Source organism: Heteronotia binoei, chromosome 12 (assembly GCF_032191835.1).
Source record: "Heteronotia binoei isolate CCM8104 ecotype False Entrance Well chromosome 12, APGP_CSIRO_Hbin_v1, whole genome shotgun sequence".
Taxonomy (NCBI): Eukaryota; Metazoa; Chordata; class Lepidosauria; order Squamata; family Gekkonidae; genus Heteronotia; species Heteronotia binoei.
The window spans coordinates 54,096,748-54,203,390 of record NC_083234.1 but is presented as its reverse complement, the minus strand read 5'-3'; the positions used below and the strand labels follow the sequence as shown (position 1 = coordinate 54,203,390).

At 46.4% G+C, this 106,643-nt stretch overlaps 4 protein-coding genes across 5 annotated transcripts; 3 read left to right on the top strand and 1 right to left on the bottom strand.

Annotated features, from left to right (window-relative positions):
• The first annotated feature begins 785 nt into the window (after nt 1-785).
• Nucleotides 786-26,792, top strand: MAN1B1 (mannosidase alpha class 1B member 1). Of its 2 annotated transcripts, XM_060250417.1 has the most exons (13): nt 786-1,101; nt 3,140-3,248; nt 4,620-4,756; nt 6,582-6,742; nt 7,354-7,463; nt 7,874-8,059; nt 9,095-9,243; nt 16,308-16,496; nt 17,225-17,415; nt 18,256-18,376; nt 19,382-19,579; nt 20,506-20,637; nt 22,692-26,792. In XM_060250417.1, exons 1-13 carry the CDS (start codon nt 955-957, stop codon nt 22,896-22,898), a joined length of 2,037 nt encoding a protein of 678 aa, XP_060106400.1. In that variant the 5' UTR covers nt 786-954; the 3' UTR covers nt 22,899-26,792. The 2 variants fall into 2 exon arrangements, with proteins under 2 accessions (XP_060106400.1, XP_060106401.1); XM_060250418.1 differs by lacking the exon at nt 20,506-20,637 and having other exon boundaries at nt 868-1,101.
• A 522-nt stretch (nt 26,793-27,314) lies between these two features.
• Nucleotides 27,315-48,107, bottom strand: DPP7 (dipeptidyl peptidase 7). The gene is made up of 13 exons (XM_060250785.1): nt 47,954-48,107; nt 46,889-47,002; nt 46,020-46,159; nt 45,555-45,718; nt 45,083-45,218; nt 44,078-44,159; nt 42,942-43,108; nt 37,811-37,871; nt 29,791-29,909; nt 29,222-29,378; nt 28,304-28,368; nt 28,112-28,182; nt 27,315-27,593 (listed from the first exon to the last, which is right to left on the bottom strand). Exons 1-13 carry the CDS (start codon nt 48,021-48,023, stop codon nt 27,488-27,490), a joined length of 1,452 nt encoding a protein of 483 aa, XP_060106768.1. The 5' UTR covers nt 48,024-48,107; the 3' UTR covers nt 27,315-27,487.
• Nucleotides 30,793-37,720, top strand: LOC132580129 (kelch-like protein 13). Its single transcript, XM_060250783.1, has 4 exons — nt 30,793-32,396; nt 35,575-35,827; nt 36,148-36,308; nt 37,278-37,720. Exons 1-4 carry the CDS (start codon nt 31,326-31,328, stop codon nt 37,650-37,652), a joined length of 1,860 nt encoding a protein of 619 aa, XP_060106766.1. The 5' UTR covers nt 30,793-31,325; the 3' UTR covers nt 37,653-37,720.
• Nucleotides 48,108-54,696: 6,589 nt separating the features above from the next.
• LOC132579892 (dual specificity testis-specific protein kinase 2-like) lies at nt 54,697-80,856 on the top strand. The gene is made up of 9 exons (XM_060250416.1): nt 54,697-54,841; nt 60,861-61,060; nt 71,596-71,717; nt 73,082-73,130; nt 73,883-74,032; nt 75,137-75,310; nt 76,764-76,847; nt 77,092-77,178; nt 78,945-80,856. Exons 2-9 carry the CDS (start codon nt 60,875-60,877, stop codon nt 79,044-79,046), a joined length of 954 nt encoding a protein of 317 aa, XP_060106399.1. The 5' UTR covers nt 54,697-54,841; nt 60,861-60,874; the 3' UTR covers nt 79,047-80,856.
• Nucleotides 80,857-106,643: the final 25,787 nt, after the last annotated feature.

Here is a 106,643-nt window from a genome sequence, read left to right as displayed (position 1 = left end):
ACTGTTCTTCAGCACATATAAGTATTAAAAAGTCAGAGAAGTCTCAACATAAAACTGACTGGCTAAGCTTAACCATATTGAAAATACAGACTAACTTGTTAGTTAAACAATATCGTCATTAAAATGAGCATAAGAAACAGATATCTTTATCCTTCTAACTTAATTCAAACAAAAAGAAAAAAAAAGATTTAAAATATAAAACATAAAGAGAAAAAAGTAATAAGCAGAAAAAAAACCCTAGTAATTTATCTGTCTCAGTATAAACAATTTATCCAAACAAACATATTAAGAGCGGATCTACCAGATTACAAAATAATTGTGTTGTCTGCCTTCTTAAAAATTGATCCAAGTTAACTATATAAAATTATTTTCAAAACTTTTCAATCCTTTAACTCATATATCCATATTGCTCTAGAAGAAACAACTTAATATGACCGAAAAATCTCACTTGGCCTTTTAAAATAGCATATCAGTTCTTGTTAAGAATTCCATATCCGATTACCCACAGAGACAGTTCAAAGACCCTTCTGGAAGGAAGGCATTTAAAAGGTGTGTGGTCCCTTTAACTGTGATGGCCAAAACTCCCTTTGGAGTTCAATTTTGCTTATCACACCCTTGCTCCTAGCTCCACCCCCAAAGTCCTCAGATATTTCTTGAATTGGATTTAGCAACCCCAACTGGAGATCAATTCCAGATTTCCAGACATCACGTGGAGGTTGGCAACTATTTTGCACGGAAGCTGTTTCGTGCTTTCTGAAGGCTGGACATTGCCAAGCGAAACCTACGGGGGAGTGTTGCTAGGAGCTGCATCATAGAGCTTCGGTCTTTGTGAGAAGAGGGACGCACGGAAGGAGGCGCTCTCTCCATCCATCTCACTAGCCTGGGTAGCACCCGGAGGTGTCATGGCGGCCGTCGAAGGAACGGTCAGCGGCTGAGGGGCCGTCGCTGGCCACTATGTACTCGGCTTCATTGCCGCCGCCGCCGCCTAGGCGGGATTTCATCTCGGTAACGCTCAGCCCCGGCAGTGGAGGGATTGAGGCTGCGGCAGGAGGAGGAGGTTACAACAACAGCAAGGCCTGGCGGAGACGCTCTTGTTTACGGGTGAGGAAGAGAGCCATAGAGTCGCGGGGAGGGGGGGAGAGCGGCTTACGAGCGCCCCCTGTGGAAGGGGCAAGGCGGCGGGTGGACAGAGCCCTCACTACGCCTTTCGGAGGCACGGGAGGGAATTGCAGCTCTGTCTTTTCGAGACCAGCCCGGGCAGGAAAGTGTTGGGGAAATGGTTTTGCTGTGGCCGTTCTACTGCCTCTTATAGCAGGAGAGGCTGGGGTTTTAACAGCTGCAGGGCAGAAATCCGCCAGGTGTAGCTGCTTCGCTCCCGTTGCGGGAAAATCTGCATCAGTTGGATTAAGTTCTTGGTATGGCTCTGTTATTCTGGAGCCCTGCCTAGATCTGTAAATTAATAGCTGCAGATGTGGCAAGAATCCCACGTGCAGCTACTTCTTTCCTCCTGCCCCCCATGGTTGTACAAAACGCTGCACCTGTGAGCCTTGCCAGGATGTTTTATTTTATGATGTTGGATGGTGGGCTGGTAGTTGTACTTTGGAATTATGGATACAGAAAACAGGAGAACCAGCAAAACATACTTGTGACCCTATTTGGTAGCTCTGGACTCCGCAGACCTCCTCCTGTGCTATACTGCTGGTGTTGCTAGGTTAAAAAAAATGCTGGCAAGACTTCCTACATCTCTAAAAGCTGCAGGGCAAGATAGGGAGCTCAGAGATTCCCTCTTGTTGGATTTTAACCATGCCACACTACTGTTAAATGCATGCATTGCTTCCAGGCTAGTGTTTAAAAATTACAGCTTCACAAGTGCCCTGGGTAGAGGAAAAGGGAGAACCAATAAAACCTGCTGGCAGCCCTATGTGAGAGCCCTAGTCTCTCCAGTTTTTTTCCTATATGATAGTAACAGGGTTGGCAGCTGAAAACTGATTCTAGCAGAACCTCTGAAGCCCTGCTGGATCAGACAGAAGGCCCATTTAGTACAATGTTCTGTTTCCATAGTGACCAATGGGTACAAGGACAACAGCCTTCTCTCGCTGCTATCCCCCCAGTTGCCCACTCCCAGCAATGTGGTGTTTCTGGTCATGGAGGAACATGGCAACAAAAACAAAGGGGCCATGGCTTGGTGCTAGAGTGACTGCTTGGCATGCAGAAGGTTCCAGGTTGGGTCTCCAGTTTAAAGGGATCAAGTAGGGGTTGGTGTGAAAGACCTCAGCCTGAGACTCTGGAGACCTGTTGCCAGTTTGAGCAGACAATGCTGATCTTGATGGATTGAGGGTCTGGTTCAGTATAAGGGTGAAATGCCTGTGGCTCGAGAATTGGCAGTGTTCTTTTGACAGCTGCCGCCAAGCCCCAGTCAAACAGGAAAGTGAAATGTAGCTGCGTTGCTGTTGATCCAGTGCACCAGAAGAGAGATGTGATGTTTTCATATTGAAACTGAGCTGCTTGAGGCAGAGGCAAGAATGGAAGTGCGATAAAATCAAGAGTGGGTTCGAAGGCTTTTGGAGTGGGAGTAGAGGGAGTAGATTACTCTCCTCAATCCCCAGCCATTGTTCCCTAATTGCAGTTGCTTGTGTGTTTTTCGCTCCATAACTGTGCCACCCATTTCTCCACTGCTGTCAGGCTTCCAGCTGTAAACTGTTTGGGGCAGGGATTATTCATTCATGTATTTATTTGCTTATGGGGTGTTGTGGGGAACTTTTTGCCATCCACCCAGTCCATGTTGAGCCACAGATCTTTGTCTGAGGAAGAAGATCTTTATCTTAGGAAAGGGATGGAAGAATATCCTTGATAAAGAGGCATGGGTCAATTAAAATCCCTTTTCTGTGGCTCTTTTCAATGTTTTCCTGTTTTGGATTGTACTGTAAAGTGCCAGGTTCATTAATGGCACTGCATGAATAATAAGGAGGTGTTTTCTCTCCACTGCCTCTCGAATGCGAGGAAACGAGGGAGTTGAAACCAAGCCACATTGAGTGCTGTTTGTATAGGTTTGCAGGGAGCGCTGGAGGGCTGCTGATTCTGCCCTGTGTCATGGGCTGCAAACCAGATCTGATTTCCTGTAACATTGTTTCACTCTCAGAAATGGAAGCAGCTGTCCCGTCTCCAGCGGAGCGTGATCCTCTTTGTGTTTGCCTTCTTGGCCGTCTGTGGAGTCATCACTTATGCAAACATGACCGAGCCCTGGAAAAGTGAGTCTCCTGCCTTGGATGTGCCAACATTGTCCAGTGTTAAATAGGGCTGAGAGTTTAAGCAACTAAATCCAGGGAGGAGGAGGGGCCATGACTTAGGCGGCAAGCATATGCTTTACCTGTGGTCCCCAGCGTCTCAGGCAGCAGCTACCAGGAAAGATGGTCACAGTCAACATTACTGAGTTATATGGCTTGATGCTCTGATGTGGCCTAAGTTTAGTGTTTGGATGGAGGTTGTAGGTTAGTGGGAGAGTACTAGCTTTGCATGCAGGAGGCCTGTTACATTGTAATCTTGAGGGCACTTCTCTGGAATGGTGCCATGTCAAACAATTGAAAACAACTTAGATTCTAAACAAGGTTTATAGTAACCCTTAAACAGGCACAACAATTGCTGTATTATTCATTAAGGCAGAATAGACCCAGGCTCCACCCTTCTAGTTAATGTTTCCTATCCTACAAAACAATTCCTAGCTGGCTCTGTTTTATAGCCACAGCTATATCTAAGAACACACAAATAGATCCCTGAAGTGTCTGTTGTGACTGTGGAAGGATGTATGCCTCTGACACAAGTGACAGGGCAGACAGCTGAAGGGGCTTTTCTGTGGTTGCACCGTCTTCAAGGGACTGGGAGCTGGCCTCTCAACTCTGGGATTGGGTGTGTGTGTGGCAAGCTAGCAGAGCCCTTTCCTTCCTCCTGCCAACATGTCCATGGCTGCCAGCTGTGCAGCAGGGACAGGGGAAGCTGGGAGGTGGCTCACTGTGTATGTGCTGCCCGTCCACTCCTGGGTGTTGAGGGATGGGACTGACTGGCACACAAACTGCATGCCAGCTTCTTGGCTGCTCCTGGTCAGAGGCTCTCCAGCCAGCGCAAAGCCTACTGGGGTTTCTGCAGGAGCTTGTCTTGAAATTATTTTGGTACTGATGACTTAATGTAACAAGGAGCTTCAAAACAGTATTAAACTTGGTTCCAGCTTTTCAGTCTTCATTGTACAGAAGCTCCTTGGGAAACATGGATGTCAACTGTCTATATGTATGAACTGTTAACTTCCATTACAATGCATCTGAGGAAGTGTGCATGGACACAAAAGCTCATATCTTGAATAAAACTTCATTGGTCTTAAAGGCGCCACTGAACTCCAACTTTGTTCTACTGCTGCAGACAAATACAGTTACCCACCTGGACTTTTCTTGCTTTGCACTGTTTGTTGTGAGAGTGATGCATGTGTTCAACTTGGCAGCATGCACTAGCTTGTTTTTCTATAGGGTTTTTACATTTGTTTTTCTGTAAGCCTTTGGGAGGTCTGGAGTCTCAACTTCTGGTTTTATTATGTTGCATTAGTGGCATTCACAGAAGTTAATTCCTCCACACAGGCCTGACCAACAGATCCGCAGAGGAGCAGAAGACGGATTTGGAGATCCCGGGTTTGAACCCAGCAAATCAGGCAGTTCTGCCAATACCCAAGAAAGCTGATCCTAATCTGGGGGATTACTCAGATTTTTCACTTCAAGTAATTTTAAAAAATGTTTTCCTTATGTGTCAAGGATTGGTGATAGCAGTCTTATACACTGGGTACTTTATTACTGGAGCCTTATTAGAGCTACCTGTGCTTTAAAAAACCCTTTTCATTTTCATGGAACTTTTCCCAAATAGGCTTTTCTGCCTAGGAATTTCTGCATATTGCAGAAGATTTGGGGGCATTTTGAGGGTGCATACTGGACAGGCCTGGAGGCTTCACTGTCATCCCATATGAATTAAGAGTGTAACTTGACCCTACAGTTTTATCCTGCAGCTGCATGTACCTCTGAATACTAGTAACTAGGAGGCAGCAGCAAGAGGACATGGCAAAGCTGTTGCATTCTTTTGCTTGTAGCCATCCAAGAAGCATCTGATTGACACTGTTGAATGAGATGGACCCTAGACCTGAATAAGCAGGGTCTTATTTCTTAAGAAACCCATTATAAGCTTCAGGTGGGCTATCTGGAAACATCTTGTTCACTTGTTAAGATGAAGTAATAGCAGACCTGCACTGTACTGAAAGAGAACTTGTTTCTTGAGAAAGATGCTGGGATCTGCTGCAGATATTTTATCTTCTGTTTTTATATTTGAACTTTGGAGAGTAGCTTCCAACTCCATACTTTGTGACATGTATAGGTTTCAGAAAAATATCTTGACCCCATTTTCATGTCCATCTGGATGTTGTGTACTGCAAGTATTTTGGATGGGGAGCCCTGCCCTTCACGTGCCCTGCCCTTAGTGCATTGCTCAGTGTAAGTGGAGTCTGCTGCTGTAAAGTGGGCTTGAAGTCCTGAGTCTTCCATCACTCCTGAGGTCAAACTGAACTGTATGTTCCTTGGAGTGGGGCTCTTAAACTTCCATTTAAAGAGCTATGTTTATTTATTACTATGTGACATACACAGTTGCTATGGGAACTACCAAAGCTAACTCATAAGTTCTGTGTGCCTGATTAAGATCTGTATGTGTTGCTGCATCCTTACTCTCCTCTAAGAGATCTTATTGGGAGCTAGTAACAAGCAGTCTGGTTCAAACACATGAGGCAACAGTTCAAAGATATAAGCCAGACATTCCTGGAGTTCAAGCTGGGGCAGTTACATGCTGGGCATAATCAGGGCCGGCCCAACACCGCCCCCACGGCTCCCCCCCTGTGGCTCTGCGCCTTCTCCCTGCCCCCCCATGTGGTGTCCCGCCCAGCCCCCCACCACGCTTCGCTCGCCTGCCCACCGCCACGCTCTGCTCACTCCCTTCCCCCGGGGCTCACTGGCTAAAAGTAAGCTTAGCCGGTGAGCAACCTGCGTCTGCACGTTTTGTTAAGAAAAAAACACACAGGCCTGAGCTGCTTGCCAGCTAAGCTTACTTTTAGCCAGCGAGCCCCAGGGGGAAGGGAGCGAGTGAGCGAGCAGAGCACAACCACTTTTAGCAGTGGTGGGCAGACCAGCGGAGCGCCGGGGGTGGGGTGGGCAGGCGGCGGCCTGGAGGGGGCTAGCGGCAGGGAGGGGGCAAGCTAAACGCTTGCCTGGGGCACTGGAGAGGCGGGCGAGAGCCCAATTTGCTGCCTCTCGGTGCCCTAGGCAACCGCCTAGTTTGCCTAGTGGGAGGGCCAGCCCTGGGCATAATCTTATCTCAGCCTTGCCAATGAATCCACAAGCACTAGGCCCCTTGCCCATGCATACATCACGCCAGTCATGTAACATGTAACAGATCAAAAGAAAAGGAGCTAACTCCCTCACAGCGAAGCAAGCATCCATTTGCAAACTTGATTATCTTGCCATGTGTGGGAGTAACCATGATAATTTCCCTTTGCTTCTTTTCTCCAGAAGCCCCCAAAGGAGCTTCCAGCCCGACGAGGCCCTCCTAACCTGCAACTCAGACCTCCTTGGAGAAATACAAAGGTGAAGTCGCAAGAGGCTGCAGCCAAGGCAGAGGAAGAGCCTCCCCAGGCTGTCCAAGAACACAAAACATCAAAATCTGTTATTAGGTAGGTGGAATGAAGTGTCACAGATCCCAAAGAACAATAATGTGCAGCAGTAAGGGTGGGAGTTTTCTCGTCCTTTTGCTGGAAGAGCTGCTCTAGGAAGCTCAAAATTTTGCACTGTCTTTATTGCCACTGTCAGCATACATGGCACATTATAGAGTGGCATAACCATAAAAAAAAAGGTCCTTGCACCTGTGCAGCTTTACAGATTATATAAACTGGGGAGGGGGAAAGATAGCATGAAGAATAAGGAACAGAGAGGATTGGGTACTAAGGGATTTATTCATCCACAGAGTTAAGAACACCTAAGCCTTGCTTCCATTGGGGGTTAAGTCAGAGGCTTTGTCGAAAATTGTGAGGTTTTAAGAAAGCTGAGAGTTAACACCACAGTGGAATTCTAGGAGTCACATGCATGAGGAGTTGTAGAAGAGCTGGTAATGAGACTGGAGGAACAGTCCTCCAGTATGGAGCATTTGAAGCAAGAGAAAACAGTGCTTGATTTGACTTTTAATTATTAACCATACATCTTGGTAATGTTGCTGTGGAGGTGGAAATTGGCATGTGTTGTAGCAAACTGCTGTGGTCAGTATTCCTGGCATCATTATCCTTTGCAGCTGGCGAGGAATAGTGATTGAACCTGACCAGATCACCGAATCTCCTTCCAACAAAATAAAGGAACAGGACAAACCCTCACCTGTGGAATCTGAAGACCAAAAAGAGCCAGGTAGTAGGTTAGGACAGAGCCTAGCTGGGGGCTCTTCCCCACTCCCCACCAGCTCTGGCAGGGTTGGATCTTGTTCTTTCTGGGTAGATAGTTGCGGGCTGTTTCTCTGGATGTGTGTCTGAAATGTGTGTAATCCAAAAACTGGTATATGACTTGAGCCACCTTCTGACCACATCCTCTCTTACGGTGGTGTGCTAGGACTGTTTTCTCTGAATTCAGGGGAAGGTGAAATCAGGAGTGACCCTTGATTAATTATCATTTAAAATATTTAATTTCTGCCTTTTCTTTTGGCTCAAGATGGTTTATACACTTCATTACAATTTAAAACTGATAGATGAAAAGCCTGGATCAAGCAGGGTCCAGCTGATGTGCTGCGTGCTGGAGTGAAGTCTTCTGCTTTCTGCTTTTAGTGCCTCTTAATGAGCGCCAGATGGCTGTGATAGAGGCTTTCCGCCACGCATGGAAAGGCTACAAGGAATTTGCCTGGGGCCATGATGAGCTGAAGCCTATCTCCAAGTCATTCAGCGAGTGGTTTGGCCTTGGCCTGACACTCATTGATGCTCTGGACACCATGTGGATTATGGGCCTAAAGGAAGGTTAGCTCCTTTTTTTTCTTGTTTTGGCTTTTCACCATGTCCTGTTTCCACTTCGCCGCAACACCTGTGTGTGAAAAGGACATAATCTTACCAGGATTGGGGCTGTGTTTTCAATGCTACTGTGCTTACTGTGGTTCTAAAAAGGATCTGTTGAGTCTTAGCCAAGTCCGTATACATGTGTAAGAAAATAACAGTTTGGTCAAAATTTGTGCCCCTTCCATTTTACTGAAAGCTGCACCTTTGGCCCTTCTTGTGTATGAAAGACTCATGGCCGTGCATGCTTATTTCTCAAAGATCAAGTGATCCAGGGGTGACCTGTGCTTGGCAACTTGAAAGGCTGTCTTTGCGCTTTGGCATTTTGGACAGCCAGGTCCTTCCTCCAGGGAAGTTAACTTGCTGACCAGATGGAGGCAGCAGCATTCCAAATTTGTGCATGAATTTGTGAAAGATGAACATTGTGAATATTTTCTACACATATACCGCAAGTTTTGTAAGACGCTCCCTGGAGGAAGGACCTGGCTATCCAAAACGGGCTTTACTCTGCTAGCGGTCCGCTGGAGCTCTTTTTGGACTTATTTATGATCTGGACTACTCACACACTGTTGTATATATGTGTATAAATATGCACATGCGGTTTGTAAAATGATGCAGTTGCTGAAATGCACTTTTTTCCTTGTATGAATTACATTTTGTAATAATATTTTTCACAAAGTGGTTTTGATTTATTTGATTGCAACTTCATTCCTCTGAGTAGCCTATTGTGTATCTTCACCTTGGGTTTGTATATGGGCAGAAAAGAAGCAACCAGTCAGACTTTTCTGTGGGTTCATTTCTAGTAATTGTACCTCTTTCTTTTACGGGGGTGGCGGGGAGAGCTTGGATTCACAGAGATTAGCAGCTGTGTCCTTAGGGAGAAACAGTTTCCTGAAATCTGATACTTTTTCCCCCCTGTATGAGGTTTTCTCCTCTCCCAGAGCACACCAGAGAACTGTTGAGTGGTTCTGTTGAGTGACTTTGGGTTCCTCCTCAATGCAGAGTTTGCAGAAGCCAGGAAGTGGGTTGCAGCAGAGTTAAACTTCGAGAAGAATGTGGATGTCAATCTTTTTGAGAGCGCCATTCGGATCCTTGGAGGTCTGCTCAGCACATACCACTTGTCAGGGGACTCCCTCTTCCTAGAAAAAGCTGTAAGCAACCTTTTATCTTGCCATACAAAGTGAACCTTGCTCCCTGGTCTGTGTGTCTGTTTCCCATATCTTCAAAATGATAATGGAGGGCTCCTGGTATTTTCACAGTTTCAGTCCCGGCATTGGGTGTGTGTGTGTAAAAAACTGGGAGAAGCAAGGAGCAAACTTGCTTCAAGCCTGTAATATGTTTGCAATGTAAAATGCACCTTCTTTCCCCTATAAGTAGTTCTGCAGATCTGCATACCTAGGTATGCTTTTGGGGTAAGTGGTGGGAAGGGGATTTTGCAAGGGAACCCCCCCCCCACCTCTATATGGCACACTGACAGTCAGTATAACTGGTAGGCAGGTGATGGGCACCAGTCTAGCTTTACTGAAGTGTTGTGCTGTTCTTTTTATTGCTCCTCAGATTTTGAATGGTAGCTGTTTTGCTGGTGACTGATTTTAGTCGCTTTAGAAGAGCTTTATTTTATTTTTAATAGCAGGGCAACTCATATGCTTATTTGTGTGGGTGTATAATAAAACCTTTGAATACAGAGCTGGGATCCCAAGAACCGTCTAGTTCTCTGCACCCAAGACGGCTGTGAACTTAACATAAGAGAAGCCATGTTGGATCAGGCCAATGGCCCATCCAGTCCAACACTCTGTCACACAGTGGCCCAAAAAATTATATATATATATATATATATACACACACACATATACACACTGTGGCTAATAGCCACTGATGGACCTCTGCTCCATATTTTTATCTAACCCCCTCTTGAAGCTGTCTATGCTTGTAGCTGCCACCACCTTCTGTGGCAGTGAATTCCACATGTTAATCACCCTTTGGGTGAAAAAGTACTTCCTTTTATATGTTTTAACCTGACTGTTCAGCAATTTCATCAAATGCCCATGAGTTCTTGTATTGTGAGAAAGGGAGAAAAGTACTTCTTTCTCTACTTTCTCCATCCCATGCATTATCTTGTAAACCTCTATCATGTCACCCCTCAGTCGATGTTTCTCCAAGCTAAAGAGCCCCAAGCGTTTTAACCTTTCTTCATAGGGTGAGTGTTCCAACCCTTTAATCATTTTAGTTGCCCTTTTCTGGACTTTTTCCAATGCTATAATATCCTTTTTGAGGTGCGGTGACCAGAATTGCGCACAGTATTCCAAATGAGACCGCACCATCGATTTATACAGGGGCATTATGATACTGGCTGATTTGTTTTCAGTTCCCTTCCTAAGACTTGTGTTTCTTGAATGGCAATCCCTTCCTCCCCCACATGCTGCCCATTGTTCCAAGGCATGCAGGGGGGGAAATGCCAAAAGGCCTCACTGACACACACAATCCAGTCATTCCTGCCAAAGCAGCTCTTTTGATGGCCTAATAACAGTTGGACCCATCTTCAGGATTAGGCAACAGGGAGTGGCTTTCAGACTGTGTTCCAGGGAGTTGTTGGGGTGGCTATCTGTCTCTGTCTGTCACCACTTCCTCCTGCATGTCCATGCCAATTACAGTCCTTAGCTGCCACTTATTACTGATAGTCCCTCTTTAAAAGTAATCTACCTCACATCAACCAGAGCCTGTACCTTTTCCATCATAGCTGCCTCTTTGTGGAACAGGCTCCATGGGGAGATGAGGGGGTGCTGACTACAGACACTGTAAGACCATCTGATTTGCTAGGGCTTTAATGGGGTATAAACTGCAGGTATCTTGGAGGGGGGGGCTGCATTTTGTTGATTTTAAATTGTGATGTTTTCCAGTATCTGTAAACTGCCTTGAGCTATAACGAAAGGTGATATATAAATATTTTAATAAATAAAATACTATAAAGGTCCGTAATCCAGGACAAATTTTCCTGAAAGAGAGCTTGCCTCATCCATGATCTGGAATCCTCCATGATGTGTAGGGTGCATGGTTTCAATCATGTGGCGCATCAGTGACTCCCATGCTATCAACTGAGCATGTGACCTGGAACAGCCCCCCCCCCGAATCCTCTTCAGTACACAGGGCTTCATCAGCAGACATGAAAACATGAAGCTCCCTTACCCTGCATCAGATGTTTGGTACATCTAGCTTGGTATCATCTGTTCTGATTGGCAGTAGCTCTCCATGGTCTCAAGCAAAGTTCCCTCCTATGCCAGATATTCTTTAACTGGTGATACCAGGGATTGAACCCAGGTGCAGAGCATACCCTCTACCACTGAACAAATGGTCCCTGCTCATAAGAAGCTGCCTTTATGCTGAGTCAGAAACAAACCAACAACCTGGGATCATAGTTCATATTACAGGAAATACAAACAAACAAACACACCGCGATATGCTTGCTAACACATTTAATAATATTTTTTATGCTGAGTCAGACTGGTGATCTGTCTAGCTTAGTATAGTTTACTGTGATTGGTGGTGGCTTTCCAGGAGTTCAGGCAGGAAGAAGTCTTTCTCATTTCCTGCTGCCTAAAAACCCTTTAGCTGTAGACCAATAATAATATGCTGCTGGGGGAAGGTGTGGTATGGATTTTGGAAACGTTGTGGACTCCTAATCCCCCCAAAAGACAAGAGAGGCACCGCTTACGACTCCGTCGAGCTGGGCCTGGTGCCGGCGTGAAGGACTGCTGCAACTGCGGTCTGACGTGTGAGTGGGGCCGAGTGGTGAGCAGAGGACCAGGGCGCCAGAGAGTGAGGTTGGGCGTGGGGCGTTGGCTGGGAGAGGACTTTGTCGGCGGTTGCACCGCTGGTTGGGACATCGAGGAGCGGGGAGAGTTCCTGGGCTGCGGGGAGGCAGCACTTCCATCAGCTGCAAAATAAATTGGAGAGTGCGGCGGAGGTGTTGTTGGCCGTGGCTGCGGCCCTGACCCCGGCTGAAAACCCTATAGACTCCATTTACGAGCTGCATGGACGCTGTCTGTCCCCACTGCTTCTGTTGTTGGTGGGGCTGCTGGAGATCCTGACTGCGCGGCGAGAGGGCACGGGGGGGCAGTCCTTCCCCGGGTCTGCTAGGCTGTGCAGGAGGGATGACGAGCACAAAGAACAAAGCGCTGGAAGAACGAAGGATTGGAGTCCTGCATCGCACAACCGCACTTTAAGGATATCCCAGTTAACATCTGCACTTTAGAAACACAGCAGCACTTTATTTTTTACCACAACATCTACCTCCAACTGTCTCCAAGCTGCTACTCTTTAAAAAAGGAATTATAATTTAGACTTCCTAGCTGCTAAATTGATTGTGTTTTTAGTCAACTAATGTAGATGTGATATTTAATTACTCAATTGGCCATATGATATAATATATATTTTTCTGGTAAATTAATTATGGGTGGAAATTGTGGGAGGGTTTTTTTTTCTATAATTAAGGCGCCAACAGATTGAAATTAATTATTTTTAGCTAATTGATTTAAGGGGTCATGGGGGGCGTTAAATTTGGTTAGTTGACTGTTAGAATTGGCAGATCGATAAATTAATTGGATTGGCAAGGGTGGAGAGGGTTGGGGGTTAGTTGCGGGGTGGTGATCTGTGTTTACATTGTTTATATTGAGCTGTGCTTACATCAAGTTTAAGGCTGAGGTGGAGACCAGTGGGGAGGGGATGACTGACCTGGGGATTCCAGTACTCCTGAGGAGTGGAAGATATGACGACGGGAACAGACATCGAGATAAGGGAAGGAGACTGAGACATGGTGGTTCTCGGCCCCCTTCCAGTCTGTGTCCCATCCTGACGGTGGCAGGCAGTGGGGCCAGGTTAAATTACTCGCCTCCGTCATTGGTGTTATGCAATGCCAGATCCATAAATAATATGACCTCAGTCCTTCGTGAGTTCTTTCTGGAACAGGACGCGGACCTGGCTTGCGTGACTGAGACCTGGGTGTGAGAGGGAAAGATGGTGGCTCTCTCCCAAATGGCTCCCCCAGGATACTCAGTCTTTCATCAATCACAGACTAGCGGGGGGGAGGGGTGGCACTATGCATTCGAGAGGTTTGCTCCTTTCAGGCCCTCCTGGCCCCAGAGAACAATGGTATTGAATGTGCCGGTTTGGCATGGGACATTGGGAAGGGGTTGGTGTACCGTCTGCCTAACGCACCAGCCAGCGCCTTATCGTCCCTGATGGAGGCCGTGGCAGGCTGGGCATTGGAGTACCCAAGGCTTATAATCCTGGGTGACTTCAATGTCCATGCTGATGATGCAACCTCCAGTCAGGCGATGTGTGTCATCCATGGCGACACTGGGGCTCTCCCAATTTGTTACAACGCCCACCAGGCGGGGCACATGTTAGATTTGGTCTTTGCGGTCGGGATTTCGGTGGACGATATTACCACTGAGGCGGTGCCATGGTCGGACCACCTTGCCCTTAAGTGGATGTTCCACCCCAAGCCCATTTAGGCGGCAAGCCTATTTTGGCTCACCCGTGGAGCCTGATGGACCCTGAGCCGTTCCGAATGGCTCTACGGGATCCCTGGCCCCCTGGCAATTCTCTTGATGGCCTGGTGGAGTCGTGGCATGGTCGGTTCTCCAGAGCCATTGATGAGATCGCCCCTCGGTGCCCTCTGCGCCCTCGTGTTAGGCTGGCGCCGTGGTATACCCCGGAATTATGGCAGCTGAAATGGGGGCTCAGATGGCTAGAGAGGCAATGGTGGCAGGCTCGAGATGAAGCGACTAGAACATCTTTTAAAGAGTTTATGAGATCCAATGAGATGGCAGTCAAAGGCGCAAAGAAGATTTACTTTGCGACCGAGATTGCATCTGCAGGTTCGCGCCCAGCACAATTATTTAGGACGATTTGGAATCTTACAATACTGCCGCAAGGCAGACCAAACACTAGGGAATTGGAGATCGGCTGTGAGGCTTTTGCGGAATTCTTTACAGATAAGATCTCGTCGCTCTGCCATGACCTCCCTGCCACATTGGAAACAGTACATGAACTTGAGGCCCCGTGCTTGTCTTCTGGACCATTTCTGGACTGCTTCGACATGCTTAGCCTGGAGGAAGTTGTCAGAATCCTGTACGCCCAACAACCTGTGATCTAGACCCATGCCCTTCCTGGCTAATTAAAGCTTGCCAGAGAGAGCGAGCTTAGGTGTCCTATACGGGACATCATAAATAGATCCCTCTCAGAGGGGCGTTTTCCAATGCCTCTCAAAGAGGCTGTGGTCTGCCCTCTATTAAAAAAGGTGACATTGGATCCGGCCAAATTGGCTCGTTATCGGCCGGTCTCAAATTTGCCCTTTTGGGGCAAAATGATTGAGAGGGCAGTAGCATTACAGTTGCAGAGTTTTCTGGATGATGCTTCCGTGCTAGATCCCCACCAGTCTGTTTTTTATCTGGGTCATGGGATGGAGACAGTGCTGGTTGCCCTGGTGGATGACCTCCAGCGACATCTGGATCGAGACGGCATGGCGGTGCTGATGTTGTTATACCTATCGGCAGCGTTTTGATATGGTCAACCATCGGTTACTGACCCACCTCCTCGCCGACACGGGGATTCAGGGGTTGCCTTTGCAATGGCTTTCCTCTTTCCTTGACGGTCCGGGACAAAGGGTGGTGATTGGGGGAGAACTGTCCCAGAGGCATCCACTTAATTGTGGGGTGCCACAGGGAGCAGTCCTCTCCCCAATGTTGTTTAACATCTACATGCATCCCCTTGCCCAGTTTGCCCGGAGGTATGGGCTGGGTTGTCATCAATATGCTGATGACACCCAGTTCTATCTACTGATGGATGGCTGGTCAGGCTGTGTCCCAGAAAATCTGGACCTGGCATTACAGGCTGTGGCAGGATGGCTCAGGCTGAGTAGGCTGAAGTTGAATCCAGCGAAGACAGAGGTCTTTTGCCTGAGTCGTGGCAGTCTGGGAGGAGAAATCCCCCTACCAGTTTTTGACAGGGCGCCATTGGTAATGGTGCACAAGGTTAAGAGCTTGGGGGTGCTACTGGAGCCTTGTTTGTCAATGGAAGCCCAGATAGCAGCCACTGCCAAATCCGCCTTCTTTCATTTTAGGTGGACAAGGCAGTTGGCTCCCTTCCTGGAATGTGATGATCTGGCAACAGTGATCCATGCAACGGTCACCTCAAGGCTGGACTACTGTAATGCCCTCTATATGGGGCTGCCTTTGTGCCAAACCCGGAAACTACAGCTAGTGCAGAACACCGCAGCCAGGCTGTTATTAGGGCTCCCTAAGTGGGAGCACATACAGCCAAGGCTGCGGGAGCTGCACTGGCTGCGAGTTGTGTACTGGATCCATTACAAGGTGCTGGTCATTACCTTTAAAGCCCTATATGACCAAGGACCTGTCTACCTTAGGGACCGTCTCTCCCCATATGTACCCCAGAGGGTGCTGAGATCAGGTTCACAAAATCTACTGATAATCCCCAGGCCGAAGGAGGCCAAACTGAAAACTGCAAGAGAAAGGGCCTTCTCAATCATGGCTCCCCACTGGTGGAATCAATTACCAGAGGAGGTGCTGGCCCTGCGGAGTCTTGCTCAGTTCCGCAGGGCCTGCAAGACTACCCTCTTTCAGCTGGCCTTTTCTTAATGCGGATTCTGCTGTACCGTCACTACGAAAATCTGTAAATGAGTAAGATCGGAAATTTTTGAAAATGTAGCACCGAGTACAATCGCATGAAATTGTTGGTTTTAATTAGATGGTTTTAAGGGAATTTTAAGGAAATTGTATAATGTTGTAGATTGTTGTTTTATTATGTAATCTTTGTATTTTATATTGTGTTGTGAGCCGTCCTGAGCCTGCTTTGGCGGGGAGGGCGGGATATAAATTAAATGTTGTTGTTGTTGTTATTATTATTATTATTACCGGTATTATAATAGAGCCTGAGCCCCTGAGCCACCATCTCTCAGCAAACAAGTTCAGGCGGAATGGGTTGAAAACTGCTGATCTAGAGGGTTCAGATGTATAAGGAGAATATAAATCGATGAAACAGTGTGAGCCAGATGGACATCACAAGCCCATGAACAAGGGACTTTCTGATGCAGTTGTATGCATAATCTCTCCTTCTTGTACAGCATCTATAAAAGGCAACAGTAATCCTTTCCTGTTTTGTCTTCCCTCCCTACGTTTCCATGTTCTCTGCTGTTCAGAAAGACATTGGCAGCAGACTCATGCCAGCCTTCAACACCCCTTCCAAGATTCCATTTTCGGATGTAAACATTGGCCGGGGCACAGCCCACCCGCCACGCTGGACATCTGATAGCACAGTGGCTGAAGTAACCAGCATCCAGCTGGAGTTTAGGGAGCTCTCCCGCCTCACTGGGGAAGAGAAGTTCCAGGTACTGATAGAGCTGTTTGCTTTGATTCTCTTTTCTCCTTCCTTTTCTGACAGTGCACAGAAGGGCACCAGAAGTCATCTAGTCCAGGCCACAGTTTCAAACATGGGAGGTTCCCTCCATCAGTGTTCTGGTTTTTCATGAATGCCATCTTGGAGACAAGAAGCTGCAGACAGAAAGGAGCTTGTGGAACAAATAGTTGAGCTAACTTGGGCAGTCGAGATGTGCTCCTAAAGCTAGGGTACATTTCACTCTGCGAAAAATGTCTCATATTCTCCCAACCAATTTTTATTTAATACTTTCAGTTACTGACGTGATTTGTTGTAGGAGTTTTAACAAAGTGAAGCGTAAGAGTATATGAGTTTTGACGGGTTTGCTTTGACTTACAGTTTACGTCCTCAAAATGAACCAACCAGGCTTTAAAAAAAATTACGGAGGGAAGAATGTCACAGGCTACTAGCCACAATGGCAAACTGAAATTTGTGTCTGGTGGCCATGTAATTTTGAACACCAGATGTTGTGAAGGGGAAACCAACCACAGGGAATGACCCTTATCATACTTTTGGATTTTCAGTCCACTGTGGGATGCATATTAGACTAACTGGGGCTCTCGTCTGATGAAGCAGGGCTAGAATATTCTTATTCTACTGTTTGGTGTGCCTTTCAGAATTTAACCTTAAAATCCTGTGTGTGTGTGTTTGAGCCTAAGAGATTTCCTGGGTTTCCCGTAGAATGCTGTTGATGGGGTGATGCAACACATTCACACGCTCCCTGGAAAAAATGATGGTCTGGTGCCCATGTTCATCAACACCAATAGTGGGCAGTTTACCCATCTCGGGGTGTACACCCTTGGAGCCCGAGCAGACAGCTACTATGAGTACCTGCTGAAGCAGTGGATCCAGGGTGGAAAGAAGGAAAATGAGTAAGTCTGTCATTCCCACCTTCCATCTCTCTGGTCAGCTCCGGGATTGGTCCTGCTTTGAACGGATACCTCCCAGGCCTTTTCAACCAGAGATCAGTGTTTTTGTGCAGAACTGGGCTTTGGGGCAATCTGGAACAAGGTGGGAATGCAGTCATCTCCATTTGCAACAATCCCCCTAAGCCATATTCTTTTGTGCCTGATAAGTCAGCTGCTTCCTAGTGTGATGTGTGCAGGTTTAACAGATGAGGCATGCCTTGAGAAACATAATGGAGGGGAGCGTAGGAATAATAATCCTACTTAGCGTTTGTGTGGAGCTTTCAAGCATTGAAATCCCCTCACATATAGTAACTATTCATGATTATGCTATAATCCTTCCAGTAACTGTCCTTGGCAAAAGGAGGGCTAAGGAAGGGCCCCCTGCCCCCTGTTCATTCCTGCTGTCAAGATAGGCATGGGGGAAGGGGGCAAGAGGACAAATCCAGCTCTCCCAAGTTTCTGTCTTGAATAGTTTTCCAGGTGTTTGCTGTGATTTTGTAAAGAACTATTACTGGGTTTTAAAAAGCTCTGCTATGTATTGTGATTTTTAAAGTCCTGTAAACTATTTGGAACAGAGCAGCAGTATAGAAAACTCCTGTACAGTCAGCCAGTATTATGATCCCCATGTTGCAAGGTAGAAGTGAGAGAGCTTGGCTTGCCTAAGACCATTGAGTGAAAGGACCAGATTTGAATCAGGGAGCCCTGCTATTTTATTATTATTAGATTTTTTAATGGAATCCTGCCCAGCTGACATCAGTCACAATTGTAAAAACTCCTCCCATAATTAGTCTGTTTAATTGGCAGGCTTTTGGAAGATTATGTGAAGGGCATAGAAGGCGTGAGAATGCATCTTCTTCGCAAATCCCAGCCCAAAAGACTGACCTTCGTAGGTGAACTTGCTCATGGCCGTTTCAGTGCTAAAATGGTAAGCTGTTGCGGAGGGGGAGGGTGTCATTAACTTGTGCTAGCAGTTTGCAGAGGGGTGGCTGCATTAGTCACAGCAGCCCAAACAACAAAAGGTCAGATTTTGTGGCTCCATTCGCTAGCCATGGTGCTTTTCTCTGGCATAAGGCTCTTTGCACCAAAAGAAGAAATTTCTGTTAGCAAAATGGATAGCAGGATCCAGCCCAAAGAGTCTCATGGCACTTTAAAGCCTAACAATTTATTGTGGTGGAAGCCAGGGGCCACTTGGTCAGATGTGTAAGGTATGTTGTGCATACTTTACAGGAAAAAGACACAGGAAAACAAAGATAAGAGGGGAAGCCCCTTGGGACATATGAGAAGATCCAGCATTTCATGACAGAGGCAGGTTGCATCACATTGCAGAACACAGAAAGAGAATAATGCTGCCCTGTAAAGAATGTGCTAAATTGTAGGATGAAGTGGGATTTCTGTCCATGGGCTTAGCACTGAGCAAACCAAATCCATGGACTTCTAGCTGTAAGGGTGTCAAAACTGAGAGAAGTGATTTCAAGAGAGGCCTGCCTTCCCCCTCGTTCTGCAGTTAAGCTTGCTGTTTTCCATCCCCCAACAAAGTCTAAATTGTGTAGATTTTGGATGACTTCAGCATGCTTGGAATATTCTTTGTCATTGTTATAGAACAGCCGTTTTCAAACTCATTGGAAGTTTCTCAGAGGTTCATTGATGAGAAAATTGGTGATGGTGGACAAAATTTCCTGAAAGATAGTTTGCCTATTTCTCCTGTTCTTGCAATGTGATGCACAGCTACAGGGAAGAGTTGGGGAGGTTCCAGTCTCAGAGCTCATTCTTTTGTGATGAGCCCCAGTTAGCTGGCCCAGCCACCACAATAATGGAGAATTTGCCATAGAAGCCACTGCAACATATGGGGGTTTGTGCGGAAAGGGTCTCCAGGAGGGGAAGGCCCTGTATGAGCAAGACTGGAACCTCTTCCTCTGTGTGTCTTGGCCAGGACCACCTGGTTTGCTTCTTGCCTGGAGCCCTTGCTCTTGGAACTCACAATGGGCTCCCTTCTGATCACCTGGACTTGGCCACAGAGCTTGCGGAGACTTGCCACCAGATGTACGCCCAAGTGGAGACTGGCTTGAGCCCAGAGATTGTCCACTTCAACATGCATGCCCAGAAGGACCGAAAAGATGTGGAGATCAAGGTGAGCTGCTTGATGTTATTTATCCCTGGCGGAGAAGTTGTGTGAATCTTTTGTGTCAGGTCTCCATTGGATGCCTGTCCTTTTAGAAACATAACACAAGACCAGGTGCAATCACTGTTTCAGCAAACTGCCTCCCCCAATCCTGTGGTTGTTTTAAAAAAAAACCCCAAGCTGCAGTGAAAGGTTCCACAGCTCAGTGGCAGAATCCAGGCTGTGGATGTTGAAAGTCTGCACTTCATTCCCCAGCATCTCCTTTACAGGTAGCTGGGTGCAGAGAGATCTCTGCCTGTGACCTTGGAGAGCCACTGCCAGCCAATCTTTTGCTGGTGCAGACATAACAGGATTAAATGTGCCAGTAACTTACTTTACAGGTTAATCTTTAGATGGGGCAGCTGAAGCTGAGAGTGTAGCTTGCCTGAGGTCACCTGGTTAGTTGTGGGCAGAGATGAGATTGTCAACAGAGGTCAAACTCAGTCTGTGATCCATTACGCTATATTAGCATTCATGTGTGTGTATGTGTCTGCATGTATGTGCATTTAAAGCAATCCCAATTCCATGGCAGGAAAAAGCCAGATCCCAGAACTAGAACAAATGAAGCACTTTTCAGAGCCAGTTTTTCTAATCCTTTGGCGTAAGAATGAATGAATAATGGTGACTGGAGAGGGCCTTAGCAGTCTTCCTCTTCCTCTCTCTTTTGCAAATCTTGTTGATGATGATGATATTGGATTCATATCCCGCCCTCCACTCAGAGTGGCTCACAATCTCCTTTATCTTCCTCCCCCACAACAGCCACCCTGTGAGGTAGGTGGGGCTGAGAGGACTCTCACAGCAGCTGCCCTTTCAAGGACAGCTGTGGAGAGTGTAGTAGAGTTAAAGAAAACTGAATTTGATTCTTTTTTATTTTTGATTTTTTCCCCCTTCTCCAGGCTGGAGACAGACATAGCCTTTTGCGCCCTGAAGCCGTGGAGAGCTTTTTCTACCTGTATAGATTCACGGGTGACAAGAAGTATCAGGACTGGGGCTGGGAGATCCTACAGAACTTCAATAAATACACACGGGTAAAACAAAGAAATCTTGACAGCCAGCTTGGGAGGCTTTTAGGCACTGGGGACCCCTTTTGGTTGTTGATCTAGCAGTTCTTGGAGAACAGGAGAGGTGCCGGAAGATTGGAGGTGGGCAAATGTTGTTCCCATCTTCAAGAAGGGGAAAAAAGATGATCCGGGTAACTACCGACCCGTCAGCTTGACGTCTATACCTGGAAAAGTTTTAGAACAAATCATCAAACAGTTGGTCCTGGAAAATTTAGAAAGAATGGATGTAATTACTAAGAGCCAGCGTGGTTTTCTCAAGAACAAGTCTTGTCAGACTAACCTGATCTCTTTTTTTGAGAAAGTGACTACCTTGCTGGATCAGGGGAATGCTGTAGTCATTGTTTATCTTGATTTCAGTAAGGCTTTTGATAAGGTTCCACATACTATCCTTGTTGACAAGTTGGTAAAATGTGGTTTGGATCCTGTTACCGTTAGGTGGATCTGTAACTGGTTGAGAGATCGCACCCAAAGAGTGCTTGTGAATGGTTCCTCATCCTCTTGGAGAGGAGTGACTAGTGGAGTGCCTCAAGGATCTGTCCTGGGAACTGTTTTGTTCAACATATTTATCAATGATTTGGATGAAGGAATAGAAGGAATGCTTATTAAATTTGCAGATGATATAAAATTGGGAGGGGTTGCAAACACAGAAGAAGACAGAAACAGGATACAGGATGACCTTGACAGGCTGGAAAAATGGGCTAAAACCAATAAAATGAATTTTAATAGGGATAAATGTAAAGTTCTGCATTTAGGTAGGAAAAATCCAATTTATGGTTATAGGATGGGGGAGACTTGTCTTAGCAGTAGTATGTGCGAAAAGGATCTAGGGGTCTTAGTGGATCATATGCTGAACATGAGTCAACAGTGTGATGCAGTGGCTAAAAAAGCAAATGCAATTTTGGTCTGTATCAACAGAAGTATAGTGTCCAGATCACGTGATGTGATGGTATTGCTTTACTCTGCTCTGGTAAGACCTCACCTGGAGTATTGTGTTCAGTTTTGGGCACCACATTTTAAAAAGGATATAGACAATCTGGAACGGGTCCAGAGGAGGGCGACGAAGATGGTGAGAGGTCTGGAGACCAAGTCCTATGGGGAAAGGGATGTTTAGCCTGGAGAAGAGGTAGCTGAGAGGTGATATGATCACCATCTTCAAGTACTTGAAGGGCTGTCATATAGAGGATGGTGTGGAATTGTTTTCTGTGGCCCCAGAAGGTAGGACTAGAACCAGTGGGTTGATATTAAATCAAAAGAGTTTCCGGCTCAACATTAGGAAGAACTTCCTGACCGTTAGAGCGATTCTTCAGTGGAACAGGCTTTCTCGGGAGGTGGTGGACTCTCCTTCCTTGGAGGTTTTTAAACAGAGGCTGGATGGTCATCTGACAGCAATGAAGATCCTGTGAATTTAGGGGGACGTGTTTGTGAGTTTCCTGCATTGTGCAGGGGCTTGGACTAGATGACCCTAGCAGTCCCTTCCAACTCTATGATTCTATGAAATGATAGGTGGTGGAGACAGGAGACAGGCTTGGAACTGGCTGCACACAAGGTACAGGATCCGAAGTCCTGTCTGTTAAAGCCACCATCACAACTTAACTTCTGTAGCCTTTCGTTGCGCGTCAGTGATTTGGCTGAATGACAGTTGGAAACTGAAATGTTTGACTTCAACTGAGGCTCAACCAGGTGCTCTTCCATCATTCTCTGGTAACTTGAACAGGGTAAATTGACAGCAGCAAACCCAGATCAGAATTGGGCCACTGCAAAGCAGTGGGATAATGATTTCTAGCACAGTGTCAGCTGTGTATATGGGGAGGGAGTACTTAACCAGTTCCCCCTTTTCTTCTGTGGCCCCTCCTAGCTTTTCCCCTTGAGATGAAAAAAAAATTGGAATACTAGGCTAGGGATAACGTGGCTAGGTCAGGGATTGACAGGGAGGGGGTTGTTTCACAATGTGTATCTAGGTTAGTTGCATCTTCATGCCCATGCTGTATACCCATCTATTCTCCTGCAATTCTTTTATCCAGGTTCCTACAGGAGGCTACACTTCCATAAACAACGTCCAGAACCCTAGTAATCCTGAGCCAAGAGATAAGATGGAGAGTTTTTTCCTTGGCGAGACGCTCAAATATCTTTTCTTGCTCTTTTCGGATGATGTTGACTTGATAAACCTTGACAAATACGTCTTCAATACAGAGGCTCACCCCCTTCCTATCTGGCATCAACGTAAATGACTTGTGGACCAGCCGCCATTCCCAGTCTTGACCGTATTCCAGCTTCCTGGGGTCTGAAGGGAGGTGTTCGGAGTATTGTGGGTTCATAGATATTTGCTGGACAGCACATCAGAAAGGAAGCTCTGATTGCGGCAGGGAAGTTTTTGGCCTGGAATTCACACCCTCTCGTGTCATCTCCCCTTTGTCACCCAACACTTGGACACAGAAGCCAGAGAGGGCCGAGCAATTTTATTGCAGCATTGAGTTCTGCTTGGTACACAAGATGCTTTGGGAGAGGTAGGACTGGTGTTGGCCCATTGAGATCCAGGTTGTACAGATTGTCTTGGTGTCAGAATTACCATCTTGACAAAAGGAGCCTCGTTGAGGTACGCCAAGAAATGCCCCAGCTTGCATCATCATTCCATTGTATCGACCTATTATCTGCAAGGTAGAGGCAATAAACGAGAAAGATGAGTCCTTCGACCTGAATTTAAAATGCAAGTTATCAGTGCGGTTGCTGATTCTCCAGTCTCATTCCAAGCTGAGGGGTTATGCCATGGTTGACACTGGCAGAACAAAAAGCTTCTTTCAGCTGCCCTCCCAGTGGCAGCATCCTGATTTTTTACGGAGCACTTTGAATAATCATGTGGCACTTGTACGTGTTGTGAATTGTGGAGAAGTTTTAAGTGCTGCAGTTGCTGGTTTGGGTGGAAACTCATGTGTAGATTTGTAGGTATGTTGTGATGGGATTTTTTTTCTTAACTTAATCTGCAGAAATGCAAGAGACATGTGAAGAGAGAATTTATGTTCTTAAGAGGTTATCTACGCTGAAGTTTATAATGTTTTTGGCTCAGGTATTTTGGACTGAAAGCTGCTTCCTGTGGCTTAGCTACTAGCAACCCTAATGATTTCCTTTCCCCCCAGACTGGAATCCACACCTGAACCCAGCGGGACTCCTGGACTTTCTTTTGCATTGTATTGGCTTAGCTGGTGATTTATTGTAAAGGAGAGTTTTCACTAGAGAGTGAAAAGGAAGAGATTGTTCGTCATTTCATTCCCTTGATGGGCAGCCAAGTTCAAAGAGATGACTCCAACAGATAGCATTGGCTGGTAGTTATCATATCTGTAGAAGTGGATTGCCGGGAAGAGAGTGGGTTGTGCCTTCTGTGCATACTTGGTAGCCTTGAAGGTAGTGTTGGAAAGAGGTGGCCTTTTTAGCACAAGAAGGAGTAAACTCAGTAAACAGCCGACATTTGTCTTAGCAACCAGTGGGTTTTGCACTCTCAGAAGCTCTTCCTAAGGAGAAAATTTAGTACAATATGCTTAATGCGCTTTTGAATTATTGTTCTGGGATTCCCGCCTGAAGTTCAGTGTAGTCTCACCACCTACCTCAAGGGGTAATTCAGAACAGGAATTCCATGCAACAGTGTGATTGTGGAAAACTGAATATTTTCTCTGGATATACTCTGGCTTTGGGTCTGTTTGGTATGCTACAGCTTTTTAACATATGTGGATTTCAGAATCCACAATCTGTGATTTTTAAAAAAAATCGTTAATGCTTGCCCACCCATGTTCTTGGGCACATTATTTTTTTTTATCCTTGCTTCCAGTTTCCCATTTTCACAGCTCCAAAAGAGGAATCCTAGTTTGCGGGGGTGGCCAACAGTAGCTCTCCAGATGTTTTTTGCCTACAGCTCCCATCAGCCCCAGCCGTTGGCCATGATAGTTTGGAAAAGGGTGGCATCGGTAGCACAGTCCTTTCTAGCTCAGGGGCTGTCTAGTCATGCCTCAGCAGGATCTTCAGTCTTTGTACATTTTGCAAAGGTGTGCTGTCAGTAAAGATGCTGTTGCGCCTGCTTGGGTTTTTCCAGTGTTAAACTAGCACATTTTATTGAATCACTAGCAGGAAATTATCCTGTTACCCCACAAAGGAACAAGAGCTGTGTTCCTGATAGAGCCTTGTTTCTTGAACTGTGATGACAGCTCACAGCAATTGTCCTGCAAGTCATATTAAATATGGTGCACATATCAGCAAAGACTTTTTTCCACATAAGGTGTGCACAATAAAATGATAGCCTTAAGACTTTGTAATCCAAAAAGCAAGAGGACTTTGAGGTTCAGTTTATGCATTATACAAGAACTGGTGCAGGGGGGGGGCAGCTTTCTTTAGCATGAAATTATTTGGGTGGCTGCTGCTCTCAGCTTCAGTCCTTCTCCACCCCCACCCCAGTCATAATAATACTGACCTACCTTGCAGGTCTGTTCAAAGGATGAAGGACTGCAAGTTCTTTGAGCATTCCAGTTGCAATTTATATGTAAAATATTGTGATTTTCAGCTTGCCCAGTAGCAGAGTACATGCTTGTATGCAGTAGGTCCCAAGTTCAGTTCCTAGGATCTTTGGTTTGGTGGGTGCAACCATTCTCTGTCTCAGACCCTGGTGAATCACTGCAAAGTCAGGAGAGCCAATCTGAACTACACAGACTAATCCTAGCTCAAAATGGAGGAGGGATGGGACTCAGTTGTGTAGAGTACCTGCTTTGCATGCAGGTCTGAGGTTCAGTCTCCGGCTAGGTTCTCAGGTAACAGGTCTGGGAAAAGCCTTTCTGTGGCTGAGGCTTTGGAGAGCTGTTGCCAGTCAGCCAAAACAGTATAAGCTAGCTTCATAGCTTCTGTGGAATTCCCTAAATACTTTTTTAAAAAATTGAGTCTCCTTAAGCTGGCTGATCTAATTGGACCATAAAGCACCAACAAAATTGTTTCTAGTGTGGTGTGCTGTCATGTACCCATTCCCTGCCCCCTCACATAAATGTGCCCTGGAATTTAAAGCCATATCTTAATGCTGAGAAATTGCTGTGGTGTTTGGAGGCAGACACTTAACTTTTGCACCGGTGCCTTCAGAACGTGAGGGGAACGAAGGACAGGTAGGGGACAGAGCCACGAGAGGGCTCATCCTACTTGCAGGTAGGCAGAAGCTAGAAAAATTACTGCTGACAAGAACCTTACTAATGTTAAAATGGCATATCTGATTCTTTGAGAGAGGGCACTTTCCACCACTGGAACAATATCTCAGTTTCCTGGGCCCGACTCATGGCTAAAAGCAGGAGGAGTAACCCAAGCTTGCATAATTTGTGCAGGTTGTGGAACTTGGCTCTTGCAGAATCCAGATTCTTCTACCCACTCAAAGTGCAGCCTGGCTTTAATGTGCTGTCCCATTCCTATTAGGCGTGCCTGCAAGCTCCCCTTTCAGGAAAACCAAGTCTTTATAGGTCTTTGTTATTACCACTTTCTCACTTTGCATCACCAAATCTACAGCCATTCCTTTTTGAGTCCTCAGGTCTCCTGTGGCTACATATTGTCTGCTTTGGGGTTTATGTATGTGGGTGTATGTAATTGAGAATAGAAAAATTATTATTTTAATGCTGTTCATGAACATTGCTGATTCTTCTTCCTGTGTCTTAACAGGGGGAAACAGGAGCATTCCCCATACTTCTCCTCTGTTTTGAGAACTATGTGAAATAGCATCCAGGAACGGTTTGACAGCTTGCTGTAGATGACAGGGAGTGAAGGCCAGAACTTACAACCACCCAACCTCACGTGTAGCTGCTACACGCTGCCGTATTTGCTCCTATGTAGTGACAGGAGCTGGATGCCTGTCCGGAGACCATCCTGTCCCCTTGTCCTTACACAGAAAAAGGCATATTTCTGAAGCCTTGGTGATGTGTTACCTAGTGCACCCTATTTAAGCAGAAAAGTCCATCCCGTTGTAAATGTGCAGAAGGTTTAAATGTACTTTGCCTTTTAAAGAGACAGGAAAGGTGACTTTTTAAATAAAACAAATCCCAACCTGTGTTAGTCAGAAAGTAAACCACAGAATTCCATTCCACTTTAATAAACTCGTAATTTATTTTGAGAAACTGTGTTTGTGTGTATGATTTATGTGTAGGTTGTGCTCAAGAAAGGTGTGTGAGATGGGCTTTGCTTGCATTTGAGGGCTGCCCCTCAACGTTGGAATTGTATTTCCCCATGGGCTTATCAAGGCCTGGAAGCAGATGGTTATATTCCAACAAGCTTTTTGGCCACCCCAAGACAGGGATAGAAGAATTAGTATCCTATTTCCCTTCCCTGAGCTTCTCTCTAAGATCAGTTTAACTGTAATGAATTTCAACTGGTTAACTAGTCTTCACACTGCAGATTATACTATTTCAAAGTAGTGACAAGAGAGGCTGAATCCCTCTGCTGATAATTAAGAGCCCGTAATTGCAGTAGCTCTGATTCTTCCCCTCTGCCACCAAAATAGACATTAAAGATAAAACTGACCACAAGAAAACCGATACCTGTGAAGATGAAGATCCAATCTCAGATGCTATCATGGCGGAGCTTGTGTTATCTCCTCTGGTGTCCAGGAAATGCAGACAAAGAAAAACTGAGCACCTAAGGAATTTGGACAGTTTTATTCTTGCTGACAAAAACATAAAGCATAGAAATGTCACTGCCTCAGAAGGACACATGATGAGTGCTCGTTTCCTTAACAAAGGCCTTTTAAACTGGCTGTAGCCTCCAAACTTTGCCTTAATTGCTCCAGATAAAGAGTGGATGGAGGCTGATTCTTTCAAGAACCAAGGCCTTCCTTTGCCAGTCTCACCCATCCGTGGATGATGCTTGCTTCCTGATGACGAGCCTCTCTGGCAGATGGCGGGTCAGCTGGGTTTGACGCCCTGCGGGAACACCAAATCATGTTAATGCTTTTGGCTAAGAAAACGGTTCTGTCCAAGGAACCACAGGTTTTAGGATCTGAATTCCACATATCTGGAATGTTTGTTCTGGAAGAATGAAAATCCAGCATTTTAAAATCCAGCAAATTAAAATTACAATTGCTGGGAAAAACAGTGACAACAGCAAGAGACAAGACCACCTTCAGCTGCCCATTACAAAAAACTGCAAGTATGAGGGCCAGCTAAAGTACTGGTATGAACATTGCTAATAGTCTTGTATCTCAGGAGGGGAAAAGTGGTGTCTAGAATTCCTGTGCTTTAAAAAAAATATATATCCAAATTTTGTCTAGTGGCATAAAATAAAGGATTCAAAATGGAAGCACATTTAAATGGGGATTTAAAACTTCTGCTTGCTGGATTCATGCATTCTTTCAGTCATTCGTATAAATTTACCTGTAATGCAAAATAACAAACCACTCAAGAAACCCTTACATTCTCCTGCCTATTTGGACAACACCTACCGGAGATCCAGGTGATGGGCACCTCCCTTAACAGTTATGGCGATCAGCGAGGCACTCAGGTTCTTTCTAATCTGAAATGATATTTGGAAGTCAGTTTGGAGCCTGTCTACCAACTCACGAAAGAAGACTTCAATGAAAAGTGTTTGGTGTGCAGGCAATGGAAAGAGGAAAGTCTCCTCTTAAGATACTTACACCACCACCTGCCCAGGGATCCAAGTCTCCATTTGAAAAGATGATGTTGCTTGCAGCAGCCAGGTCTAGGGAAATCAGAGAAGACATTAGAAAAAATGGCTACATGAGTTCTGAGGATACATTTTGTTGTGCGAGAGACACTAGAAACTAGAATACTACCTTTCCCTTTAAGTTTTTCCACTCTGCTTGACTGAAAGAACTTCAGGAATTACAAAGTTCCAAAGAAGTTACCAACATTTGGCAAGCCAGTGAGCACATGGCCCTTTGGCCTGATGGGTTGTTGTACTGTAGCTATACTTTAGCAAGAGTGTAGTGTGGCTGTGATTTAGCGCAGTGAGGATTTTGGTGGGAAAGAGAAGTCTGGGCTACACATTGTCCTTACTGCTGTGCATTGTTATTGGTAAAAGAACAGGCATTTCCTTGATACGGCAACTACCGTATACCTCACCATTCATGGAGGATTTGTTCTCAGGATCACACTGAATGGCAGAATCAGTGACTACCAGGAGGCAAGTCCAATAGCAAAACAGATTTCCTGCAAATTTAATAATTATGATGACACGTGTGAAAATGCAAACTACGAACTATATCACGTGATTGGACCGCAGTGGTTAATAATAAAACTCCGGCTTGCAAATCTGTGAGTGGCAAGAGTCTACTGTAATTGTTTTCCCTCTAGCAGGCATGGTGTGCACCTAAAGATTAGTCAGCATTGCAGGCCAGAATGCCCCTGCCCACCATGGGATTGTTTACAAATCCTGTGTCTGCAGCTCTTTACCCATCTCCCCTCTGCCTCTGGGTTAACACAGTAAGCAAATGGTCCCACTCAGGAGGGCAGGTTTGTCCCAGAGAATAGCAGTTGCTGATCCATATTGCAACAAGCCATCTTCCTTGTCCAAAGAAAGACCTGTTGCTTACCACTGCCCCAAAAATGGGTCTGTAGCCACGACGGTCGGGGGTGCACACCCCATGTGCTGAAGCAGTACTGTCCTCTGGCAGCATCAGTGAAGGGAATCTCTGGAAACATGTCAGTTGCATTGTTGCTGTTAAATGTCAAGTTGATCTCTGTGCAAGCCTAGGAAAAACAGCAGCGCCTAAGCAACCATGGCAGGGCAGAGAGAACAACAAGGTTTTCATCCTGCAATAGTAAAAACTGTATGCAGGCAACCCTGTTTGCCAAAATCCTGTGTGTGTGTGTATGAGAGAGAGAAGCAGTAGTAGTTTGTTGCCCAGCATAACTTTTGCACCCCCCCTCAAGGCCTGACAGAAGCCTTCAAAAAAGCCAATTAGATGCAAACATCTAAACTTTAATCATTTCGACAGATGCCAGAGTTGGACTCACAAGCCAGAGTTAAGTCACAAGCCATTGTTTTGGGTGGCAGCTGCTCCAGTTAAAATGTTACGATCACAATTACTTTGTGTTTTCTTATAATCAAAGGAGGAGGAGGTGCTCCCCCAAGGAACTTTCACTCATTCCCCAAATGCACCTGATAGTCCCATGCTCTGGCATCAGAGCCTGTGCCACAGCCAGTTGGATCTGCACATTTCTGGTACAACTTGTATATGTCAAAACATGGCACCTGCCCGGTTGAGTTGTAGAATACGCCTGTAGAATAAAGGATGGTGGTCAGATTGAGGGGTTGGAGTTATACAAAAGACAACATGAAAATCACAAAAAAACAAAACATGGAGGGTTGGTTGGAAGGAAGGTTAGGTACTTCTTTTTCAGCTAACGCAGGTTTGGATCTAGTTAAGAACACTTGTATGATCTAGTGAGCAGCACTTTGGCTACCCTATGGGAAGGAGAGGGCAAGGGAGCACACTTTTAAAAAGCTGTGTGTCTCTGTGTGAGCATGCTTTAGACAGCCTTCCAGGATTTCGAAGACCCACACAGCTAGGAAAGATACGGGAAAAAGCAAACACAAAGATCGAGGGGCTGAAGCACCTTCCCAGCCAGAAAAAGCTGAGGCAATATGGGGCTTTTCAGTTCAGAACAACGATGACTAAGGGGGAGATGGGACACATACTAGAGAGGCTTGCAAAGCTATGAGCAGCATGAGGAATGTGGATAAAGGTTTTTCTTCAGCTCTACTAATGCTAGAACTTGAGATCACATCCAGTGAAACTGAGTGGTAGCAGAGTTCAGCACAAACCTTGCACAATGCACAAATTAACAAAACAATTTTCTACCACTGCCCATGGTGATGGCCAGTGGCTTAAGATGGCTTTGCAAAGGGTTCAGCAAACATATGGATGATGGAACTGGTACTAGCCCTGGCAGCTGATATGCCCTGCTTATCGGCCTCCCAAATGTGTCTAGGGGGAGGGGGGAGGTTTAGAAGTCATGGAATCACAGAGGTCAAAGGAGCCATACAGGCCATCTAGTCCAGCCCCCTGCTCAATGCAGGATCAGCCTACAGCAGTCCAGCTGCTGCTTAAAGCCTACTGGTGAGGGGGAGCTTACCACCTCCTGAGGTAACTGGTGGACTGGGTGGAACTTTGGATCTGATCAGCAGGGTGACTTTAAATGCAGCCTTTGAACAGATACTGGAGAAACAACAGAAAATAGTATCTCCACTGCCTTCCCTGCTTCTTGCTTCCCAGTATTACAACCCAAGTCACCTCCTTCACCTTGAATGAGGTTTGGTAATTTGAAAAGCAGCAGGCAAGCCTGGGCTTGCACCTGGCCACTTCAGGCATGACTGCAGAAGAAAAATAGACAGTGCGCCTTTTGTGCTCATGAAAGGGCCCGAGTGGAGGGAAGGAGGATAGCGCTCCCTGGAAAATGACACATCAGCTGACCTGCTCTCATAGTAGCCCAGGAAGAAAACATAGCAGGCAAAACACAAGCCCAGCCACAGCACAGCTAACCGGAGAGCTGGTCCCACCACCTGCATTCAGAGAAGTTGTTGGTGTGAATTCCCAAGTCTCAGAGATGTACCTCTAGACTGTAGAGAGAGCTTCTGTGTAAGAGGATGGTCCAAGGCCTTTGAGACAGAGACAGTACTGTTCCTTATGCATCATGACTTCTGGAATTACGTCCCACAGCGATCAAGTCTGGGCTGAGGGCCAGTGTCTTTATTCAGAGACCTACCTGGCCAAGCTACTAGAGGGGATGGGGAACCTGCGCTCACAGAATGCCCTGTGTGATGTCACGCTGGAGGCGGAGGGAGCCTCCTTCCCTGCCCACAAAGTTATCCTGGCTTCTGTCAGCAGCTATTGCAAAATGCACTTTCTCAGAGATGCCACCAGCCAAGACGCCAACATTCAACTGCCATCAGTCACTGCACGGGGCCTCCATAACATTTTGGATTTCATTTACTCTAACAAGCTTGAGCTGACCCTCCAGAATGTTGAGGAGACCTTCAAGGCTGCAGAGGCACTGCTGGTCCGGGAGGTGATCCTGCTGTGTTTTCGGTTTTTGGAGGAAAGCTTGAATCAACACACCTGCCTGGAGATCCTCGACATTGCAAAAAGGCTTGGCCCAGAAGGGCTGAAGAAGAAAGCCAGAAGCTGCGTGGGCCAGCACTGTCGTCAGATCCTGACAGATCTGCTGCAGCTGAAAAGGCTCGATGGGGATACTCTACGGGAGATCTTGGAGGGAGCCAACACAGAGTCCCTCAGTGAACTGGAACTCTTCCATGCAGCTGCATGCTGGATAAACCATAACAGTACGCACCCGAGAGATGCGGCTGACATAATGAGGCACATACGGTTTCCCCTTATCCCTCTACAAGATCTGCAGAAAGTCATCTGGGAAACGCCCATCATGAAGACTGAGCCGACATGCCGCCGGTACCTTCAGGAGGCCCTGGTCTATCACTCCCAGCCGTATGCTCAGCCTGCCCTCCAGACTGAGCGCACAAAGGTCCGTGGAAGCACAGATACGCTGCTGGTCCTTGGAGGCAGAACGGCAGACAATGCAATCTGTGGAGAAGTATGGGCTGCCAGTCAGAGTTGCTGTTTGTGGGAAAAGATAGGGGACCTCTGTAGTCCTGTCTACAACCACTGTGTTGCAGTGATCCAAAACTTTGTCTTTGTGATGGGGGGACAAGACAAGTTTGACCCTACAGGACAACATCCATCAAATGAGGTAAGTGCGGAGTTTTATCGAAAAGAAATTCTGCACCAGCTAATTTCTGAGTAGCTTAGCCTGAAGGCCACACAGGCCACAACATTATCCCACAGCCAGCTTCTGGGTTAACTTAATAGTGAAAGTTAGATTCCCTCAGAGAGCCAGTTTGGTATAATGGTTAAGTGCTTGGACTCTTATCTGGGAGAACCGGGTTTGATTCCCCACTCTTCCACTTGCACCTGATGGAATGGCCTTGGGTTAGCCATAGCTCTGGCAGAGGTTGTCTTTGAAAGGGCAGCTGCTGCAAGAGCCCTCTCCAGCCCCACCCACCTCACAGGGTGTCTGTTGTGGGGGGAGAAGATAAAGGAGATTGTAAGCCGCTCTGAGTCTCTGATTCAGAGAGAAGGGCGGGCTCAGGGCCCACGCTAAGGGTTCTGGCGCTAGAGGCAGAACCCTGCGCCGCACCCCCCGATCCAGCTCCCTTTGTTGCGGTGCACGAGAGTGCTGCTGCCCCGCCGCTTTCCCCCTGCACTACTCCAAAGTAGTTTCTAAAAGGCAGCCAGCAGCTTTCGGATTGAAAGCGGCCGGATGCCTTTAAAAAACCGCGCTTTTCGGAGAGCGCGGTGTTTTAAAGGCGCCCAACCGCTTTCAAGTCAAAAGCAAAGTAGACGGGCACCTTTAAAACATTGTGCTCTCCGAAGAGCACTGTGTTTTAAAGACACCTGACTGCCTTCAAGCAAAGTCGGACAGGCGCCTTTAAAACATTGCAGTGGGCAAGTGCGGGGAGGCGACGGGCGCGCGCGAGGAGGCGGCGGGCAAGTGTGGGGAGGCGGCAGTGGGCACAAGGAGGCAGCGGGCGCAGGGAGTGGCCTAGGCTGAGTGGCGCCCGAGGCAGCCGCCTACTTGGTCAACTCCCATGAGCCGGGCCTGGGCAGGCTATAAATCTGCAATTCTTCCTAAAGCAGGCACTTCTCACTGCAGTTTCCTATCTTTGCATGGGTGCATGTTGTGTAAAGATCCTTCCGTCACTGTCCCACGTCTTTTCTTTCATTCTCAAAGCTTTTTAAAGACAAAACTTAAGAAAGCCATCTATTCACAGCCACTCACTCACCAATCCCCTGTTCCACTTAACACCCCCAGTCTTCTAATTTTATGCTTGTTTGGGATCTTTCTGTACTCCCCAGCTGCTTCGCAATCTGACAAGCTAAACAGTCGTCTCGCTGTCTGCTTCCAACGCTGGCAGGAGTGCACAGGTGTTTGCTCAAACATGCACTATTATTAAGAGATGGAAAGAATCCATACAAATGGGAAATGTATGTATGTGAATGTGGGACATGCCCAAAGTAGCAATCCTTGGGTATCAAGATACAGAGGCAGAACAATGCATCCTACAACGGGGCACCAGTTCAGATCACCTTGTAACCCAGAGGCACGAGCGACTGAGCAAATGGAGGCCAGCCACAACAGTGAGCCTCATCCAGCTTTTAATTCTGGATTTCTAATGACTCACTCTGCAAAGTGGGCCTCCCCCAAAGGAAGGATAGGTGGCATCTAAGGCACAAGCAGCTCCTCTTCTGTGTGCTGCCTGGGCCAAGAAACTTAGTGTGGCTTCACCTCTCCACCTGTCACATAAGCAAGGGGCAAGTTTCATGACCCACACCTCTGTCCACAGCAGCCTTCCGTTGCCCCCAACCTCCAATTCCTTTCATCTGCCTGAAGGCCTCCCTCTGGTGGTTTCCACATGGGGAGAGGCTTGTGCATCTTTCCTGTTGCTGCTGCAACTGCTGATAAAGCACAGTGGCAACAGGGCTTCCACCTGGCAGGGTTCCTGCCCCAGTCCTCCAGCAGCCACCACCTCTTCCCTAGGCCACTAGGATTCCTGCAAATTTGTTCTGAAAAAGTGAGCACTAGAATATTGTGAGATGGAACTAAGGTTATACTAGTAAGTGTTAACAGGTTCTGTGAATTCCCAGCTTTCATTTCTAGGCCCTTCCCTTTGTGGAGATATGCTTTTTCTCTTATATCTTGAGCAACAGAAAAGGCTGTAGACTTACTTTTTAAAAGAGAAAAAAAATGAAACCTGGGAATACAGAGAAATTATAATATACTAGTTCAAGTTAGCCTTTATTGGCATAAAAATAACAGAACATAATATACTAGTGCTGCTTTTAAAACAAATAAAAGGCCCTCCCCCAAACAGCCTGTGGTAGAAATGACCACCAGAGAGTCAGGAAAAATGGTTGCCGTGAGAGAAAATTCTAATTTTCCCAACTAGCCAGTGGCCATCCAGGCTTTACTGCAATGCTTCTAAAAGCTGGTTTGAGAAAGACTGGAGAGAAGCGAGGGAAACCCTGAGAGGTGTACAAATGCTGTGGGGATGCAGGAGAAAATCATTTACCAAAGCATTGAACCTGGGGAAGAGAACAAGTGTGGAAAGCACCTCTGTCTGTTTCACATACATACTGGAATGCACCACCACCACCACCACTGAGCTGCACTGTCTTGGAGACATTTGCAAATGTCCAAACATTTTACTCCTTCTGCCATTATCTTAATGTCAATAACTGTCTGGAACTGCAAGTTTATGTATGTAAGACTATTTCATTCAGTTGCTGCCTAAAAACATGTTGCTGTTGAGGGCTTGTAGTCTTCTTTTCCTAATTTTAGGGGGCAGAGCCTGAAAGCATAATAACCACACAGAAGGAGCAAAGTGGTATATTATTGAACCCAGGGCTTTTTTTGCTTCATTTGCATATTAGGCCACACCCCCTGATGCCAAGCCAGCCAGAACTGCTTTTCTGTGTATTCCTGCCCCCCCCCAAAAAAAATCCCTGGTTGAACTCAAGGCAGGTATTTCAGAGCCATAATGGAACTGTGTGTAAACAAGGCTGTTGGGTTTCATGGAGACTGTCAGAAATGAAATGTAATACCCTGAAATTACTAGGGTGGAAGTTTTTGACTCTCTTCCCAACCACTATAGTGCTGTTCCCCAAATTGTGCCTGCCAGTTTGCAGCTCGGAATGGGATGATCTCAGTATTAACAGTTGCAGAGTGACTCACAGTATCAAAACATGGAAAAACAGTAGTCACTGCTTTGAAGAGACTCCTCTGCTTCCAACCCAGCCAACATTCAGCAGTTGTTGGGATGGGGCGTATGTGATGCAATCCAACAAAAGTATCCTTCTTCCGGTTCCAGGTGTTCAGGTTTGACCCCCGTCACAATTCATGGCTCCAAACAGCAAGCATGTTGGATCGACGGACTCGCTTCCACGCGGATGTGCTGAATGACCGTCTTGTGGCCGTTGGGGGAGGAGCACTGCTGGGGACACTCACCGACGCAGCAGAGGAGTATTGGCCTGCTGAAAATGAGTGGCGGCCGATCACACCCTTCCCAGTGCCTGTGGCTGACCACGCAGGAGCAACCCACAAGGGGATCCTTTACATTTCAGGTGAGAGGCAGCAGCTGCTTTGACTGGGGATTATGTTGTTAGCATCAGTCATGTCTCATGAAAAGGCTGTGGACGGGCAATTCCAGAATAGGAAGAGCTCAGCTGTCAGAAAGTATCCTTCCCTCCCTTCTACTTTAAATCCAACCAACTGAGCTTGTGTGACCTTAGCCTAAGTACAGAGCACATTTTTTTTGCATGGATGTTTCAGTCCTGATCATCTTGGGGAGCGGGGCATGAAAAGAGTCAAAGGAATGTAGGTGGGTCCACCTACACCCCATAAAAGCAAATTCAGAAGGGTCATTTTTACCCTTTTCCACTAGGTGGCTTCTCCGCTGGCAAAACTTCCCGTGACACATACAGCTACCTTTCTCGCCTGCGTCGTTGGATTAGGAACCGGCCGATGACGTTTGCTAGGTGCGACCATGGAATGGCAGCAGTTGAAAACAGAATCTTTTGTTTTGGAGGAAGGACACTGAACAATGTAGGTTGACTTCTCGCTCAATGCAAAGGTCCAAAATGTGACAGTTTCCCTTCTTGTTGCCAGCCATGCTCTTGGTTCTGTGCTTACTGGTTGTCACAATCCCTTTTCTTGTAAGGGGCAGGGGACCTATTTTCAGGGTTGTTTCCTTTCATTTTTAATGGCTCTCGGAAGGAAGAAGGAATTACCTCCACTCTGGCACTTGGCCGGTCCTTAATATTAAAGAACCAGCCCTGCTTAGTCAGAACAGAGAGTATGGGTTGTCTGGAGGACCTACAGGTCAAAGGAAAATTTGCAGGTAAGCCAAAACTCACCATGCTCAAACTAGCAGCTATTCACATAATAATCTCACCTTTTTATACCAACTAGCACAGAAGCATTCCAGACCTAAAAATACAACAGCCCTACAGAATTTACTAATTCTTTAGAAACTTTGCTACCAGTTGACTACAGGTTAGCAGTGTTCCCTCTGAGTTGAGTTAGTGTGAGCTAGCTCACAGTTTTTTAGCCTCCGGTTCACTCATTTTTGTCTTAGCTCAGGAAGGATGGCCTCAAAGCAAACTAATGTACACAGTAGCTCGCAGCTTTAATGCCGGTAACTCACAAAGTAGAATTTTTGCTCACACTCCACAGCTTATAGGGAGTATTGCAGGTTAGGATATTTTGGTGCTTGAGATCAATGAAAAACCTAAATGGCACACCATCATCCACTAACTAGCATAGAAGAGAAGGACACTATCCTGTACAAGTTCCTTGCAGTGAAGCTATGCCAAGGCTCAGGCAGTATACCCAGAGGGGAGAGATACACTATGAACCCTAAAAGGACCTTGGTGTTAAGCTCTGTCACTCTTCAAAGCAATTAGAATATTACTCTTTATGGGCTAGAGATGGCCTGTGCCTCCTCCTTCTTTTCGTTCTGCATCACAGAGCCTGACACACACTGACATTCAATGGCCTTTTGGTCCTTTACAGGAGGAGGACTGGATTCCTATCAATGAGGCGGAGTCTTACTGCCCAGTCACTGACCAGTGGACCCTACTCAACCTGTCACCCTTTGACCGCTGCCAATTTGGCCTTGCTGTGCACCAGTCTCAACTCTACATCACAGGAGGTGGGTCCCTGCGGCATAGGAATAAAGAGGATGGCATCTTTGTCTGCAACCCTGGCAGAAAAGTGTGGGAGAAGGCTGGTTCCTTGCCCCAGGCACTAGTGGATCATGCCTGCTGCTTTGTTCAGTTGTCTCATTGGCCTGAGGGCAAGCAGCAGCAGAAGGCAGCAGAGCCTGCAGCCACCAGCAAGAAGAAATCCACCCTCAGCCTTTTCATCGCCAACAAGAATGTTGCTTAGGGAGGAAGACTTTTTTAAAAAAAATCCAGCAGGAAGTTCTCCTGAAATAAGCAGTAGCAGCAACCAAATATGATTCTCTCTTTTTCTTGAGGTGACATAACCTGGGGAAAATACAGCATTCACATAGGTTTTGGGAGGGATGTCTAACTGAAACTCACCAATAAGAGCTGCCAACCCTCTGAGTCGGTCCTGGTTTGCCAGAATCAGTTCACAGCCAACCTGGTTTGACATGAACAGACACCATGTTAGGTTTATCTTGCCCTTCCTCTAAAAAATCGAGGGCACCATATGCAGCCCAGCCCCTACACAAACTCTTTATCCTAACGTAGCAGAGTGCCCAAGGTTTTTCAATTGCAGATCACATGATCGATGAGACTCTGAGTCGTGTATCCATCCCCAATGTTAGCTGCTCGTGAACTCTGATGTGGCAACATCACTGAATGTCAAAGTCAAGAGGTCTACGCTTGGCATACAGGTATTGGATGTGACTTAATGTGAGCTAAGTGGATCTGAGGCTTTATTCATAATTTTCCTTGTGTCAGAAACTTTGTAGTGGAATTAAATGTGCTTCCTTGCTAGCCATCTCAGGCAGGCCATGTTGGAGCAAGAATCTACATAAACCCAGTCTGACAGCTACAGTATGACAGCTGGTGATCTAGCTGCCAGGCTAGGTCACAGTGACCTGATCAGCAGACCGGCTTGAGCCGGCAGAAGCCAAGTGATGCAATCTGCTGAGTCAGCACGGCCAGGATTGGCTGCTTGGACTATATATGATCTGTGTGTGCATCACACAGGTCTCTCCCTGTGAGATGGTGGTTAGGCGAAGCACTTTGTCCGTGGAGGTGATATTGTATAGACTGCACAAGAGAGCACTTGTCGTGTATATATGTTAATACACCTTTTGGCACTAGTTGCACGTGTCTGCCTGATTTTCTTTCCTGAAGCCCTGTGTCGGGCAAGTCATCTCCCTCACTCTGCTACTCCCGCTCCGACAGGGTTATGGGCCCAGGGCGGTTCCGCTGCGCGGAGGAGAGAGTTGAGAGTTGAGCTGACTGTGAGTTTGGAAAGAGCCGGAGGCGAGGAACGCCGGTGAAGGACACAGAAGCACCACCGTTCTCTGTTTGAGAGCCAGAGGGACGTCGGCAGCCAGCTGTGAGGAGGAGTCGGCACGATGGCTCAGCAACAGCTTGGAGTAGCCGTTGAGAAGCTCACCTCAGCCAACTACGCGGTGTGGAGCCTGAGAATGCAACACTACCTCAAGCGTGAAGGGCAATGGCTGTTCGTGAGTAACCCCCCTGCTGACTTATCTCCTGCCGAGACTGTGTTATCGGATAAGGCACTGGCCAACATAGTGCTGTCCATAGGAGATGACCAGCTGGTTTATGTGCGAGGGAAGGACACTCCCAAGGCTGCCTGGGACGCGTTGAGTGCGGTGCATGTTAGCACCACTGCTGGTTCCCTCATGGCCTTGACAAGGAGGATGTTCCGCACCGTTATGCCGGCTGGAGGGTGTGTGAAAGATCACATCAAACGGCTAACGGACTGTTTCGTTGAGCTGGAGGCAAGAGGCAAGACTGTAGCTCCAGACGACAGAGTGTACATTTTGCTGTCGTCGTTGCCACCTGAGTACACTCCCCTGATAACTTCTCTGGAGACGGTGGACGTAGCGACCCTGACCATGGAATACGTCTGTGCCCACCTGCTTGACTTCCAAGAGAGAATTGCGGCCGTGAGCTGTCCGGGGGTGTCGGCCGGGCAGCGTGCTGTTATCGGTGTGTCCGGGAAGACAGCCAAGAATGAGCCAGCTTTTGCTGCTGGCAGGCGTCCGAAGGTGGAGGAAGTGGAGCCGACTGCGTTTGCAGTCCGTCGCTGCTATGGATGCGGGTCGTCGCAGCACCTGCTCCGAGCTTGCCCTGAGAGGGAGAAGAGGCGGGGGCGTGTGCGGCGAGAGCGGAGGACCGCCAGCCCGTGTGAGGAAGCAACCCGGCTGGTCACGTCTGCAGTAGAGAGCACAGGGTCTGCTTGGATTTTAGACTCCGGGGCAACGAGCCATCTCTGCTGCGAGAAGGAGTTGTTGAAAAACATTGACAGTCCTGAGCATAAGTATGTGAGATTGGCTGATGGGACCACTGCCAATTCTGTTTGCTCAGGCAATGTGGAATTTCCTGCACTGAAATGTATGTTGCAAAATGTGTTGTATGTACCCTCACTGCAGTCTAACCTGTTGAGTGTTAGCACACTGTTTGACCAGGGATACCAGGTGAGATTTGAGAAAACCTGCTGCAAAATCCTGGGAGGTGGGGGAAAGTTGCTTGTGACAGGAAAGAGGGAAGGTAAACTGTATGTGGTCCAGAGTGATTGTGCCCAGGTGGCTCAGGTGTCGAATGAGCCTGTGCACAATAATTGTATACATTTGCTCCATAGGAGACTTGGGCACTGCGGATTTAGGGCGTTAAAGAAAACCCTGGAGCTTGTGCCTAGTTTGAAAGTAAATCCTTGCAAATGTTACTTGGATTGCCAGGTCTGCAAGAAGACCAAAAGCAAGGCGTGTGCTGTTGCTAAAGAAAGCTCAAGGGAAAGCACACGAGCCCTGGAACTAGTCCATTTAGACGTTATTGGCCCATTGCCAAAGAGTCTGTCGGGGAGGAGATACTGCTTGGTGGCCACCGACGACCACACGAGGTACGCGTGGGTTTTCACCATGGTGCATAAGTCTGAGGTGTATAAGACATTCACCAAGTGGGTCAAAGCAGTGGAGAGACAATTAGGGGTTAATCTCCTAGCTGTACAAACCGACAGAGGGGGGGAATTCTTATCTAACCAGATGAAACGTTGGCTGGAGAACAAGGGCATTGCCCACCGTCTGACGAACCCGGCAACGCCCCGTGAAAATGGGCATGGGGCTGTATTGCAGAATGTGATGTATTGCATGTTAGAGGATGCACAACTGCCAATGACCTATTGGGCAGAAACCATACATGCAGCTGTTTTTTTGCAAAATAGGGTTTGGTGTAATACTGTGAAAAATGTGCCTTACAGGTTACTGTTGAACAAGACCCCAGATTTGAGTTCTTTAAAAGTCTTTGGGTCACGGGCTCGGGTTGGCATCCACTCCACGAGTAGCGGGGAGGGGGATGTCCGGGCAGAGAGCCTAATTTTTCTGGGCTACAAGCCAAGGGCCAGGTGTTATCGTTTCTGCAATAGCAAAAGCAAGATAACACTTAGTAAGAGTGCCCAGTTCAATGAAGAAAGCAGCTGGCCAAGGTTGCACTCCTTGCAGAAACAATTTGTCCTGCTGCCAAGTAGCGATAACGATGTTGGAGCGCAGCCCAGAACTCCAGCCCAGGAGGTGGCACCCAGTGGGGCTGGAGAAGGTGAGCCGAATGCTGGCACAGAGCCTGACGAGCAGAGTCAGGAGGCAGAGCCTCAAATGCAGGAACTGGAGGTAAAGTGTGAGAGTCAGGAGGTTCAACACCCAATTACAGGGGCAGAGCAACCAGCCCAGGAGGTGGGAACAGAGCAACCCGAAGAAGACAAAGCTGGTCCAAGCACAGGGCCACGGGTGTCTGCCAGGTCCACCAAAGGCCAACGTCCCGCTAGGTACAAGTGTCCCTATGTCACTCTGACTGTCAATCCAGACCCACCCGGATTTGAGGAAATGTTAAAAGAAAAGGCTAAGAAATGGAAAGCCTGGGTGGCAGAGTGCGAGGCAAGGGAGAAGGAGGCTGAAGCCAAGCGTCTGAAAGAGCTGGCTGAACAGGAACACGATGATGTGTTTTACAATCATGATGAGTTCCTGAACGAATTCCGGAAAGGGTTCCGAGCTACGTAAATATGAACTGTAATGTTGCTGGTGGACATGTATGTAAACTGTGTAAAGTGTTTTGGTGCACTGGGTTTAAATAGATTAGGAGGTGTGTTGGAGCAAGAATCTACATAAACCCAGTCTGACAGCTACAGTATGACAGCTGGTGATCTAGCTGCCAGGCTAGGTCACAGTGACCTGATCAGCAGACCGGCTTGAGCCGGCAGAAGCCAAGTGATGCAATCTGCTGAGTCAGCACGGCCAGGATTGGCTGCTTGGACTATATATGATCTGTGTGTGCATCACACAGGTCTCTCCCTGTGAGATGGTGGTTAGGCGAAGCACTTTGTCCGTGGAGGTGATATTGTATAGACTGCACAAGAGAGCACTTGTCGTGTATATATGTTAATACACCTTTTGGCACTAGTTGCACGTGTCTGCCTGATTTTCTTTCCTGAAGCCCTGTGTCGGGCAAGTCATCTCCCTCACTCTGCTACTCCCGCTCCGACAGGCCACTCTTCCCCTGTGGACCACATATTGGACACTCATGTAATAGGTAGATAGCAAAGATCACTGGGGAGCTCTGGGTGCATTCACACTACACTAACTAATGCATTTTACATCAGGATTTTTCCTTTGTAAGAATAGCAAAAATCCGGATGTAAAACACATTAGTTAGTGTAGTGTGACTGTGCCCTCTGTGCCTCAGTTGGGATAGGAACCTGAGTTTCCACAGGCCTAGGCTGACATTCCAACCGCTACACTAAACTAGTTTTCAAGCAGCTAAACTAAAATCAACAGATAGCTCTACTGCCTTAGCTTCAACAAAGCATTTACAAAACCAGAAGGAAAACGGGCTAGCAGAAGCTGCAGTGCAGGGTCAAGACGATGGAAGAGTAACTTTAAAAAAATCAGAATAATTATTATACAAAGAGCAGTTCTGAAATAACATTTTAGGGTTACATCTCAGCAGAAATCTCCCAAGTGATGCTGTAATTCCCCATAGTGTACACCCAGAGGGAAAAGGCAATTCTCACATCACCAGCCCCCAAAATACTTCACTCCTAACCCTTGCCTTCTGTTTATATATTATCTGATCCAGAAGTGAGGTACTTTACTGCTGGCAAACTGAATTGTTTTGTTTGAGAGTGTAGCTACAAATGCGTTCCATTTTCCCCAGGGTTCCTCAGGAAAATGGACCAGCTGTTAAGCCCAGATTTGCTCACCTATGCTCTTTTTTTGCATGCAAAACATAGAAATGACTAATGTAGATATATGTTAGCTAATCCTGTGTTTCTGCAGGCTTTGGTGGACTTACAAAGCTGGTTAAGCCAGCTGAAGTCTGTAGTGTTGATGACTCACTAAAGCGTTTAGTGCAGCCCTCTGGAGATCTGATAGTGGAGACGAGGTCATAGTAATGCTGGGACAACGGCTTTCTGAAGCAAGCAAAATAAACCTGAGCCATACATCCTAGAAGTGCTCACCTTGACTGGATTTGCTGGCAAGTGGCCCATGAAGTCAGTCTTGTAAGGGTAGTCCATCATAGCTATCATGGTGAAGGCATTCCGGGCAAATTCAAACAACTGATAGACATCTTCCTTAGAAGAAAGCTTCTCACAAATGGACATCTTACTGCTGATTCTATCATATGCTGTAGGCAGCAGAGAAAGAGTCATTTGTGTTATGAAATGTGGTAAGTGTAGAAAACTGATGCATCAGATTTCTGTTTTCTAACCTCATGGTTTTAGAGAGATATTTAAACCTATCTGAGGAAACATTCACCCTGACATGGATAGCCCAGGCTAGTTAAACAGGATTGGTCCTGACTACTATTTGGATGGAGACCTCCAAGAAGTACCAAGGTCATGATGTGGAAGCAGGCAATGCAAAGCACATCTGAACATCTCCAGGGCCATCAACAGAGGGGGACTGGGAAGGCAAAATAAAAATTGGGGGGAGGGAATGAGCTGGAGGGCCCTTGAAGTCAGCATCATGCTGCATCCAGCCAAACATCTTTCCATTTTTTAAAAAACAGTTCTGGCTACAACTGCTTGGAGTACAGGGAAATCTGAGCACAGTAAAAGGCACTCTACTATCAGATAGATTTCCCTTTATCCAAGACAGAGGCAAATTTGTCTAACAGATCATGATAAGCCCATCAACCAAACTGCATGGTCATGGCTGCTACAGTAACTGCCAGCTCCTGCTATATTTGTGAGCTCCCACTATATTCCTGTCCCCATACATACTCTCCGTACATAACCAAAGCAGGACAGTTTTACATTTCTGCAAGAATAAAACATGCAGAACAGCTGTGTAACTCTGTTTAAGGAGAAAGCAAATTTGAGGAAATGCTAACTGATCTGAACTGCAACTGAGACAATAGCTTGCCCAGTCTGGGAAGGAGCTGTTTGCAAAAGTCTTTCCTCATTCTTTGAAAGCCAACGTGATGATAGTTTTGAGCAGTAGGGCTTCCTTATGAAGATATCCACGTACATTCAGGGAAACAGTTTTCCCAAACTCCTCTGAAAACTGCACTTTGTCTGTATGCTCCAGAAGTTCACAGTACTCAGGAATTCTCAAGAAACTGCTCCCTGCTCAACAGGTCAGCTTATTTTACCTCCAGCTAGATAGGAGTCTTTGATTTGCCAGAATGCTTCTTGCACAGCCTTGACACAATACGGACTGTAGTTCTGAAAATCCTATAAGAATGAAAAAAGACAATGGGTAGTTCAGTGCTAACAGCTTAATTTGGAACTGACATTACTTATTCATTCATTTTTATGGAGAAATTAGATGGCATCATTGACAACTTATCACATTCTAGTGATTTCTGAGTTTTCCATTTTTTTTAAAGACCTGATGAGTATCGATTTTGTTTACTGATTAAAATGAAACTACAGCTCTAGGCTGTCCTATCTGACAAATCACTATAGTAGGTTTTTCAAGGCTACTCTCCCTTCTACATCCAATTCTGTCTCTCCCTGACAATTTAATTGCCTTTAAGTTATCAGGTACTGAAGAATGGGGTGACTGGCTTTAGTAGTACTTTTCAACTGGCAGTTGGAAAAATTACCTCATTTTCAGTTATGAATATTGTTTTGTAAGGATGCTATTGTAGTAATAATTTCTTTAAAAGTACAAGCAGTCACTTGTGCTGACTACAAAAAGAAAAGTTGTGCTTACAGCCTTACTTCCTCAGGTGAACAGGAACTAGTAATTACCAACTGACTAATGAATGCTGCTACAAAACAGGAAGCAACTTGGTAGGCTGAAAACAGATGGACAAAAGGAAAACTGGGGGCACACATGGAATTTTTGTTGAATGGGACTTACCAGTAGGGACATATTTTTGTAGAGCATATAGTGCTACATTAAGTGTTTCAACGTTGCTTTGGGCTGACTGCAGAAGAGTCAGACTTCAGCAATAGAAAACAATCCTTGTCTGAATAGTCTCAACATCTCTGACTCACAAGAGTGACACAAGGAAGGTGTGTCGAAAGAGCTGGAGATTTTTTCACTCCTCCTTGCACATCCATACAAACCAATTTATAATGGAGATAAGGGTGGTAAGATACTGTTTGCTGAGATGAAGTTAAGCCTAACCAAAGCTCCCACGATTTACCGCTGTGACATCCCTGAAGAACTGGTTGGCATCTCCAAGCCCAGCCACAGACAGCACAGGAGCACTGGCAGCAAGCGCCCCAGCCACTACATGAGGATACTTCATTCTCATGTATGCACTGAGCATCCCTCCATAACTGCAGAAATGAAAGAAAGAGAAAAAAGCTAGAAGGTCAAGACTACAGCACAACTGCCTTCTCCGTGATGGTCCTGAACCCAAGGATCCCCAAGGGAAGGCAAAATATTACTGCAGATGGAAAAATCAGAACAGGTGAACAATGCAGGGATAGTCTCCATGGAGACTAGTCAGATGCAAAGGGTACAACTGGTTCAGCCCTTCCTGAAATAATTTCAGAAGCTGAGTCAAACTTTATTGCTAAAGGCCCATGGTCATTTGTTGTCAGCCCTAAAGAAGGCATTCCTCAAACAAATGTGCATTAGCAAAGTGGAGAAGAGAAAGGAAGAGCACTCACCTGCCTCCAAAAGCAATGACAGGAGAGTTCCTTGCTCCACACTGCTTCTTCAGCTCCATAATGAGCACTGCATAATCAGCAAGGGCTTGTTCCATACTTAACAGACCAATATGTTCCTGCTGTAGAGATGCTGCCCCAAATGGAAGTGACTTCCCATAATATCTCTGAAAGATGGTTACAGAAGCTGATGAAAACTGGCAATAAACATGTTAACCCTTTAGAGCGCCACACGACTCTCTGTATTGGGTGCCACAGTTTGAAGCAGCTCCACCTCTGATACGTTTCTAACATTAATAAGACTCATCTGATGCCATGATCTCTCCACCAGGTAGGCAGTCATTGACGTCATTGGCACTGAGGACCAAACGAAACACACAATAGCAGCCTTTGGCTCAGACACTGGCACTACAGTTAGTTGGGCATGTTTTCCTGCTCCTACCTGCAAAATGTTGGCAAGACACTCACATGCTCTGCAAAGACCACCAAGGCATTCTGCTGCTCCGCCAACTCCAGGATGAAGCCGCTATTTTGAGCAAAGTCCCAGATGTCTCCTTCATTCCCCGTGTAGAAAAAGATGGGACCCACTCCCTTTCCCCAGAATTTATCTGCATGAGACCATCAACAGAAATACAACAGAGGAAATGGTAAGACGTCTCAAGACTCGCAATCCAACTTTTCTGCTGATAGAGCTTTGTGCCAAAGCAGCTGCCTTGCCAGCAGAAATCTACTGCATAATAATGACCATGGTTTTCAGCAATAAAGTTTCACTCCGCTTCTGGAGAAGGTTTTACAAGCATGCAAGTGAGAAATGCTCCACTAGTTGAATTCTTGCTTGTCAGGAAAAATCATCCAGCAACCAAACTGCAATTCCAGCACCGGGAGACTGGAAAGTAACCTCCATTATCTTAGGTCTGGACTTTTAACGTGGCCTTGAAGACCAGGATACCTGAATAATAAAAACTGCTTTATACCAAGTAAGACCTTCTCACTCAGGATTGTCTACTCTGGTTCTCTACGATCTTGGGTAGGGAAAGGACTTTCACAGTATCTGCTATATATGAGTTTCTTGAACTGGAGATTGACCTGGGAACCACCTGCATACAAAACAGGTGCTCTCCCCAATATCTCTTAGACAATCCCCCTCTTTTCAATGGTGTTTCTGGAGTAATTTACTCTGATGTGCCAGGTAGAGACAAGTACTGTCCAGAAAAAATTAACTGCTTTTTTGACAAATTAAAAACCTTTTTTTAATGCAGTTCTTATTACTCTCAAGTAGCATGTATGTGTAATGAAATATAAGCAGTACCCCTTCCTCCAACAGCCATGGTGCATACCTGTGATGAGGTATCTCTGCGCAAAAGTTCTGTTGCCATATGATTCAAAATTGAAGTGATCCAGCCACTGCTCAAAATATTTCTCTTCAAAGTCAGGCTGGGGCGTCCTGTAAACTACAGTGAAGCACTGCTGTTAAGAGTCTGATTTCAAACAACCAACAGTTAACCCACAGGGAAAGACAAGAAGCACATATCAGATCTTCCCTGTAATTGACAGGGACTAAAAAAGAGGGGCAGCTGGGGGGTCTACTGCACAGAACTGGAAGTGAGCCAGCTTCATGACCAGGGCCGTACACTAGAAATTGGTAGGGGGTGGGAAGCTAGGCAGCCTTGAGAATTGAGAAGGGCTAAACATTTATGGTAACCACAGCTCCCCCATCAGGTAATCTGCTGGGTTCAAAGCGGCAATTCATTTCATAACTGTAGTAATAAACAGCCCAAAAGTGTCCTTGTTAATCTTGTCTGAATTTGAATCTGTTTGTTTCACGCAAAGTGCCATGTTAATTGCATATAGCTTAGCCACATTACATATATTGCTTGTAATGGCCTATTTCTTTTTACTGATTAAACTGTACAAACATAAGAGAACCAGTGCTATGACAAATATAATTTTATATATTTACTCTAGAGTGGGGAAATCAAATTAGGGCCAACCAAGAAAATGTAAATTATACTGCAGGCATCAAGGTCAGATTGCATCAATATATAAGCATCCATCGATGTTAATCCAGCCCTTTCAAGCAGTTTAAGGTAGGCATCATAATACACAAACTTCCCTTCCCCCCTTACAACAAAGCTTCCTGTAGATGAAGCTGAGAAAGACCGACCGGCCCAATGCCAGGCAGGAAAATTCATGGCTGAAGTTTCTGCATTTAGGTCTCCCTAGTTCTCGCGTGGCACACTAACCATTGCACCATGCTGGCTAGTGTGATGTAAAGTAGAACCTCTAAGCCCCAACGGAGCGCCCATCCGTCTGACACGCAAAGCAACCGCTACCACCTACAATGTTAGTTGCAAGAATGCCCCTGAGCATGTGCAGAGTGGCTGTACAACCCCCGCTCTCACCTGCTCTTGCCTTCTCAGCCAGGCTCAGCAGCAGCAGCAGAGCAAACCAGGCTCCGAGCCGCGTCTCCATGGCAACCGGTGGCAGAGATCAAGGGGCTCCTTTTTGGAGGGGACCGGTCACGTGCGCTGCAGCGGCTGGGGAAGAATTACAAGAACAGCTGACTGAAACGTCATCACGTAATTCCGTTCCGGGGTGGGGCTGATACGGTCGCCATAGTTACCGGGGCGCTGCCATTTTGAATAACAAGGAAAAGGTCTATAGTAGAGATTCGGTAAGCGCGCTCGTCTCCAGCCTCCCCGGGAAAAGAAAGGCTGAAGCCTTTTTGCCTGCTTTCCAAAACACGCCTTGTGACCCCTGACCAGAAGCACTTTGCTCGTACTTCGAGGCGACCATTCTCGAATCTCAGATGTGTGCCCTAGTTCAGTGGGAGAGAAAGCATAGAGGTAGCCCTTTATTACACATTTCTGAGTGGATGCACATATTTTTAAAACAAGTTCCAGCTCAAATTGAAGAATTCATGCGGGATAATCTCTTAATCCCTTTCCCTCCTGCAAGTAAGCCTGAATGCCTATAATGGCAATAAACAGGAATTTTTGCTCTTTATCCTGCCTCTTTTCGATGTCTCCCTTGCTCTAAATTTAGACTGTAAACTCGTGAGGGCAAAGCGGCAGTAAAGCACCGTGCACATTGATGGCACTTAATAATAACAATGAAAAACCTTGGAAAAGTTCAAGTCCAGTGATTCTCTTTCTTCTGCCCCCCTCTCCCCCGCCCCGCTTAGATTTTGGAGTTAAAACAGCAAAGCTATACAGTGCAGGCTGCGGTGCTTGTGCTCACAGGTATCTTATTGTTTAGTAGAGCAAATATTCCAGGGATCACTGGTGGAATTCAGAAAGGGTTCTGGGATTGGCCACGGTCTGGGCAGATCCCTTTCAAAGTGGGCTTTAGGAGGAATGATGCAGGGGAAAGACAGACTTCAGAATTCTTCCCATACCTTTCTTTACCAGCCACCCCAGTGCCATCAAATCCCTCCTCTATCGCTATTCTCTGATCTGTTTTCTGTGTCTTCTGCTTCCTCTTTTCTGGGGTTTTATTGTTACCAGTCTGTTCTCTGGCACCATATTATTTGTGGACAGGACTATGCACAGGATTAAACAGATGAAACTAAACCAAGAGCCAGTGAAACTAAACCAAGAACGTCTTGTATTGCTAAGTGACTGGCTGACTGCAGTATTAAGAATGCTCTCCTGGGAGTACACCCTGTAGAATATTTATTTCATTTATACACTGCCTCTCTCCCCAGTGGGGGACAAAAAGCAGCTTACTATACAGTTCTGTTCACCTCACCTCAAAAACCATATTGTAGATCTAGAAAAGGTATAGAAAAGAGCAACCCATAGGGTCAAGTGAGTGGAGGTGCAGCATCGTTAGTATAAAGGAAGGCTTAGCAGTCGGGAAGGACTTTTCAGTTTGCAGAAAAGACAACCAAAATGGAGAGTATAGACATTTGTTATGTTAGATTTATTTATATGAACAATATGAAGCTGCCTTATACTGAATCAGACCCTCAGTCCATCAAAGTCAGTACTGTCTACTCAGACTGGCAGCGGCTCTCCAGGGTCTCAAGCTGAGGTTTATCACGCCTATTTGCCTGGACCCTTTTTTAGTGGAGATGCCAGGGATTGAACCTGGGATCTTCTTGTTCCCAAGCAGATGCCCTGCCACTGAGCCACCCTCCCTCCCCTTTATGTACTGCTTTTCTTCCCAACAGGAACCAAAAGTGGCTTACAAATTCCCCCTTCCTTCATATCCCCATAACAATGCTGAGAGGTAGATTAGGTTTAAAGGTTATGCAGCAAGTTTCAATGGCAGAGTGGGGCTCCAAACCCAGATTCTAGTCTAACCCTTTAATCAGTACACCTAAATTGGATTCTGAGTAATCCTGTTTAGGGCTGCTCTCTAAGGAAGCAATTCTAAAGGCCTACCTAGAAGTAAATCCCATTTTATTCAATTGGGCGTACTCCCAGGAAAATGGCCTTAGAACTGCACCCTAAATGGTCTTTCTGCACCCTTTCTAGGGTTCTGTCCAAGGTATTTTGTATGCCAATAATTTTAAAAGGAACCTCATAAACCAATAGTTATACACAGCATTTTTGAGCACAGGATGTTCCCCTTCAAATCATGTGCCGCTGCTGCACAGGTCTCAAATGAGTCGCTCACTAAATAAACATAAATGTGCAGTGAGGTGAGTGGGTAATGTCTCTCCAAAAACCCTCCAGTCAATGTTCCCTCTAAGCTGTGGAGTCTTGTGAGCAGAAATTCTACTTTGTGAGCTACTGGCATTAAAACTGTGAGCTGTTGCATAAATTAGTTTGCTCTGGGGCCATTTTTCCTGAACTAAGAAAAAAATGTGTGAGCCGAAGGCTAAAAATCTGTGAGCTAGCTCACACTAACTCAGCTTGAAGGGAACACTGCCTCTGGTTATTATTTTTTTAGGAGATGGCTTGATTTCTGTAATGCACTTGAAAGTCAATATTTGTCCCCACATGTTCTTGAAAACATGGATAGCCAGTGGCTATTCCATCAGCTGAGTTGAGTCTCCACTTTGAGGTCTAAAAATAGCCTTTTGCAATCAGTTCAGGGGTAAGTTTTGTCTACAAATCATATTCTTGTGCAAGGAAAAAAGGGTCAGTTTCAGGGTAGGAGTTAATACTTCATGGTGGGTTATATTCAGTGGCTAAAAATCTCTCCTTTAAGGGATAACATTAGATCTGTCCTGAACACCAGCAATATGGAACAAATTGCAATCTACCTCACAATTTTTTGTTTTCGTTTGTTTTGCCATTAAGACACCGCTGACTTATGGCAACTTCATAGGGTTTTCAAGGCAAGAGATGTTCAGAGGTGGTTTGCCATTGCCTGCCTCTGTTCCATTACCCTGATATTCCTTGGTGGGCTTCCATCCAGATATTCATCAGGACCGACTGCTTAGCTACTGAGATCTGATGAGATTGGGCTAGCCTGGGCTGTCTGGGTCAGGGCACCTCACAGTTATCAGTATTTAAAAACTGTTTATGTCTGGAGAGATGGACACTGATCTGCCGTCTTTTGTAAGGAGGCAACTATCATATTAGGACATGGTCTCGGGAGTAAACAGAGTGCTTTTGTTTCAGTTTGGAGAAGCCACTCCTGGCCCTATTCTGTTTCGGGTTTGAAGGTTTTCAGAAGAAAATGCGTCTGTGCTTTCAGGCATGGCATAAGAACATAAGAGAAGCCATGTTGGATCAGGCCAATGGCCCATCCAATCCAACACTCCATGTCAAACAGTGGCCCAAAAATGTTTATATACACACCCACACACACTGTGGCTAATAGCCACTGATGGTGACGGACAGTGCGTGTTAGCAGAGAGGCGTGCTATTAGGCTGATAAAAATGGTAACGCAGGTAAGAAGAGTCTTCACACTGGTTCTACTAAAACTATCAGTGTATTTACAAATATTTACAGATAAGTGCAATATAATTACAATCCAGAGCTCCAAAGTGCTACGCCAGACAATCATCAATACAGAGAGAGAGAAAGTAACCTTGCTAGTTAGCACTTTTATAGCTCAGCCCACCAGTCAGCAAATATGCTGACTCACTGTGACTAAAGGCAATTACCGGGGATTACATCAGCCAGTCCTGTGATCACAGTCACATGACCTCATCACTCTGACAGTAGATGAACTAAGATGCAGTAACTTCTAAGCTACACAGTTACTGACAGATGGACCTCTGCTCCATATTTTTATCTAACCCCCTCTTGAAGCTGTCTATGCTTGTAGCCACCACCACCTCCTGTGGCAATGAATTCCACATGTTAATCATCCTTTGGGTGAAAAAGTACTTCCTTTTATCCATTTTAACCTGACTGCTCAGCAATTTCATCGAATGCCCACAAGTTCTTGTATTGTGAGAAAGGGAGAAAAGTACTTCTTTCTCTGCTTTCTCCATCCCATGCATTATCTTGTAAACCTCTGTCATGTCACTCCGCAGTCGACATTTCTCCAAGCTAAAGAGCCCCAAGCATTTCAACCTTTCTTCATAGGGAAAGTGTTCCAACCATTTAATCATTCTAGTTGCCCTTTTCTGAACTTTCTTCAATGCTAAATATTCTTTTTGAGGTGCGGTGACCAGAATTGCACACAGTATTCCAAATGAGACCGCACCATCGTTTTATACAGGGGCAAGTCTGCATCTCAGTTTAGGAATTAAACACCTTATCCATTCTTCCATATTACAGAGGCTGAGGCTTCCAGAGGACTTTCTGGATCAGACCCATGAACCCTCCAGCATCCCGTCTCGCACAGTGGCCAACTAGTTATTCTGTAGAGCCAACAACAGGGCCGCCCAAGGCACTTCCCTTATGTTACTTCCTAGCACTGGTATTCAAAGGTTTACTTCCTCTGAATGTGGAGGTTCCCTTTAGTCACTATAGCTAGTAGCCACTGCTGGGCATAAGCTCCATGGATTTGTCTAATCTCCTTTAAAAGTCAGCTATGCCTTTGGTCTTCACTATATCCTCTGGCAGTGAATTCCACATATTAACTGTTTCTGAGTTTAAAAAGCAGGGCTTTTTTTGAACAGGAATGCACAAAAATGTAGTTCCAGCTGGCTTAGCATCAGGGGGTGTGGCCTAATATGCAAATAAATTCCTGCTGGGATTTTTTTTTCTGCCAAAAAAGCCCTGAAAAAAAGTATTTCCTTTTGCCCGTTCTGAATTTATAGCCCATCAACTTCTTTGGGTACTTCCAAGTTCACACATTTTGGGAGAGGAAGAAAAGATTCTATCCACTATTCTGTCCCATGCATGATTTTATAAAACTCTATAATTTGCTCCCTCGGCCATCTAAACTGAAAAGTCCCAGTTTCTTCAGCCTTTTCTCAAAGAAAAGGTGCTCCAGTCCCCTAATCATCTTTGGTTGCTCTGGTCTGTACTTTTACCAGCTTTGCAATATCCTTTTTGAGATAAGGTAATCTAGCATAGTCTATGTTGCAGCCTAGGATGAGCATGGGGTGGTACATAAAACCTAATGTCTTTAAATGAAAATAAGTCTTTCAGGGCCAGATGAATTGCATCCGAACATACCAAAGGACTGTAACTGTTCCTGTTAGATGGATTTGTAACTGTTTGACAGATCTCACCCAAGGGTGCTTGTTAATTTTTCCTCATCCTCTTGGAGAGAAATGACAAGTTGAGTGCCTCAGGGATCTGTCCTGAGCCCTATGTTGTTCAGCATCTTTATAAATGACTTGGATGATGGAGTAGAGTAGAAGGAATTATCATTAAATTTACAGATGATATTAAATTGAGTGTGTGTGGGGGAAATACAGTAGAAGACAGAATTTATATAGGATGATCTTGACAGGCTGAAAAACTAGGCTAAAACTGACAAAATGAAGTTCAACAGAGATAAATGTAAAGTTCTGCATCTAAGTAGGAAAAATCAAATGCATAATTATAGGATGAGGGAGGCTTGTCTTGGCAGTAGTACATGTGAAAAGGATATAGGAGTTTTAGTAGACCATACTCTGAACATGAGTCAGCAGCGTGGTTCGGTAGCTTAAAAGGCAAATGTAATTTTGGGCTGTCCCATTTCTTGTATCAAGGAACATCCCACTGCCCCACCTCAAAATGTTCTACTCCACCTTTGGCATTGCACAGACACTGTGTACTCTCCCCAATTTAAAAGCAAACGGAGTTTATGATTTGGATTTCAGGTAGGCAAAATGGAGTTGTCTTGTGAATGTTATCAGCTGTTTGGAATGGGCATCTGTGGTATGTAAAAAGGCAGAGTAAACACTGCTGCTGCCTTAGTATTAATGCACACATGCTGACACCAGTGTTGATACATCCACTCCCCATTAGGAGACAAGTTCTAGAGCTCCCAGGGAGGGAGGTAAACTCTGATAACCAACAAAATATCCCCTCCCTCACACATTTCCCTAGGAAACAGTGATTTGCCAGGGACTAGAATAAATCAAGAAAGCCTGTCATGGGAAACATAGGAAGTTGGATCACTGTAAGCAGGCCTTCTTGGTTGTGGCTTCAAAGTTTTGGAATTTCCTCTTTTAAGTGCAGGGCTAAGACATGCTCTTAGTCTCTCTAAGATTTGATTAATCTTCCCTGGATAGAGATATTTTTATCTCTTCTGTGTGAAGGTTTTAAACATGTTTAATCCAGGCTTCTTGATTTTTATCAGATATGGTGATTCTGAGTTTTTAACAGCTTGTTTGGAGGATTTTGGCTTATCTGTTTGTCTTCTATCTTGCTTAAGGGCTTTGCTTGTACTCCTTTCAGAACCCCCCCCCCCCCCAGTTCCTGATGTGACTTTTAAACGGTTATTGTGAACCTGGGATGTTGCATTGATGGAGCGTTGTATAAATATTTTTAAACAAAACCAATAACAACTGTATACTGCCTCTGAAGATGGAGAGTCTCTGTGGACTTTCCATGGCGGAGAGCTGCAGGAGAAATCTACCAAGCGTCCCTGAACCGGCCGCTCACGCTTCGGCTGGCTTTCCAGCCCTGGGGGGGCGCCAGCTGGCACCGTTGCCAAGTCTCCCCGCAGGGCGGCGCTGAGCGTCGGTTGGGCTAGCTTCGTCGCCTGCTTCTCCGGCTAACCCTCCAGCCCTTGCATGCCCGAAGGGGACGCACTGGCTGACTGCAGACAGCCGTCCGTGGTATCGCGGAGCGCGGCGCGGCTCGGCGAACCCCTCGGTGGCGGCAGCGGCTCCTGCGCCTTTACGCACGGCTCGTCTTAGCCGGAAAGATCTCGACGGGAAGAAGAGGAGACGCCGGGCGGCAGGCAAGAGTCGCTCCATGATCCTCCGGGACTCCCGCAGGTGAGTAACGGCGTCCGGGGTCTCTGTGCAGTGCATGGGGAGTCTCCGAAGGGGTCGGGAAAAGCCGCCTGGGGGAAAAGGGGGAATAACAGGGTATATGGTACGCCAGCGCCAAGCCCCAGGACCCGTTTTTAGCGCCCAGCCCCAGGACCCGTTTTTAGCGCCCGATCTCTGGCCTGCTGCAACAGGTGAAGAAGTAACCCAAGTGTAATGCCTCTGAGCTTGTATGGAGAGCTATTTCCCTCCCCAATGTGAGACGGAGAACCACTAAGAGCAGAGGATGTGGCTTGGACTTTCAGCACTTAAGGCAATGAGCAAGGTGGTCAGATGCAAAAGGCGGCAGAGTGCCTGTGCCTTTAAATGGGGAAAAGGAGCAGTTGGTGCTCCAGTGACAACCAGCACTTGCGAAATTGCCTGTATTCATTGCACTTACAGGTTTTCCGCTGTCCTCTGCCCCCCCTCCCATTTATTGTCTGCTATTGTCTTTACATTATTTGTCCAAAGGCAAATCCCTGGGATTTTTTTTGAGCAGGAAAAAGTCCTGGCTTTCTCACAAATCAAAGCAAACAAACAGCCTTCTCTGCACCCATCTGTTAATATAAGGTGATGAGGCAATAGTAGCTAGTGCTCCAGCCTTGTAATAATATTTCTGGCAAATAGCCATTGAGGTGGTTTGGGCAGGGGGTGCTCATGTTTTAAAAAGGACTTCCCTCCGGCATAGACACACACAACTGGTACAAATGAAAAGTGGGCTTAGTCCCTGATCTGTTTTCAGCTTCAAGACCCAGCTGTGAAATGTCATAGTTAAATGTCTCTGGAAACCTGCTGCCCAGGTCTTGTGTTCAGGAAATGTATCCTTACAACAGGAGATATGATGTCCATGGACCTCTCACTTTAGAAATTAAGGACTGTAGTTGGTGGTGATAGGGAGGGCTTGTTTTGTTTTGAGCTGTGTCAACAGGTTGGTGCTTTTGTCTGCATCTCTTTAGAGTCTCAAGTTTGGGGTCTTTCCAAAGATCCTTTTAACAGGAAATGCTGGAGGCTGAATCAAGGATGTTCTGTGCAAAGCAGCAGGCATTCCACTGCCGAGCTGCACATCTGACGTGAACCAAAGAATACACAGTTTAAAATGTAGAGTCCTCAGGCATCTCCAGCACTGTGTGTGTATGTGTGTGTGTGCCCAGAAGAGGAGAAACGAAAGCCATCTAGTAAACTAAGACAACTGAAATTGAGACAACCTTTGGTTCAGTCACTAGGTGTGTTCACACTACAACGGCGTGTTCACACTATGTCTGTTTGCAAGTGGATTTTTCCATTTAACATAGTAAAATCTAATAGCAAATTGCATTAAAATGGATTATTCAGTGTGTGTGAATACACCTACTGTCTCTCAGCCTAACCTACCTGACAGGGTTGGTGTGAGGATAGAAATGAGGAAGGGAGAACTATGTACCCCACAATGAGCTCCTTGTAGAAAGAGGGCTTAGACAGATGTATACTGAATGGGAGAAGACTGTCTTAACCAGGCACCCAACAGAGCTGTGCCTCAATGCAGCCTTCCAAGGTCATGGACCCTGACATTTTCTTTCAGCCCAGTTCAGGTATTTTTTAACTGTGGGAATCTGGACCATGGGGGGGGTTCCAGGGGAAGGGATTTCTGGTACTGTGCAGAAGGAAGTTTGTTCACATAGACAGAGGGGCTAAAGACCACATCATCTATTTTCTTCCCCGCATCTGAGCATCTGTTTTAAGGAAGTGTTGGGTTGGGATGATTGGAAAGCTTGCCCCCATTTGGGACTATGACAGGTCCTGATGAAGGCATTGTTAGCCTTGCTCACTCTGCATTTCTGCTGTCTGTCCTCTATAAACACAGCCTTAGCAGTTGTTGCTGCTAGCCTACATTTATGGGCCCAAATGCTAAAAATATCCTGCCCTAGATTGACTTTTGTCAAGGATCATGGGGGTGGGGGGGCTGGGTTTGGCAGGGAAGCTTCCAGACTGGTGCAGGTGTCCATCTTTTTGTGCTTCTTGCATTTGAGTTGCAGCTTGCCGAGGGCTTGTTGAGCTCAGATGTGGTGAGCTAAGGGGAGCTCGGCTGGTATCATTCAGCCACAAAGCTGGGAGATTGAGAGTTATGTGCATGTCCATCCAGCACATTTCTCTTGGGCCAAGGAGGTAATTGGGATTTGTTTGTGGTTGAGGCACTGGTAACCCCATGGTCAATAGATGAAGCAAGAGCCATTTAGAATGGTGGCCAAGTCTCAGAGGCCTCCACACTGGGTGGGCATAGTCAGCCTGTGTGATTGGCAGGCAGTCCAAAGCCTGGCCTGGTCAGTATAGCAGAACTTGTGGGGATCCTAGGATATGCACAGGGTTTTGCCTGGTATGCCTGCCCAGCTTTAGTTCCATGTGTGTACACGCACCTTTGTGTATATTTCACTTTCCCTCAAGACATGTGACTCAGCTTACTTCTGTGAGTCAGCTGCAGCCAGATATCTGCTCTGCAGGCACCTTTTTGATGTGGGTGTTTGTTGTTCCTTTCTCCCTTTTGCAAGAGACAGGCCTCCCTGCCCTCTCTTGGATTCTGTGTCTTGGGCAGGTTCTGTTTCTTCAGCTGGCTTCTACTCTTTGGAATGGAATCCAAGCAAAAGGAGGAACCCTTCCTTTTAGAAAAGGAGCTGCAGATACCCTTGAAAAACAGCTGCAAGTATGCTGGGTTTTGCAAGGAAGCCAGGTTTTGGTGGCACCTCTGGATGCTGCTTTTCTGTTCCTACCTGTGTATTGGAACTGCTCTCTTGTTTCAGAATATCTTTGTTCTGTCTACTCTGGTATCTGGACTGCCTCAGCTGACCTGGGCTTAGCAGCCTTGCCTGACATTCCAGGCTGGACTAGATGGCCTTGGAGCACCTTTTCCTCATTCTAGAGCAGCAGTCAGCCCTGGCGTGAACATGGCCAGTTTCCTAGCAACCAGCTACAGTTTTACAGTTTCCAAAAACCAGTGGAAACAATCTTTGTTGTTGTATTTGCTTCTCTCCTCCCTCCCCGCAGCCCTATGCACTTTCTTATGGGTGGAGGGAGACTGGAGTGTAAGGAATCTCCAGTCAGCTGCTTTGCAAAGTGATGTGAGCTCACATTTCATCCTGCCAGCTCTGTTCTTATGGAACAGGCATGGAACTGCTGCTGTGGATGTTTTTCAGGACACCTCCCACTCCAAGAGCTCTCGGGTGTCCTAGGCATGACCCTTCTCTCTTGGATGTGATCTGCAGTTGAGGAGAAAGGCGTGGGAGTGCTTGTGCAGATGTTGCATCCAGACAATCTAAATTCTGTAACCTGCAATAATTGATCAAATTTGCATGCATGCACTTATTTTAAGAACAAAAGAATTACTGTGATGGATCATCTCAAAGGGTCCATACAGTTCAGCATCCTGTTTCCACCCTTGCCATCTCTATGTCTTTGGGAAGCCTCCAAGCAAGGCAAGAAGGCAACAACCCTCCCCTGCTACTGCTCCCTCTACCAACTGGCATTCATTCAGAGTTCCATGCCTTTAAGATCTCCTGAATTTTTGTCATTCTTTAAAGCCATGAAAAGCCACCTCTGTAAAGCCAACTAAAGCTAGTGCATTCACCCCATTTTGTGGCAGTGAGTTCCACAAGTTAATTATATGTCAATTATATGTTAATTATAGAAAGAGTCAAATGTATTATGTGGTGAATGGGAGGAGCAAAAAGCCCTGAGCTAATAGAAATCTTGCTTGGTCCTCTTCTCACTTCTGCAAGTGACCTACTTGTTTTGAGTGTTGACTGCTCACTTATCTTTTCTTACATATCTTACAGTGTCCCACTCTATTGTCCAAAGATGAGCTTGACTTCAAAAATAGATGTATATGTTCTCAAGGTGCTGAATTTTGCACAGACTGTCTGGTTCCTGCCAGGCAGGCCCCTTTCCTTCTGCAAGGGAGAGGGGTTGCCTTGTGCCCGGAACAACTGTCCAGGAGAGGTTCACCCTGTGTCCTCCCTGGCTAGTTATAGGCTCCAGGCATAAATGTTCCTTTTTACTCGTGTTTTGCAGTTTCTTATTGTTGTGGTTTTAGATTTTTTTAGTCTCTATGTTGTATTGTTCTCTTTTTTTAATGGCCATGAACTGTCTTGTGAACTTGAAAGGTTGAAAATGTCTTGTGAACTTGAGGGTTGAAAATGTGAGGTACATGTTTTTAAAATAAACTTCATGGGTTTTTTTTTAAATCTCACAATTCTTCCAAGGTACTCAGGTTAGTGCATCTGATTTCTCCTTATTCTATTTTGTCCCGCCCTCCAAGCTAGGCTGCAGCCCCAATAGCCCAGACTAGCCTGATCTCATCAGAGCTTGGAAGTTAAGTAAGGTTAGTTCTTGGATGGAAGACCACCAAGGAAGATGGAGACTGCTGTGTAGAGGAAGGCAATGGCAAACGACCTCTGTTCATCTCTTGCCTTTAAAACCCTATGAGGGTGGAATTTCATAGGATCACCATAAATCAATTGCAACTCTACTATATCTTTCATTTATAAGTTAAGCTAGGCTGAAAGAGGCAGCCTGACTTAAGGTCACCAAATAGGTTTCATGGCTGAATGAGGTTTTGAACCTGTCAGCCCAGGCATTTTGCAAGGAACCTCTAACCACTGCCCCACACTGACTCCTTAATATATTGTATACTGATGTGGGGAGACTGGTAGAAGGAACACAAACTGTCTGGTTCCACTGCAGCAGTAAACTTTTGTGTGTGTTGAAAAAACAGCGTCCCAGATATTCACATATTCACACAGTTTATGAGGGAGAAGCTGAAAATAAGCCAGTGGCCTGTCTTTACAACACTGGTGTTTGGCCTGCTGTCAGGATATTTTTCCTTTCTTCTCTTTGGCCCTCTGGATGAGATAGTAAATTCTTGCTGTATAGGACTGTATGGCTTGGGAGACTCTGGAGGGAGCCCCCTGAATCTTCTAGGGTTGACATAACAAAGACTATTTTATGGGCAGTAAATGCCCATAAAAGCCAGCTAGTAGATTTCCTCCCAGGCCCCTGAAATAAAGCTTGCCCTTTTTGAGAAGCTGTTTCCCAGCTTTTCTGCTCCAATCTGAATGGCAGTGCTTAGCAGAACACAAAGAGCCTCATTTCTCTGAAAGTTTCATTCCTACGCCTTGTGAAGATCTTAATGGGTTGTCTCTGATGCAGGGTAGGGGGGGTGGGGTGGAGAAATTCTCTGATATACAAAAGGCTCATTTAGGGATTGCATCAGGCAAGCAGAAGACCAAACGTGGGAAAGGCTGTGAAACTGAGGACTTGCATGTTCCCCGTGGAACAGAGAGCACCAAGGCAGGGTGCTGTGAGTCGGTGCATTCCAAATTGTCCTGGGATCCCTTGAGGTTCCTTCGACACTTTTGAGGCGCTCCTAAATGAGAAGACCTTTAATGGCAGAAGTGGAGTTCCCTGAAAAGTAGCTAATCTTCCTCTTCAGTGAATAACCAGAGGTGCAGGAGCTGGGCTTAGTAGTGGGCCACCTGCTTTGCATGTGGGATGTCCCAGGCTCAGTCCTTGGCATCTGGGATTAAGGAACTCAGCCAGGAGGCACTGGGAAAGATTCTCCTCTGCCTCCTTACTCAGAGAGATGGTGCCAGTCCAAATATGTGACTAGTGTAGATGGATCTATGGTATAAGGCAGCATCATGCGTTCTGAGAAGAGAGTTAGGTATGTTTTAATCTAGGGCATCCTGTAGGGAACTGAGTGTGAACCTTGAGAATGCTTTGCAATGCACAACAGATGTGCGTGGGGGGAAGGATCACTTCATGCTTAAGACAAAATGGAAAAAGGGCTTCTTGAGCATCCTGCTGCCTCTGCTGCAGGCTTAATGTTTGGTCTTGGGGAAAGCAGCGGTCTCTCAGTTCTCTGTTTGTAAATGGGAGGAGGGCAACATGGTTTCATCTCACAGGACTTTCCCCTCAGCAGCTGGTGCTAAAACCCAGTTTCTCTTTTCTCTCTCTACAGTGCCCATCTCTGCAATGTGTGAGATGAGGCTGACCTCCCCGGAGCTGTCCAGTCTCTCACCGTACTGCGGGGAGACCCCTGATGCTTACTGCCAAGATGACCGCTGGCAGAGGCTGCGCACAGCTGTCAGGAAACTGGAATTCTGGGAAAACTTTGATGTCGAATTGATAGGCAGCGGCTTTTTTTCTAAGGTGTACAAGGTATGGTGTTCATGTCAACTGAAAGCAAACTGCAGCTTGTAAAATCCATTTCCTGTGATGTCCCAGAATAACTTTCTTTGCTGGCAGTCCATTCTGTACTTTCAGGTAGTCAAGGAGATCCTGACTTCATGAGCAAAGAAAGGGATCGTGTCTTGCCTGGCACATCTAGACTACACATTTTAAATTGGTAAACAATGACCACTTTCCTCCAGGGCTCTAGGAACTGTGTTTTGTGAGGTTGTTGACTGTTCTTTGTTGGAGATTCCTCACCCCATATAGAACTACACTCACCAGAATTTCTGAACTGGGAGCCACCTTGACAGATCAGCCACTGGTTTCAGCTTATAATGTAGGCACCGCCTTTGATTACAGGCGAGCCAGTTTGATATAGTGCTTAAGTGTGCAGACTCTAATCTGGGAGAAGCAAGTTTGATTCCCCACTCCTCCACATGCAGCTGCTGGTGTGACCTTGGGTCAGTCACAAGTTCTGAGCATAGCTGTTTTCTCAAAAGCAGTTCTTTCAGAGCTCTCTCAGCTCAGCCTACCTCACAGGGTGTCTGTTATGGGAAGAGGAAGGAGATTGTAAGCTACTCTGAGTAAAGGGCAGGGTATAAATCCAATCTAAATTAAAAAAAAAAAATGCCACAGAGAGTTCTCCAGCCCTGGCTATCTTTACTGCAAACTCGGCATGCATTGGAAAGTAGAGGGAATGATGTTTTAATTCAGAATTATCTGAGATCCATTGGGAGGTCATCAAATAAGAAAATACGGTGACAGAAAGCAGTCCATAGACCAACAAGGCTGAAGAATCATCCATGGGGTTCTTGACTGAACAAAAAATAAAAGGAGATTGGCAAAAAAATAAAATTGTGCCTCCCCTGCCTGCTGATTTGAATTCCCTGTGCATTCTTTCCTTTCCGGATGCATCCCTGGGCAATCGTGAGCTGGCTCCTGATCCGTCATTCCCACCTACTCATTTCTGCTTCTCTTTTGCCCCAACTTGTCATTTTTTTTAAAATGGCTGACTGACTGCTTTTAAAGGCTTTAGCTGCTGACAGAAGAGGGTTTTATGCATGAAACACTCAGTGCTGGGCATAACATGGCCCTTAGAACTCTTAATCTAGCCCTGGCTTCTGCCACCAGCTTTGCTGCTGCCCTATATTTAGAGCAGATTGTCCATTATCCATTGTATGGTCATTCTGTCGCCTTACTGAAAATAAAACTTAAAAGGCAAAAATTTCTCCAGGGATGAAGGGAAGGAAGGATTTAATGGTGACACAGGCACCAGTCAGTAAGTACTGTGCCTGGCAGGCTTCTGCTGCAAGCTTGAAGAATTGTGTCCCTCCCCCAGACTTGATCCTGGGGATGAATAGGTATCTTTGGATTAATTGCATTTCCAGCTGGATTGGTTTTATTCCTTTAAAGATACGACCTGTGTCTTCACTCTGATCTGATGGCTCTGCATAAGGGCCTGCCCAGCTTGAGAGGTGCTGGACCAGTGGCCATGTTGTCTGTCCTGTGGGATGAAGCTGCATAGTGTCTGTCATTCAAAAGTTGCCTAAAATAAGCAGCTAATCCAAAATGAGAATTTCAGTCATCCTTGAAGCACCTGCTTTAGGCCAGGTGGGTGGCTACCTGCCAAGCCTTCTCTGTTGCCACAACTAGACTGTGGAACTCTCTGTCTGCAGCTGTTTGCCCAGTGCCAAGTCTGTTGAATTTTAAGCATTGATTAATACTTTTCTTTCCCAGACTTTTATCCATATCTGTTGCCTGAGTCCGTGTTATGTGCCCTGCTTGTTTCACTGCTTGCTTCTACTGAGCCGCCCTGAGCCACTTGTTGGGAAGGGCGGGATATAAATCATAAAATAAATAAATAAATGCTGCTGGTATTGACTTTTAAATGGTTTGCTTTGCTTTTTATTGTTTCCCTAGTTTTATCATTTTTACCGCTTCTATTTTTCTGTGGTTGTTTGCTTTGTGACTTCTATGAAGTTGATCTTCTTTTGTGGCAATGCCCTTTTATTCCTCCTTAAATGGTTCCCTGTTGCTTTAAGTGACGCAAGCCACCTCTTGAACTTTTAGCCAATAAATAAAATCAGCCAAGCAAGTTAGCACTTATTTGTCACATTTTGGAGTGGAGTTGCCCCCTTGAGGCTGGCATCCGGGAAGCTGTCCTCTCCAGAGCTCTTCCTCCTCCAGACTGGCTATTTCTCAACACTGTGGATGATTCCAGGTTTGTTCTCCTTCTTTGTTAGGGTCTGACATTTTTCAGAAGGAACTGAGCGTGACCGTTCCTAATTCCTTGATGACCCGCTGTCTTTGATGCGCAGGGTGTTCTCTTCAGGCTGGCACTCATCCTTTTGCCACTATCAAGACCCTGCTGCTTCTGGCTTGCCAACAAACCTTGGAGAGCTTTTTGTGTTGTTGGGTTTTTGTTTTTTGCTGTAGCAGCAGTCTCCCCTCAAAGAGCTTTGTATGCATTGCTTTCCTTTAAAAAAAAAAAAAAGGGTTTACAACACAATCTGAAAGCAAGGCCAAATAGCAGATTAAAATCTTGCCCGAAGCTTTGATGCTACAGATGGCTGCTTGCACCAGGGTCCAGTGCTCTGAGCCCTACTGCCAGGCAACCTTTTCTTTCTTATGCTACCTGCTGATTTGTGTATGTGAAACTGTTGTGCTGGAAGAGGGTAGAACTTTGTTGTTTAAAGAGATCCAATATCTCTGTTGGCATTTGCTAGAGATGTGGAAGCCTGAGAGGGTGGTCTGGGCTGGCATCAACTGTAAAATCCCTCCTTAAGAAGTGCCCTGCTGGATTAGACCAAAGACCATGGAAATCCAGCACCTTGATGCCAACCAGACCTTGATACAAGGCAAATAAACAGGGCACAAAGGCCTTAATTCTGTCTCACAGTGACAGGCATTCAGGGGCGGGTATTATTTCTCTATACATCAAGTTCCAATAGCTAATAGTGTTCAATCAGATATTCCATTAAGGGCAGGTGTGGTAGGGCCTGAACTGGCAGTACCTGACCATGCAAGACATGAGGGGGAGGGGGAATGAATAATTCCATGACGCTGTCTACTCAACAGGCCACCTGGAAGAATCTGGGACAATAAAAGAAAGCACTTGTTTACATAGTACACAATTATGGAATTCATTGCAACCAAGTTGAAATGATGGTTGCCAGCTTAGATGACTGTAAAAGATTAGACGGATTAACAGAGTATCAGTCCATCAATAGTTTCCACATTTGCCATTATGGCTAAATGGGATCTCCAAGTTCAGAGGTGATATATCTGTGAACTTCAGTTCCAGGAGAGCAACGGTAGCGGGAGGCTGTTGCCCTCATTTCTTGTATGTTTGTTTCCTTGCAGTAACTGGATGGCCACTGTGAGAACAGGATGCTGGTCTAGACAGACCTTTTTATTTGATCCAGAAGGGGGTTTATTATTTCTCCAAATGCTTTACTTGTGTGCGTGCATGTGTGTTAGATGTCATCAGGTTGCATCCAACTTATGGTGACCCTCTGAATTAATGACCTCGAAAACATCCTATCATCAGTGGCCTTGCTCAGATCTTGCAGGTCGGCTTCTTTGATTAAGTCAGTCCATCTCCAAACAGTAATTTAGCCAAAATTGCAAGAATCCATACTTATACTGCCAAGAAAGAACCAGCCTTGACACCCGGAGCAAAATTCATCAGATGCTGCTAAATACCTTGAAAAGAAGCCAGGCTTTAAGTTGCAGCACTAATAACATCTGCCAAATAAACCTGTAGAGGAAGTCCCCATCTTGGGTGCTACCATGGAGAAGACTTTGTCACTTGTAGCTACCTGCTTCACCTCTGGAGGCTGGAGTGGCCAGAGCTGAGTCTTCAATAAAATTCTTATTGTCAAAGAGGTATAGTGAGTAGAACATATAAGAACATAAGAGAAACCATGTTGGATTAGGCCATTGGCCTATCCAGTCCAACACTGTATCATACTGTGTCCAAAAACCAAGTGCCATCAGGAGGTCCACTAACAGATCTCCAGAAGCCCTCCCATGTTGCCCCCCAAGCACCAAGAATACAGAACATCACTTTCTCAGACATAGTGCTCCATCTGTACCTTGCAGCCACTCATGGACCTCCGCTCCATATGTTTATCCAATCCCCTCTTGAAGCTGTTTACGCTTGTAGCCACCACCACTTCTTGTGGCAGTGAATTCCATGAGTTAATTAGTCTTCCTTTTATCTGTTCTAAGCCTACTGCTAATTAATTAATATCATATTGAACCCACCCTGAGCCCTGCATTGCACGGAAGGGCAGGATAGAAACAGAAAGTACTAAATAAATATTTTCGAGAGCCCATATTGTATTGTGAGAGCAGTACGTCATTCTCTACCTTCTCTATCCCATGCATAATTTTGTAAACCTGTATCATGACACTCCCTTAGCTATCTGAGACTAAAGCTGTTTTTATAATAACAAATACGAGCAAGTTTTAATATATTTTTTAAAATAGCCAGTGAAGTATCAGAATGCCTGTGACTACTTTGCTGGAGAACTGCCAGTAAAGAGAAAGACCTCAATTCAGAAGTTTAGAAAATGAGCTGCAAAGAGCAGGGCCTGCCGAACAGCTCAGATTTTGTCATTGTTTTTCCACCACCACCCCTGCTCTACTTCTGGATCTTTTGCCTGCTCAGCAAGAATAATAAAGTATTAACCTCTTACATTATTAACTTGGGAGACCTACCCGTTGTGGATTGATTAAATTTGTGGTAATTCTTAGTTTGAAGGGGCTAATCTTCTGCTGGGCCTGGATAGAAAAGGGGCAAAGTGAGAAATGATGGCAGTGGCACCATAGGGTATATCTTAAGGATCCAGCACTCTCATATGCCTGTCCTGTGTGGGCTTGGCTGGGAAAGGATGAGTAGCACTAGAAAACAACAATGCCATCCTGAGCCAAAGCTGCTTTGTTGGAAGAGCCCACGATCCCTTGCCGGAACCCAGTTTTTGGCAATCTATCCTGTACGGCTGCTTGGAAAGGTTGCTTTGCAAATTTGCATCCAGTAGAAGTGGCATAAATGGGTGTTTTATGGTGCCTGAGCAGCTGTGCTGCCACAATTGATCTTGCTTCGAAGTGGGGGAGCGGGGGCGGTAGCCAGGGTGATGTACGCAAGAGTGATGAGGAAGAGATGAAGGTCAGGATCTGATACAGGAGTGCTGCTAAATAGAACTATTACTCAATTGAAAGGCAGATGACTAATCAACCAGAAGCCCTTCAAGCAATGGCTCTTAAGTCAATTTGCATGTTACTAACATTTCAGTGTAAGTGCCTCTCTTTTCCTCTTTGAGACAGCACAGGAAAAGCAAACGTTACCCTTTTCTGTTAGGATAGAACAAGCCGACTGCAATGTTTTATTTATTTCTTCCACTTTTATTCCGGTGGTATAAACAGTCTCTGTTCCTTTTGTAACAGCCCTGCAAAGTAGCTGGACCAATAACCCCCTCTCAGGTTTTTAGTGAGCTTTGCAGCTGAACAGGGGGGTTGAACTCTCAATATGGTAGCTGCTGCACTGCCATGCCTTTTGGCATATGGGGGACGGGACATATTGTGTGTGCGTGAGAAAGAGAGAGAAAGGGAGGCTGGATGGATATCTTGGCCAAGACTGCACAGTAGGGCTGTGGCACAGGAAGGAGTCAAACCCAGGACCCCCAGGTCCAAGCCTGTCTTCACTGAATCATACATGTATCAGCATGACAGCAACTTGGGCAGGGCAGGAGATCCACTGATATTATCCTGGAGAGGAGGATACTGGGTGGTGTATTCATTGCCCAGAGTTTTTAAAAAATGTGCGTTCGAATCTGTTCCTTCTGGAATCTTTGCTTCCTGCAAAAATTACATATGTCCCCCCCCCTGAAAGTCATTAACCTGCTCACTGATGCCTAAGGTATGGTCCGCCTGATAAAAATTTGCCAAATTATGTGAGGTAATACAGCGTCCGGCAATAACATTTACCATGCATGTTGATCATTGTGAATGTTATCTGCATTGCATGGTGCAAAGGATTTAAAAAAAAAAAATTCTATTACCTTGTGTTTCTCATCTTATCCTGTCTCAGAGGTTTCATATCCTTGAAGTCATTACAAACTTCATAAGGAAAGTATAACAGTCATTACCTTGAAAGGAGAACCATAGGCTGTTGCAAACAGATATTTTCCCTTGCTTCCACTGTGCATGTCCACTGGGTTTTCTTTTTAATTCTGCTTTGATTTTCCTCCAGCCTGAGTTTACTTTCTGCTCACTTTCCCCACTTCTGTGCCGAATATTTCCTTGTTTCAATTCCAAGCCAAAGGTCTTTCAAAAGTGTACAGATTCCCTCCTTTTGCTGCCCCTTCACATCAAAGTTGTTCTGCCCACCCACATCAAGGTTGTTCTGCCCACTCTGCACCTTCCATCATCCTCCCCTCTTCATCAGTGGACATTTTTAAATTTTCCTTTCCTTGTTTTAATTTTTTTTTTGACAAGCAGTATAAATCCAGTGATACGAGACGTTTCGTAGCACTGAATTAAAAAAAATTAAATGATGGAGGAGAATCAAAAAGTTGTGTGAGAAGATGCAGTCCATCTTGGGCTTCTGTTCATAGTGCTGGGAGATAGTTAGATGGGTTGGAATGACTAGTCTCAGATCGATGAATTTTTTTAAAATCAAAAGAAAGGGGGCGGGGAGTTTAAAAGGTGCTGCATGAAGTTTATTTCCCAGCTGGTATTGAACTGAAAGAGAAATCAGAGAGGAGGCAAATGGCAGTGTTCCCAGTGGGGGTGGGGTGGAGAGGGACAGAGAGAACATGAACACGAACGAACCAACTACTTTGGCAGTCTCCAGAAGCCTAACATTTAAAATGGCAGCTGAGCCGTGGACCTTCTGCAAACCACCAAACTTAAGAATTGTTTGAGATCAATCCACTTGGAGGAAAGAGTGCAGTTGGTACAGGAGAGGCTTTAAAAAACTGCCAAGATCACTACCAGTGTGCGGGATCAAATCAGAGAATCACAAAGAAAAAAAACAACACTGATTTTCAAAGGAGGGCATGAAATTAGCATTACTGTGCAGCTGTGCTAAGGCATTGGTAAAAATACTCCCCCCCCCCTTTGTGGCACAAGACTAAAAAAGCTCTCCAGAGCTTCTGCCAGATGACTCTTCCCCCATACAAATTCCAGCCCTGCACAAAGTATTGTAGAATTGCAGCCACCGCTGCACAGGTGTGTGCACATACACACACACACACAAATGTTGCCAGTGATCAGAGCTTGCAGTGCCAGTGTCATTGGGTTCTACCGTGCATTCTGTACACTCAGCATGTACAGAATATTATGAGATTGTGTGACTCCCATTTTTCACAGTGGCTGAAAACACAGCAGAGAATCCCCTAGTGCTTGGCAGTATTTGCCAATTTGAAAAATAGTCTTGTTGGTTTCAAGATGGTTTTTCCCCTTGCTTGCTTCTTTTGTGTTCCCTTTTACTTAGTGAACTAATGCAAAAACACATGCACAAAAACTGAACCATGAAGATTTAAATGGAACGTGCTTAATAGATGCTACTGCTAAAAAACTTTAGGCACTACCCATCCACACATCACAAGTGATGTTCCCACCCCAATTTATAAAAATGCAGGTTTTGTTGTTGTAATGCAGAATAAATACACTGGAGGAAAAAGAATGGTGCATAAGGCAGGCACAGAATCCAAAGTCAAACTTAAAGGCTTACTGTTTGTAAAATCTGCAGTAAGCTGTGTGTACAAAGGCTGTAGATACAAGGATGTAGGGTTGCCTGCTTTGGGTGGAGATTTTGGGGCTGGAGTCTTAAGAGGTTGGGGTTTGGGGAAGGGAGGGACTTCAGAAAGCTAGTTTGGTGTAGTGGTTAAGAGCAGCAAACTCTAATCTGTAGAACCAGGTTTGATTCATCACTGTTCCACATTCAGCAGATGGGTGACCTTGGGTCAGTCACAGTTCTCTCAGAGATGTTCTCTCAAGAGCAGTTTTCTCAGAGCTCTCTCAGCCCCACTTACCTCACAGGGTGTCTGTTGAGGGGAGAGAAAGGGAAGGAGATTGTAAGCCACTCTGAGTGAGGGGAGGGGTATAAATCCAATCTCCTCCTCTTCTTTCTTCTGGATATAATGCCATAGAGTCCACATTCTGAAGCTGCCATTTTTTTCAGGTGAAGTGATCGCTGTTGCCTGAATATCAATTGGGATAGTAGGAGATCTCCAGCCACCACCTGGAGGCTGGCAATCATACACAGAGGGTTAGAAAGCCTCGGTTTTTTTTGCAGGGTTTGGAATGAGAATCCTATGACGAGTAGATACTGAAAACTTCCTTTCCTGGGAGCATAATGCAAACGTTCTTATTGCCACAAGCAGAAAAGATTGCCTAAAATCCTCACAGAAATAGTTCAGGTGAATTTCTGAGATGCAGGTTATCAACTCAACACACCTAATGCTTAGGCTTACCAACCCCAAGGTGTGGCCTGGAGTTCTAGAATTACAGCTGTTCCTTAGACTACAGAGATCAGTTTCCCTGGAGGAAATGGCTGCTGTATGGCATCATGTCCCCACTGAACTCCCTCTCCTCCCCGGACTCTGCCCTCCTTAGGCACCACTGCCAAATCTTTGGGGATTTCCTGAGCCAGAACTGGCAGTCCTAAAATGCCTGTGGCAATTCTTACAAAGTCACAAATACATCAAGCAAAACCCCCAGAAATGTCCCTATGATGACTGTTATCATCTAGACTTGACCTAAGCTGGAATTTGTGGGATGCCAGTAGTTTGAGTTGTCTGTCTCATTCGTATCCCAGTCTTTCTCCAATAAGCACAGGGCAGCACACCTAGTTCTTCTTTTATCCTTATAACAATCCTGAGAAGTGAGTAAGAGAGAGAGGGGGATTGGCCCAAGGTCACCCAGTGACCTTCAAGATAGATCAAACCAGGGTCTCCCTCTACCAACTTCTACACCAGGCTGATTATATTATATGGAAATAATCAACTCTTCCAGTTAGAAAAGTTTTGGCTTCTGGGCAATTCTTACTTACCTAGCAGAATGCATTTTTATATGCTGGGGGTGCGGGGGGAGGGAGGGATTGATATTAAACCACACTTAATGTCAGTTTCTTCCAGGACAGGACACTGTTATATTAGTGTCCTTCACCTCCAGTGCTGCAGGTTGAATTTTCTAAGACCAAAACTTTCTTGCATCCCTCAGGTAAAGAGAGACTGCATCTCTGATCTTGATTTGCATTAATGTATCACTAATCTTGTTTTGCTTTTTTCTCCTTTCGCATGTGCTTTAGGGCCCTTGGCGTATCCTGCCAACCTGTGAGATGCAGTTGCGTTGTTAGGGTGGCCTTTGGTTTGTTTAAACTGTTTTTATCATTTCAGGCAAACATCTTTGGCGTGGGAGGCAGCAGTGCTGGTGGTCACAGAAACTTTATACAATTAGCCTCTGTTCTTCCTGGTAGCTTGACAGTAGTGTTAGGAGGACAACCCAGCTTGTACCAGTCAATTTTTAAGTAGAACTGCTAGGCTGGGAACAAAACATCAAGGAGACTGTGTCCTTTGAGTGGTGTTGGGGGTCAAGAGATCCTTCTGCTGTTGTAATATTTATTTAGCTGCAGTGTTGTACAGGGAGCAGCCCTTCCCACTGATTAGAGTGCTTGCAGTCAGCATTGCAGAGACAAAATTGGGCAGGGGAAGCAAGAAGGGGACAGTAGTTAGTATCCTGCATGGTCCTCTCCTTCAGCCTTGCATAAATAGAAAACAGGGTACTGTCCTCACTTCAGTCCCAGGAAATGACCTCAAGGGCAGCCACAAAAAAGGACTTTACACAGTTCCCCACCTAAAGCATATTAGGTGACCTTTGTGATTGCAAAGGTGTAGACATACTAATCTACTTTAACAAAACTTTAGCATCATCCCACTGCCTGCTGCTCATCCCTAGAAATGCACCTAGAAAGCAGGTCCTGGTAGTCCTTGATGCTGTTCTTTCTTGGAGGCAGGTCTTCCCCTCACTCAAGCAGCTGCCCAATTTGCAATCCCAGGTCTTCCTGCCAGCTGTGGAGTCTGACAAAGACATGCAGAAAGGTGTGGGCCATAGAAAGTTCTCTTTCTGATGCCTGGTGCTGCTGCAGCTTCTCTAGAAGAATAATGCAGCCACCAGAGGTGAAATATCCTTTCCTGGCACACCCAGTATGCTGCTTAATACAGTCCATGGAATTACTGTTCTATCAAAATAGTGGCCTAACAATTTTTTCAGATTACTTTAAGCATGTCAGAGGCATGTAATTTGTGAAGGTTCAGTTTACAACTATGTCTCTGTTGCCTGGTAACCTAAAAGCACTTATTACCCACCAGAGGTGACCTGTGAGGGCCAGTTTATACGATTCGCTGAGCCAAATGTAAAAGTAGAGACAGTTTTGAATTGTTTCAGTGTGTCTTTTAACTTAGTGAGACTGGGCCGTCACCTGTGCTTATGCCACTGTCTTGTGATGCCCTCAGGTCACCCAGAGTGCTGGTGGCAAGGTGATGGTGGTGAAGATCTACAAGAATGATGTGGACCAGGAGGTGATTGTGCGTGAGATCAGCTTGCTGCAGAAGCTCTCCCATCCTAACATTGTCAGGTAAGCCTTTAGGTGGGAGATGACCCAGAAGAGTAGATCAGCACTTAGCTCAATGCTCAGCATGGTGTAGTCATTGGTAGGGCTTTTTTTGAGCAGGAATGCAGTTCTGGCTGGCTTGGCATCAGGGGGTGTGGCCTAATATCTACAAGCCTGCTTTGGCAGGGGAGGGCAGGATATAAGAATAAATTTATATTATTATTATTAATATTCAAATGCTGGGCTTTTTCTACAAAAAAGTTCTGTGTGAAGCAATGGTGATGTCAGGGGGTGTGACCTAATATGCAAATGAGTTCCTGGTGGGCTTTTTTTAACAAAAAAAGCCGTGGTCATCGGAGTGCTGGACTAGGATTTAGGAGACCCAGGCTGTAATCCCCACTCTGTTATCAAATGTGTAGGATAGGCTTGGGCCAGTCACACTCAGTGTAACTTTCTTCCCAGGGGGAGGATAAAATGGAGGAAGGGAGAACAATGTCCATCACCCTGAGCTCCTTGGAGAAAAGGCAGGATACAAATGTACGGAATAAATAAACAGAGGCTGAGCTTTTTAAGTGTAGATCTATACCACCTGAGCAGGTGACACTGAAGCTAGCTTCCTGATCCTACTTCTGGGTTTCTGATTGAATAAACCTTTTCTTCTCCTGGCCATTTTTTCCTTTCTATTCCCCATCAATGTTTCTTTTGTCTCCTATATTTAAATAGTCTCAATATGTGCATGGCTACCTATTCACCATTTCTTGCAACCAGATTCTTCTCACTGTCCTTGGACCCAGGCCTTGAATTCAGTAGGGGCTTGCAGGAGCTCAGCTTCTGAACCTTTCTGAGGGTTCCCCCTCTTCATCTCCACCTACCTACTTTCTCCATTGAATAGTAGACGCAGCTGCATAACAATCCCTGGATGAGCTCCACCACCTATTTTTCTGCAAAATGACCCCTGCTTGGACCCATACCAGGAAACAACCCAACAACCATTGGTACTTAAGGGAGAAATCCAAATGGGCCTCCCTTTGCAGTGCCTGTACAAAAATGAACTAAATAATTGATAACGTCTCTTGCATGCCAAAATCTGCTGTTGATTCCTCTAGCTTAATGGTAAAGCTGGCCCAGTTTCTTCTCTCTCTGCCCCCATCACCTTGTTTTTGCTGCTCTAGCCATATTAGCAGCATTTGTAGGAGCACGGGTATCTTTGTTCCTATTTTAAAAAAACTCAGTCCAGGTCAGGGAATATAATGGGCATGCCAAGAACTGCAGCAGGGAGGAGTCAATGCAGAAGTCCTGAGGCCAGGAATGGGCATGGTCATCTGGGTTTAGTTTTTGAGCCATGTGCTAACACTGGGCTACTGAATTGTTCTCTGTCTTTTTGCCAGGTATCTTGGGATCTGTGTGAAAGATGATAAGCTGTATCCAATTCTGGAGGTAAGGAATTATTTTACACAGTCACTTTTCAGATTGTTGAAAATGGATAAAGATATAAGCATCCTCCCCTGACTCCAGGATGAATACTGCAGCGGCGGTCTTTTAGGCCATCTGCAAATTCCTGACCTTTCCAGTAAGCATCAGCTGAGGAGTTTATTCCTGATAATAGTTGGATTTACACTAAGTGTTGAGTAGTTGTCTTGGTTCTCAGGGGGTGGGAAGCAGATGTGTTGGTAACTGTAGTCCAGACACAGGATGACTAGCCTCCACACAAGACCTGGAGTTCTCTTGGAACTACAACTAATCTGCTAAAGGAAATAGCAGATTCAGAGGGTAGACTGCTCTATAGTCATCACTGCTGATCATTACTGTCTCTAGACCCAGCCCCCAAATCTCCAGGAATTTCCCAACGTGGAGTTGGCAACCCTAATCTGGACCATACCCCTGCAGTCTTCAGTTGAGCCCATATGTTGGAATGTTCCTTCAGACATAAAAAGCTGCCATGTTTGAGAGAAGCCTAGGCTAGAACTTGACATGCTGGCACTCCTTTTGTAGGAGATTGCTCTCCTAGCCTCCACCCCCAATCAGTCATATAAGGTCTCACCTGCTGTCTGCATGGGAGGACTAGGGCTTTAGTCTGCTCTTTAGTCCACTCTCTGCTGTTTATGGGATGCTGTAGCCCAAGAAGCCTCTTCCTTCCCCCATATCTTGTGGGCTGGCGATAGGTACCATCTTGCCTTCTTTGTGTGCAGTATGTGAATGGAGGAGTCCTGGAAGAGCTTTTGGCTTGCAAGGATGTCTCTCTCAGCTGGAAAGAGAAAGTAGACCTGGCTTCAGATATCACGCGAGGGATGGTTTACTTACATTCCAAGAACATATACCACAGAGACCTCAACTCCAAGGTAAGCTAAGTGTAGTCTTGATGTATGGAGACAGGATACTTTTGAGTACCAGATGAGAAGTGGTGAGAGATAGCAGCTCTGCTAAGTGCCATGATCTAAAGTGGGCAACTTTAGATCTAGCAGCCCTGCTTGTGTAGCTATCTGGAGGCATCTGGATTGGCCTCCATTTGAAACAAAATGCTGGGCTGGGTGGGCCCTGGCAGCTTTTTAATGTTCTTTGGAAATCAACCCAAAAGGATGACTTTCCATCCAGGTACTCATTCAGAATTAGGAGAGATGTTCTGGTATGTGGTTTTGCAAGGCAGTATCTACAAGCTAAATAACTGGATCATCTCCAAGTCACTTACGGGAAAGTCAGATGCTCAATGATACCATTAACACTAATGGGATTTTGGCCTGTGCATTTCTCATGCCTCTTGGGAAGTCTCAAATCTGTTGCTGTAGTGGTGTTTACACTTGCAGCTATGCAAACCTGATGGGTAACTTGGCTCTGCAAGGCATCAACAAGGATTTGTGCCTGCTTGTTGTTAGGGGACCACAGAGATGAGGCAAAAGCCTGGAGTTTGTTGTTAGGTCAAAGGGTGTGATAGGTTTGGCAAGTGTTGAATGAATGCAAATGGTAACCTAAGATATGTACCACTGTTGGGAGACAGCAGCTAACTTATGTGAAAAGACTTCTGGATGGAGAAGGATGATGGCAATGGGTATGTGAAAAGACCATAGAAGAGGAATTTGACTTGACTGCACCGTCCACTTTGGTTCTCTGTTTATGGTACAGATTGAACTTGGTGGGATGTGAGATTTAACAAAGTAAGATGTGATCCAGTAGTTGCCCACTTTAGATCATGGCACTTAGCAGAGCTGCTATCTCTCACCACTTCCAGCTTCCTGTTGTGGAGGACCATCAATGGGAGGACAGGAGGTGGGCCCAGACCCCTCTGTCCTGTCTGGATTGAGCACAGCTGAGATTTCCCTCATTATGTATTGATCTGTAATTGTCATTTTTGTTAACTCTGAATTCTTCTGACAGAACAGCCCTGGGGAGGACAGACAGAGACACACACATCCCATGTACCACTGAAATCTGTTTAAACTTCATTTCAGAACTGCCTCATCCGTGTAACCCAAAGGGGTCGAGAGGCCTTGGTGGCGGATTTTGGCCTAGCCAAAGAAGTGGTGGAGCTTTCTGCCAAGGACCCCGAAAGGAAGCTTTCTCTTGTGGGTTCAGCTTTCTGGATGGCTCCTGAGATGTTGCGTGGGGAGCCTTATGACAGGAAGGTATGGTATTTCTCTCCAAGTTTACTCATTTATCTCAAAAAAGACACTTTGGGTGAAATTTGGAACGTGTAGGTGGGCTTAAATGTGTAAACTGATGAATCAGTTGTAATCTACTGGAATTGATCAGTTAGCTGAATGATAGCCTTGCTTTTATTAATTGATAGAGGAAATTTATATCCTGCCTTTCAGCATATGGACTTCAGGAGGAATGTAGTGTTTAAGTAACCAAATCAAGTATATAGTCTCTGTGGATTTTTCTTCTTCTAACCTTCTTAGGCAATACTGTAGTTTGACTCACTTATCTGATTCCTTGTTGGGAGAAAAGAGTACTTAATGCTTCCTTGCCCCATTTCCCCCTTATCTGAGTTTGTGGTTTTGGAGCCTGGTGGAGGCCTTCCCTGCCATGAGAATGGCCTAAGGGAGGGGCAGATTTGTAGAGGAGAATTGGTGGGGGGAATGGGGTTGCCAACTTCTCATGGGGCCTGAGTTTATTCTGGGTTACAGCTGTTCTCTGGACAGGAGGCCAGGGCACCTCCTGGCATTGACATCCCCTCCTCCATTCCTCACTGTTGCTTCAGAGGTCAGCGGAGGAGGGGGGAGGTGGGGCTCACCAATATTTAACTGTAGACTTTCGAGTGAATCCTAGAGCCTCACCATTGCTTGCATTTTAGCACTAGAAATAATGTTGCACATTCTGCTGAGCCTGTCCCTACTTCCCCACCCCAGTTTTTCCCAGGGGTCTCCAGATAACAGAGATCAGTTTCCCTGAAGGAAATGGGAAGGCAAACTCTATGGAATCATATCCCTGCTGAGCTCTTACCTATTCCCAAACCCCACCCTCCTCCACTTCCAGATTTCCAGAAATTTCCCAAGCCAGAGTTGGAGGAGGGGATAACATGCATCTTGCTTGCTGAGTCTTCATTACATTCCCCCCACTGTTATGGATTTCTTCCGAGGAGCAGCCAAACTGGACTTATAAAATTTATAATATGTAGGTTACAATTGGTAGTTGCGATTTGGGAAAGGTTGGTAATGCACAGGATCTAGATGAGAGTGGCCAAACTGTGGCTCTTTCAGGGGACCAGGGCTGCTGGAAAACTGCGTGGAACTTGCCTTGTGGAAGCCCTGTTGCCACTGCACAGTATTGGCATTTGCAGCCGCAACAAGGAAACTACATATGCCTGTTCCCATGTAGAAAACACCCTTGTCTATGTTTTCAGCTTTGTATTTTTCCCTCTTCTGATTCTCTCACCAGCAGGCAGGTGCAGGCAGAACACAAAACAAAGTGGAGGTTGACGGGTGTAGAGTTACAGGTTTCCTGGCTGCTGGTCTTTTTGTCTCTGCTGCTTGTGTGTCTACCTAAGGGGCTGGATTTCTCCTGACTTTTTGTCCAGGTCCCAAAGCCTGCCTCTCCTCCCACCCCATACTAGCTAACTTTCACTTTCTCCAACAGGTGGATGTCTTCTCCTTTGGTATTGTCCTGTGCGAGATACTGGGCAGGATCCCTGCAGATCCAGAGGTGCTGCCTCGGACCCAGGTCATTATAACAACACCATTCTGGGCAGCATTCTGGGCACCTTGTTTTAAGCACCAGCAGGGTGTCAGGTGCTGTACAGAAAAGGCGGGCATAAAGTACTTGCAAATACTTTGGCTGCAGATTATGTGGGGCAGGGGGGATTAGAAGAATGGGGTTCAGCATACTGGAGGGCAATTAATTATGTGGCCTAAACACTGGAGGAATATTTCTGAATCCTTCTTTTTAAATTTTTGTTCCCTACCAGGATTATGGCCTGGATGTAACTGCCTTCCAAGAAATGATTGGTGGATGCCCCAAGCAAGTTTTGGACTTGGCCGCCAGTTGTTGCAGAGTAAGGGGGTTGGATGTGGTTGTTGTTTGTGATGAGTCCCTTCTCCTCTTTTACAAATTTCTTTTTCAGTCATGAAAAGGGGAATTTCTGGTGGGGTGTTGATGGCTCTGCTCTGCTTGCTTTACTTAAATAGATTGACAGAAAGGGGGCCAATGAGGAATTGTAGGCTGGAAGTTGGGGAAAATAGCCCAAAGTCACTTATGTGTGTGCCATTTGGCCCAGCCGAAATGCAACTGGGAAGCAGGTTTTCTTCCCGTTTCCCCACAGCATCATGGTGCTTTTATGAATCACCCAGGTTTTCCTTTTCTAAAGACTTCCCCAAGTCTGCTTTGCTGTGATCTTTTCGGAAAGACCATAGCAAAACCAGGATGGCTGCCATGTGGGTAGAAAAGTCTAGATTTTTTCTAGTTCTGCCTGCATGATTGCCATTTTTTTTTGTCCAAAACCCCATAGCAGCTGTCCCCCTCCATCCTGGGGGAGGGGTAGCTTTTATTTTTTTGTAGTTTTTGAAAAATAATGGGAATTGATGCAGAGAGATGCTCATGTAACAGTATGATATTACATTAGTTTTGGAGTATTTTAAAATCTTTGAAAAAAGCCCCTTGTGGTTACTGGGGTAGGGGAATAGCTGCCACAAGAAAATGCAGGGAAACCCACTGTGTGGAAGTACCATTGCTACTGTGCTGCATCAACAGCAATGGTGACAGCATGATTTGTTGCCTTGTGAAAAAGGTCCAAATCTCCCCCCTTCAAAAATAGTTTAAGTCCTTAGGGGCTCATAAGGGCTTCAGCCAACCAATCTAACTTGCTCTCCAATGTTCTCATCATTAGGCCACAAAGTCCTATTTTTCAGCATGCCCGAGGAGTCCCCTGAGTATGCAGGAACCCATCCCTTGTCTGTGGGTTGCCTGAGTATGTAGGAATCCATCCGTTGTCTGTGGGTTGTCTGGTGGTTCTGGCATCATGATTGGCATGTGCTGCCCACTTTACAATCAGAGACAGTTAACAAGGAGGAGGATCTATTTCAAGTCTTCAAGGTCGCTGACAAGCTAAGAGAAACAAAATGCAATAACACCTCCAAAAATGCTAAAAGGAGTGGCAGAGAATGCCTTGCTTTTTCCAAAGAATCCATGCATTAAAGCAAAAATGGATTGTAGAACAGTTTATAACCCAGGTGTCCTCAATGTCGTACACCACCCTGAGCTCCTTTGCAGAAGAGCGCAGAATAAAAGTATGATCAATGAAGGGGGTATATGACCAGGAAGCCCTGGTTGAAGGGGTACAGTTGTTAGAGGGCAGAGAACAAGCTTGTAAGTTTTTAATTAGTTAATGTTTAACCTGTAAATGTTTTTGCTATTGTGAGCCACCCTGAGCCTGCTTCAGTGGGGAGGGCGGGATATAAATCCAATGAAATAAATAAATAATAAGCAATGGGTCAACTGAGGCTCACTTGTGCTAGGATTTAGCCATGTGGTTGCCATCCACATGCATACACATGAAGCTTTCTTATATTGAATGTGACCATTGGTCTCTCTGGGTCACTATTATCCATTCAGACTGGCAGCAGTTTTCCAGGGTCTCAAAGCAGAAGTCTTTCACATCACCCACAACCTGATCCTTTCAGCTGGGGATGCTGTGGACCAAATTGGAGACTTTCTGTATGTCAAGCAGATGTTCTCCCACTGAACCACAGCCTCTCTCCTGTTTATAGATCTCCTAAACTGAGCATCTGTTTATACTCTCTTTCCCCTACTGTCTTCCATCAGATGGAAGCCTTCAAACGGCCTTCATTCACTGAGCTCCTGGAGGAACTGGAAGATGCTGCAGAGAGGTTGGAATCCGTGATGGACCATCAGTCCCCAGGGTGAAGCTTCTTCCTGGAACCTGGACTGTAAATTACATGTAAATCTGAAAAAAAACAAGGGGCTGTGATGAGGGGGGAATATCCTCCATACCAAACATGTAAAGGGTGCCTTGCCCTGCTCCCCCCTCCCTCAGGCAGATCTACGGTTTGCACAGCAGAAGAGGAAGCATCTGCACCCCACCACTGTGCCCACAGCTTGACCAGCTTCCCCCATTGTGCTATGTCTTAGAAGCCCAAAGGTCGTCCAGTCCTGGCCCCTGCAGATCAAGCCCAGACCACCATGTTTGCCACAAGCAGAGAGTAAGTGAATCCCGGACAAACATTTCTTTCACCCAGTGTTTAACAGTTGACAGTCCATGCCATAGAGGGGAATAGCTGCCTCTAAAAATGGATTAGGCCAATCCGTGGAAGAGGAGAGCTCTGTCATTGGATGTTAGCCTCCATATTCAGAGGAACTACATCTCTGAATACTAGATGCTGAAAACAAAAAGCAGAAGGGAAATGCCACCTTCACACCTGCTTATGAGACTCCCAGAGGCTTCTGATGGGCGACTGCTGGAAATACGGTGCTGTGTTAGAACAGTATTTTGGTCCAACCTAGGAGGGTAATTTCTATGTTTATACCTAAGCCTTGGGACCCAAACCCTATGGAGTTCCTCTTTTGTTTCTTTGGCTTTTCTATAGCTGAATGAAAGATGGGTGACTATCACCAAAACCAGCAGCTGTATGTCTTCTTCTTCTTCCTGTGAACAAAGGAAACATGTGACATAGCATCACCAGACTGCAACTTACTCCACTTCCCAGTTCCCTTGTTGGCAGGGTTAGGAACCATGCATGTATTATGAGGTGCTACCAGAGGGAAAGCACGTTTGCTGCTGTTTTTTGTTGGTAGCCATGCATTCCTTATGAATCTAATTGTGCCATAAGCTCTCCCCGGATCTGAATGTCCATCTTTCTCTTCCTTCACTCCCTTCTGCTTCTTAAAAGAAGCATGTAGGGCAGTGATCCCCAACATAGCACTCCTGGGCTTCAAGGCATCTACCACTGGGTTTCTTGGCACCCATTTGCTTCTTTCACAAGCATTCCTTTCCCAAAGCAAAGAGCCAGCTCTGGTTTTCTTCCACTTCACTGGGTAGGAGGTACTTCAGAAATACCTGGCAGGCATCTGCTCATGACTGCGGAAAGCTCCCATTAAGAAACAGCAGCCTCTGTCGTAGGATCACGCCTGGCTTGGAACCTCCCCATGTTGGGTGACTGGCCACAGTGCCCCATGACAGCTATTTCATAATGCCTTCAAGGGCAGCCATATTGTGGCAGCACACAGTCCCCACCTCAAAATTCCAAATATATCCACAGATTTGAGAAGGTTGGTGATCTAAGTGTAGGGCAAATCATTCCTATTTCCTGCTGCATCCATTAGTGCTGAACCCCACCCCCCCAATACACATGGATACCTCTCTAGGTAGCTGCTGAAGTTCACATAAGTCTCAAAACTACTCTTTAGAGAGAACAAGAAGATTGAACAAGGGGCGAAGCTGCGCAACCCTAATAACATCCCCTTGGGCTTCAGGCATTACCTTGTTCAGCTTAACAAGATAAAGGTTTAAATAAAAGTGGGAGGGGGTCTAGGTTTTGGGAATGTCTGTGTTTGTACAAGTATTGACTTCCATTATCTCTCAAGATCCGTCCACAGAGCTGCGCCCCTCCTTGGCAGAAATAGCCATGACCTGCAGTGGTTTCCACCTCCACCCCCAAAGACTTGAACCTACTCAGGTCTCTCTCTGTAAAAATCAATAAATGGTTGGTTAACTTTTCCCAGGCTGCCTTTAAGCAGCAACTGACTCTCTTCTTTTTCTGAGCATGGAGTATTCCTTGCAATGGGTGGGGAGGAAAAGGGAGGGCAGCCCCTGAAAAACAGTGAGGCAGAAAAGCAAAACAAAAATCAGAGCTGCAGTGCATTTGGGCAAGTCAAGTCATTGTGTGAGACTGTGTGAAGCTAGTCCTATGTACAAAAAAAATACAGAATGTTTTAAAAGAGCTTTTGTAAGAGCTGGAAGGTTGGAATCTTATCCAAGCAGATCGTTTTGCTATAGATATGTTTTGTGCTGGAGCAATTGTGGTGTTCATTTTGACCAGAGGTACTCTAGTGTTAAATTCCCACTGGAAGCCTCAGTGCTGGTTTTCTGCTTGGATGCTGGGCCTCAGGGATCAATTGGAAATGTAATTTTTGCCACTCCATGGATAGAAATCACTGGCTTGCTCCACATATAAGTAACGGATGAGTTTCAGTGCCCAAAATGTGGTGATGGCTGGTAGTTTGGCTACATTTGAAAAGGATTGGACAGATTCATGGAGGGTGCACAGATGGTTGTCTGCAGGACTTTTTTTTTGTGCAGGAACACACAGGAATGCAGTTCTGTCTGGCTTGGCATCAGGGGATGTGGCTTAATATGTAAATGAGTACCTGCTGGGCTTTTTCTATCAAAAGCCCTGCGTGAAGCAATGGTGATGTCAGGGGTGTGTGGCCTAATATGCAAATTAGTTCCTGCTGGGCTTTTTCTACAAAAAAAGCACTGGCTTGTCTGCATTGACTGGTAAGTGGAGCATCTAGGTTCAGAGACTGAATGCCAGATGCTGAGGGCAGAGCCATGCCAGGCTTGTGGGTTTCCAAAGGCATTTGCTTGGCTGCCCTTAGAAACAGAATACGGGACCTTTTTGTGGGTCTCCTCTAGCCAGGCAGTTCTGAGACTGGAAGCAGCACTCAGCCAAAGGGAGTGTCCCCCATACTCACTGCAGAGGAATACAACACAGGCATTACTTTCCTTCTCTGGAGTCAAAGCAAAAAAAAAAGATTGGCAGTAATTTAATCCCCACTGTGGAAAGAGAGCAGAAGCAAAAGGTTTAATACTGACATGACTGTGGAAGTGAATTGCAGCTCTTTTGGGAAGAATGCACCTGTCTGCATATATGTGGACAGGTGAGGGAAGCAACCTGCCAACCGCACAAGAACAGGTTCCCCTTCTTTGCTGCATCAGCCCTGAGGCTGAAAGGGTGTCTCCTCCTGGCTGAAGACCTCATGGCGCCTTACCAGGGTTCCTTGCTTGTTGGCTGGCTGCAGTTCCAAAGCACCCACAAGGAGGGGCTGCTAGCCTTTCAGAGAATCCTTTGGCATGAATGTGATGCGTACAGTGATCAGGGAGGCGTAAGAGACTGGCTCTTGATACAGAAAAATCAAACCAGCAGTACCACCCTTCATACAGTGCCCAATATAACAGGATTTCTGAGCATTCTCAGAGTTCTCTGACCACTGATTTGCTAGCTCGTTTCCTGTCGCACGTCAAAGATTAGAGGCCATCTGTCAGCACAGAAATCCTTTTTGGATTAATAATCCTGTCTTTCTCAGGGTCTCCAATCTCAAGGTGGTTAAAAATAACACAATCATTAAAAACAAAGCTACAAAAACATTCAAAATCGAATTGCTATGTTTATAAGTTGTTCTTAAAAATTTATTTAGTACAATTTCTGTGCTGACAAAATGTCAGACCTTCCCCAAAAGCTTGCTTTTCAAGAAGGAAGGTAACCCTCTAATCCTTTCCTGTTCCCACTTTATCCTCTGAAATCCCTGGGAAGCAGGTCAGGCTGAAAGAGAATGATTGGTCCAAGTTTCTGGTCTTGGTAGGGGTTTGACTCCTAATTTCCCAGGTCTTAGTACAACACTCTGAAGAGCCAGTGTGATGGCTTAGGCAATCTTTGGAGAAGATACATTAAATAGTTCCTAATGAAAAGAAAATGAGAAAAGTCTCTCTTGCTGCATTTAATTTGCTTATTTTATTTATCTATTGCTTTCAATTTACTATGCCAACCCTTCCCTGTGAGCAGGGCTTAGAGCGGCTCACATCAGGCAGTTACAATACATAATAAGGTTAAAACAACATTAAAATAGTACATCAGAAAAACAATATTATATCCAAGATGATGGATAATTTCAGTATCCACCATCCCCCTGAGTCCTGAAGCACAAACGGTAAGTATACAGTGACCTGAGCACAGGCATGCTGGAGTTGGCAGCTCCAAGCATCTCTGGGTAAGCCAGACTTGCTTGAGGACTTTATAAAACCAACTGGAAAGATCTAAATTTCTGGCTCTTTCAAGCATCAGTCTGAGTTTTTATTGGTGGCCTGGCCTGGCCTCCAATACTAGAATGTGCTGTTGTTCCCAATCATATAGAAAGAGTGGCAGAAGTTAAAACAAAGGGGATGATGACAGAGCAGAAATTGCCTTTGGCAGTCCTCCATCAAAACCAGCAGATGAGCAAATACGACAACCAACATGGTTTTTAAACCAGTGCAAAACTGCAACCTAAATTAAAGACAAAGGAGATGTCGGGACAAGTCAGCTCTCAAGCCGAGGTGGGAAAGAAATGTATTAATTGTTCTTTCAAGTTGGGGGATGTCAAGAATGGAAGCCACAGACCAATCTGTATTTCCATGGCTTCTTGGATCAGGTTCATGGTCAAAATCATAAGACCTTTGCCCACAATGATTTCTAATACTACTGCCTTGTCTTGCTCTGTTCTTCCAAGTCCTCCTATGAACTGTGGTCCATGCAGCATTACAGTAACGCCCAAGAAGGAGATTTCACTGTGATTTTTGGCTTCTAAGATCCAGTGAGACTCACCTGTCTTTTGCAAGACTTCTGCTGAAAGGCTGCTCCACAGAGAAATGCTGAAGGGGTTTGCCAACATTCTTAGAGCAACAGGAGTGTTATGTTCTTGGGAGTTCCATTTCCAGCACCAAGTCTTCCTTATCACCTTCAAAGAATGGATTCAATTACTAAAAAGATATGCAACTATGTCTTCCAGACCTTTGAAACCCAACAGAATCATAGGATCACAGAGTTGGAAGCGGCCATACAGGCCATCTAGTCCAAGCCTTTGCTCAAAGCAGGATCAGCCTACAGCAGTGGTTCCCAGCCTTTTTGGCACTTTTTGGACTGGTTTCCTGGAAGACAGTTTTGCCACCCTGGGCTGCCCCCCCCCCTGCCCATGCCCCTGCCTCTGCTTCCCCATGAGGGTCTGTAAATGGAGGAGAGCCTGGGGCTGCTTCTGCCATCTCCCTGCTAGTTGTCAAGGGGCAGAAGCAGCCAATTTGTCTCCCCCTCCCATTTAAAGAATACTTCCAGGCGGGGGTCTTTAAATGAGGGGTAGGGGAAGGTCGTTGCCATGCTGTCCCTTCCACCAGCCCAAGACTGGGCAGACGAAAGAGGCGGTGTGGCCTTGCTCTGAGGCTGCCTCCCCTGCAATGGTAGGCAGCTTCAGAGCAAGGCTGTACCACCTCTTTCATCAGCCTGGGTTCCAGGTAGGCAAAAGGGGCAGCAGGGCTGCTCTGGCCTCCCCTACAAGGGGAGGCAACTTTAGAGCAAGACTGTGCTGCCTCTCTTGTCCACCGAGGTTTTGGGCGGCCAAAAGGGGCGGCGTGGCCCGCTTGCTAACAGGCCACGGACCAGTACTGGTCCACGGCCTGGTGGTTGGGGACCTTTGGCCTAGAGCATCCCTGACAAGTGTTTGTCCAGCCACTGCTTCAAGACTGCTAGTGAGGGGGAGCTCACCACCTCCCTTGATAACTGATTTCACTGTTGAACAACTCTTACTGTAAAAAAAGTCCTAATGTCCAGCTGGTACCTTCCTGGTCTTAATTTAAGCCTATTATTGCAAGTCCTCTCCTCTGCTGCCAATGGAAACAGCTCCCTGCCCTCCTCTAAGTGACAGCCCTTCAAATGCTTAAAGAGCACAATCATGTCTCCCCTCAACCTCCTAGTCTCCAGACTGAACATTTCCAAGTCCCTCGACCTTGCCTCTTAAGACTTGGTCTCATCTACTTTGGAAGGATGAAGCAGGCCACAAAATCGCTCTAGCCCAATTGAACATCAGTTGAGATATCTGAAATTTATTTGCCTAAGATATGCTTTTCTGTCTCCGCTTTGGCACTTACTTGACTAACTGCTGCTACCTAGTGGTCTCAAGCTGTGTTAACATCTCTGGTTCTGTGATATCAGGTCTACTGTCTATAGAGGCCAAGCCTATGCCTGACACAGGATGCCCTGATCTAACGCGGTAATCAAAGCATCCATCAAGCCAGCATCTGGTTAATGAACAGAATATAGCTGTGGGTGTTCCAGCTTCAAAGCACCTCATCTGGACAAAAACCAAGCACCTCTGACATAGACACAGCATAAACTTGCAAGGAACTAGTAGAGTATAGCTGCAAGGATGAACCCCTTTGCTCAGAGAAATGCTTTGGTGAAAATGCTCAACCTCAGTGTTTAGCTCTCTGCCACTGTGGTGAATATGGTAAATGCTGACCAGTGCCCTTCCACTTCACACAGCAAAGTCTTCCTCCAGTCTAAAATGTCTTCCTCCAACTTAAGCGGCTCTTCCACCTTCTGAAGACTGACTAAAGTTGGAAGACTCCTTTTTGCTGACAGAAGGCTTCAGACTTTGCTGAGCTAAGTGGTAAGATAATGGCTGCTGCACTTGATAAGCCTTGCATTTGCCAACAAGAAAAAATACTTTAAAAAAGTGATGGTCTGATATTTACTCCACCACCACCACTACAACAACATACTTCATGGCACAAGTAAGTTGACCATCTTGAATTGTGATAGATTATCTTATTTAAGGTTATTTGAAATAGTCATTTGTGGAATCTTTTTCTCCCACTATTTCAGCTCAAATATTTGTCAAAGTATAGATATTTGTATATATGGTGGATATTTTGAATCTTATCTTGGTTATTGTGGGAATGAAGTCTAACTCAGGCACCTTCCCCAAACACACAGTATACGATGCACAGAGTAAGTGCTTCAGGCTTTAACCTGATGTTCGCCTAAGCCACTGGGATGAGATTTGTTAGTGCTAGAATATAAAAATCTGGATAGATGGCGCCTCAAATCTATCTGTTTTACAGCAGATCAACATGGCTATATTCTGAAACAGTCTTGTGAGTGTGTGTGTATTTTTTTTTAAGTAAGTGAAATATTGTTTTAGGAAAAGGTACTTGCTCGATAGTTGTTGGAAAGGGTATGAGGGCCTGGAATGTTGTATCCCCATAAGGAAGCTGTGCTTATCTCTCAAGGCTGCTCTGGAGAAAGTCCACGTGCACCATCACAGCACAGGAAACTTATCCACATGGAGCTGGATATAGCATTACTGGATATCTTTCCAGAAGAGCAGATGTTCTGCACAAAGAACTCATTTCTAATCTCTCAACTGTTGCCAGAGTAGAAATTGCTGTTAATTATGAAGACTGGACATACTGTATGGTTACTTCCTGGTCCAAGAAGATGTGAGACCACTTTGTTAAGGAAAAATGGACTTGCTTGATACCTAGCATTTAATCCAGCTGGAAAATTCTTTTCCTACCTACCTGGCATCTGTTCATGGCCTGAACAGATGGACTGTGATGATGTACTACACCACTCAGTAAATACAAAGCAATATTTTTTTTTACTGAATTTATAATTTGTTTTTCCTCACATTATTCCACCCTTGTCATTTCTAATATTTTATTTTATTTATGGTCAAAACAACAACAACACAACAGAACCTAAGACCAATTTAATCTTGGAGTGTTTGTAGAAGATTTTCTTCCTGCCTGCTAACAGACACCTTTCTGATATCCTGATTCCTGTTGTTTATTGCTTAGTATTGATGTAACATACAAAATACTTCACTTATAGTATCTTGGATCAAACCAGTGGTCTATTTTGTCCAGCAATCTGTGGTCCCAGTATTGACCCTCCAGGGCAACCAAACAGGCATACAGATCAAGGCTTTCCTCAGTGCTGCCTCTCATGACTGGTATTCAGGAGTTTGCTGCCTCTGTATATGGAGGCTCCCTTTATCACCAGTGCTAGTAGCCATTGGACTTCTCCTCCATGAATCTGTCTAATCTCCTTTTAAAGTTGCCTGTGTCTGTGGCCATTGCTATATCCTCTGGCAGCAGATTCCACATTTTAATCATCCACTGTGTAAAGAACTATTTCCTTTTGTCTTTCTTGAGCCTCTGGATCCTTCGCTTCATTGGATGCACCTGAGTTCTAGAATTATGGGAGGAGAAGAAAATGTCTCGATCCACCCTATGCATACTTTTATATGCCTCCATCATGTTTTGGTCCTCTTTTTTTCTAAACTGAAGAGTGCCAGATTCTTCAGCCTTTTCTTAAAGGAAAGGCTTTTGAAGTCCAGCATATTATGTGTGCCAGTTCACCCTTATCCATATGCTTGTGAGCCCGCTCCAAAGAAATCTAAAAGGTGGGTGAGACAGGACTTCCCTTCCCCTCAGCAGGTTTTATTTACCTAGGTGCTTAGTAACTGTACTTGCTGTACTAAAATAGTAGTTTCTACTAATTTACCTGAAACAAATGTTAGGATAATTGGCCTGTAATGTTCTGGATTCCCTCTAGACACCTTTTAAAAAAATCAGTGTGACTTAAGCTGTCTCTACATTTGACAGAAGATCCTCTCTCGGTGCGCATTTAAAATGTTCATCTACATTGCATGCTGCCATTCTGCTTTGCATTATCTTAAGTCATCTACACTCATTTTCTTGAATTGGCACTCAAAGTGGTTTCACTCCAGAGTTGTTCCTCACTTTACAAGAGTGCTTTTGAACAGAAGTTTTCCGCAGGAGGATTCAATGCTCATAAAATCAGAATCAATTCTGAGTGTAGAAACAGCCTTAGTGCTATTGTTCATTCCTCCTGTGCAAAGACTGATTTTAGCAACAAGTTACATACAAGTTAGAAGAGCAACAATCTGACATGGAGTTCCTTAAAAATCCTTGCGGGGGTGCCCCATTTGGCCCTGAAAACCTGTTCGTTTTCCATAGACATTCAGAATCAAAACTGGTTCAGAAGCCAAGAGTAAGTTCATATTCACAGGCACAGCTTTGCCTGGGGTTATGTCAGGTCAGGCCAACTTGTAATATACAGGGCTGGGAGGGGGGAGGTTTGTTCCTGGGTTCCCAGCAACCAGTCCCTTGAATGAATCCAATGAATTACTGACAATGCCCAGCAAATGTGCCACAGAAGACAGAGAAAGCAGTTCTTTGAGCCAGAGACTGGTGATTTCCCCTTCATTTCTCTCGTCCATTATTTATCGCTCCTTCTCCTTCACAGTCTGGCTGTAGCTGTCAGGTTTCAAAGGGCTTCTCTTGTTCCTGCTTGCCTGCCCTTTTCCAGTAAAGAGATGTTTAAAACTATTTGGCACAAAGGCATCCATTCTAGTGGAAACATGGCAGGGCTGACCAGCCCTGCTGAATTGTCGTCTGATCAAGGGTTCAGCAATAACTGTCTGGGACCATCTTTGCTTCTGACAGGGTGAATTCCAATACAGTTACCTTGGGACAAAGGCTTTATTTTTCTCCTTTTGGGCCAAATGCTGCCGTGCTAGAAGCCAGGTTTGGCCTGGAGTCAGAGCCCCTTTGCTCTGTCTCCTTCCATTTTCATTGCTGCAACTTGATGAATAGCCAGTTTGGCATGAAGGCCACCATATCTTAATTTGCTGCGCCTGGAATATCAAAGAATTTAGTGATCCATTTAGAAGATCCTAAAAGCTAGCTTACTTTGGGCAGCCCATAAACATCCTTTTGCAAATCTGGCCAAGTGGAAAGGGTCTCCGTGTAGAGGGAGATTCCCTCCAATAAGAGAACCTGAACTATATTTTCAAGGGGCTGTTCCTCCATAGGAAATGTTCAGCAACAGTGTTCTCCTGGATTTAACATATTAAAGGCTGATTAGCTATCTTTACTTCTGAAAATAAAAAAAGAAAAAAGGGTTATTCTTAGAAGAACGTGTACTGCAATATTTGAAAACAGTAAAGGCTTTATCTTGTTCCATTTTGAAATGAACGTAAACATTTTTAAGGAGGCTGTATAGCAGGGTGCTCTCAACAAAGAGACAAAACAATCATTGAGCTCAAGGTTCCTGCACCCCAACTTTGGGAGAAGAGTCTCCAGCTCCAGAAAAGTCAGCAAGCACCTAATAATATTGGATTATAATATTGTTTTGGAGTGCTTGGGACTTATTTCTTGAGACTATTTCTCTCTACCTGTAGGATGGTGAAGTGTTGCTGTATTATGTAATATTCCTGTATGTATGCATTAAGTGTTCATTATATATGTTGTAATTGTTAACATTTATTCTACTTTATAAATGTTGTATTGCTTCTAGAGGATTAGTCTTTTTGTCACAGTCTGGTTTTCTAGCTGGCTTTGTGCTGCACAGACTGTGTTCCCTGCTATTGGTGTGCATTGCCCTTCAAAGTAGTCATTTTCTCCAGGGGAACTATTTTTATTTTATTTTATTTATAGCCTGCCGTCCCCGGCAAAGGCAGGCTCAGGGCGGCTCACAGATGAAGGGTCACACAATCAAATTAGTGTGACCAAACAAGATAAAACAGTAAGAACATAAAAACGTAAGAACAATTATTAAAACGTCACCAGGTGCTAGTACAATAGTTTTGGACAACAATTAAAATTCTAATGGTGGCAAGTAGCTAGATGGTCGATATTAGATGTTCTAAGTGGTTCCAGGATCACCATAGCATGATGAAATAGATCCGTTGGTAGTATTTATGGGCCTATCCCATTGCTGCAGGTGTTACCATTATGAAAATGCATGATGGAAGAGTGCCGTTTTGGAGGACCTAGTCTCTGATGTCTGAAGATCAGTTGTAATGCTGGGAGGTCTCTAGGCCCCACCTGAACAGTGGTAACCAGGCCTCATTTTGGGCAGGAGCTCACAGAAGTGGAGTTCCGGAACCTTTAAATGCTATTGTGCTCTTTCTTTCTTACTCCTCCCCCCAAAACTTGCTTCTGGGCTCCATTGGTCAAACTCACTGTGAGAACCGTGCTGAACAATAAGATCTGACAAACTTTTTAATATTTTTCCCCACACACACAAAAAAGGGAAAATAACCAAAATATATAAAACAAACATTGAAATCTTCATCGTGCCACTGTGGCCACATAGGAGAAAGTAATCTAAACAGTATGATGGCAGCAGTGTTCCTTCTAAGCTGAGTTAGCATGAGCTAGCTCACAGATTTTTAGCCTCCAGCTCACACATTTTTGTCTTAGCTTAGAAAAAATGGCCCCAGAGATTTTATTATGGCAATTATAATTCAAGAAGCATTTTAAGGTAGATGCTGAGCTGATATCATTTAGTACGCCTTGCGGTGATGTCAGGGGTGTGTGGCATATGCAAATGAGTTGTGCTAATGAGCTCCAGCACCTCTTTTTCTACAAAATGAGCCCTGGTGGTAACCCTAAAATTTACCCAGCATAAGCGATAGAGCAGCAAATTATTTCTCTAGTGAGCACTGGCTGAAATTAAACTTAAAGGTCAGGCTTTTATTTATTTATTTATGCATTTTTATCTTATCTTTCCTCCCTGGTTTAAGGCAGTTTATACTCCATTAAGAGCTCTGGCAAATAAAATGCTTTACAACAGCTCCTAAAAGTTCCCAAGAACAGTTCCTTTTCACCTTCACAGGGACAGAAGCCCATTCCATGAAGTGGGAGCAGCTGCAGAGAGAGCACAGGTCTTGTTGAAACCAGGATGGCTGCCTTTTGGCTATTGCCTGTGTATTTGCTTTGTGCGCTCAGGGAGGGCCTGACCTCCAGTTTCTGTCTTCCTTGCATCACTGCTTATCAATGCACTGATCAGTACGGCTACCCTCACCTGCATTGCCTAAGCTAGTCTGATCTTGACAGCTAAGCAGGATCATACCTGGTTAGTACTTGGATGGCAGAACACCAAAGAATGGCAGAGTCGTGACATGGAGGCAGGTGATGGCAAAGCACCTCTGTTTGCCTCTTGCCTTGAGAACCCTACTGGGATGCCATATGTTAGCTTAGACTTGATGGCCAACCTCCCCTCCCCTCATGGCCGTGTGAATCTTTTTCTCCTAGTTACCCTTCCTTTTTGGATCTGATGGTGACAAACCTAGTACCCACTTGCTATCTCTCTGTTTCAGGTGGAACTCTTTCTTTTGTTGGTCTTGTGGTTAAGTGTAGTGGTTAAGCATGCAGACTTTGATTCCCCAGTCCCAGGTCCAGCCTCGTCACTAGGCAAACTAGGCAATTGCCTAGGGTGCCAGCTTTCCGTGGGTGCCAAATAGGGCGCCCCCATGTGACTCAGTGATGTTATCAGTGCAGGGGTGTGTACCAGAAGTTAGCCTTGCCCAGGGTTCCAGACAGTTTAGGGCTGGCCTTGCCTACTACTCCACTTCCAACTGCTGGAGTGACCTTGAGTCAGTCATAACTCTGTCAGGGCTGTTCTGCTGAAGAGCAGTTTCTGGCAGAGCTCTCTCAGCCCTACTGAACTCTCAGGGTATCTGTTGTGGGGAGGGGAAGGGAAAGGAGATGTAAGCTGCTTTGAGACTCCTTTGGGTAATGAAGGGCAGGGTATAAATCCAATGTAATTGTTCTCATAGTTGTCCTCCTCCTCCTCCATGCTAATGCTGGGTTTCACAAGACTGCAGGAGTAGACTCTCGCTTTCCTGAGCTGCCTCTCATTTCTCATAACACATACACAGGATCAAAGCCACTGGGTGTGGCTGTGCCTGTTCAATTCCTGCTAGAGTCTACTTAAAGGACATGTTGAAGAGGTACACTTGGGCCCAGGCAAAGATTTCAAAACTGTGCCAACTTCTTTGGTCAGTTTAGTTTAATCATTTAGTTTTTAAAAAATGAGAGCCAGCTTGGTGGCTACTCTGACCTGGAGAACCAGGTTTGAGATTCCCCACTGCTCCTCCACATGCAGACCACTAGATGACCTTGGGTCAGTCACAGTTCTCACAGTGTGTCTGTTGTGAGGAGAGGAAGGGAAGGCAATTAAAAGCTGCAGTACTGCAGTCCAAGCTCTGCTCATGACCTGAGTTCAATCCTGGCGGAAGCTAGGTTCAGGTAGCTGGCTCAAGGTTGACTCGACCTTCCATCCTTCCGAGGTCAGTAAAATGAGTACCCAGCTTGCTGGGGGGGAAGTGTAGATGACTGGGGAAGGCAATGGCAAACCACCCCGTAAAAAAAGTCTGCCGTGAAAACGTCGTGATGCAATGTCACCCCAGAGTCGGAAACAACTCATGCTTGCACAGGGGACTACCTTTACCTTTTAAGAGACTCCTTTGGGTAGTGAAGAGTGCTGTATAAAACCAACTCTTCTGCTGGTGCTGCTGTTCCTGCTGCTTCTGCTGCTGCTCAAAGAAGAAGAAGAAAAAAAAGATATTGGATTTATATCCCGCCCTCCACTCCAAAGAGTCTCAGAGCGGCTCACAATCTCCTTTACCTTCCTCCCCCACAACAGACACCCTGTGAGGTGAGTGGGGCTGGAGAGGGCTCTCACAGCAGCTGCCCTTTCAAGGACAACCTCTGCCAGAGCTATGGCTGACCCAAGGCCATGCTAGCAGGTGCAAGTGGAGGAGTGGGGAATCAAACCTGGTTCTCCCAGATAAGAGTCCACACACTTAACCACTACACCAAACTGGCTCTCAAACAACTCAAGTGTTGCTAATTTTAGTTCTGTTACAATTTTCTGGTCTAGTTCTACTTTTAATTTGGTTGTAGCTGCTCCATCTCTCCCACATGAGCACATGGTCAATGGCTGCTTGCTTGCAGAGTTCAGCTCGGAGTTCTCCTGGACACAGCTTAGGGTTGCCAGGGTTGCCATAGGATGGGGGGCTACGTGTAGAATTGTTAGATCCAGGTTGGAGAACTCCTGGAGATTTGGGGATGGAACCCGGGGGGACAGGGACCTCAGTGGGGTAAAATGCCATACAGTCCACTATTTTCTCCAGGGGAACAGATTCTGTAGGCTGGAGATGAGCTGGAATTCAGGGGGACCCCCTGGTCCCACCTAGAGACTGGCGTCCCTGATGCAGCATCCCAAAGAAAAGAGCTCTTTCCTGCAGCAAGGAATTTTTATCACATCTTTCCCCCCTCCCACTTGATTGAGTCAGCACAGGTGAAGAAAGCTTTTCCTGTCATCTCCAATCCTCTCTAGAATTTAACACCTCCAACTCTTTCTTCCCTGCCTGAAGAAGGAGACGGGAAAAGGGGGAAGCTTGACATCCCTTTGTTTGGACCCATTATCCCTGGTCCTGGAAGGTATTAAGGTGGGCTGAGGACGTATCAGCAAACTAACTTTCTCCTCAGCCTAAAAAAAAAATAAAATCCTGTTAAAATGCAAAGTGGAGGGTTTGCTCCTTGCCAGCCTCCCGGGGAAAAATGCATTTCTTCACAGACCATGAAAGTAAAAAAAAAAATCAGCTACCAGCAATGCTTCCTATAAGCTGTGGAGTCTTGCGAGCAAAAATTCTACTTTGTGAGTTAGCAACTTAGCTACTACAGAAAATAGTTTGCTTCGGGGTCATCTTTCCTGAGCTAAGACAAAACTGTGTGAGCCAGAGGCTAAAAAATGGTGAGATAGCTCATGCTAACAGCTTAGAGGGAACACTGGCTACCAGTGTGATTTTACAGGCACAGCTCAGCAAATCCCTTTGCTATAAAAGACATAGTTGAGAGCAGCCTCTCTCCTGCTCCCTCCATGATATAGTGGGGTGGGGAACGTATCTACAGACAGCCGCCCAGAAGAGGGGAAAGCAGGCCAACTGGCAGCCCTAGTTGGAATGGGTTTCCTGTTGAAACTAGTGGAAATTGTTAACCTCTGAGCATGTGCTTTTATGAATAGTATTCCCTATGTCAGTTTTAAGAAGCAAAACACTCTGAATCTAAATTTCTTTGTGCATCCCTACATACAGCTTCCTACAAATACCTGCTATGCCAGCTGTTTCTCTGCAGGCATGCTTCCATGCTAGGGAGTTTGACTGTCCTTATCATGTTCCTAGTGCAATTTTTCTCAATTCACACTTGCAATGAAGATTCCACACAGCACAGCACAGCACAACCCACTATTAGCCACATTTTCCCTTTCAAACCAGACACATATTAACCACAACCCCTTTCCTTCACTGTTGTGCCTCCTCCGTCATGAATCTCTCCACCCACCTCCATTCCCCTTTTTAAAGATTTTCAAGTGCCTGCCTAGCACTGGAGAGAAATTGTGCAATAACATAAGCCTTTAAAAAAAGAGAAGAGCCCCTTCCATGTATTTATATAGCATTGCTCAGAAATCATGCAAAACTTGAAGTCTTCTGCCCCTTGTCTTTGCCTGCCTCTTTACGAATCTCTTCTTTGCAGTCCCCTGCCTGCCTTTGTCCTTAATGCAGAGATCAGCCCTAGGGTTGCTAAGTCCCCTTTGGGCTCCAGTGGGTTAGGAACCTCCGGGGGGGGGGAGAACCCCCACCTGGACTGGGGGTTTGGCAGCCCTATGTGGCCTGGGGGCTGAATCAGGCCCCCAAAGAGCTCCTACCAGGCCCTTGAGCAACTGGCTGTCATCTGCTTCCTTCGCCCTCTCTCTTGCTTCCTTCTGCATAACAGCTTGCTTTGCCAGACTTGCTCAATCACACAGGTGCTACAGAGCAAAACCTCTGTTTTCTCAATTGACTGAGACTCCTTCCTTGGGGAGGGTAGCTTGCTTTGTCAGGCTCTCTCAATCAGACAGCAGAGTTACTGAACCAAGCCTCTCTTCCTTCTATTGGCTGAGGCTCCTCACTTTCCTGGTCCTCTGTGGAAGGAAGGAAAGACCCAGAGCATCCCATACCCAGTTCCCTGGATCCCATGGGAGAGATACAAAGAAAGCCCATTTAAGACCGAGTGCTAGTTTTAAACATGTTTTAAGTTTTGGGGTTTTTTTTAAGCTTTGTGTTTTTCTGTGTCCTTTATAAAGGTCTCATTTAAGTGCAATGCCCTCCTGGGGACATAATGGAGGAGACAGTACCATAGATCCATTGGTCCCTGACTGCTCAAGACCTTATAGGTCAAAACCAAGACCTTGAACTTGACTTGGTATTCCACTGGGAGCCAGTGTAGCTGGGTGCAGCACTGGATGTATAAGTGCTGTCTGCGATGCTCCCATCAGGACTTGCGGCTGTATTCTGGACCAACTGGAATTTCCAAGTCAATCTCAGGAGCAGGCCAGTGTAAAGAGAGTTACAGTTGTCTAATCTGGAGGTGACCATTGCATGGATTACTATGGCTAGGTCAGGGCACAACAGAAAGGGGCCAGTGGCTGAGCTTGGCATAGATGGAAGAATGCCAGCCTGGCCATGTGTGTGAGTTGGGCCTCCGTATTCAAGGATCGCTCCCAAACCCTTAACAGACTATTCTGGTGTCAGTGGCACCCTATCAAGAGTGGGTAATTATGCCCCACACCCAAAGTTTCCCCTCCCCATCACAGAACCTCCGTCTTAGTTGGATTCAGTCTTAACCTGCTCTGTTTTCACCACCCAGCCGCAGCCTCCAAACCCGCAGCCAGATTCTGTAGGGCGGAATCCATGTGGCCATCCAATGACAGATAAAGCTGGATGTTGTCAGTGTATTGATGACACCCCAGCCTGAAACTCCACACCAGATGGGCGAGGAGACGCATATAGATATTAAACAACATTGGTAATTACCCTGAGGCAGGGGCTGGTGTTTGGTTTAGCTGTATCAGTCTGTAAAAACCATCTGTACTAATGGTGTACACTCATATTAACAGTATTTGAGGGTGTATGAATTTGCCCACTTTGAGGTATGTTGTTATGTGCATTTCCACAGTCATTGCTAATGTTTCTGATTAATCTGTTTGTTTTATGATACAGCATTTATACAGTACATATCCCCTATGTGTTATTTATACACAGCTGCTATAAAAATAATTATGTTGTGTTGCATAAATTTAACAGGAAACAAATATGAGGAAAATAGAAAATATTATGAAAATAAATGTATTCAGTTTGCACAGAGGTATTTTTTTGAAAAAGACACAACAACCTGGGTTGTGAAATTCAGTAGCAACCTTAATATTAATAATAAATGAGGGGCTGTTACGCAGAAGTTTGCATTCATACAAACAGTTCTTTCAGTCCCCATGTCATCTGCAAGTTCATGCACAGACCAAATGCAAAGCAGGATGGAGCCATGTGTGAGTTTGAAAATGCTGTCAACTGGTAGAGCAATTCAGAGGTGTTCCTGCACTGTGGCAGCTAGCCACAGCATAACTATGGCACCTCTAATCCACTCCCTGTAGGGTTCAGTTATGGAGCAGCCCATGGGGGAAGTCTCTTTTTTCGACTGTCAGCATCCCCAGCTACTGCACTGCTACATACTTTGGAGGTGTTGTAGGAAGGGCTTTTCTTGTAGAAAAAAAGCCCAGCAGGAACTCATATTAGGCCACACCCCTTGGTGTCACCATTGTTCCACACAGGGCTTTTTTGTAGAAGCAAGAACTCCTTTGCATATTAGGCCACACACACCTGATGCCAAGCCAGCTGGAACTGCGTTCCTGTGTTGCTGCTTAAAAAAAACCCCTGGTTGTGGGGAGGCAGCGAAACTGTGATGGACAGGTCAGCCAAACCCAATCAGGGATTGCCAGGCACAAAGGCTGAGCCAAGCTTCTGTCACAGCTCAAGGGTGGGAAGGGGCAAGGCCAGGGATGCTCACTCACTGTCAGCTGCACTCCCCATGTCCACTTAAAGGGATCAAGTCCTATCACAAGTCCCTAGCTATCTGCCAGTGGTGGCAAAGGCCCCAGCATTGCCCTTCTGTGAACACCAAGGCCTCCTACTCTCACAGAGAAGTGGGTGCCCAAACCCCAAAGAGGAAGGGGTCATGCAGTGGACATTTTGTTCAGTCATGGGTGCCCTCCACTCATTGGCAGCTGCATCATCCATCAGATCAGCCACACGTTAGCCGGCAGGTCCCCTCCTCTCACCAAGGAGTAGTTTATAGGCAGCCACCCATAAACACCTTTCCACTACATAAAGATATATTAGCTCAAGTACCATACCCTGCCTGGCCCAAAATGATGCCAAGCGAGGGATCAGAGTACAAGGCACAGCCTGGCCTAAAAGAACACAAATTGGATGCCAAGCAGCCAAAGAGATGTCTGGACATTTAGTTTACAAAATGTGAGGCTTTCCTATTGACTAGCTGGCAAATTTCCTCCCCATCCTAGAGAGATATGTTATCAAGATAAAGGGTTTTCCCAAGAAAGAACTTAATCTACCATATGCCCTCCTTGTTTATCTTGTTTAGGCAATTCTTAACAGCCTTCACCCAAATGGTGAACATCCCATTCTGTAATCAAGGATCATCGAGAGCCATAAACTATCTCTAGGAAATACCTGTCTTCACCCTAATTGTTGTTTGATCCCCCAAAAGCTTATCAGGGCATTGTTTTGGGGTAAACACATCAGTAGATCCCTAGGGAGCATTTCTGGGTATAAATGTAAGCACATTGCCCCATTACAGTGTGTGTGTATCCTCAGTGCCTACCTCATACCTCCACTTCTGTTAGGGCTCCCTTCCATCTTTGCTGCGTGAAGTGCTGGCTGTTTCACAAGACTTCTCTGCAGATTTCAGTCTTCAAGACTGGTAACTATAGCTTCTCTGAAACACAAGACTGGTAACTATAACCCCTCCCTCTCCCCCCACGTTCCTCTCTTAATTTTCTCTTAGCTAGCCTTTGTGGTTTTCAGTGTGTTGTGTGTATGTTCTTGCCCTTGTATTTCCTCTTCAATACAAACACTTCCAGTTGAACACCTGACTGTTTTATTTGAGAGTTCTCTAAGGGAAGGATCTTGATGTATATAGGTGGTGATCTCCAGTTACCCCCTCTCACTGTATCTATTAAGCTAATTTCTCCAATTAAATAAATTGAGTAACAGATTAATGGTGGTTTATGTGAGCATCACCCTGCACTTCTAAATATTGTGAGTGCACCCACATATCTTAGAGTTTAGACATAGGGAAATTTCCCCAGAGAAACCCTTGCAGGAATATGTGTGAGTGTATGTATGGTCCTGTGTGCATGATACTATAAGAGCAACTATTGAGGTTGGAATTTTTTTGTCTTTTAATCTCGTGGGCCTTTGTCATTCAGCCATACCTGTTGGCCCACCAGTATGTACAAATGGCTGTGAGATTCTTTAGAAAGCAAGGGGGTGACATGTGGTCTGTATTCCAAACTTTCCCCCATTTTGGATTGGTTTGGAGTATAGAGGCTAGGACAGAAATCCTTAAAGACCTATGATTTCTCAGAAGTGGCTGTGTGCCATCTCATGCTGCCATCTCATGTTAGGTAGTAGGAGAGAGAGATCTCAATACTATAGTTTTTGATCCTGAAGGGTCGCTCACTCTGGGAAGAACAATTCTAGGCATCTGCTGTGGTGAGAGACACATTAAGGCTTAGCCATTTTCCTGGGTTGCAGAGCAAGGTATTCCACCACATGCTGTCTAGGGCACCCATGCCCCATCCCCACCAGATTACACAGCCTACAACCAAATCCACCACCAGACATGGATAGTCGTTGAGTGGGCATTCATCAACTGAAGATATTGTGTTGCCTCCACCACTGCCTCCCTTGGCAGTGGCCAAGCTCTTCACAGTTTGTGCAGTGCTCCACCACATGGCCATCCATCAGTGGCTGCTGCCCTCCATCACAGGTGGACCATTAGAGGGTCCCTAGGTTGGGGGCAGGACAATACTCAGTTGGAGGAGGAAGTGGTGAGGCAGGATGTCAGGGGGCACATGGAGCTCTTCTTCGGAGGTTTTTAAACAGAGGCTAGATGGCCATCTGACAGCAATGCTAATTCTGTGAACTTAGGCAGATCATGGGAGGGAGGGCAGGAGAGGTTGCATCGGCACTTAGCTGGCCCTTTCGTACATGTCCAGGGAAATGCTGAGCTCTGCTTTGGGGTCAGGAAGCAGTCCTGGAGGGTTTCTTTTTTTTTTTTGCCATCTTCTGGGCATGGAGCAGGGGTTACTGTGTGTGTGTAGGGGGATGTATTTGTGAATTTCCACATTGTGCAAGGGTTCAGATGACTAGCTCTATGATTCTGTCAGTACAAGTAGGTATGTGAGCACATCTGAGGTAGGAGGTGTCCTGCCACCCAGGCTGCCTTTTGGGGTTCTGCAGCCTCTGGTGCCCTTGGGCAGGGATGATCCTGCAGTCACAGAATTACCCCTGTTTCCAGGGGCTCAGCACTGCCCCCACATACCACTTCCCACCCCCACCCCCCGTTTACTTGCCTGGCTCCATGCTGCACCCAGGACAATTGGTGGAAGTCTCTATTTGAAGGGAGGGCTCCTTTTGGATACCCACCCCCATCTAAGTCCCTTCAGCTTGACACTCACACAGCCTGGCTGCAGGCATGTGGGGAAGGGCATGTGGGGAAAAGTAGAGGCACCCCTGTGGTCAGCGATAGACCCCCTCCAGAATTTTCAGTTCTCTTTTTTTTTACATTTGGTTTGTTCTGCTGAAAAAGGGGATGTGGTGACAGCGACTTCAGAGCTAGAAATTCCCACATTTTGTGAACAGCAAATATTCTGCTTCATCAGTTTGTGGGTTTATTTCTGCTTGCAAAGGACATCTGCAGAATATAATTCTTTCTAAGCAGCTAGCCAATTTGATGAAGGAGCTGGAGGTCATAGAAGGAACTGCTCATCTGTACAGATGGCTGATCCCTCTGCTGTGCAGTCCTGAACACCCACCTCACATAAGGGGGTGCTCCTAGCTCTGAGGGCACTGGGTCCCAGGATAAACTGAAGGTGGCTGGAACCAGGTGTATCACCTGCAGCAACCACAGTTTTCATTATGACCATCATTTTTTGGCAAAGGCACCGGCTGGAAGCCTGATTTGCAAAATGGCCCTGGCACTGAGACCTCTTGCAAAAGGCCACCTATAATGCCAAATCTGCTCTGTCCCTTTATTAGCATAAGCAGATGGGGCTGAGGTTGTCAGGATCCACTAGTTCCATGCAGGCTTCACTGAAGGCAGACCCTCTGAATTTGACCAACATTGCTTTCCTGTGCCGAGAGACACCCCTCCATTGCAAATACTGGCAGCAAGGCATTTCTAGAGGACCAGGCCACCTGTTTCAAACTCATGCAAATAGAACAGGACAGACAGGCAGAACTATGTTCAATGGGCCCTTTGCACCCTTTCTGAGTATCCTCCCAGTGTATTGGAATTGTTGGCACAACCTTGTTTGGAGCTAATCCACCCCTATGCAGTGCAGCTCTGGGCCAATTAACGATCTCCACAACCTGCAGTCTGTCCATTCTTTGCATGTGCTGTCTGCCAGAAGCATGCTGTCTGAACAAGCAACTTTGAGGTGGTTACTTGCAGGATGAGAACCGTCTGCTCCACTAAAAGATGAAAGCTTCAGCATTTCTCATCAGCCTCTTCACCCCACTCTCAGTCAATACATCCACACACAATGACACAGCTGTGGCAAATGACAACACTTTGTTGGAGGGCTTGGGCGGGGGAAGGAGTCAAGAGAGCCAGGTTCCACATCTGCTTAACCTCATGGGAAATGAGTGTTCCCACTCCTGAGGTGCAGTCCAAATGGGGCAGAGGGCAAAGAGGGGCAGCAGGCTGTATACAGTTGTTGGTTTCAAAAGACAGCCTTGGCCTGCAGCCAGGTAGGATAGTGGTCTGACCTTCACCAGTAATGCTGTCCAGCCATCTCATCTTTTGCCATCCCCTTCTTCTTTTGCCTTCTGTCTTTCCTAACATCAGGATCTTTTCTAGTGAGTGCTCCCTTCTCATTTGGTGGCCAAAGTATTTGAGCTTCAGCATCCGACCTTCCAGGGAACAGTCAGGGTTGATTTCCCTTAGGATTGACTGATTTGATTCATTACAATGACATAATGAAGGATTCCAAGTATATCAGTTACTGTCACGGGCTGGGGCCGGGTCAGGCAAAGTCCAGGGGCAGTCCAAGGTCTGTAGCCGGTGAGCAAAGAGGGTCCAAGGCGCCAAAACCAAATCACAGTCCAGGTATCGCAGGTCAGAGGTTCAGAAGCCGAAGTCAGGGGGTCCAGAAGTCAAAGCCAAGGTCAGGGGGTCCAGAAGCCAAAGTCAAAAGCCGAAGTGGATGCTAGAACATCAGGTAAGTGACTAGTTGCTTCCACAAAGCCTCCTCCCAAAGCCCACAGCTATATAGCCCTCTGCTGTCTGTTGCCCATTTGGGCTAATTGCTGGCTCAGAGAGGCAGCCAGGATCCTGCTGAGACTCAAGCATCCTCACTCCTAGAAGGGCCAGAATCCTTTCAAAACTCAGGGCTCAGGGAGCGTCTTGCTTGTGAGCGTGCCGCCCTCCTCCGATCCCTGAGGTCCTGACGAAGGCGGTCACGCACACAAGCCACCCGAGAGGGCGAGGCAGGGGGGCTTGGCTCTTCTCCAGCAGGAGGCAGGGGCACTGGTGCAGGTGGCAGGGGCACAGTTTCTTCTGCAGGCTCAGCTTCTTCTGCAGGGTCCCCAGTACCCATGACACTATCCCCCACCCCCAGGGCCCCCCTCCGTCGAGGGGCCTGGGAGGTCGGGGTGGTCGTTGTGGAACCGTTGCACCAAGTCCGGGGCATGAAGATTGTCCACGGGCTCCCAAGACCGGTCTTCCGGGCCGTATCCCTCCCAGTCCACAAGGTACTGGAGGCCTCCACGATGGTACCGGGAGTCCAGGATCTGGCGCACCTCATATTCTTCTTCGTCATCCACCAGCACTGGTGGTGGCGGCGGTGGGGAAGGAGGCCGAGCTGGGTCAGGGGGTGCAGCCGGAACAAGGAGGGAGCGATGAAACACAGGGTGAATACGGAGGTGGGGTGGCAACTGGAGCCTGAAGGCGACGGGGTTTATTTGTTCCATGACGGGGTAGGGTCCAATGAACCGCGCATCCAGCTTGTGAGACCGGCCAGGGCGGCGCAGGTAGCGAGTTGAGAGCCACACATGATCCCCCGGCTGCACTGGAGGGCCTTCTTGCCTCTTCTGGTCCGCAGCCAGTTTATATGCCTCCTTGGCCCGCTGTAGCTGCTCTCGGAGCAAGTCTTGGCTGGCGTGGAGTTCTTGCAGGTAGGCATCGACGGCAGGGACATTCGTGGGTGGCAGGATTGCCGGGAAGAACAGAGGCTGGTACCCGTAGGTTGCAGCAAACGGGGTCATTTGGGTGGATGAATGGATTGCGTTGTTGTATGCAAACTCTGCTAGGGGCAACAGAGTGGTCCAGTCATCCTGCTGGTAACAGGTGTAACAGCGGAGATATTGCTCTAGCGTTGCATTGGTGCGCTCTGTCTGACCATCTGTCTGTGGGTGGTAGGCTGAGGACAGGTGCACTCGAGTACCCAGGCTGGAAGGGAGGGCTTGCCAGAACCGAGAGGAGAACTGGGGGCCCCGATCTGAGATTAGGTGGGCTGGGAGTCCGTGCAGATGAAAGATGTGTTGCAGGTAGAGCTGGGCCGTCTCCTGAGCTGTGGGAAGTTTCAGGCATGGAATGAAGTGGGCCATCTTGGTAAATAGGTCAACGACCACCAAGATACAAGTCTGACCCTTGGATTGCGGAAGTTCTGTAATGAAGTCCATCGAGATGGTATCCCAGGGTCCTGAGGATGTGGGCAAGGGCTGTAACAACCCTGAGGGTTTGGCTGGGATGTCTTTGGCTCGTCGGCAGACGTCACAGGAGCTGACATAACGGGCAACATTGGAGCCAACTCGTGGCCACCAGAATTCCCGTGTCAGCAAGTGGGTGGTCTTATGCTGTCCAAAGTGCCCGGCGGGTAACGAGTCGTGGGTCAGGCGTAGCACTTCTGCCCGCAAGGGCCCGGGTGGCACATAGAGGCGTTCGCAGTGTAGCAAGAGGCCACCTCGAGTCGTGAACTCGCCTGTTGAGTCATCTTGGAGTGCCTGGAGGTGTTGCTGGATCCAGGGATCATTGGCCTGGCTAGCACAAATGTCCTCCACGAGTGCTGGTGAAGTGGAGGTGGCTGCAAACACTGAGGGCAGCAGGATGGGAGCAGCGGGCGCGGTCTCAGTTGAAGCAGGGGCGTATTCCGGTTTCCGCGAGAGCGCGTCTGCTTTCCGGTTCTGGGTATGGGGGATGTAGGAGACCCGGAAGTCGAAGCGAGAGAAGAATAGGGACCACCGGATCTGGCACTGGTTGAGACAGCGGATGGTCTGGAGGTGCTCCAAGTTCCGGTGGTCGGTGAGCACTTGAACAGGGTGGCGAGCCCCTTCGAGGTAATGTCTCCAAACCTCAAAAGCCGCCTTGATCGCGAGCAACTCCCTCTCCTAGATGGTATAGTTCCTCTCTGCAGCAGTGAGGTGGCGCGAGTAATAGGCACAGGGCTGGAGTGGCTGGGATGGCTCCTCGCGCTGGGACAGCACTGCTTCCAGGGCCACGTTGGAGGCATCAGCTTCCACCGTAAAGGGAAGCTGGGGGTCGGGGTATCTCAGGAGTGGCCCGGTGGCAAAGTGGGTCTTCAGGGTGGAGAAGGCGTTATCGGCCTCTGGGGACCAGTGGAAGGGTTCTTTGGGGTGGAGTAGTTGAGTCAGGGGCGTGGTCAGGGATGCATAGGGCGGGATGAATTGCCGATAGTAGTTGGCAAAACCAAGGAACCGCTGCAGGTCTTTGCGATTCTGAGGAGCCTGCCAGGTCAGGACCGCTTCCACTTTTCTCGTGTCCATGAGGATTCCCTGCGGTGACACAATGTGACCAAGGAACTTGACGGAGCGCAGGTCAAAGTCGCACTTCTCCAGCTTGGCGTAGAGGCCATGGGCTCATAGGCGCTGCAGGACCTGGCGGACGTGCTCGGCGTGCTGGGCAGGATTGCGGGAGTAAATCAGGTTGTCATCCAGGTATATGATCACGAAGCGGTCGAGCAGGTCCCGGAATACATCATTCATGAACCTCTGGAAGACAGCAGGAGCGTTGGTCAATCCGAAGGGCATCACCAGGTGCTCGTACTGCCCATATCAGGTCCCAAACGCGGTCTTCCACTCGTCTCCGGGCGCACCAAATTGTACGCTCCACGGAGGTCCAGCTTGGTGTAGATTTGGGCCCCCTTTAAGCGATCCAAGAGTTCAGGGATCAGTGGTAGAGGGTACCGGTTGCGGATGGTGATCTTGTTCAGGGTCTGGTAGTCATTGCACAGCCGGAGCTCCCCACTTTTCTTCTTCACAAAGAGGACTGGGGCAGACAGGGGAGAGGTTGAGGGTCAGATGAATCCGCGTTTCAGGTTCTTGTCCAGGATGTCTCGCAGAGCTGCCAACTCAGGCTCCGACATTGGGTACAGACGCCCCACTGGGAGTGGTGCCCCAGGTACCAAATCAATGGCACAGTCATAGGGCCGGTGAGGGGGAAGCTGATCAGCTCCTGTCTCTTCAAAGACATTGGCAAAATCCGCATACTTCTGAGGGAGCTGAGGACCACCACTCGGGATGCCGGCTGCTAGAGTGGTGGGAGGAGTCAGATGGGGGCATGGGTCTCGGAAGCGTAGTTCCTGCTGGGCCCAGTCCACGATGGGGTTGTGCAGCTTCAGCCAGGAAAGGCCTAGAATCAGCGGGAAGCGAGGCATGCGGGCGACATCAAACTGCAGCTGTTCTTGGTGCTGCTGGACGTGGAAGGTGATGGGACAGGTCTCCTGGGTGACGGGGCCAGAACGGAGGAGGCACCCGTCAATAGCCTCCACCAGCGTCGGAATTTCTTTTGTCTACACTGGGATCTGGTGCTGCTTTACAAAGGCGGCATCTACAAAACAGTGGGCTGCTCCCAAGTCCAGCATGGCATACACGAACAGCCAGCGTCCATCAGGCAGATGGAGTTTGACTGGTAGCAGGAACGGGCCTGAGGTATCAGCCTGCTGTTCGGAGGACCCAGCTAGTCGCCCCAGGCTGGAGGGTCCACTTACGCCTGGGGCTGACCTTTTGGCAGCGGTGGCAACGAAGGTCCGGGTATCCGATGCTTAGCAAGGCAGCCAGAGGCATAGTGGCCTGCCGTGCCGCAGTAGAGGCACAGGTTCTGCGTGCGGCGTCTGGCCTTTTCTTCTGGAGTCAGGTGGCGTCGAGCAGCTCCAAGCTGCATAGGCTCACCCTCGTCTCTGGTACTAGCTGGGGATGGGAGAGGAGCCAAGTGGCACGGTGCAGGGAGCTGGCGCTCTCTGGTCTTGGCTTGGCGGCGACTTTCCAGGCGGCCATTGATGCGGAGGCAGAGGGTGATAAGTCCTTGGAGCGTGGGTGGCTGCTCCACCCTGGCCAGTTCGTCCAGGACTTCCTCTGCCAACCCCTCGGTAAACTGGTCCATCTGAGCAGCCTCATTCCACGCCAAGTCTTGGGCCAGGACCTTGAATTCGGTGGCATACTGAACCACCGAGGATTTGCCTTCTTTCAGGGCCCTGATTTTCCGGTTGGCTGTGGCTGCTTGGACTGGGTTTGAGAAGGCAGCAGACAGGTGGGCCTCAAACTCCTGGTAATCAGTCAGCAGGGGAGAGGACCCAACCAGTAGGGGTGTGGTCCACTTGGCCGCCTGCCCCTTTAACAGACTAATAATAAAACACACCTTTGTCTTGTCATTGGAGAAGTCCCGTGCTCTTAGTTCGAAGTACAGCCGACACTGTGCCAGGAAAGCAGGAAATTCTTCCACGGCACCCCCAAATCTGTCAGGTGGGGGAACTGGGCACTTGGCTGGAGCACTGGCCGCAGGTTGTTGCTGCAAGTGCACTACTGCCTGTGTCAGCTGCTGTACCTGGGCTTGGAGTGCAGCCAGTAGTCCTGCGGTTCCACTTGCTTCAGCATCCATCCTGTGGAATGGGTGTTTGTGGTGGTGGAAGCAATCTGTCACAGGCTGGGGCCGGGTCAAGCAAAGTCCAGGGGCAGTCCAAGGTCTGTAGCCGGTGAGCAAAGAGGATCCAAGGCGCCAAAACCAAATCACAGTCCAGGTATCGCAGGTCAGAGGTTCAGAAGCCGAAGTCAGGGGGTCCAGAAGTCAAAGCCAAGGTCAGGGGGTCCAGAAGCCAAAGTCAAAAGCCGAAGTGGATGCTAGAACATCAGGTAAGTGACTAGTTGCTTCCACAAAGCCTCCTCCCAAAGCCCACAGCTATATAGCCCTCTGCTGTCTGTTGCCCATTTGGGCTAATTGCTGGCTCAGAGAGGCAGCCAGGATCCTGCTGAGACTCAAGCATTCTCACTCCTAGAAGGGCCAGAATCCTTTCAAAACTCAGGGCTCAGGGAGCGTCTTGCTCGTGAGCGTGCCGCCCTCCTCCGATCCCTGAGGTCCTGACGAAGGCGGTCACGCACACGAGCCACCCGAGAGGGCGAGGCAGGGGGCTTGGATCTTCTCCAGCAGGAGGCAGGGGCACTGGTGCAGGTGGCAGGGGCACAGTTTCTTCTTCAGGCTCAGCTTCTTCTGCAGGGTCCCCAGTACCCATGACAGTTACTGAGACAATTCAAAATTCCTAATTTAGGGATACACTAAGAAGCAACCCAAAGACAGAACTAGTATGGATTTACAGTAGGGAAACAGACTAGGGCTGTATTCTCCTTTATCATCCCGCCATCTCATCTTTTGCCATCCCCTTCTTCTTTTGCCTTCTGTCTTTCCCAGCATCAGGATTTTCTCCAGTGTGTACTCCCTTCTCATTTGGTGGCCAAAGTATTTGAGTTTCA

What these genes read in the sequence shown, in the direction of transcription:
- LOC132580129 (XM_060250783.1), top strand. Translation starts at nt 31,326, where the DNA reads ATGACTTCTGGAATTACGTCCCACAGCGATCAAGTCTGGGCTGAGGGC. An exon ending in GGGGATCCTTTACATTTCAG is followed by an intron (nt 35,828 to 36,147) that starts GTGAGAGGCAGC and finishes CTTTTCCACTAG; the next exon opens with GTGGCTTCTCCGCTGGCAAA. An exon ending in GAGGAAGGACACTGAACAAT is followed by an intron (nt 36,309 to 37,277) that starts GTAGGTTGACTT and finishes GGTCCTTTACAG; the next exon opens with GAGGAGGACTGGATTCCTAT.
- DPP7 (XM_060250785.1), bottom strand. Translation starts at nt 48,023, where the DNA reads ATGGAGACGCGGCTCGGAGCCTGGTTTGCTCTGCTGCTGCTGCTGAGC. An exon ending in GTCATTGCTTTTGGAGGCAG is followed by an intron (nt 45,219 to 45,554) that starts GTGAGTGCTCTT and finishes TCATTTCTGCAG; the next exon opens with TTATGGAGGGATGCTCAGTG. An exon ending in AGGGTTGGCAGCTCTTATTG is followed by an intron (nt 29,910 to 37,810) that starts GTGAGTTTCAGT and finishes TTTATTCTACAG; the next exon opens with GCGTATTCTACAACTCAACC.
- MAN1B1 (XM_060250417.1), top strand. Translation starts at nt 955, where the DNA reads ATGTACTCGGCTTCATTGCCGCCGCCGCCGCCTAGGCGGGATTTCATC. An exon ending in CTGGGGAAGAGAAGTTCCAG is followed by an intron (nt 16,497 to 17,224) that starts GTACTGATAGAG and finishes GGTTTCCCGTAG; the next exon opens with AATGCTGTTGATGGGGTGAT. An exon ending in ACTTCAATAAATACACACGG is followed by an intron (nt 20,638 to 22,691) that starts GTAAAACAAAGA and finishes TCTTTTATCCAG; the next exon opens with GTTCCTACAGGAGGCTACAC.
- LOC132579892 (XM_060250416.1), top strand. Translation starts at nt 60,875, where the DNA reads ATGTGTGAGATGAGGCTGACCTCCCCGGAGCTGTCCAGTCTCTCACCG. An exon ending in TCCCATCCTAACATTGTCAG is followed by an intron (nt 71,718 to 73,081) that starts GTAAGCCTTTAG and finishes TCTTTTTGCCAG; the next exon opens with GTATCTTGGGATCTGTGTGA. An exon ending in ACAGAGACCTCAACTCCAAG is followed by an intron (nt 74,033 to 75,136) that starts GTAAGCTAAGTG and finishes ACTTCATTTCAG; the next exon opens with AACTGCCTCATCCGTGTAAC.